The sequence below is a fragment of the Lipophrys pholis genome (genome assembly GCF_963383615.2).
Source record: "Lipophrys pholis genome assembly, chromosome: 3".
In the NCBI taxonomy this organism is placed as follows: Eukaryota; Metazoa; Chordata; class Actinopteri; order Blenniiformes; family Blenniidae; genus Lipophrys; species Lipophrys pholis.
Window position 1 is genome coordinate 10696090 of NC_137627.1, and position 128127 is coordinate 10824216.

At 41.7% G+C, this 128127-nt stretch overlaps 1 protein-coding gene across 1 annotated transcript; it reads left to right on the forward strand.

Annotated features, from left to right (window-relative positions):
- Positions 1-52715: 52715 nt before the first annotated feature.
- clmpb (CXADR like membrane protein b) lies at positions 52716-121672 on the forward strand. Its single transcript, XM_080460608.1, has 7 exons — positions 52716-52784; positions 105575-105726; positions 111102-111306; positions 113847-114032; positions 116771-116893; positions 117380-117521; positions 119671-121672. Exons 1-7 carry the CDS (start codon positions 52736-52738, stop codon positions 120005-120007), a joined length of 1194 nt encoding a protein of 397 aa, XP_080316734.1. The 5' UTR covers positions 52716-52735; the 3' UTR covers positions 120008-121672.
- The last annotated feature ends 6455 nt before the right edge of the window (positions 121673-128127 follow it).

The following is a 128127-nucleotide window of genomic DNA, read 5'->3' on the forward strand; positions in this document are numbered from 1 at the left end:
TTTTAATAATTTCCATCTGGCTAATGAGCGCCTATTTTCACTTTGCCCTGAGGCGCACTTGTTTGTATTGTTGTATTTCATCACTTGGTTAAATGTTAATTGAGTTTTTCATATCATTTGTGCTGAGTTAATGTCTCACGCAAAGGATTTCTCCTAAATTAGCTTTAAGGGTCTCTGCAGGTGTTGCGATTTCACTGGCAGTGCTGCGTTATGTGCGTAATTGTTTGTTGTTAAAGCATGTTTCTTCCCTTAATGAGCCGTCTGTTGTGTTTGGAACAGTCGAACGGGACTGACCTACTGGCTGTCATGGGAGTGCGGTGCGGTCGTTGATGTTGTCCAAGTAGATCATAATTCTCATCTCGCATGTAATTATTGCAATACAGAATCTCTGAAAGCATCTGTGATTTTTTTCAAACTGCATACCGATGTCTGCGTGCCTCCAAAATCCATTAGTTCTTTAGTGTATAATATAATCAATGAGCAACACTTTGAAAACCCTTCTGTCTCCTGGCACGGTAATTAGTCCAAAGTATTGACCGTATAGCAACATTAGCATATGCTAATCACAGGGGGATGAGTGAGATGCTTGCGCCGTGACGCTGAAGGAAGGAATGCATTTATCATTTGGCAGGCATCGGCAGTTGTTAAACACCAAGCACATGTTGTAGGAGAGCTGGCGCTTTAAAGAACAGCAGATTAAGACAAAGCGGCACTGGAGAAGTGTAAATGCGTTGTAAAATTTATGCGTGACCTTAAGGGAGTGGTATGCACAAATGTATTCCAAGATCCTGCTGTGGCATACAGATACAATTCTCATTTTATATTTAGATTTGCATGTATATAAATGGACAATGGCTATAGCCTGAAGACAAAAAAAGTGTCTCAGGTTAGACTGCTTGGCATTTTTATGGCAGCGGGATCCCAGGAAGGAACAATGTTTTATTATAATGAGGATCCCTCCTTTAGGGGCCTTATTCAGTGGGTCAGAAAGCTCGTGACAATTACGATCATAGCAAAAATGTGCATCAGCAAGATTTTATTCACATCCTGCACTTATGAATTTATGATGCTTTTGAAGACTTAGGTCACATTAAGAGTATCTACAGTGTGGTTTTATGCTTCTATTATGGAATGTTTGAATCTTTCATACTCAAAAAGTTCAACATAAAAATGATTAAACTAATTTGTATATATATATATATATATATATATATATATATATATATATATATATATATATATATATATATATATATATATATATATATATATATATATATATATATATATATATATATATTTATTTTTTTGTAATTTAGATCAAAGAAAGCACCGGGTCACCCAGAGTACTATCTAAACTATGCGTACAACTTACTGCAATGCCATTAGTGGGTTCAGTAACACACTTGTAACTGACCACTAGTAATAGATGAACAGTGAACTTGTTACTCTTGTCATGGATGAAAAAAGCTTTGTCTCTTCCTGCCCAGCTCCCTGAAGCACCTCTTAGTTTCGACATTGCCTGATGTTTGACTGAGTAGAAGCTGATGTGTTCACAACCTCAGAAAAAAACAACAACCTTATGCTCAGAGGAGTTTGCTGCTGTTTGCAATTTATTTCAGCTGTCTCGTTCCGGCTTCCTGTAATTCTCCTTCATTTATTAATCTGTCTCTTTCAAGAACAAGACTGGTGGGTTCTGTAAAACTAAAATTGTATCGTCCTTGAAAAGAGTACGTGCAGTTAAGAATACAGGACTTCAATGATGTCTTATCAAAATCTAACTTACCAAAACAAAACAAAACAACAACAACAAAAAAACCTTCTGTGCAATATCAATAGACCAGGGATGTCAAATTCATTTCAGTTCAGGGGCCACATACATCCCTATAGTTCATCTCGAGTGGGTCAGACTGCTAAAACAGTGCCATAATAACCTTTGAATTTAAACTTTAAAGTTTTTCTTTGTTGTGGAGCTGAGTGTGAGTTTGAAAAAGTCTCTGTCTTAGCAAAACCAAACATTAGTACTGAAAATTGCTACAATTTCACCATAAAGACCATATCTGGTGTAAAATACAATGAAATACAGCATCACTGACCTCAGCTTGAGTCTCTCATTGATGTGTTATGTTCACATCTCTGAAGAAAACTGTTAAAAGTCTTTGGAATTTGGTCATTTCCAGGGCTGGATCGGAGCCTCTCGTGGGCCTGTTTGGACCTCACGTTTAACTGATGTAACTTGAAGGGAACATTGGATCAGTTAATAGACTGACCCACACAGTACTGAGGGCAGCTGAGTTGTCACATCTTCCTCAATGTAAAATGACCAAGACCTACCGACTGTAAGTGGCAGAGACTATCAAAAGTATTTTCCAAGTAATTAGTTCTGTTTATTTTCACTAACTAAAGAAGTCCACTACTTTTTGAACATATTTTCTGTAACTTGTAATTGTGTAATTGGCTTTTTATTAGGTGACATTTATAGATCATTATGATCAACATTATAAAATTTAAATAATGAGATGATACTGTGGGTGTGAATTTCAACCAAACACCTGGCTTGTGAACGAGAGCCAATGCCATAAATGGATATTAAGAAGAGCAGTGACATGCTGGGAGAAGAATGGGAATAGAAGAGTTTCTCTGAGCTTTGCCTAAGTCCTGCTTGGGGCTGACAGTGTGAGGCTGAGGTAGAGTGGGTACTGCAGCAGCACCAGCAGTTGGTAATTACTACTGTATCAGCAACATGTCCTCTGTGTCGTCCATTTCATTAGCTTCGCATCCGATCCCAATATACGGCAAGGAAAGCAATATCACCATCTCCCCTCCCCTTTTCTTTTCCCTCATTATAGAGTTTCTGAGTTAATAAGCTGTGGATAAATAATATGGCAGATGAAGAGATGCTGAAAAACAGATGCTTCCATGTTCCGTGCTATGTGCATCAGACTGGAATAATGTATACTGTGTATATCTGTAACACGTATAAAAAGAAATTTCTCCTTAATAGGCTTTCTTAAAAGTCTTCAAATACTACATACACTAATGGGGCGGCCTCCACAGCCTTTACAGTCACAGATCATGGAAAATTTTCAACAAGAACTCCCCGCAGACCTTCCTCCGGGCTATAAGTGCACCAATCGGAAATTTGAGTAGGTCGAATATAGCCACAAGCACAATCCTACAGCAAGTAAGAACAGAGGAAAAAAGTACAAACACATGAAAAAAACATCATTGGAAATGCAAATGTTCATGTCGAGGCCCATGCTTACCTATGCACAGAAACAACAACATGAAAAAGTTATGGAAAATGCTGCTTTACTGATAAGGGTATTCATCTACCACACAGCTCGCTCGCTTGCCTGCAAGGAATACATATTTTATTGTGCATTTTAAATGATGGACATGTTGAGTTCTCGCATTTTGAAATTCTTACATTCCGCTAACTCACCGCTTTCAAATAGTAGCTCCAAATTTACAGTTTGTAATCTGTTCAGAGTACGGGGAAATGGCCTGTTGAGTTCCTTCCTACTGAAACTGCTCCACCATGTAAGATTTCATGCAGGGTGTTTGGAAAAGATGGCGGCAGCAAAGCAGAACCAGTTGATATGGAAGGAAATACTGCGTCAAAAAACACAGCATGCAACTCTTCCTGATCTGACTCTAAAAAAAAAGAGTATTTCTTTGGCGTTTCCAAAGAAACACAACAAGCTCAATTAGTCTAGTTGACAAATCAATACTGGCAGCCGGCACAGCAGGATATCTTTAAGGAAGGCGCCTCACATGATGGCGCTACTGATGTGCTGGAATTTATAGAATCAGTCACCGGCTACGGTGGAAAATCTACACGATTTATAGACGAGCCAAACTCATTGATGGCCACAACAATGAGAAACCCCGGATGTCTGGTGAACTGTGAGCGCTGGTGAGCAAGGAATGCTGTTTTCAGATCATGGGATAATGCAGCATTCAGAGTGGCCCGGACGAGCCTGTCAAGTGGCATCAAGTAGGCAGAGAGGCAGTATGGTCAGAGACTCCACAGCCACTTCGTTAAAAACAAAGGCTAACATTGACTGAGGCAAGGCTTCCACACTTTGACAGGCTTAACACCTTGGTCCCCTCAAGTGTGTCTAAAGGACCCCTCCCTGTGAGACAAATTTGACAACATATTTTGCATGGTTCAAGGACAGTAACTCTGCACAGTCAGATAAGGGCCCACCAGAACCCAACGGTCTGACCCTTCAGCTTTATACAGCTGGAGTGAAAAAAGGCCTTTCCCACCATCAACCCATGGAAAGACACATTCCCTGATGGGTCCTGCAGAACTGTGCAGGGCAACTAACAGGCGATGCAACTTGTCTCTGAGACAGGCCCATGTGCCTGCCTGAGAGCTTCAAAAGTCCCACCATAGTCACCAAAAAGTCCAACCCACCTTGAATTACTTCCGTCCTGTAACCTTCATCAAAGCCACACCAAGAAGGTACATTTGTGATGCTCTGAGAGGCTAATATTAGTCCGAAGAGAAAAAGAGGTTTTCAGATATTATAGCAAATTTACAAATAAAGCATTTTGTCAAGTTATCTGTTGCATTTTGGGGATTTACCACAATTTTAAAATAAACTAGTTGTAAATAGAGAACATGGTTTCTGAATATGTCACTGAATTCAAGTAGCATCGGATGCCATGATGTTATTTCAAGGCATGTTTAATTATATGGCACCTTTCAAACACAAGGCAATTCAAAATTCTTTGCAAGACACACAATAATGCCATACAAATATAAAGAGCTGAAATATAGAATAACAAACTGAAAAGAAATGGTTGAAAAAAGAATAATAAAGAAAATAAAAGCTTTATTAAAATAAAGATAATAAGATACGTGACATCTATTGGAAACTCTGAGCTAATTATTTTTTTTTTTTGACAATGTACAGCTATCTGTCCATTCCAAAACAGTAAATCGTTTTAGGAATAGATTGTCATTACTTTTAATTTAGTAAGCACTGATTCTATTGGCTTGTTCAACACAAAATCAAATTTGGTGACTGTAGTTTCTGAACTAAAATGAGTTGAGCCTGGGCCTACCTAAATAGATAAATGCACCAAACTTTCTTCATATTCCAAAGTTGCATACTCATCTTGAAATAAAATGTGTTTTCGGCACCTTAATCAAACTATAAAGCACTTGAGGGATAATTACGGACATTGCTTTGTTTCCAGCAACAGTTTTTTTTCCTATTTGTTGACATAGCAAAAGATTATCTGAGTTCACTTAAAATAAAACTATATACTGTATATACATAATCTATAATATACTGTATGTGCTGAACTAACATTACTCATTGTACCCAAGAAAGTCTGAATCCCCCCACAGGGACTAAACCAACCTAATGATTTCTTCATCTATTTTTCGGATGAAGGAAAACTTGTGTTTTAATGAGGGGGGGAAATGCTTCACATTTATCAAGGACAAGGTTGCGTTATCAGACCATCTGCTCAGCAACTTGTGCACGTGACATCACTACGTGCATCCGTTTTTGTTGGTGAGTGTGTGCATCCGTACGCAAGGTGGTATCTGGACCATGTAGATCTTGGACTCTATAAGTCGAAGGTCAATGACCATAGCCAAGTGGGCCATTGAGTATCAACTTGACAAATTAGGTGCAAATTAACCCCTCTGAAATTACTCAAACATGCTGAGGACAAATGTGGTGAGAGTCAATCAAGATAATTTCACATCTTCTTGGTGTTAACAGTGAGGACCTGCAAGTGCACGCAGACATATATGGAGAGCTTGTGTGTGTGTGTGTGTGTGTGTGTGTGTGTGTGTGTGTGTGTGTGTGTGTGTGTGTGTGTGTGTGTGTGTGTGTGTGTGTGTGTGTGTGTGTGTGTGTGTGTGTGTGATTGTGTGTGTGTATTAGGGGGGCTGTGGTGACGAAGTAGAGTATGCTCGCCCCTCGTCATTTCTCTCTACCTGGTATAAATCATCCTCACCCAATTATGAAAAGTCCGTAGCCTAGATTACGTGGTTTTACCATGGGGCAGGGAAAAAGATCCTTCTTTCACACATCTCCTACGGTGAGTAAGAGTGAGATTTCATTTGAGCTTCAACGGGGCATGTCCTTTTAATTAATGGGCTCGATCGGCTGAGTTGAGGATGGTGCCGCTATTTAAAATGCTAAATGGTTTTTCGGATTTTCTCTTCCGTGTGCAGGCGACACACACACACACACACACACACACACACACACACACACACACACACACACACACACACACACACACACACACACACACACACACACACACACACACACACACACACACACACACACACACACACACACACACACACATTATGGCTCTCAGTGCTGTCAGGCTCACTCTTGGTGGCATCTGTGATTAATTTTGCTGGTGCTGAGAGCAGGGCTTGGTGGAGTATTAAGCATATGTGTGTTGTGTTGGGAGGAGGTTCACAGCAGCAGTAGCAGGTTGATAGATTGATATCTCATGTCGTCTGCAATAGAGTCTGGATTCTTTATTTTTTTTATTGAGGAAAGCCAGAGCCTTTTCATTTTAATGTTTTACTGTGATTCGGGTCCAAAACATAACAATTATGAGCAGGCACACCTGTGTGGCATTTTATAGACATGCAACAGGTGAGCAAAGTTTGAATTTTACGAAATGTAAAAGGCCGTGTGGTTTATTTTTCATCAATCTACCTCATGTTGGAATATTTTGTTCAGGGATTAAACATTTGTTTCTCCATCAATAGTGACTAGTTGTCACAATTCCCTTAAACATATAAAGGGAAAAATGAAAAATATCATGAAAACACTTGTTTTAAACGGTTCTTCAATATTCATTTTGAATTCCTCAGTGTTTTGAGACAGTTTTTTTCTCTGTTTCACGTGCATCACTCCAGTCATTGTGTGCCTGACTCTGAGGACTTCCAAACTGCGTGTGACCTCCAGACAAAGCAGTCATTTAGCGCCTGTGGAAAAGACACATGGACGGAGAACCGGCTGCTGCTGCTGCTCTGCTAAATGTGCTCCCCACGTTGCAACATGACATCCAAAAACTGTGGAGACTCTCAGCAGAGTTTTTCTTTTTTTTCCCTGACGCTTTGACAAAAGACTTTCTGTGTAGTTTATGACCTCCAGTTTCATCAACAGAGGTTTTCCACCATGCGGGCTGTGCAAGTTGTGGATGGAACATACACCACTTTGTTAAAATCTACACTGTTTGGATTAAGTTAAAAAAAATAAAATAAAAAAATCATGATCACATGAGTGTCAAAGACTGTTACAGGTTCTCGGAACGGAATTGTCAAGATAACTGTCAGTGGGTTGAATATATCAGTCAGCATGTCAACATTTTGTTGTCAAAGTTGATAGTTGATAAGAAAACAATAAATCACTGTGTACAGAGACTCGAAATTCTGTCTCTGATTTTTAACTTTGGTGATGTTTTTTTGTTTTTTAAAGTTCATATGTTTGAAGCAGGAAAATGTGCAAGTGTAAGGATTTACGCAACTTTGGCAGCGGCCAAAGATGGCGAGATGATTGTGCGAGACAACGTCTCAAACTGTCACTCTTGTGAGATATGCAGTACAGTCAGTACCTGTCAAAGTGGTCCGGAAAATGCAAAATCAGCAGGGCTGATTCTGAGAGAGACAAACCCAGCCATAGAGTCACTCAAACCCAGCGGGTGGAAGGAGGCAGGTGGGCATTGGGCACACAACTCCTGCTGACGTTGTGTGTAGCGCTACAACTGCAGCTTCAGTATTGGGTCATCTTGTGTGATGATGACCCACGACGCCTGCTCCTGAAACATCAAGGGTACTATTGCACCGTCTTGAGGCATATTCAAAAGAATGGAAAATGGAAAAATTTGCCTTCTTGCCTCCAATTGATGAGCTGATAAGTACCACACAAAGATATACTAAGAAAATGAATAAATAAAACTGAACGTACAGATTAACCAAGTCCTACAACTCATGACTTTAGAGCATGTAGAGTTGTGAAGCTGGGAGGAGGGACATAGTGGATCATTGTTGTGTACAATTACAACGAAGACACCACAAACTTTGAATAAGAAATATTTTTGGTCCAGTACTTTACAGTGTTGAGAACAAAGTAACTTATTGCCCCAAATTCTTTAACCAGATACAAAAATACATTTTGTAAAACTAGCAATACAGTTAAAACAACTGAAGTGTTGATATTTACTTACTTTATAATTGCAGGAGAAACAGAAACTCCATTAGCAGCATGTTGATAGTTTCTGTTGGTTTTTGTTGCTTCTGCTTAGTTTTTTTATGCACAGTGTTGATATATCTTTTTTTTTTCCAAGAGCCAATAAGAACAAGATTATAAACTGTAACTGATCCAATTTTAACATAAATAGGGAATTGCTCATTCCAGACTGCAATAACAACCCATAAACAGAATCACAGCCTCACTATAATAATACAGGCAATTGTCTATATTTGGTAAAATATGATATTTTCCTTGTTTCTTCTCAGTGAACCATTATAGGTTAATGACAAGTTCAGAAAACAGGCAAGTGTTGATTGCTGGGAATCGGTAGGATTTGTCTTCTTGGAATTGTCACTTTATTTTGGGAAAGCAACTATTCGTTGGACATATTTAACTATTTAGAACATTTAAATAAAATGTTAAAAAAAATCATATGCACTCTGTATGTCTGCCAAAGACTTTGTGTACATTTTCAAACATGCACCCAAAGTGCTCAGAATGACTCATTTGTGTTTGTTTCAGTTTTTGTCAACATCGTGGTACTGGAAAGTTGTAACAAATAATAAAATAGTAATTTCTTTAGGCTATACCTTTTGAAAATATGTCTAATTTTGGTTAGTTTGACATTTATGATTCATATAGTGGTGTGTTGGTTTTGACTCCCAGGGAGATAATCATTGGTTTGAGTCCATTTCATTTTGTTTCTGTGGAGTTTGCATGTTCTGTTCGTGCATGCGTGCAGTCCTGAAGCATACATTTGAGGACATTGTGAACAGCCCATCACTGTGAATATGTGTTTGCGTGGTTGTCTGTCTCTGTGTTTGCCCTGTGGAGGATGAGCAACCTGTCTAGTCGGCTGAGATCGGCTGCCTCCTGAGGCTGGAGGTGGATAAACAGATCAATAAATAAAGTAAATATAGTAGTTGTTTTTTTTAGATTTTTCTTTTTTGAGGTAGGTTAAGTGTTGTGGAACAAACTGCAACAACATCCTAGAGTTAAAACTTAATTTCCAAGCATTTCCATAAGTGCTCTTTAAAGGGTTAAAATTCGGATGGTAATTGGAGAATACAAATAAGAGTGATATCTTCCCTCACAGCATGCTGATTTAAATGTTCAGAAATTACCAAAGCAACATTTAAAGAAGTAAATCTCAATTATTGCAAATTCGAGTAAAGTAAGCCACAAACAGAGCGGATTCTGTAAGACTGGACAGGACAAAAAAAATTCTGGGTAGCCCTGCACTCCCCTGGGGTCCCAGACCAGGTCCCCCATAAACAGAGGAGAGGACTGTTGTCGATTTAGTATTTTCCCACGTGATTTCTCCCTTGTCAGACTACAGCGGTCATGTGACTTTGATCGTTGCTCCTATTGGTCATTGTGCCATGAATTCGGTCCAGAGCAGTCCGGGTTCGCCGCAAACACACAGGATCAATACCCTTTAGTCTGGGACCACCTCGGACAAGTCCTAAAATAATGAAATGTTTTGACATGGCCAGGATCACTCCGGACCTGGTCCGGGACCAATATATCTTATCCACCATCATCACAAACAGAGGGGGTCGGGACAGATTTCTTGTCCGAGACAAAATATATGTCCCAAAACACTCTTTTGCGGATTACTTAACGTCTACAACACCAGTCATTTTGAATCATTTTAGGTTTTTGATTGATCGTATTAAAACCTCAACATTCAATATGTTGTTTACATTCAGGAGCAGGATAAAGTGTTGACAGGTCTTCACCTTTCTGTTGACCTTGAACAACTTAATGCTGTCAGAGCCTTACACATCTGCATTGTGCTTTTCTCAGCTGAGTCTCACTAAAAGATTTCCCAAGGAGTGATTTTTGAACGAGATTTGAACATAACAAAGACGAGAGGTCTCTTGGCCGCACTGCAGATAGTTTAGCCTCGCGAGCCCCTGATAACCTCCTAACCCCTCCTCCCTGTTTCTCTCTCGCTCTCTGTTTTTCCAGCATGCACTGTCACCCACTCACCCCTTCCCACCACCTTCCCCCATATCCCACTGGTCCCTAGGGCTACCATTTGTGAATTCATCTCTGCCCTCACAGCCCCGCTCAGCTGTCACATCGCATCTCGCACACACAGACAGTCAACGATAACAGTGTTAGAGCTTTTCATATTCCATACACCCAGCTTCCACCTCCGACTGCACCGACATGCAACGTTACCCAGGGTCCTTCTCCATCACAAAGTGGAAGTGCAAACTCCACAGGAGCTGTTGTTGGGTGGCGAGGATTCAGTGTTTCCCTGCGTTGGTTCTCTTTTGGTAATCCTTTGAAATACCTTTCTTTTTTTATCCTCGGCGTTCTGAGGAACGATGGCCTTAAAGGTATATTAACATCACAAGCTGCTCCCTCAAAGGAATCATTTCAAGGGATATTGAATGAATCGTCTTAAAATAGCAGATCGGGGAGGTTTCATTCAAACTAAAGACCGTATAAACACAGCCACAGCGCAAGAAAAATATATTGTAAAATGTGCACACACAAACATCTCAAGGCCAGAATTTCAATTGTACAGAACGTGTGAAAACATTATGACTGTTTTATGGCGGCTGACGCTTTATGTGGATGTTAGAGAACAAAATGACTGATATATAAATTATTACTAGCAATTAATACTACAATGATCATAATTCTCAGGGTGCAATGTGTATTTGTGTTTAGATGAGAAGGTTTGCTGAATATTTCAAGATAGTAAAAAAAAAAAAATAAAAAAATCATACAGGAAGTTCAGTGAAATAAAACATCCACCTTTTAAAAGATTTATATACAGCTGTAAAAAAAAAAGAAAGAAAAAAAAAAAGAGAGTTTTGAGTCAACTCCCACACCCCATCTCCTTGCTCAAACCAAAACAAAGATGGCAGCCATAAATAATAACTATGTATTCAGCTGCCACCTTTGTTCACGTTAAAGGATAAAAACAGCTTACAACTCCGACCCACTTTCAGGTGCGACGACTTCCCACTGAATGCCCAATGAGCTGCAGAAAAGTGGAGGAACACACACGCTGACGGGGGCCCATCACCACCCAGCTGAGAGAATCGGGCCCCACACTGAGCTCATCATTAGCACACACTGTTGATATTTTGCATTGCCTTGCTGATTGTGCCATTATGGCCAAGAGTGGTCAGCAGTGTCTGTCCATTGAAAACTTTCATCTCATTTCTTTAACACAGCAATATCGTGGAAAATAGTGGACAGAATGTGTCTACTTGTTTGGAAAGAAACACCAGTTAATGCAATCGTAAACTAGCTCACCATGAAGTTTTGTATACACACACACACACAGTATAGAAGATGGATGGATTGATAGATAACTGAGAATAAAAGGAACATTTCCCCTTCTATATACCCATCGGCTGGTCATTCATTAAACTTTTTTTACTTTGTGTGTTTTGGAAAATCTTCTTGATTTGTATCTCAGCTTGTCACTACAAGTTGATGGTGGGTTCCAGAGTCAGACCAGAAGAGAATCACTGGTCTAAACGCAGACCCCCAACCCTAACTTTCCTCCAGTTCTGATCTTAGCCATAAAATTGGCATTGCGACATGTAAAACCCATATGAGGACTAACATCATGTGTACTTTGCTCGCAGTTTCCAGAGAGAAACACAAGGCTCTGCACGCACGCACACATGCGTAGCACGCACGCACGCACTAATATATAGGCAAGAAAACTTCAAAAACATCTAATAATAAACCTTGGGGATCTGAGCTTTAATGGAAGCAGAATTAGAGCAGAATAGAGCAGAATGAGCTTAGCCGGGGGGAAAAGAACCTTCTTTTTTTTTTTTTTTTTGTCGTTGTTGTTATTGTTGAAAGCTGGTCAGAGGCGTTGTAGAGAGTGCAGTGTAGGGACAGCAGGCCTGGTGGGATCTACTAAAGCGGAAGGGGAGCGATAGTGATAGTTTGACAGAAAACAGACTGAAAGAAAGGGGAAGTTAGAGCATAATGAAAAAAAACAACTGAAAGATAAACTAACCACGGCCAGAGACAAAGAAAATGTATTGGAAAAAATATGTTTTTTAAAAGCTGGGCCTTAGCTCGTATTATCTCACACTTTGAGGTGACTTTTGAATGAAAAGATGGTTTAGTCAACACAATTATATTGCATATTCTAACATGTCAACAAACCACAAATGGAAATGGTGAATGGGCCAGACAGTTAAAATGGATAAAATAGTTAATAATGTTGAATAAAATAATAAAATGTCAGCAGGTATTAATTGTATTATTTGATCACTGCAACATAAACCAGAGTATTAGGAAGTATAGCAAAACCAAACCATAGATTAATGAGTTCCAGATACATTTATTTGGCCATTTTATTTAAACAGATCCTGGGTCATTAATGTTGCAAACCTGTAATCTAAGCTACTGTAACTATGGAATACATTGTTAACTCTCAATCAAGCTATTTTTTTCTGGATAAACCAACAAGTATAGGCCTAGCGATGATGATTTCTGACAAAACCACTCAGAAAATGAACAATGAAAGGCCAGCTGCAGACAGAATCCTCCTCTGCAAGGTTTGCCAACTAAATAGTTGAAACCGAGCTGTCAAGTTTCTAAACTTGACATGTTCACCTGCACAAACTAGTGCAGAATTCGCATCTGCAAAATTGTTGGAGCGGAGGCAATTGAAAGGCTGTAAGTCAGTGGTCCAAATCGACGACAATTAGCATTATTAGCATCAGGTCAGGATTGTTGGCTTTTCTATGTGAATGTACCTTGAAATGACTGTGTTGCATTTGGCACTATATAAATAAAGTTGAATTGAATTGATTTTTTTTTTCTTTAATCAAGGTAGAGTCTCTCATATGTAAAGATGTAAAGAGGTTCGAACTGCTGGATAGATAGAATACTACACAAAGCAAGTTTAGGGCAACTTCCCTCTTACTTAATGCAGTAATTAGTCTCCCCCCTCTCCAAGACATTTAAAGACTGTTGTTAAGTTCGTACCTAAGGAGGTGAACCACCCATTTATCTTCTTTATTGCTCCAGCTTAGGGTCACGGTTGGAGAGAGCGGTGCTGGAGTTGATCCCAGCTGACTAAGTGCAAAGGCATGGTCGACCCTGGACAGGCCACCACTGGACAAACCCAGAGACAAACAATCTCACACACTCACCGATTTAGATTTCAAGCTAAAATGAACCTGCAACCCATGATTTTTATAATTTGAGAGGACAGAAAGTTTTTTCAAATTTTTCAAAATTTGAGCAGAAATAATGCCAAAGACGGGAGTCAAACCAGTTATGTTAGAGTGAGGCAACAGTGCTAACCTGTCCACTGCTGGACAGCTCAATAAGAAGACAAAACACTATTATAGTAACCATGGATCTGTCCCAACATTTTCTGCCATCACACACTTTCACACACGTTGTTGGTTCCAATCTAGGCAAGACCATTCGGTGTGAAGTTTGGACATTTTAAGATTTAAATGTATATTACATTAAAGAAGGGCTACCTAACACCCTATGACTGAAACTGTGTTATCATAGAGGGGAAGGAAAAGCATAGTTTTCACAAGAAAACATTGTAAATTAACAAACATACAGAATTCAGTAAGTTAGAGTATTTGTGCCACGGGCTTTCTGACCTTAATATACTCTATGTCAACACAGACTTGAATTTACAAACTGAGACTTCCCATACTATTAATGACAACCAAATGTACATGACAACCAGAATAGCTCTTTTGACACAAGCCTGAAATACATTCGTCACATCCTAACTAGAGCGTGGTGGTTGAGACGAATGCCTTTTTTTTTTGAGAGATAAAGTCACGCAGAGCGGTGTTTGAAAAGTTGTCATTGTGAATAACTGCCAGAACGTGGTGAACCACTGAACCATTGCCAGCATTGTGTCCTCTGGTGCTGATATTCATTTTTGCTGACAGTCCCTTCCCAAAAACCCCTTTATCACCTATTCTCCGGGACATATTTTCGTAGCATGTCAAAGGAAGGTTCGCTCTTCCTAAGTCACGGGGATTCAACCTTCCAGAAGCAGATGCACAAGTTTTCAGATGTCACATGAGTGCGCTTCAGTCAGCTCCCTCATTCAGGGCGACGATAAGGAAAAAAGTTCAGCACGAGAGGAAGAGGGTAACAATACTGCAACGTCACTCGTCTTGAATGAGTGACTGACTCAACTTGTTATTGAACGGCGCCAAGCTGACAAATAAAAAAGGAGATGAAAACACAGTATGTCACTTCTTCAATTTCACGCAAGGCTGCCTTGCATCATTGCAGTGTATCCCTCTAATAAAGAGCCTTTGCGTTCTGAATAGTGATTACCGCTCCTCCTTCAATGTGCCACGCAGCCGCTCATCAAATCCCTCCAAGGAGTCTTTACGCAGAGCAGTGCTTCTCACCTGACCTCCATGCAGTTCAGTCATGTGAGGACACCTTGGTGTCAGTTGGCCTATGTGATTTCTGTAAATTAATTTGTGTTATGGGACATTTGTTAACTATTGCTTGCAGCTCTCACTAAAGACAAATTACTTTTTTTTGTTTTTTCACCTTCGTCTTTGTGCTTTCCATATCGAGTGGGACACCTGTCACATGAACAGCCCTCTGGGGTACTGCGCCCTGGGCAAGGGGAGGGGGGGAAGAGGACGAGAAACAAAGAGGTGAGAGAAGAATTAGTACGACAAGGACACCTGTCAAACTAGCAAGCAGGTTGCCCAACATGGTCTTGCAACTGTGGATGTGATCGATATTGGGCTGACGTTGTAGACAGAAAGACGCACTCGCGCAAACGCGCAAACGCACACCCGCATTCCCCGAGCCACAACCGTCTCTACTCCCTGATTACCCTAACTCACTTATTTACGTGTCCACTTATGCCAGCAAGAAAAATGTCTTGCATCAGCATTGTGCCGCTGGGCTGTGTTTGCCATTAAGCTTTTGATTGCATTATGGGACATAAGCATGATTGATGCAAGCGGGAAAACCGGTGATGCTGCACAGAGAGGACAGTGCACCTCCACAGATAAATCAATCTATTTGCAGACCGATCATTTCGATTAGTGAAGAAACGACTTGCTCAAGGAGGTTCTGCTGCTAATTGTCAAAAAGCAGGAGGAGAATCTGCACAACCCATCAATTTCAATTACTTTAAATTCATATACATACATGAATATGTATGACCTTTTTCTGAAGATTTATTCCCACAGTCATCTTTCACTTCAACGTGATTCATGTTTGATTTAGTTATCTGTTTCTTTGTTTTCTTTCCAGAAAACTGTACATTTTTGCACCTTGGATTAACGAAAGGTATAAAACATGACACTTAGATAAATGCGAAGGCAAAACTTGTAAAACTTTACTACAAGATGATTTCCATTTGTTCTATCAGAGTCAGATTATTCCAATACACTATTGATATGGTTTGCCCAAATATTATGCGCTATAAACCATGCAAAAAGGCGACAAGAACAAAATCCAGTGAAATAAATAAATAAAAAGCCAGAATGTTTCTTACTGGGCATCTTTGCAGTGGCATGAAATTATGAAGATGGATTTTAAACTTCTTTTACTTGTTTCTAGAGCACTGAATGTCCTGGCACCTTTCCTACTTGTCAGACTGCCTGATGAATATGAAAGGATCAATGAATCAATGCATGGATGGCTGGAAAAGGAGTGTTGTGTTATTTTCTGATTGGAAGTTGCCTTGAAGTCATTTTTCCACATTACTTGTGCTGTTACCTAAAACCCACAGGAGTCCAGCGCTTGTTATCTGCTTGACAGTGCAACTGAATAAATAGATCAACAAACTGATTTAAGTGTAAACAGCGGGCTTGTGTCACATTTACTGCACACGATTATTGAAATGTTCTACACAATTCCAGTGAAGATAACACATATTATGCCGGGCAGTGTTGAAGGTTTTTTAAGGTGAAATGAAAATGAATCTAATCAGAGCAGCAATGCCGGCTGGAAATCAAAGATGACAGTCTTCAGCTACAGATGATGCAAAGGAGCCCCGGGATAGCATTGCACTATAAAAGAAAATTATCCATCTTCTGATGACCCCCCTCATGAAATCATTAATTCATAGCCTAATCAACTGAGTAAGAAGCCATTTACTATTGTGATATGGCATTTGCCCTTTACATTAGTACTAAATCCTGAGTCAGAGCGTTATTCTTCGCTGTTCTTGCCTCAGCTTGTACCTTTGGGCAGGGTCTATCTACCGTGACACATGGCGTAGTTGTGGTGTTGTTTCCATCTACTTTTCGGTTTCTTGAACAACCTCGCATCGGGGTTCCTTCCATATCAGTTTTGATTAAATCAGATTTACGCCTGATCCTGCTTTGCTCCTTCTTTTTCATGATAATTCTGTCACTTCCATTCATCATTGCCATTTAACTCTCAACAGAGCCGTGGCCCGCTTGTGTAGATCGCGGTTGTGTTCTTACAGCTTCAGCTCAACATTAGGCGCATTAGTCACCGGGTTTAGAGGGATTTGGTCACATCTGCAGTCATGTTCACAGTAGCATAGTCTATTTTGCTTCCCTGCCACACGTTTACCCCTTCTCTCCCTCGCCCATCTCCTTTCCCTGTCTTTTTTTCTCTCATCCTCCAGTTGGAGAGAAATGACAAGCCGATGTTTTAGAGGCAGCCAGACACGCTCCACTGGACGAACTTCTTTGTAATGAGTGACAACTGCATGCTCGTCGGTCCCAGCAAATCAAGAGCGAAAACAGAGAGCTGATCCCTGGGCCTAATGGAAACCACTGGTCCTGTAAGTGCTCATCTAATGGGCCAAACACATAAACATGCACACACAGAGAGGTAGAGAGAGGACACAATGAGTCAAAGGGAATAAAACCCAATGATATTGTGATATGTCCGTTCTTGCATAACCGCTGTTGTAAAACTGTTACTGCTCGGCAACTCAGAAAAATAGACAGACCTTCAGAGAAGCAGAATAAGACCAGGCCAAGGCTCAAGGGACGAGCTGTGCTCATTAATAATTCATGTTAAGACAATCAGAGACAGACAGTTTGTCAGTTATCTATTCCCTCCACCCCCCCCCCCCCCCCCCGATAGTTTAAAAATTCTAGATTAGATATTGTTGTTGGTGGGGACGGCAATAGCATGTTTGCTTGTTTTTTCTGTGCAGCTTCTATTTCTACCTGATGGACCACATCAGCAGACCAATCTTTAGTTCCCTTGAGCAGAGCTGTGGCGGACAAGTGTCATTAGAAACTCTCCCCTGACAGCATCCAGTTTGGAAAAACTGCCCAAGAAGGGGCCACACACACCTATCATATTGTATTTCATGCAAGCCGATGACGGCTGGCACCTCAGTTGGCAGGTGTAGACTCTGTGTCTCCAAAGCGCCAGTCCTGACACGATCCTGAAGATCCTGGACATCTTGTCTCCAACAGGCGCTCAGTCACCTCTCAGGGATTTGCTGCAGGAAAGACGGAGAGAGGTGGGAGTCTAGTAAAAAGGACAAGCTGATAAGGTAAGGGCTCTCAGCAGATCCATTTTGGGGGGCACTTGGGACTGGCAAAAATTATTAACAAGGAGCTTCAAGAGAAGTAATCAGTTAGAAAAATATCAGTCAGGAAGGTCACAATACTGAGTTGAGTATACTTGTATACGCCTGTGGGTCATGTCCCTCCCAATCTTGTGCACAGTTGGTTTTTTTTCAGAACAGTGAAAACTGCACTTGTTGATTATAGAGCATTTCATTCGGAAAGGCAGTTTAATAAATTATGATGTATAATGGTGGCATTTCACAAGTCCATTGAACCTGTGAGTGGTGCTGTCATGTTCCCATTTTCCCAGGTGCTAAAAGGCAAGAGTACCACTTTTGACTTAAAATTCACAGTGGAAATGGGCAGTACAGCAGTTGGTTTGCATTGCCTGGCTGGCTTTACCCTGAGCTAAATTGAGACTGTAGGGGGAAACCGCTAATCTTCTGATCTTCTGCTTATCCCCACTGATGCCTCTCTCCAAATGTAAAGGGGCAGGAATCCTATCAGAGGGAAGAATGGAGCGTAACAGTGTGCGAACTGAGTGCCTGCCAGCCAAACATGAATGTCCACTCCAATTATGATGTTGGCTTGAACTTGCTGACTGGAGAGTGTTGCCCAGCTTAGGCTTGGGCTTGTTGGGTGCCATGAGGTAACTCGCTCAATTACAGTTCTCATTGAAAATGAAGTGTTTGGATGTAAACACAGTTGCTTAATAGAGGGAGCAATATAGAAGCGTAGGAACAAGTACGGAATCCGTAATTAGGGGGAAAAAATTATCATGCATCAGCATTTCCTTAAATATTAAAATAAATGGTTACATATTGATTTCCCTGTGCATAAATTTGAAAACTCTCTATGTACCTGGCCAGGTAGCAAAAAGCAGGCCTAGCTCTCCGGGCACTTAGCCAGCATTTACATTTATTTATGCTGGAGCTCGCTCACCCAACAGTGCCTGTGATACCCTGCCAGTATCAGCAATCTCATCGGCTGCCTCACAACGTCCGCTCTCACCTTAAGCCCCCTGAGTGAGCCACAAGTTGAATTATACATCATCAGTCTGCCTTTCCCACATACACACTCACATAGTACCTGTTACTTGTACGGCTATTCTGTTGTCACAAAAATGTCTAGTACGAGACTGAAAACAACTTTGTTCACTGGAAGTTTTCTCGTCATCCCCAGTATGCTAATGAACCGTTAGCAATGTGAGGTTAGTCTATTCTTTGAATATAGTTTGTGAAACGTCAACTACAAAACTACCTTATTGTTTTATCAAATCGACTCAGGATGTTCTTTTGTGTGTAAATATACGAAATGCGTAGCATGAGATGGATTTTTTTCTTCTTCTACTGATTCAAGATACAGGAATATAAAAACAGTCACTGGATGTACTCTGTACATCAGGGGTCGGCGATCCTGATCCTGGAAGGTCTTCAGCCTCTGTGGCTTGTTTGCTTGTTTGTTTGTGTGTTTACTTCCTGTTCCCAGTCGAATTCCCTCAATGCATTTTCATGAAGTTTCGCAGAAAGCCTGCAAGAAAGCCACTCATTATTAGAATCCAAATGTTGAAGTTAGAACATGTTAAAATAGTGGAGAACTTGACAGGAGTCAGAAGTGTCCCCCTCTGTTGTATATTTTACCCTTTTAATAGCTTGTGGGTCTGTAAGTGACCTTAACTCTACCCGGAGATATGTTTCAACTTCACTATCGTACTAGTGGTTGTGTGTATTCGATCAAATACAAAATGGAGTAAAGTGCAACCTAGGGGTGAGATTATGCCTGGAATGGCTTGACCTATTTTATTAAAAGGATCCAGTTTTTCACACAGAGTCAAGTAACATTTGGGGAGTGCTCGGAGATGAGGGAGAACCTACTCAGATTCACTTCTGCAAACTGAACTTAGAGTAATCCAGAAATATGTGTCAAAGTAAAAACATTAATGTTCAGTGACGTGATGCTAGATTAGCTCCTTAATATTTTATGTCAAAAGGTGTAATGTAACTGGTTATTATGCCAATATGTTATTTTGGGCCATTTATGCAATCCATAGTATATACAGAAGAACATCGTACAATGTGGTTGGGCTTTATGATAAATGCACAGTATAAGATAATGTTAATGGACTTAACAGAGGAATATAGATTGGTTTAATGTGGAGGTTATGAAGAGGAAAATAAATATGCATCAGATTACAGATTATGTAATGAAAATTTAATTAGGCTTCTGATGCCATTTAATGGTGTCCATCGGATAAAAATCAAGAAAGGGTGTTAATACTTTTGTTGCGCGAATGCCAAGCCCCAAGAAGATTATTTTCAGTCTGCAATGGAAATATGTAAATTGACACAGCATGATAATCTGAATTACTTTCATAAGCATATTGGAATAAGCGTGAAAGAAATATTAGCTACTTTCTTCTTCTTAGAGTTACTAAGGCTGACATTATATACTAGTATATGTATTATTCATACATTATATAATAAGGTTTGTATATTTACAAAATGATGAGATGAGATGAGATGAGATGATTACTAGTTCCTTTGTAATTATTTCATTCTGGTTTCCAGCTGCTGCATTTGTCCTGCAACCGAAAAAGTATAGAAACTCGTGCAACTCACACACTGTGAACGGTCCATGCAGTACAACGCAACGCGCAGTGAAATCTGAGCTCAGTGTTTAGACCGTGTAGAACCATCCCTCCAGTGTAAACACCAGATTTCCTGCCTGCAGGTCTGGAATCCCCAGTTTAGGTTCCTGTCACATCACCTGCCACGTAAACAGAGTACAGTGTCACCATTTGTGGAAAGACACTCGCGAAAAGCATAGATCTCTATCTCATTTTGTCAGCCTCTTCCCGGTATAACTTATGTGCATTTGCATGTGTGTGGGGGAGAAAAATGGTTTGAGGAAAAGACTAAAAGAGACATAGAGTCAAGCACTGTTTTTTTTTTTCTTATTTGCAATATCTAAAAGGATTGTAACTTCACGAAACAGTATCATGACAGTTTTCTAGCCTACAGGGTCTCCTTGTTCTCTGTAAGTGCTTTCATTGCCACTGGGCCAACCAGCTCCTGCTGTTCTGCACAGGACATTGCCCATCATCATCATGAGGAAGGCAGTGACCAAAATAAACAGCCAATGCTTTTTTCTCTGCAGGGCCACCTCTCAGGATGCCTGACCAGCAGATGTCCAGGGATTACCCCATGTTACTGGCTTTGGTTGTATTTGAGAGTTTGTCTTACTCAATGGAAAATATGAAATATTTTGAGACAGAACTCTGCTGAGTGAATCCCCATAACCACTAAGATAGTGCTATAATATGCCAATATTTTGAACGGAATAGCTCTATTTACTGCGAATAAGATGGCTCATACACATTGATTCTGTTCGACATTGCAAAGGCTATGTGGATTCATCCACCGATCCACCCCACCATCTCCTATACCCGTACCCTAGTACCTCACCCATACCGTCCATGCTCCAGTCCAGTTTTGATCTGATGACCCATGACTGGTTATATCCTTGAATTCATGCTGTCTGGCTTCATCAGGGCAGGTTGTTTTTCCAGGCTTCACCTGTTCATTTTGGAGAGTTTGTGCCCTCTCTACAATCAGTCCTTTCTTGGCAGACAGGAGGAGAACCTGACCTTTCTGTCAGCTCCAAACTCTTTCAGCTATTCAACTCTGTCTTCTCTCTTCAAGAACACCCTGCAAACCTCATGTAGGAGTTTTTTTTTTTTTTTCCACCATTCCTGAACTTCACAAACTGTTTCACAGACACTCAAACATTCACATCAAGCACTAACTTTCAGACCACAGTCAAATTCACCTGAGTGCACATTTTTACAAGCCCATGTTTGATGTGAACACTAATTGAAGCTCCTGACCTGCATCTGCATTTCCCCTGTACTGCACTGCTGCAACACTACTGACTGATTAGATAAGGGGAAGAATAAGCAGGTGTGCCTGGTGTTCCTAATAAAGTGCGTGGTAAGCATAGTAGCTGTTTTTTTTTTGTTTTTGTGCAGGTCATGGTGTTTTCAATTATTCATGTAGGAGAATTGCATTGTGTGTTGCCTCTGCTGCTGCTTCTCCCGCTCTGTCTGTCTTAAAAGCTCTTCTGCCTGTCAATTATCCTATTCCCACAATGACTCCTTGCCATCTGGCGTTCTGATGTATCGATATAGACGCGCATTAAGCCGTTAAGAGAAAATTTAGTTAACCCCTTCTCGCAGGAGAACCCATTCCCATCAACTTTCCTCTGCAAACTGTTTATGCTCCTGGCTGCCTACACATCTATTAACCTTTTGTTTCACTCAATTGAATTTGCATATGATTCTCCCGTGAAGACAAACTCAAGAGATAAATTCTCCACTTGAATCATCTATCGATGGAGATGTAGGAGTTTGAATTTAGGCTTTAAAAAAGATTGTATGAGTACACGCCATGATAAATGCTACACAAATATGTTTTCTCTCGCTCACCCTCACATAATCACTCATACTCGGAGGACTGCTGCTTCAGTAGAAAGAGAGAGACAAGCTGGTCAGCAGAGAGGTGACAGCATCCAAGACAAGGTGACCTTAAATCTACCAGCCGCTTGTAAGTGTGCACATGGCTGGGAAATACATTGGGCTCCAGGGACTCCAGCATGCCCAGGAAATGTGGTTTCATCCTGGCATGAAGGCATGTAAGCCCATAGCAGCATCCAACTGCATGAAACCGTGTGTGTAGAGATTAGTATGCCAAGGCCTACTGCAGTCACAATACGTAATACATACGACCATCTATCGTTTCCCATTAAAGGAATGCTTCTGACACCAATTCAAAAATGATACAGCAAGTGGACATCTGTTTTTATGATTAAACATTTAAGATAATAAATTGAAATATACATGGGATAACTTCAATGTTTGAAAAATTAAACGTATTCGCAATCCTTCAGGGAGGTTGTTGAGTACAACAGCTGGTCCATCCATTTAAATTCAATTCAATTTATATAGCATCGTGAGAGAAGGCACATCAAGTAGATAGAAACCAGCAAGTGATCAAGCCAAGGTGAGGGTAAAGTAGAAACCTCCAGCAGAACCAGATTCGAAGGTGGCAGTCACCTGCCTCAACCACTTGGGTTAGAATGAGGAAGATAGAAAACGATAGGAAATAGAAGCACAAGCAACAAAGGAAAAGTCTGCTGCACTCACAACTTCCAAGTTGCAATGTGCCTTTATTACTTGGTTTTATAGATTAAACTAATGGGTACTGTGTGCTGGTGAGGTGCTGATGCGCACAATGAGTCAAGACATGCCATTTTTAAAATGCATTGCACAATAAGGTAAAGTTGTGTGCTTACACTGCTAACAAAGCGCCACTGTGTTTGTGTTCAACAAGTCACATTAACCACATCTTTTAATGTGTCGCAGTCAGAAAGAAAATATTTTACACAAGGGCAAATTGTACATTTTTAAAGGTAAAAAAAAAATATATAATAATTTAATGATAGCCTTTGAATGAGTATAAGAGAATTCTGAGAGCTTAGTCGTTGCTGCGTTTACGTGTAAATGGCCCAAATGCAGAGAAATATCACAGTTTTTTCAAATGCCAGAGCTACGTGTAAACGTAGCCTCAAGCAGATCATAGGAACATAGACAAACCAACAACCACAACACACAGAGGATGCCCAATGTATACCAAAGCCATGAGCTGAAGACAATCACACACTCAGACTCAGGTGAAACACATCAGGGGAGGGAACAACAATTAGACAAGAGGAGGGGAAGTCAATGAGCCTGAAAGCAGACACAAAAGTCCTATTCGCACAGGATTAGTATTACTTAGGGACTAATGGTAATTTGTTATAATTCTCAGAGAATGTCTGTGATCTTAATCCCGTGCGAATGCGTCATGTTTATAATTTCTAAAGTAAAAATTCCACCGCAAATAAACTACAATATTTTATCCCGTGCGTTTAGTCCCATGCAAATCTGTATCTCAGTAATTTTGGGGTATTTTAATTCTTTTGTTCCTTTTATCACACAACCGAGGTGGCCGGCGGGTGCACCCCCTGCTCCATGGAGAGCACCGGACACCCGGCATCATGTTTACTCTTGCCATGATGACTATATATCATGTGACAACAGCAGATGTTGCGATGTGCACATACGTGACATCATACCCGGGCTGCAATGTCAGTAATTTTGAGTAAAATACAGAAGTTGCTTATATCGTGGGAATGCATTGCAAGAAAAACAGACGTGGGGAGGTAATTCACAATTTACCATTGGTCCCTAGGTAATATTAATCCCGTGTGAATAGGGCATAAGTCAGAATTTCAAAGTAAAACAACAAATGAAATGTATACCTTGCCAAATGTCTAGATTATGCTGGGAAGCAGTACCCATTGAGTTAACAATATTCATTGAGCTTCATGTTTGAGTAGGACGACCTCACCTCTCATGGACGTTGATTTTCCCACCTTCTGTTCTCAAGTAATGTTGTGACACCCCACTGAAATAAATCTAATACAAACAACAGGGCCAGCAAGGTATGTAAAAAGAAATCTGCCAGCTTTTTGGAAATACAACTAAAATGTAATGTTGTGTAAATTTGCTATAATTCCTGTGCCTCAGTCTTTTTAATTGAATGTTTGAACTAAAAGTATTCAATTGTTAATGTGAATGCATGGTTTCCCGGCTAAGCTCCTCTTGGCGCACTCATCCCTTTCTTAGCTTTCTTAGATGTGATTAAACTACTCACCCTCTGGGACCGTAAGACAAGCCTTCTCCCACTGATATGCAGCTAATTGAGACGGCCATGTTGTACTTTAAAGGTCACAGGGCCCCCCCCCCCCCCCCCCCCTCCCACTTGCTACTACAGTGCAGCCACAGCTACCAAGAATCATTCTTCAGGTATCAGAGTTACTGTGTTGACAGAAGGATGAGAATACTTTCAATGAACCATAACACCTTTGGGCCACTTTCACTGGCTTTGTCGTCCTTGGGATGTTGTTCAGGGAGGACTTCTATAAATGGTGGCACTTTTTCTTTGTCCGTACCTTTCGGTGTTTTTTTCCCCGACTCTCCGAGGCCAGCCCCGCTCTCATTTGCTCTCACTCACTTCTACCCCCCACTGGTAAGAGAGCTGGCTCTTTCCTTCAGTTGCTTTGAGCAAACTAATTACAATAACTACACCTGCGGGAACCATATTTTGGTTTGACACATTGGGTAATAGAGAGCAGCGATTAGCTGCTGTGATTCATCGTTCACTTCACTGCAGTCATGTGACAAGATGAGATGCTTGCTTCCCCTGCCAGTAGATGGATACCAAATCATAGGATTTTTTTTTATTTTTTATATAAGGTTGCTTTTTTTTTATTTAAAAAAAACCCCCAAAACTACTATACCATAACTAATTAGAACAGAGTATTATTTCTCATTCAATGCTCCATCATAGCCAGACAGGCAATTTATGAAGCTCAAAAGTTATATAACGTGTGTCCCTAATGACATTGGCCACTAGGCACACTAATGTGTTCAGTAATTGTATGCACCAAGTAAACAATACTCCAACTGAGAAATTAGCCAGAGGAGTGCTTGAACAAAATGTGTCCCCAAGCTTGTTAGCCCACCTCCCACGATCACAAACTAATTACAATAAAGTTTGACTTCTCAATAAACTGGTCGCAGCTTTTCTCCGGGAAACCCAAGCGCCATAAGTCCTTGTGAGTGATACTTGCCAGCAGAAAAGGAATCTCACTTCATTTCCATTCTAGCAGATTGTTCAGGGCAACAGGCTCCCTTTGCTTGTCCGTTAAAATCAAGGGGGTAAAAAGAAAAATCAATTCTGCTTTATTGTGGTTCTGCATTCACACATTGGTTGGCGAGTGTCTTGTAGGAGGGTAACATCACTGGGGAAGGCTGAAGGAAATCGATGAATAGTGAAGAATGACGCCAGTAACAATGTCACTAAATCTTAAAAATATATTTTTATTGCAATCACTTGTTGAAAATATGCCCTTTTGGTTTATTGATTCTTAAGGATAAAGTATGCATCTTTACATGTCAACTGCAGCTTTAGAAGAAAAATAAAATGTTGATCCACAAAAACAAGGCACTCGAAGCACTGTTATCCTTCTTCATGTTTCATTTTACTGCTCCAGTAATAGCAGGGGGATTTGATTTGGCTGCCCTGTAGTCGCTCAGAGGTCCCATTATATCTACCATGCCAGAAGTGGAAAAGCCTTTTCATATGAGGTGCAGAGAAAGGTTCCCTCTGTAGAAAATGGGGGTGATGAAGGTAAATGACCTCCTGAGTGAAGAAAGATAAGATGTGGAGAACTAAGGAGCTATGGTCTTATAGTTTAGCACACTTGACCTCATGGCCCTTTAAGATCTCGCTACCAAAGCTTATTATCAACCCTTTCGGGATCGAACCAGCCATGAAGACGGGCTCATTCAGTTCTGAGCACAAGTGTATAGAAACTAAACTGTATTAGTTTGTTTTTGCTTTTTAACAATATATCTAAAACGTAAAAAAATAAAGAGAAAAAATGTTGCTGCTGGTTTAGCATGGGAATTAATTAGTGATCCACATGCTGTCACTCCATGACTGACATTTATTCAGAAATGTCCATACAGCAAAACATTATCTACCACATATATATATAATAAAAAAAAAAGAAAAAAGAATGGCACTTTAACGCCAAATGTTTAATATGAAATATCAAATTGTGCAGCCTGTACCAACAACACCAAGAAAGTTCATATTGTGAGATGAATGTATGATAATTGTACAATCAATGATAAATTGAAATGCTTTGACGTCAAGAGAAAATGTATTTCCGATGCTCATACCACTCCATTACGATCCACCATACTGGCAAGGTGGGAAAGTGAGAGGATTTGTAGACTATGGACAGCTCCAAACAAACACCTTTCACCTGTTGTACTACTGCTAAAAACACGTCCAGTGCTTCTAATTCAAGTTCATTGACAAATAATTATGTTAAAATAACTTTTTAGGTTAATTGTCAAATCCCTCCAACCCCCACATAAGTCATTTTCTGCACCTGGATATATGGATACTGTAAATTCATGACGTAACAAAAACAAATAAATGCTAAACTGAGTTAAGGCAGTGTACGGGCCTGCATGGCAGTGTCAGCCAGCTGGCTTAATTTCGCTTGCAGTTTTTTGGCGAGATGTTATAACGACATGTGAAGCTGACCATCTGGCAATAGAAAACAGACACATGGTAAAGCAATAGCAATTTAGTCACTATTTACAATGACAATCATTAAATTAGCCATGTATTTTGGGGAATAAAATGTTGATGTCTGACTTTCCTAAAAAGAAAGTCTTGGAGCTTTTGTAAAGATAATGAGTCGCAATGCGACAGGAGCTGAAGCGTAAGACGGATTTGACATCAGTTTTTCGTTTTCTCTTCAATAAAGTGCATTGATGGGGCCAGTGTGTGTTTTGGTCATTGGATCTACAGTTAAGAAAAGGATATTATAAAACAAAAAATTCTATCTCTTTCCCACAGCACCGAAAAATGTTCATTTCCGGTCACATAATATGAAGAAAGGAGCAGTTTTGTGTTTGTGTTATCTAATGATTTTTTTGTTGTTGTTGATGTTTAGAGAAACAAACAATGAAAGTCAACCGGTTTTCAAAATTCAGTTCGTCCATTCTTGACCCTGATAAACAAAAATGCATTGAATTTCAATTTTCATTTTAAATTTGAAAATGAAAATGAAATAATATATCCTTTTCTTGTCTGTAAATCCAACGACCAGCATTACGCCATAACGGAGCTATATAAATCATCTATGTTAAAGATGTTGTAGTGATTTTAAGCGTTTATTTTCCATGAAACAGTCTTATATGAAAGCAAGCACAGCAGGACTTTCAGTCAGTATTTGCGAGCTGACACCAGTGGTGTCAGTTTAAAGTCAGTCACTCGCCTAGCGTTGGGCAGCTGCCGACTTTTCACCAAAAAGACTTGAATTTTCTCCAGCGCCTAAGGACACGAACTGCCCTGTTTAAAACCTCCACCTGGCCAGTCCCATCTGTGTAGAAACAAGGATTTGCTCTCTGCTGCCTCTCAGATATGCTTGTCCAGTGATCAAGGTGAGCACGTACAAGTAGCTTCTCCTGAACAAGGCGAATGTTATGGACATCCAAAAAAACGGACACAATGGAAATCACCATCATGAAACTACCGTTGCTTCATATGTTAATGCTTGGACTGATCGGTATGGAAAGTAGAGCAAACTTTTGCTTTATCCGTCAGCAACACTTGAAAATATAAACAGACTAAAGAGTGCAGTAAAAACAAAACACAATCAACAACCTCAACGGTTGTTACGGGTTACCATCAGGTCGTTGGTTCAGTTTACCATCGTGGAGATCCACCTGCCTTTTGGTCTGCTCGATAATTGTACATGCAGCACATGTGACAGTAGTTAGTATTGTACAAATTCCGTGTACAAATTGTGCCTCAGGAATAATAAAGCTTACCTTGACCTTTACCTTGAACTTTTTGAAATGTTTTCCTTAACAGTGCATATAAAGAATACAATTATTTTCAGTCGTATTCCTCCCGGATAAGATGTCAGAAGGACGCTGTGTGAGGGATTACTAATCTGTTCTAGGGATGCGCTGAAAAGACAAAGTGCTATTGGGCTTTTTTTCCCTCTAATGTCAGCAATGTGCCAGCGTAAGGACAGTTCATCAAATTTTCATCCTGAAGTCATAGTTCCACTGACTAAGCATTATGACCTTTGTTAGTTTTAGTTTTATTTAATTCGACTGACTAATTCAGCCACGCTACTGCATTCTTCAGCATTTCTTGAATTCAGTAGACACAACCGAAAGACAACAAGGACGTTCACAACGAAACCACCTCATCTACTGTTAAGCTCGTCGATACATTATGGAGGACATTTCAAATTGTCATCCCGCGCCAGCGTCTTATCTCCCATTTAACAATCTGTGCTGTTCCATTAAACAGTCAGATCAAGTCAAACTTGTCATTTTTGCTCATGTTCGATGGTGATAAGTAGAAAAAGGCTTCTGAATATAAATTGAAGAGGCCATGCATCGATGCCATTTTCTAATTAGCTAATGTGCTATGGGATCAGCAGACCCAAGAACGGGATGTATTTATGTCCACGCGAAATACTTTGTGACTTCTGAGCAGAAGTATCCCTATTTGCTCTCCACTCTGTTTTCAGCTTTTCAAGTGCGGAGACATCTCTGTGTCTTTGTACTCAGTTCCATTCCACTCAGCACACCCTGAGCTGTAATTGTGCCTGTTAGACAGAGAAAGTCTTAAGAAGTTCAACAAAGTTGCTGTCATAGTGTAAAAATGAGTGACTCATTTACAGTGCGTGCGCTGTGGATTAAAAGAGGAGAGTGAAACGTGGCCTGCAGAGTTTTAACTAGCAGCAACATTCTCAAGTATCTCATGGACTCCTTTCCACGAGAGCTAACAGAGACTGTCCCTGAGGGAGACCGACTTGAAACGTGGTATCCTAGATTTTCATATTGTTCTGAAGTATTGGTTTGATGCATGAATAAGTGACAGTAGCCAAGGTGGCCCGAATTATCTCTGGATCAAAAGCGTTGACTTTTTCCACACTTGGTTAGGAAATATCAGTAAATTAAACTTTAAGTCTCATGTGTTCCAGACTATAAAGTACCTGAGTGGAAGTTGCATCAGTCAAAAAAAAAAAAAAAATGCGTAAATAAAATAAAAAATAAAAAATACATATATAAGATGCATTTGTTTTTCATGCCCAGACGGAACCGCACCCATCGATCAGCCAGGAGCTGCTGTTCTGAAAATATATGTGAACTTGTTTCTCCGGCTCTGGCTGTCTGGCTTTTGGTCCAGGATAAGACTTCTTTGTTATTTTTCTTCATAGTAGAAGCAGTTGTCTCTGCTTTTCAGAAGTTTTTTTCAATCCTCTGAATTTTGTCTGCGATTCTGTTTTTACTTCCTGTTATATATTTTTTCTCTTTTTAGTTTAAATGCTGCTGTGCTTGCACATGTCACTTAAAGATGAAAGCAATGGAGGGTTTTTCTGTGGTCCCGGAGCAGCATTCTCTTATCAGTGGTCTAAAAAGGAAGTACGGGTATATTTAGATATTTTGAGTCGCTTATGGGTTTTTTTTTTAAAGGTGACTTATCGTTCAGAAAAATATGGTAATATTCAGTTATAGTGTCTGATAAGTACTAATTGGAAAGTGAGATAGTAATTCAGTTCTAAGTGTTGTGATGGAGCAAGTTTTTGCAACTCTATTAAAAATGAAAAACGAAGAAACTTATCGATGCTCTGTACAAGAGAGATAAATATCTCAGGAGTCCTCAAAAAAAAAGTTATGGGGAGCCAGCTGAGGAAATGCCTCTTGTCATAATAACAGCAGCATCTCTGCAACAACTTTTCAAACACATTAAAAACCGAAGCAATCGTGAAGAACGCAAACAGATTAGTAAGACATAGTAAATTACATTCTTGTACAATGCTGTCATTTTAGAATGCGCTAAGGGGACGGTGTTTGTTAAAAGGTTTGTGGATTTTTTTCATGCATTCATTAGATCTGGCCCCATTGATAAAGATCAAAGAAGAGTTTGATTTAAAATCCTCTCATTTGCATGTGAACAGTTAAATCGGTTTATGCCTATGAATCGCAACCACCATTAATGATAATAATAGCAGTAATTAAATATGACATTCAACCACCCAGCTCAATGATTACCATCACCAAAGAATGTTGTTCAACCTACAAGAACAACTTATTTAGTTCTCTGCTGCACCTCTCTTGTGCCACATTATTTAGCAGTCGAGCGACATTGTATACATTCAGATGGCCAGATTTCACTGTGACTCCTGAAAAGGGGAGTCAGTTTGTCAGGAAGAGAAGTTTTAAGCCCTGTGGAGGACCAGACTGGAGCCTCATGGCAGCTCCGCAAAAGGGAGCTTTATTTTTAGCACTCGAACAACAGGAAGAAGAAAAGGAGGCCAATTCTACCTGGCAAGATATGTAGGAATGATGACACCGGCTCAGTGGAGTGTAAACTGAACATGGAGAGGCGGGTGGAGTTTGATAGGCTGAACGCTGTTGGGGGAGAGAGACAAGGTGAAAAGTGGGGTGAAGAGAGACAAAAAACACAAAAAAAAGACGGTGAAACAGGGACAGAAATCCTTTGTTATTGGTCTCAGGTCAAAGATTTCCTGTGATGATCAGCCACTGGATTTACTCATAGGATTCCCCGAATCATTCAGCAGAAAGAGAGAGAAAAAGAAGTTTTCAGTAAGTGCATTTATGCATGGAGATTCTCCACACTGACTTGAAGCCAAAGTCACATTTCAGTGAAATGATATGTATTTCTGAAAATATCAAACATAACTCTTTCAGTAAACATTTGGTATTCATAACAAATATTTAAAACACGATTTAGTATCACAGAGGATGTGGACACGTTACAAGTTTCCTGGCATGCTTGAATTCTTGCTTCTGAAAGCACATAAATCCTTCCAGAGCAAAATGGCACCTGATGAAGACCATCTCAGGATTCTTTAACATAGCAACAATGAATAATTTAAGCACTACTATGTCAAAGTGGCATGTAGACGTGGAGCGGGAAATTCCTCATGAAAGCTGTCAAAATCCCCGGAACCTACTTCTTTTTTTTTTTTTTTACTGTCCCTTCCTCTCAAGGTGCAGGTTTTTTTTCTTTGGCAGAGCTTTTAGTCCGCTCTTGGACCGGGGTGCTTCCAGTGGCTGTTCCAATCATGCAGGATGTGGCGTCTCGGAGGATCTCGCAGCCAGTGCATGTCTAATGAATGTTCAAATACATGCTTCACCTGAGTAAACAGCTTCTGTCTGGACATATTTTAATCACTGACGGATCCTGAAATAAACCTAAGGTCTCCTATTGCACCGAGAATGGTGTTGTGTTTGTCTGTCCATTAATTGTATAATAAGTATTATTCATGTACTCGTCACTGCTCATGCTCAAGGTCATGTTTTCACACATATTGCGAAAAAAAACTAACGAGAATGAAGATCACTTGTTGAACTCAGATATTGTTTCGAAGCGATATGACACTAAAGTATCTTGGAGGCGAAAAAGGGGTCATGTTTTCTTGACTGTAATAAAAGCTTATATCCACATTGAGATACTTTGAAATGAAAATATTTTCCAAATTTGAACTGAATTTTTAAGACCTTGTAATTGAACAAACTAAAATCTGTTGTTGCTCCTTGTTGACAGTTGCTTACTGTAACCTTCTTGTCTTGAGCGTTGGTGTTAAAATAAACTAACTAGTCATATTTTATTAATCCCCTTGGGCAGATTACACATTTAGCAATCCTATTTCTAGGATACAGTTGGCGGCCACATTCCCCACATTAGGGCGCTCCAGGGAGCTGATGGGGGTCACGGGTCTTGATCAGGGAGCCACAATGGTGACCTGCTTGCTGTGGGATTTGCACTTGCAAACGTCTGATGCCAAGTGCTGCGAGTAAATATACAGGCTGCATTATTTAGTTATGTCTCCTTTTCTTTTTTCTTTTTTTTCCTTTTTTAATTGCACCAATCACCATCTAAGCAAATATTCCAGCTGAAACTGTAGCCCTGGTCCTTGTCTGCCCCAAACAAAGGCAGATAAGAAACAAATCAATTCCAAATTACATCTAAATAGTAAAAAAAAAAAATTCACAATATAACACTCATTTCTTTACCTTTGACCTCCTTTTCACATAAAAGCTTTGGACACATTCAAACAGACTGCGCTGACAGCTCCTGGGATCAGCACGTGACCTGTATACAGAAATCTCCTTCTTGGCTCCCTATGTGATTGGTGGTACTGCACATTGGAGATACTGCTCATCTCAGTCACTGCCGCTTTTCAGCGATTCGTTCAGGTACCAGAATCCAGTGAATTCATCGCTTGTCTCATGACAGGCTGCAGATACCGTGCCCGCTGGGTTTGGTGAGGCAGGTTTTTTTTGTAGTGTGGCTTTGTTGTGAGTTTTGTTGTTGTTGTTGTTGCAAGCGTCGGTGTATTAGCGTGTGAAAAGACCCAGAACTGCCAGCCACGATGTCAACCATCAACTGCATGCAAAATATAATGTATACTTACAGGATGGCTTTTCTATTTGTCATCTGAGATATTGTGACACTGCTTTTAACAGAGGGAATGAATTAGATTTGTGGTTTGGATTGTTTGAGGTTTGTCAGCGTGAGAATGGCAAATAAAAAATAAATAAATAAAAAATTCAGCTTGACATTTAGAAACTCACCAATGAGTAATTTAAAACACGCTGCACACTGTACGTGCTCCCAATTCAAAATGATCACAGGACTTGGGCATCATCTGGGCGTACATTTCAGCTCGCTGCTCTGCCTCTGCACCACCTGTATGCCGCACAACCACTGCCAGACCTACCTCAAACCCACAAGCTCCTAAGAAGTCTTGCCAACACTTTAAATGCAAATAACACATGGGGCCAAACTATACAGCAGCCGATTTAGGAGGGCCTTTTGTAAATAGAGATTAGTGAATAATTTAATGGCAAATCCAATCTGGAAGTCACAGAGGTGGCGTGCGTGTGTGTTAACTTGACTTCCAAGGCATTGCTGCAGGGAAAGGCCTGCTCTTCTCTTCTTTTCATTACAGAGGGCAGATTGGGAAATGGATCAGACTCTGCATTCATTAGTACGCACACAGAGGTCTGATTACTGCACATAGACTTCCAATGGCTCACCTGTCAGGATTTTCTCACGGGGGAAATTAATGTTCCTCCTCATAAACACCTTTGAATCAAGGCTTTCTCCAAGTATGACAACCATTAGCGGCTAAATAGAATTTAAGTGCAATTAAAACGAATGATGGGGAGGTTATCATTGGGTGCTCAGAGCTATTATTTCCACCGTTGTGTCTGAAATGTGCATGAGCATAGAAAAAATAGAATAAGATAAAATGCTGGACCGGGTTCAGGTTCTAATTATGAAGAAAATGTTCCCAGTAACTAAATATGTCACTATGTCACGGAAACAGCTTGTTGGTAAAATCCGGAGGGAGGAAAGGTTGAGCTCAAGAGCCAGCGAAGTGGCTTCTATATGTTTTACACGTGACTGCAAAAGTCTTCCAAGCAAACATTTCAGCCATCTCAATCATAATTGTAAAATTATCTTTGATGGTAGTTTATTAGAATTTGAACATGTCTGATCTCTTGTAAAGATCTATTCAATACAAGCCCTTTGACACGGCACCAAATGAGGTAATTAACGAACCTCTGATGGTTTCCAGATCTCCTCTACTAGTGTATTTGTCTTGTTTTCGAAATTTTATCAACCAATGAAGTCGGCAACATGTGAGAGTGTGACTGAAATGCAAATGAGATTTGAAGTCTGATTCCCATGTTCCGCTGTCGGTTTCTGGTCTTCCGGGGAGTTATTTTTGTGGCAAATTTGGGTCACGACTCACAAGGTGTTATTTTTAAACATCAGCCCCTTTAGCCAGTGTCTGAGCCACAATAAATTCAACAGAGCCTGATTTGCATTTTTAAAAGGACAGCTTGGAGAACGGAGGCAGTTTGTCTGCCCTATTCCTGTTGTTCGCCTTTGCTCCCTCCTCAGATGCCGGTTATTTCAAGAACATGGACGAGTTGTCTGGCTTGGGTGAGCTCCATTGTGATGTGGAATAAGACAGAGCTTGAAGACGCTCGACACTGTCACTCTCAGCATATTGGAGCGAACGTGGCTGACTGGGATGCTTGCTTAGCACTGTGCGTCACACGGATGGGCTTTAATTAGTTTCTAAGATCCGTCTTACAATCCTCAATTTCTATATTTGGGCTTACTTCTCATATTTGTTCCGGAGTTTAACTTCGCCATTAGTGTTTGGCTCTGGTGACTGACCACATTTTGGCATGGGGGGTAAATTACTTCAAGGCCGCAGTGGGCGTGGGTGCCGTTGATGGCTTTTCCACTTGACCCCTTTTCCATTACAGAATTTGACAGTGCTCGTATTTAATATTCTGCTACTATTCTGGGCCTTTCAAAAATCCAATTAGGCTCCCGAATTTAGTGGATTATGACGCGACCATTTGGGATTTAGGAAGCCTGTGTTCATGCTTTGTGGCGGAATTATCACAGCTATTTTAGGGCAAAAAACATTTTAATTGCTCATTTTGCGTGTGAAAACTTACGGATATATATCATCAGTTTGTCTCATGCTTTGATCACTGATCAGGCAGACGTTTTTTTCAACTTTTACATTGATGAATCAGCGATTGGAGACACCTCAGTTTGTGATGAGAACTGTTGGGGTTATGGATAGTAAAAAAAACAACAACTATAAGGTCATATTCTTAATAAAGAACTGATAAAAGTAGGAAAAACCAAAATGAGTCAAAATGGCAACATATTTTAGAAGAAGAAGTAGTAGAGTAACAGATTGGAGGGTAAGCAGGTTCAATGGAAGGAAACCAGACTAACTGATACAGATACTCGCTCAAGGTTAAAAGAAACTATGCATTTTAACCAGTCACACACCCAAAAATATTAATCATGACAATATATGTTTGCCATGCCTTAAAAAAAAAAAAGTGCTGTTACAGTGAAAACAGTTTAATTACGTGTCCGTGCGGAGTGGAGTTTGCATGTTCTGCATGTGTGGGAGTTTTCTCCACGTAGTCTGGTTTCCTTCAACAGGCTCATTAATTAACCTCTAATAATTGCACGGAGGTCTGTGTGTGTATAAGGTTGTCTGCCTCTGTGTTTAACCTGTGATGGACTAGAGACCCGTTCAGGGTGGGGATTGGATCCAGTGCTCCATGACCCTGAAATGGATAAAGCGGTAAAAAAAGAAGGACAGATGTCCTGCTGCACTGCACATTGTGACTGCTGCTATGTTGTATGGCTACTTGCGACCAATAGAAATGCAGCAGAAAATGACACAATGATCAATGTGGCACATAAACTACAACAAAGCACACATCTTCCATACTGCTTTATCCAGTTCAGGGTCACAGGGTGCTGGAGCCAATCATTGATAGTAAGGGTGGAAGCAGATTCCCAGTTCATCGCAGGACAAACACACAAACACATATTTACTCCTCAAAGCAAGACCATGCAAATTCCACACAGAAAAGCCCGAACCCCCTAGTTTGTAAATTCACATGTAGGTGAATTACTTTAGAATTCTCATATCTACACCTGTTTTTTTCTCTATACAAATGACGACTCAGTTCTTGGTTAGCTTTATTTATTTATCTCCTGACAGCACGAGTGGTGTATGTACATGATTTACAGCAACATTGTTATTTATGCATGTTTACGTGCACCATAGTGGTTGAAACCTGAGAGTCAGTGGAGCGTGATATTATACATTTGCACATGGTGAGATGCTTGTTAAACAGACGTTTGGTGGCCACGTTAGAGCCAATGCTGCTCGGACAGAGAGTCGCTTACAGGTCAGCCTCCTGGGGATTACCTATCACACAGCAAAGTTCTGTAGCTTTTAAAGCTCCAGTTCATTCAAAGACATACCTGAAAGAAACAATAGAAAGTAATTCAAAGTGCTTCACAAAGGTAAAAAAAAATACACATATTAACAAAATTAAACAGGGGTATAAATAGTTAGGAATATAAAATGAAGCAAATGAAAATGCATTTAACTTAGTGAAAAATTAGAATGATCACAAGGAGTAAAGTATCCAAACCATGAAAATGCTGCCGTGAACAATAATGTTTTCAGCCCTGGTTTAAATAAGCCGGCTGTTTGACCAGACCTCAAGTGGTTGGGAAGTTTGTTCCACAAGTGAGGAGCAGATACTATAAATGCTGCTTAACTTTGTTTGGTTCTGGTTCTGGAAACACACAGCAGACCTGTCCCAGATGACCTGAGGGGTTTGGATGCTTCATAGGGAGCTAATAAATCTTGCATATATTTTGGTCCAAGACCATTCAGGGTTTTGTAGACCGGCAGGAACATGTTCAAATCTATCCTCTTTGACTCACAGGAAGCAAATGGAGTGTTTTGAAGACCGGTATGATGTGGTCCAATATTATATTGTTTTTGCCAGGACTCTGGCAGCAGCATTCTGGATCAGCTGAGCTGCATGATTGATGTTTTTGTTAAGATCTGTTAAAAGACCATTGCAGTAGTTTAACTTAATGAAAATGAAATCATGAACAACTTTTTCTTCGTCTTGTTTAGACAGTAAACCTTTTGTTCTTATGGATTCTTATAGATATGTTTTGCTATGTAGGCTACTTGAAGAGAGAAAGAGAGCGGTTTGGCATTATTTTTGGCCACAGTTTATCAAAGGATTCCGAAAATGTTATATTACTGTCTTCATGACGACACATGTTATGAAGTATACTTAATTATGCAGTTTGATTTGCAGCAGCTCGTGGCAATACACACATAAATGTCATTCCGCTCCGTAAATGTACCATCTTGCCTCAAGGAAATGCCTCCAGATATTTTCATTGAGGCACTGTTCGGGTGAAGTGTGACCCATATGTTGTTAGTAACAGTGTCTCCTCCACACTCTGCATCCAATTTGCACCTTTAGATGTTTCATTTTCAAACAATATTGCTTTTATGTCGCCAAAGCAAACGGCAAATTAGGCATTGCATTGTGGAAGACGGGCTGTGTTTGTTTTCCATTGCAGTCTGAATTTCATCTGCTGCTGTAGTTGAATGATGCCCCCCTTCAAGTGGCGGAGGAGCCCGAGCTCCTCCATATTTTATGTGCGCAGGAGGTTTCATTGCTTTTTTTATTTTTTTTTCTGTCACTTTTTGAGTAATTTGTTTGCTGAATCACACAAAAGCCACTCTCAGTTCAACGAGCATCCCTCAGGTTCTGGCCAGGAAAAAAATAAATAAAAACGCTCCTTCAAGCACAACTCTCTTGTCCATGTACCGTTCTGATATTTTCCGTGGTTTTGGCGCACGCCAGGGGAAAACACACATTGTGTATTCACCAATCACAAACACTAAGTGACAGAAAATATTCCGCCACAGTGGCCAAATATGCAAAATCTCTGGGACTGAGTCTCAGCCTACACAGAGTGATCTGCAAGTAAATTGGTTCTAGCTTGCACGGGCTTATCAAAAGTAAGCCATGTATTTAATGAATTTAAATGACCTTTTTAGTGTTACCCTATTGTGGGGGGGGGGGGGGGGGCAATCAGTCGTCAAGTGAACTATTCCCTCACGGCCTTGTCTATTTGACCATGTCATTGCTGCTGCAGTGGTGCCTTTGAAAGAATGTAATTACAACCATTGTGTTGGATGTTCACACAATTAAATGACCTAAGAGTGTGATGCTTACCTCCTAATGGCTGCTGTGAAGCATGCTCACCAGCCTTGATATTCAATAAGGCTCAAGGTGAATTCTCACTGTCCCTGTGTTTTATGGCATGTCTGAAAATTACTCTTGTTTGCTATGGACAAGCAAGCAATCTATCACAGTGCCATCTTTGCCTTCTGATTCCTCTCCTGGTACTATATTTCTGTCTGTTTTTGAGCCCATTAAACAAGGCTAAGGGACTGGATGAAGTGAGCATTATGTCCCGAGGAGGAAGCTTGTCTTCCAAAAGCATTACCGTAACCTAGCGCATCTGTCCTCCGGGTTTGCTGGTCCGCCTCTCCCCACTCTGTTTGCAGTGGCCCTGAGCTATGTGTGAGTATTTGCTATTATTAGGACGAGAACTGCTGCAAGGTATAGAAAATGTCAGGGAGGGCAACTATTTATAACAGCCGCTGCTTGGCCTTGTTCTCTCTTTTCGCTTCCACTTCTTGTATTTCTTTCTTTCTTTCGTTATCTATTTCATCTGAGCATGCTGTGTGCTCCCTTGCACCCCTGTGATTTGTACCATGTGTTGGCCGGGCATCAGTGCATTGCCCCTTCTTTCAACTCAATGCTCTGTCCACTTCAGTACCACCAAGCTGCAAAATTACAAGGTGCCACGCTCCTTTTCCTCTTTTACCTCCCTCATGACAACAGATTAAGGGGAGAGGAAGCTGGGTACCACACAGAAAGAAATACAGCAGGAAGACCGTACAGTGAGGATATCATACTTTCCTGTAGGGGCTATTTTTAGAAAACTTATCTCACGTCTCCTGATTTGACTCAGCCAGCAGTAAATTAATAAACTGCATAGCCGGGTGCTTAAAAGGTTTCTTGCTGGAGTTCTGTAAAAAAAACAAAAAAGGAAAAAAAAAAGAATCAATTCATACAGTCAGTAATACACACGAGTCCTCGGTGACATTGCAGTGCTAATGCAGGGAGGAGAACTCCTCCTCTTCCTCTGTGCAAGCACCACAAGCTGAGAGCAGCAGCAGAGGCATTCTCTCTCTCTCTCTCTCTCTCTCTCTCTCTCTCTCTCCCCCCCCCCCCCCCCCCCCCCGACAAACATTTGTCTTCTCACTTTTGTTTGACTATCGTTTCTTCTCTTCCCTAGAACCCCCCCCAACCTCTAACTATACAGTTCGATTCTGCCAAAAGACAAGAAACAGAGTTGATGTAGGGACAGAAAAAATAAATAAATAAATAAAAACGATCCCCTTTGTTTCTTGTTTCAGCTGCTTGCCTCAGCACGGTGTTATCAACCACTTTAAAAATCATCAGAGGAGATAATCTCTTGATTGCCTTGATCATATTGTTTCCAGGGCACTTTTGAACAAAGACAAAGACATGAGAGTGATATGACTCTCTGATTATATCAGCCTCTAAAAATATCCATTTTGCGAGCTGTCATTTTAGAGCAAGAGAGGAGTGTCGTAACGATTCATCTGTGGATAAAAAAAAAAGCATAATTCAACTGTTGTGCATCCAGAGAGCTATTTCTGGTGCTGAATGTGACAGGTGTAATTACATCAGCCATATGGTGTTTTCTTATCTGTGTTTCGATGCCATTGCAGAGGTCATTCCACCAGCATATTCAGTACCGAAGTTAACAGTGTTGTCAAGGCTACGGCATGCAGAATGTGAGCCCACAGCACAACACATAGTTTCCTCTATCAGCTTTTAAATCCGGGATCACAACCAGGCAACACGCATGCCCCACTGTATTTTTATATCAACTTGTCTCATTATGAACCTTAAAACAAGCTCAAAAGCAGCTGTAAAAGTTTCGTAGCATCCAGGTAAAAGTAGCCGAAATATCACAGCCTGTTGTGGTTATGGATCTAAGGCCTGTACAGTCGAGTTCACCTATACGGGAAATCCGTGATTGTCCTTACCGACTGAGACAGAGCAGAGGACAGGAGAGTGAAGGGTATGAAAGACTGTAGATGGAAAATGTGAGGGGAAGTGACAGACTGAGAAAACAGAGAGGCTGCACAGCTGGCATCGACCCAACAAATTCATTTTGTGGGGCCACAAATCCGTCAGTGTGATGTGAGTCAGAATCCTGAACCAGTGTTTGCAATGAAACGGCAGCGAGCGCTCACAGTGCTGGAGCGCGATCAAAGTGGATTGTGGCGTGAGTGAACACCCCCACTGAAGCGGGCCTGGAAAGCATTTTGCTTTGAATTTACTTAAGTTCCTTGTTTAGCGTATCTAATGAACACTTGTGTTAGAAGCATTAAATGCAGCCCTGTTATCCACCTACAGTGCAGCAGCTGACCCTGCGTGGTGCAGACCAGTTCACGCGCATAAATGGCAACGATCCCCACAGGGCATGTCGTGGACAAATAATACCTAGTTTAACCTTATCTTGGGAGTTTATATCAGTCAAACAGACTTTCACTGTTTTTTAAATCAATATTAGCATTAAACTGGACACCTTGTCCAAATGATTTGTGAATATTATGCTGCGGTTAAAAACCCACTCCCAGGGTAATGCTGGGTGAAAATACCAGTATATTTCATTTGTGCCTCGGTGTGTTCTTATTCGAAATACCTCTGGCATGGATTTTTATTCTTCCACGTTCAGCAGCCATGATGCTCAGTGCGGTAATGAGCAAGGTGATATTTAGTGGGTGGCCCTCCTGACTAAAGCAAAGTGACAGCTGCATGCTAGGTTGTAATTTGTTTCTTATAAAACCCCAGTTTGGTGTCCAAGCTCATTACATGTGCGAATGTGTCACAAGCTGTTTTTTCACTGGTAAATAAACAGCAGTCTCAAGGCAAAGACAACTTCAAAGCTCAAGAACTGATGCAAGAGATCCTTGTCGGATCTCATCTAGACTGTAATGTTGGCTGACTTGAGTTTATTTCTATGCACCTCATTCAGGACAAAAGCTTTTTTCAGTCGCTGCATTGACACCATTTAAATCCCTGCTCCACCAGACCGGTCCACAGGCGCTTAAGCTATATGAAAGTCAACACCTCTCAAGGTGCTCCTTTCATGAGATGTATGATCTGCAACTCGGTGAGAAAACAAAACTAGAAAAAAACTGTAATTGTTCACGTCATTCAGTGAGTGAGACTGTGGCTGAGTTTTCCTTTTTGTTGTTGTTTTGTTTTATATTTACTCTGCTGATCATATACCACTCATATGCCACACTCTTCACCATTAATGAAAGTCTAAATAAAGCTATCCAAATGTGTTTAGTTAGTTGTTTTTTGTTGTATTCAATTTCTTTTTGTACTGATTTTGCAAACCCAATTAAGATCAATATGCCTACGGAAGTTGGATGCTTTCAGTCGCTGGTCAAACTGTAGCCACTGTTAATCTGAGTCAAGATATCCATTGATCTTCTATGCCACTTTATCCTGTGCAGGGTTTAGTGGGTCGCTGTGGGTTGCTGGTGCCAATCCCAGCTATAACTATGAGTCACCAGTCCATCACAGGACAAACACAGTGAAACAACCACACACATTCACAGTCACACCTAGGGGCAATTTAGGGTCACCAAATAACCTCACATGCATGTTTTTAACTCTCTTAACTTAATAGAGTCATCAAGCCATTAAGCATTCATAAACGCAAAACTTCTTTTCAATGTTAATTCGACAGGTCTTCAAGCTAAATAGTTTGCCATGGTAGCAACAGTGTTTCCAAGTTACACTATATTGTGTATGCATTTATTTGTTTATGCATGAGTGTATGCGCATATTAATCAGTAGTGTGTATATGTTAAAAAAAAAAAAGAGAGCGAGAAAAGAAAAATTAAAAACAAGCATGTGGTTCAGGACAATTGCCATAAGCTCGGAAATTCCTCATACCAGCTCTAATGTTCCATTTGATATTTGTGTTTATATTTGTTTGTCAGCTTTTAACATTTCATGTTTTCTAAACTATATCTTATAGTCTTCCGTGAGCAGCTCTGAAAAACTCATCTGGAATAATACATTAACCTGAAACCCAAGAAGTTCTGCTCTAAGCATATTTATTACCCTCTGCATTTGGATTAATGGAAAAAGCACACTGTCAGACTATTTTTGTAGCAAGAGGTTGAAGCAATCTCTTTCTGGAGTTAGCTGCAAGGCATCCCAGAGGGCCCCTCGGACTCGAACCTGCATTTGATTATGTTTCTTCTGTCCATGTCTCTGAAGCGTTTGCATCAACTCAAGCGTGGTAGTTTCCACAGTACGTGCCACTTTACCTGATTCAAGCATGATTGACATACGAGCCTGCTTGAGGCTCAATTATCATATTCATTACCTGAGTTATTGGAAAACACACATGCGCTGCTGAACTTTGCACCTCGTATGCACGCCGGCCTTCCCAGGAGGTAAATGGTTACTCTTGCCTATTTTCTCCAGCTAATGTTAGTCGTGCATGGGACTACTCTCATCATGACTTGTCCTATCCACGCGTTGACAGAATGTGCATGTGGGGAACCTCCATCAGGACCAATTAGGAAAACCATGAATAAACTTGTCAGCAAGGAAAAAGGTAGAGAATCAAGATGGATGCCCCGGTTGCTCCTCCGAGGCCTTAAATTGAAGCTTTTAGATTTCACTCCTGGTTTTAAGCAATTGCTGAAAGTAACAACTGTGGTTTCATTAGAGATAAGACATTATCTATCTCCATATTTCTCCTCTTATCTCAACATTTACTTCTCTCTATCTCTGAATGTGTGTTTCCTTATCTCTATCTCAATATGTAAGTGTGTCTTGTCTTGATCGATCTATACCTATCTCTATGTACTTCTATAGATTATTTCTTTATCTACATATACCACTCTTCATCCACCTCTACATTTATCCACCTTTGAAAATGTAGCCATCTTTATTGATCTCTGCTTTTAATTCTATCCGTGGTACCTCTATCTAGACCCACCTCTATCAGTCTAGATCTATAGCTTTCTGTGTATCCTATATGTCTGTCTATGGCTCTGTATACCTCTGTCAAAATATTTATTTTTCTATTTCTATCTGTACAATGATCTACACCAATCTTTATCCATCTCTACAACCATGTCTATCTACTGCATCTCTATCCGTAGCTTTATCTCTTCCTCTCCATCTACCTCTTTCTCCATTCTTCTCTCATTTTATCTACGTGTCAATCCAGTGTCATCGAATTCTTTCTATCTATCGATCTATCTATCGATCTATCTATCGATCTATCTATCGATCTATCTATCGATCTATCGATCGATCGATCGATCTATCTATCACTAATTTTAAAGGCATCATGAGAAGAAGGATGAGCCTTTCTTTCTCTCTGCAGTGTTGTTAACTGTGTAGGTGATAGCTAAAAGTCAGGAAACTGGATGGAACCGAACACAAGCTTAGACAGCTAATGAATTGACGGATCAATTGATTGGTTGATGTGTAAATCCTAACCTGCAGATGGTCCTCGACCCTCACCCCCACCCGCACCCCATGTGATTGGCAGCTTCATACTATGAATGTCAAGTGAGCACTGCCACACTCATATTTACATCAGTCAATGCAAGTATCGCTGGCATGTGCTGAACTTTTCATTTCTTATATTTCTTTTTTGGTAGTGCTTGTCAAAAGAAATGATCTTGCTTCACTGGTCACTGCATCAGTCACGCCTCAGCCCATACTTGCTGTGGAAAATTGCCTGGGCTTCAGAATTGTCCTCAGCTCGGGGCACAGAATAGTCTGTGACCAATACCTTTTTTTTTCCACTTTAAGAAAATGATTTGTGCTTTTTTCCCCCAACAATTCTGGGGTTATTCCTGCAGCCCCCAAAGCACCAAAACATAATCTTACATTATTCTTTAGCTCTTGTTCAAGGAAAGAAAAATCACCCAGCTCATGGTATCCTTCAGCTGTGTCGTGTGTTCCTATTTTATCTATCTATCTATCTATCTATCTATCTATCTATCTATCTATCTATCTATCTATCTATCTATCTATCTATCTATCTATCTATCTATCTATCTATCTATCTATCTTTCACCAATTATTAGCTACTGCAAAAAACTCAATTAGAAAAAGGAATTTTAGAATTAGATACAATAAAATGGTACCATACATTCACATGCATATTTAATTAATATAAAAATTGAAAATCAAGTTTTTGTCAGACATATCTAAACCTGCGAGTCGAGTTTGAGCCATTAGATGTCTGTTTTGCCATTTGGATTGTGTCTAATGTTTGTATTTCAAACCTATTGTCGTGATTAATTAAAAATGCTTAGTTGTATTCTGTATTTGTTTGAATGTTAATTTGGAGAAATATAAGAGTGGATCTCAACATTTATTTGTCACAAAAATACCTGAGCCATTATTACCATGCATCTTTTGCCCATTAGATCCAGAAAAACTTACTGAAATGTACATTTTTGTATTGATCCATTTATCTAGATCAGATATTGGCTTATTCAGTTCATGCTCTGGAGGACTGTTGATCACAGCTTTTGATTGGTGAAGGCATGGCACATGCCAGTCCATCACGGGGAGAGACAGACAGTCACACAAATTCACAATTATATTTAAAGGCAATTTAGAGTCACCAATTAACCTCAAACCTGTATTTTTTCTGTGTGTCTGGAAAATGCCCACACACCAGAAAAACATGCAAACTTCACACATGAATGCCCCCAACTGGCCTCAAACTAAGGATATTCATGATGTGAGGCAAGGAAACTAACATCTACACCAGCTAATGTATTGAAATAGTGAAAAAAGTTGATTAAACGGTGACATAATTAATTATATGAGTTGTGTATATGTATGGGTGATTAATGTGTTGTTGCTATATTTACTATATTGTCATGTCTTTATGCCATCTTGGTGGCCACCAGCTCAGACTTTCTCCAATGATGTCTCAGAATATATTGTTTTTATTTGTTTTATTTTCTTCTTATACTCATATGTCTGTAACTCAAATGAGACACTGACTGCAATGTGTAGTTGTGATGTCGGTTACACCAGGTGGATGTTTGTTTGCAGGGCCTGTCACTCCTACTCTCGACCTGCCACGCACCTCTGCCTCATTGCCTTGGTAAACTGTGTTGTTCTTTTTATTAGTAAAGCATTGGTGGGCTGCCGATTTTGTGCTTTCCTATTTCTCTTGAGGTTTGGTAAAGTTAAGAGTTGGTATTCAATAGATTGGGAGAGTATTTATGTTCCTAGATTGGGGTTATGGCACGACAAAATTCCATTGTTATCATATGTAATATATGTAGATTGCATGTCCCTGCTGAAGATGCATATCTTTCAATATCCAAACTCTCCTAAAGTTTTGCACGTATAAAAACAAGAACAAACATGATACTTCAAAAGAAGAAGAATGGATCTGTGAACAGGATGCACTGACAGCTGAGTCCGACAGATGTGCAGAATAACAAAGAGTATTCAATGTTTGTTCAAACTACTGCAATGAATTTATGGTAATAGATTAATACACAATATGTGATTTACGAAATCTGAAAACGTGTGTGTTGTTCGTCACTGTGTGTGTTAACACGTCTGCAAAAGAGTTGCTGAGCTGCCCAGTCTTCAGTAGATATGATGCTGTTATCGTGGAGAGAAGCTTTTCCTCAGCAGCATAAAAAAAACCCTTTTCCGAATCCTCCTGTTTACGCGTGATGCTGCTCATGATATTATTGTTGATTGATCACCCACAAAACACATGCAAATTGAACGCACAATATATTTGTTTGAACATGCAATTTAGCACGCTTCACACGAGACCATAGTAAATCAGACCCTTCATGGCTCTCAGGTCAAATTAAGTCCCTTTGATAATTGAGAACCTTTGGCATAAATAATTTGTTCAAAGATCTAATCTCAATCGTGACCTTGCAGGTTTTGCTAGCTACGAAAACACAAGGGGGATGAAGAAATGTCTTTCTGTCACCGAACAGACAAATGGAGTAGATTTGTTGGAAAGGCTTTGACATCACAGTCTTCACCTTTCATCACAAATGGAAGTGTCACTTTGCCGGAACGCCCTTCAACATTGGGAAAAAGATACAGTGGTGTCTTTTTGTGCTTCGGTTTCGATCAAGGAAATTTGAAAATGCTTGTGGCTTTAGTCAAAAAGGTGTTTATCAACCAAGTGGTCATTTCCTCAAGTGATGAATGGAGGCATGTTGAAGATGGATGATCCCCAACTACACCCACACCTGACATACAGTTTGATGCAAAGCGTCCGTTTATTTACGCCGACTCTTCACTACCATATGGCTGCCATCACTCACGCCCCAATGACCAAGGCAGAGACCGCTCCATCAGCAAGAGGGCAGCAGTAGTAATGGCTGTAGTGTGGGACTGAGCAAGACCAGGAAGAGCCACAGGAACTTCTAAATCAGGTAATTCAAACAAACAGCACTTCACCTTCTCCCCTCCCCACTTCGCTTAATCCTCAATCAAGCCTTGGTTTGTTTAGTTGCTAAATGAAGATGGGCCTGTGAGTTCTCGGCCCAGTGTCAATAAACCTGCAAAGGCAAGGTAATCAATGACAAAGAAGGGATTCAATTTACGAGTAAATCTGAGGGTAATCAGCTAATTTGCTTGGTTGAATGTGGCATTGAGCAGGCTCCCAGGAAAGTCTTAGAAATGAGATGAACAGTGTCTTCTCATTTTATATACATCAATAAATGTTAAATTATGTTCAACATCATTCCTTCAGTTTCATGTTTATGATTAACAAGGGTTCTAGCTCTTCAGTTATTGATGAGAGAAAACAACACAGAAGCTGGTCAGAGTTCATTGGGAAGTATTTGCACTGATCTCCTGGGATCACCCCAAAAACAACAGGATTAAATACAACTCAAATAATCTTCTTTTTCCACCCAAGGAAGAGTCTCAGATCTACACTGTTTAAGTGAAACCTATTTAATCACTAACTAGTTAAGTAGAAACTCTCATGTGATAACTTCTGACCATCCATTTCCTCTCACTACCCCCCCCTTTGATATAAGTCGTTGCGTTGTGTGTTCTGAAACACCTTGACGGGTTGTAGTGAGTTTTGCCTTCAGGTTCAAATAGCTCATGCCACCTTGCTAATTAAATATTGAGTAATTTCCTGTTTAACGGGAGTTTGTTTCTTAGGACTAACAGGGTATCAGCAGTTTCCTGTATTTGCTGGGGTGGAAAATGCCAGTGTTGAGGGAAGCAAATTCTAATTCAGCATGCAATGTTGTGGAAATTATATTCAGACATGATTGATCTGTTTATGCTGGACTGGAGTGAGCAACAATTTCCTATACCTCTCCCAAAGTCAGACTCATGCGATTTGAAATAAACAACCATCAGTCTTATGTCACTCTTCCAAATGACACCATCATGTGTGTTGAGTTTCGTCAGCCACTCGCGCGAGCTTTGGCTGATGAATTCATTCATCCGCTCATTCATTCAATCATTCCCATTCCGCTCGTTCATTTACTTCTCAAACAGATGTGTGTGTGTGTGTGTGTGTGTGTGTGTGGGGGGGGTGGGGTGGGGGGTGGGGGGGGGGGGGTGTGCAGGATATTTTTGATGCAATTGTGTTGCCTGCCTCGCCTTTAATTAGAGCAGGATAACGTGTTTTTTAAACGCCATCCTTCACTGCTTCATGTTCCCTGTGAAAAGCTCATAAATAAATTGAGGCAGAACATCCACTTTTGAACTCAGCGGGATTTACAGTACAAGGAGACAAGCGATGCGCTCGCAAGAATGTGGAGCAGGAAATGATTGCAAGCGGTCTGAAATCAGACTGAGCTGCTTCTCCTTCATTACGGATGTGTGTTAATGACGGATGCAGAATGTGATGGATTTCATTTAGATATACTCACATAAACGTTACGCAATCACGGGTCATCGAATGCATAATAATATACAGCCGCGCGGTTGCGGGTCTCAGAGCCTAATTCATCCTATAGATCAATACACTTCCTTCGCAGTCATGTGACGTATTGGGCATACGCCCGAACTCGTGCAGTATTCTCAGTAAAGTTCAACATATCTCTGACTGCATGTCAGAGATATGCTGGGTGTTTATAGACAAAACTATAACAATTGACAGAAGGTATATTTATATTAATTGGCTTTCGAAGAAGCTGACAATGTGTTCCAGTGGCAAAGCTGCATGGTACAGGAGGGAAAGCGCTTTACTGACCCATAAACAAACATCCAATTTGGATCAATAAGCCGAGTGGCCAATGCTGCCTTGAGATGTTCGCCATAAATCTCAGAGGGCCGCCCTCTCGCTCATTAAATTATAAAGGATCTGTGAGCCGTGAAACACTAGCAGCAAAGCATCACATTGGTCGCTAAAAATAGGGAGCCCTAAACAAAAGACTTTTTTTTCCCCACCCCTCCTGCTCCATATTGTTACTCAAGAATCCTTTTAACTCTCCACTTCTTTCATTCTCTGAAGTCAGCAGAGAAATGTGGCCAAAGCCTGACATCCCGGCGCGCTGGCGTGTGTTTTGCAGGGTGTCGTTTCTGCGTCAACAAAACACTAACACGTCTCTGTGATGTCACGATGAGGGAGATACAGCTGTTCTGGTGGACGGGAACACTCTCAGGGAAGCGCTCCATCTTGGCCAGGAGGTCCGGGGCGCATCGTGTTGCTCCGAATTGCAAATTCACTTAAAGTACATAAGTCAGGAGTGCTCCCAGCTAAAATGCAAGCCGTGTTGGGTCTGGAAGATTTTTAAAAAATCATGGACCTTGCACTTAAGGGGATTACATTTTCATGCGCTAAAAAGGAAAAGGAGGCGGGAGAGTCCCAATGCATAATCATCATCACCACCACCTCAAGCAGGGCAATTCCTCACACCAGGCGATACTCATCCCTAAAACAATTTCATATTTTCTGCTAATGTCTCATAATGAATTTCACAAGCGCTTGTATGTTTTGGGCGCAGTGAGACATGAGTGTGAGGAGATTGTTGCGCTCTTGGTGATGTGAAACTAATCAGGGAGAAAGAGCAGTTTCCACACTGGTGACTTTTCAAGGCCCTGTGGTATAAATATCAACCATCTGTGAGGCCATCTGCATTGGGGTGCTACATCATGCACCAAGGCCAAGCCACCAAACGCAGACAGGTTGCCTGTCATGGTACTCGCTGCACCGCGCGCAGGACAAGCAGTCTGTCCTACAATCACTGCTATCGACAATGGATCTGCCCTCATACCTCAGGTAGTGCCGCTTATACATAAGTGAGGTCGTTTTTTTTAAAGGATGAACCATAATATATTCAACATATTGTATAAAGCGTTTTCTACTTTGTAGATTTCCTTGGATCCAGATCTAACCTTTCTTCAGCAAAATCTTCCTTAAAGATCCATAAAGTTGAGCAATTCAGCACAAGGTTCACATCGGATACAGATACAGCTTTGAGTCTTCTTTTCTTTGTTGTCGACTCCACTGCCTTGTCGCTCACTTCTGAGAACGCGGACTTCTGCAGATAGGAGCTGCAATGGGACTGTGACCTTTCGTATTCCACAGAAAACACAAACGAAGACACATGAAACCCAAACAAATACGGAAGGATCGAGTGTTGCCATAAACAAAAAATCAGCCACGCAAGACTGAACAAGACCGAAGACATCACCTAAACATGTCTCGTCTGTCTCTCACATCCTGGGGAATTATGTGATTTGTTGCTTCCTCCAAATCTTATCTGCCATTTTCTGTGTACATGTGTTTCTTCGTGCCAATGTTGCAAAATAGAGGAGGAACGTGTGTGTGTGTGTGCGTGTGTGCGCGTGTGCGTGTGTGTGTGCGCGTGTGCGCTAGTGCAAGACATTGTTTCAAGCTATCTAGTTATTGGAACGGAAAGGAATGGAGGGAGGCTGGTGCTGAAGAGCAGACTTCTTGAGGGGGAAAGAGACAGAGAGAGAGAGCACAGAGGCCACAGGCGAGTGAAAATCCTTTTGTTATTTCTGCTCATTTTTAAGAAGCAGAAAAGGCGGATTAATTTGTCTCAAGGTCTGAGAGCAGCCAACAGCAGACCGACTCCTCATTTTTCGTGTTTTTTTTTTTTTTTTGGGGGGTAGCTGTTTGTTTACTCAACTTAGTCCACTGCTGATCTTGTAAAACATCTTACCCAAAGCCAGTAAAGTGAATAATGTGGCATGACAGTTTTAAAATGATTGTGAGAGTAATCATAAGATTGAGATGCTGTTGGACCAAAAATAAAAAGGTGAGGAACTGAAAATACGCCTCCTGGTTCAAAGCAGAAGTTTCAAACCACCTTTGATCATAAACATGTATCGTCACAGCCTGCAAAAATAATACCCCCCCAAAGAACAATGTTTTTAATTAAAAACATATTGTTGTGTGTGTTTTTTCTCAAATTCACATTCTGTAAGATGAACAAACCAATTGTAACACTTTGATAAACTTCCAATTATAGCCATGGTAATACTGAAAAGCCATACGGTATAACAAAGATACTAATACCAGTTTCCTATTGATTCCATTGAGCTGAAGCAAACGAAGGTGTGAATCATGGCCCATGGACTATTATGACATTTTAAAAACGAGCTACATCATGCAATGGAGTCCTCTCGTGTGATAATCTGGGTTTCAAAATGTATTGATGATCTCTGGATGATTGGCAGCATTTTATTGTTTTAATCTTATTTTGTTGTTGTCGTTGTATTTTTCCTTGAAGTAGCTGCTGTCCCAGAATTGCCTTTGGGAATATAGTATATAGTATCATTGTTGAATCTTGAAGTTGAAGAAAACTTCACTGTGGTGAAGAAGGATTTTTTTTTTTTAAATGAAAACCATACCGGAGTGGAAAACAACTTTATGATGTTTAGACCATTTTCCAGTAATATAACACAATGAAGTCTTTACACAGTTTAATAAAACTGATTCAATATTTAATGTCTGTTGAGGAAACTGATAATTATTACGTTCATTACACATAGGAAAGAGATGTGTGGGTTGCAAGATGAAGTTCGTGGTCTCGCTCTTTCATTATGTTTTAATTATATACTATCAAATAGTTGCAGACCCCTATTTATCCACTTTGTTTAACAGTCATGTTCCCTGTTAGCATAATGCATTATTTATGCTCAGAGGTGGAAGTAATAGATTACAAATACTCACAATACAGTAATGCAGTCGTTTTTTTTCTTTCTTTTTTACACATACTCGTCTTTTTATTAGGAGAGTATTTCCTTCGAGCCTTCAATTTTACTCATACCAGAGTAAAATATAAACCAGGGATGTCAATCATAAGACCCATGGGCCAAAACCGGCCAACGAAATCCTACAATCCGGCCCACGAACCCACCAAGCAAATAGCAAAAATTGCAAAGAAAGCATTGGATTTTTAACGCAGCTTTCTTAAGAGTAGCGGATAGAACACAAACATAGACTTTTCCAGAATGTATAGTATGTGCCACAACAAAGAAACATTTTACAGTGTAAATTTAAAGGTTATATTACAAGTATTTCACCAGTAAGGCCCCTTCAAGATGACATCGGGCTGTTTGTGGCCCCTGAGCTAAAATGAACTTAAGTTTTAAAATCATCAGTTACCACAAAATGTACCAACCATACAACAACAAGTTTGTTCTTTAGGAGTCAAGTTAAGTGCCATTTTAGGCTATTTAATTATCTGTCAGGAAAAAAAATTATATACTATTAATGAATAATCAATTAACTTACATTTTAAAGAAATGTCTGCTATTGACTCTTGATATTTCTTTTTAAGAGTACTTTGTATTTTAACTTTATTACTTTTAACTGTTTAGCAGTTTGTCTTTACTGGACCTTACAGTGAAGCACCACAGTACATATATAGTATATAGTCACATTACAATGGCATAAGAGGAAGAAGAAAAGGAGGATATTTTACATGAGGTTACAATACTGAATGAATCCTGATTGTTACTATAAAATCTGAAATAGCCAATAGTATCTTCAACACAATAAAGCCTGTGTAAAGCATTCAGCCTATGCTGACATCTTCTAATTAAATATCTCTTATTTGTTCATTTTACTTTCAGTGCATTCATATCAACGTTCTCATCTGCGTGCATCGTGCAAACCTTATAGCTCTTTACTGTGCGTTGCAGGATGCTCAGGCTGTGTAAGAGAACTTCAGACTCTAGAGGTCTCCATCCTTCAGCATCCCCTCATCATCCACCTATGCGCCCTCCTCCTCCTCCTCCTCCTCCTCCTCCAACCCCTTCCTCCTCCTCCTCCTCCTCCTCCTCCTCCTCTCTGGTATTTTGTGCAGCGGAGTAGGAAAGGAGGAGAGACTGCTGAGGAGGAGACAGAGGGGACTCTGAGACAACACGTCCCACGCCAGAGCCAGACAGCCAGGGAACTTTGATTTGACGCCAAGTAGCCTGCGATGACAATGACGGCGGAGAGAGACGGCCACGTTTCTTACGTTTCCTCTCCTCCTCGCGCTCCTTCGGAGGCTTAGATATGTCGGGCGTGCGCAACATATGATGTCCTTTTGACTCACATGCTCAATGAAGATTTATTTGTTTCCGATCTGCCTCCTCGATCCGCTGACGGTGCCGCGTCGCCGTGCGTCCTGCGCTTAGGTCAGCCGAATGAATCCGAAGGCAGTGTGAGCGCATTGTTTCCAGCTCCGTTGCATATGGGATTTCCAGCCGTGATGTCTGCAATATTTCGCTCTTTGTTTCTGGGTAAGTCACTTTGCATTTCTTTAGAAGCCAGAGATTTAATTTGAGAAGAACACGAGCCCGTTCGCAGAGGATGAGGACACTGGGGCTGGTTATTGTGTGGACAGCTCGCTTTAACGTTCTTTTTTTTTTTTCTTTTTTTTTTTTTTCTTCCCCCTATTGTTTTAAGACGTCCTTAACAACACATTCAGGCAGCCTCCACTCAAAATGATGTCAGACTATATTTGATTTCCTTTTCTCCTTATTGCCAATTTATGAAGCGCAAGCATGAGGGAATTGACGTTTATATTCACATTAAAGAAGAAGACGGACCTGTATTGCTTGCCACACATGCTGTTTTATTTTGGAGGTGTCAAAAAAAAAAGGGTTAATTAAAGGAGATAAAAGTTCACTTGGCCCCTCCCTTTAACAAATGTGCTGTCGAAATGTATTGATCCTGCACACAGATGTTCTTCAAAAGCAGGCCCACTGCAGGGGAACTGTTATTCTTTCATTGTTTTTTTAATTGTATTTTCTACCATTTGTGATAAAGGGAAAATAATTGGAAATTCAAATCTGGAAACCACTGAAACTCCCACTGGGTGTGACATTTTTTTTTTTTTTTTTTTTGCTATTTCTAGCCCACTTTTATCTGTCTGGCTCATCATTATGTGAGTTTTTGTTGGAAGGCATTGTGTTGGTAGGAATGAACCTTGAAAAGCCTAATTGAAAAGGTTTGTTCTGAGTGATCATTAATCACAGATGTCCCATGAGCACATATTTTGTCTAATTACTATTATGAGCAGTAATACTGCTCTTATTCGTATTTTTTTCAAGTCACAACAGGAATGTACTGAAGTGGGCCTGGAGCCGAGCGTTCAGCTCCAGAGCTAATTTGGGAATGTTTAATTCCACGGTGACTCCACTGACTGGAAGTTACCGTAGCACTGTGAGGAAAAAAGACTTCCAGTAACAAAAGGTTGTATCCTTCCCTCTGCTGTCTCTTCACCTGCAGGGAAATTTAAGGGGTAACATTGGACAAAAACTGTAGTTTGAAGTCTGCCGTGTCTTTTTATAAAGGATCTGGCGAGGAAAACATTTGGAATCCCCTGTATTGTAATGAGAGAGGCCGTATGAAGAAGAAAACACACAGAACCTGGCAGCTCCTGCACTCTGGTCCGTGTCCAGAAATCGTGCTCCAGTCTTTGTGATGCACGCTGTTCATGGTGTTGCAGTCTGGAGTGGAATCAAAAAAGAGCTCAGAATTCGACTTCAACTTTTTATTCCATTAGTTTTGGAAATACAAACGATGCTTGTTTGCCGACACAAGAGCTGGCTCTAATGCATGCAAACAAATTCCTAAATCGAGCTTATCTTCTGCTCCTGTTCTTCAGCTGTTTGATCCGTGTGTGAACGACTGTGCCCTTTGCCCATTGCATTCTGGGAAAAAGCGGTTGTTGTGCTTTGTGAGTCTTATTAAGATAGAGAGATAGAAAAAAAAAAAAAAACAGCAGGATGGCGATGTCATGTGGGCCCGTGTACATGCTGACCTGTCAGGGTTTACATGGCCAGGCCACTGTGTCCACAGTATGCGCTCAGTGATAGCAGTCATTGATCCTCAGTTTATCTGAAGGAGCTGAGTCGGCAGTTTGCATTGCATAGCTGCACATTTCTCAGTTTAGTTCATCATCCCTGCAACGATGGAGACGAGGATGTGTTTGAAGCACAACACATAGATCAGCCTTTTTCATTACGAGTATGATGTCGCTGAAACGGCAACCAGTTCTGAAAATGCAAAATTAAGGCATCCCACATTTAGCAAAGAAAAAACACAGTCCATTTTTTCTTTAAATAGCCACACGCCTGCATCTAGAGTCCTAATTGACTCGTTGTTGCCATGGTGAGACATTTTCCCCTTTTGCTGTCACGTTTTTGACAGGAAAAGGGAACTATAAAACAATTCATGCAGCTGAAAATGATATCTTTGGACTGCATGTCCAATATGGTTGCAACCTGGGTCAGATGTCTCTCATGCCCGAACAAAATATCTGCCAGTCAGCCAATAGAGCCTTTCCCCCGCTGCCTGACCAAGGAGATTTGTGGAGCTTTTTTTTTAGCTAGCTTTGCTCTGCTGGGCCAGACTGAAGGACCCCCCCCCCCCCCCCCATCTCCTTCCCAAAGTTACAGCCAATTTAAGATCTGTGAGTTCACCTAAAACGAAGAAGGGGCTGTTTTATTATAAAAGAATCAATAGTCATTATTAGAGGCTCGTTTTCCCTTTATTTGGCTTTGCCCTCACAGGTTCACAGACGTCCTTAAATTAATATCTGTTGGAAATGTAATATCCACTGTTCACATTACAGATAAGTAGCACAATTAATTGCCACAGAGAATTACATTGCTCCCTTCGGTAACTCTGCCGATATAAAGTGGGAAACAGGAACAAGGTCAAATAAAGTAACTCAGTATCGGCAGGGTGCAGTTGCAGATTCAGCCAGGTAAAGGAGACCAGTGATTGATTGCCCGTCTGTCCCCGTGCCAGGATTAAATGATTCTGAATGAAGGAATTTGAAAGAGACTGTCCAAGAAGTAATAACACACTGTAAGTCACTTGACAGAAATGTAATTGGAAAGTATGAGCCGCTTTTATATGAGATCCACACCTCCGCACCCTCACTCGGTGGTGTCTGGTGTTCGTTTGAGCGTTAATCGAAAACAAAAGTACAATGAGAGTGATCATGGCTGCTGCACAGTGGTGCTCTGGCACAAGCGAGCCCACCACTGTGTACATACGTGTCTGCATGCATACATGTGTGTAACAGTGACAAGATGGTGATGCTTAAACATACTTGTTAGTGTTAGATGTAGATAAAGAGAGCAGTGGCTCCAAACGGAAATTCTGTCCCCATTCTATATTTAGCATGTCTGCCGGGGTAGGCAGAGGATCTCTGAAATGTGAAGATGACAGGAGCCTCCTGAGCCAGAGGTTATGAAGTGACATCTTGATGTGTTTGTGCCTGAATCACACTCCCACACACACCCAGCCGAAGACTTGTGACATTCCTACAAAGCCAGAGACATTTTGGCATTTGAAGTCTAGTTACCATACATTAAGCCTCGGTTTTGATCTTACTTTCGCTCATATTATTCTCTTGTGCTACCGTTTGGCATTACATATGTATTTTCCCCGGCTCAGAAAATATTTGTATTTGGAGAGGATGTGGGAAATTTGGCGTCTCCTCTGCATGTAACATGAACACGCACGCTATTCAAGGCATTTGTCAGTTAGGTATGAGCCTTGCGCAGTGAGTTAACCCACAATTCATCCTGTAAAAGCTTTAACCTGTAAATTACTTTCACTCTGGCAGCCCCATTTAGTTCTATTAATTATGTTTACGTTATGAATACGCAGACATATCAGGATGCCTAGCACGCTTCCACTCAGCAAAGAGACAGCACAAACACCACGATACACCCAAGTATCTAAGAATATAAACCCGGTGCTTATATACTTCAAACTGGAGGATGTACAATACAGTTCAACTGCAGTGATTGCAGGGAAAAATGACTTCCAGTAAATCATTCTTCATCGTTAAAGGACTTCCCCTCCACCTCCGGTGTCCGTTAGTCCACATGCAGAACAAAATGTAAACAGACTTCCACCGAGAAGGGATTGTATTACTCAAATCAAAAGTGGCCGATCTAAATGGCTCAGCAAGGACAGAGCCCTCAGGAATACAAAACCTCTGCCAGGGGTGAGTGAAGAGGCCTGGAGATGAGTACAGAGGTCCAGCCGTCCTCAAAACAATTGACCCATATCATTAACAAACGATGATTTGCCTCCCAAGCACTTTCCCCCTGATGTGTACGGCCTTTGAATGACAGTGTGCTTCCGTGAATAACAAGCCAACCTTTTTTTTTTTTTTGTACCTGAGGGATTCTTCATGTTTCATTGATTGTGGTGCTTTTAGCCAGAAAGTCTTTCCATTCTGTCGCAGCCAGCTGAATGCCGGGCTTTGAAAGAAAGTGTTTGTATGTGAAAGTGTACCTGCTTTGTACAGCAAGTGCTTTTATTCCTACAAGTGGAGGAGAGAGAGGCAGGTTCTAGTCTTGTTGCAGTGTACAACATTAACAGAGTCTTAGCAGAATCTTTTGGGCTGCTGCCACAGTGACTCTTTGTGTGACAGTTTCTTCACCGTTCTCCCGTCGTGATTCTACGCCACCCGTGATTTTTCGAGAGATCCACGCGTTTATTCTGTATGGGCCTTTTGTCACTGGCATCTTGTAAAATACAAGACACACGCCGAGACAGAGCCGGGTTTGTGTAGCGATTCTGACCTATAAACCCTCCCCCTTTCATCCTCTGCTGGGGAAATCACTGCCAGATTATTTTGGAACGTATGAACAGGAACTGCCTATTTCACTTTACTGCTAATCTTTGACAGATGTTCTGGAGAGGCTCACATTCACATTAACTGGAGCCACCTGCGCACTGTACACATGGCATACATTGCACCATTATGCCATACAGCAATGTAAACAAACATTGAAAAACAGAGAGACTTTGAGCAGGCTTAAACAACTGATCTCACACATTTAGAGAATCAGAGAACTGACAGTCATAGTCAGGAACGTTACCTCTAAAAAATCTATCAGTTTCTAACTATATATGGAGCTGAGCCTGTAAAGGAAAACAGCTCAAATATGCTTACATTAAATGTAAGTGCTGTAATAGGACATTTCTTTACATTGACAGTTTGAGACGATGGATATGTCACTACATGCCATTTATTCAGTTGAATCTGGTGCAAAACTGACCAAAATCACACCTATTTTCCCAATTGGATATTTACAAAAAAGTAAAGTAAATAGGACTGTACGGTATACAAGACACAGCTCTGGATTAGTTTTTGTTTGTCTTTTTTGGGGGGGTTTTGGTACCTGCAGATCCATTTTAGAAGCACTGTGTTGCTTCATGCATCGAGCATGGATAATTGATTTCAGTCAATACTTTGAGATAGGCATAATTTGAATGCAAATATTACAACATTGGTACATTTTCAAGACATCATGCAGCCCTACTTCCTAGACGTATTATGTGTATGTTCTAAATGTATGCTGTCACCTTGCAATAGTTTTCTATGGACAGTGCACATATTTTGCATCAATCGGATGCTGTTAGTTAGAGATGCCTTGCTCAAGCAAGAAATTCCATATCATATCATATCTGAATCTTCGAGACCTCCATTTTTTTTTTTTTTTGCTATATTTTAGTATTTCCTTTAATTTGCCATTATATTAGAACAAAAGGGATTCATAATTGATCAAATGGTACTTGTTACTTCCCTTATAAAGGTATAATGATTTGTAACAATGGATTGTATATGTTTTTTTTTTATTCAACCACATTTTTCTATTCTGCTACAATATTCAGTCAAAATAACTAAAGCGTGTAGAAGCTCTTTGGTGGTTATATGTTGAAGCAGCTCCTCGCCCTGGGTTAGTAGTTTCAACCAAAACCTCAGAATTGAACCCTTCCTCTCTGATGTAAAAGTCTTGTATGCCCCAACAACCACTGTGAGGGTCATGAGGTGAATAAATGTATTTCCTTTTCTCCCAAACGGTTGGCTTTTGTGGTGCGCAAAGCAAGTCTTCATTACATACACAATATCGGTTGGACATTGTTGAAAAAGGTTGTAAAAGGACATTTCTATTCTGTCCATTGTTTGGACAAAACAGGCAGGAGAAGCTTTGACCTTGTGCTTTGGAAAAAAAAAATGTGGATTGATTAAACTAAAACGGAATCAATAGATCTCTCAAGAAGGAAAATAATTAGTTGTGGTAGACCTTTTACATCCATTCTGATCATTTCACTTCACAGCAGGCTAATTCTGATGGAGTGTCTTATTAGTAGGCCACGAGACGGCGGTGATAGTTGCACCAATCACCTTATCCTTCACCTCATCACTTGACCCCATCGCCTCAAGAATTCTCACCAGCTGACTTCAGCAGATGCATTAATCCTATCATTATTATGAGTATTTTTTATTTTTTTTTTTGCAAGAATTGCAAATCTACATAGTAAATGCTGACTTTAGGCTACAAAAATGGATACAAGTATAGTTTGCTGTCATTCCCTCCCATTATTACGACTTGTATTGCAACCCTCAAGTGGATACTCTCAATTATATCATAAACCGATGTGCTCTGTTCCATCAGCCACTGCTTATATAATGTGTTTCCGTCATGTTACATTGCATGGAGCAAAAATTGTAATTTGGAACGTCTGTGGTTCAAGCAAGTCAGAAGACTTATCATATTAGGATCAGCTACATAGGCAGCCCTTTAAAATATTAGTGCGTTGAAATATTGACACTGACACGCTGTGTAGCCCTCCAGCTCTCTGCAATCTATTCAGCCGAGGCCATTTTCTCCAAACGGCGGATTCCTGCCATATTCACAGTCGTGAGCGACTGTGAAACTCAATGAAGCAAGTGTAATTACAGCTTTCTGTTTTCTTGGAAAATGTGCAGTGATTTGTCTGTTTGTGAATATAAATATTTTAATCAAGGTCTGTGATTGTTTCTAACGGGGAAGCGTGTAGTTCAAAGCGCGAACAAAACTGAGATAAAGGCTGATGCCGTGGTCGAGGTGGAGTAAGGAATTGTCTCCCATCGATACACCTCACTGAGGATCTGCCTTGATATTCACTCTTTACAGCTATTAACGTTCTTCAAAATAAGATTCAGTCCATATGCGACGGGGCGCTCTTCAGCTGCGAGCGCAAAAGGTGATCGAAATTCATGCATCCTGCAAAAAGCGCCATTTAAAATGATTTGTTTATCAGGGATGGGGAGGGGTAGTGATGCGATCATCACTGAGCTTGCAGCCTTGTTGTGCTTTCAAGTGCTTTCTGCCTTAGTGAGAACTGGCAGTGCGGAATAACTCTGGCATGCTTGTCTTCTCTAAGCAGAACATGCTTTTGATCTTTGTTCTCTGTCTGTGAAACCGCGTATAGCTCTTGTTTTCTGTGCGGCTGCGCCATCCAACTGTGCAGAAAAATAAACAATTACAAAAGAAGAACCATACCGCTGAAGTGTCCCCTATATGCGTCATGGTAAAGAATGCAAAAAGAAACTGTGGCTCAAACAATTACAGCCAATCAGCCTCCAAGTGACGTTCAGTGTTTTACAGTAGATGCTGGTCTTCATTACATTTACCTTGACAAAGATCTTGATCAGAAGTTGTTTTCATCGCTGGACCAATCTTTTGTTCGCCTCACTCATTTTTGTTTTGAGTGACAGTGTGTCAAAACCCCTGTAAACCATCTGCCAATAATTGAGCACTTCTTACTAGTCGCTTAGCACTTTCAATGGTTGTTGGATGCACCTGTCAGACCACAGCCAGTGCAGTGCCTCATCTCACACTGTGATTATTGATTATCGTGTCCAGATCTCAACATGGACATTCACATGGCGTCACGGTGCTGAGATGAGACCCGGTGAAAGAATACGGCTCACAGCCGGACTGCACCCGCAGGGGGTCCTCTCCATTAATCTACATAAAACAAAGAATTTTTCATGCAGACAGACAAACATTATCAAATGCACATTTATTTATTCCTGTGCTGCAACGGTGCACAAAACATTGACTTTTTTCCTTCCCGTGTAAATGGGATTCTGCTGAAATTCAATCCCGGGAATTGACTACATATGAATGAAAGCAACTTGCAGTGCACCAAACAATGGCAGCCCGGGAAGGTTTTTTTTTCTTTCTTTCTTTTTTTCTTTTCCTCCTCTGCCGTGTTTCCAATTGGAGGCTGACTGAATGAACAGGAGGAAATGTTCCACGTCGCTCTATTTAGACGCCTGCTGTTCCTTTCAATTTGAAGCAGTCTATTAGCCCGGCAAGCAGGACACTCCATTAGGTGTTTTGAACCCGCACACTACATTGTCTCACTCCATTTCCTCTTTTGCTTGCCAGTCTTCCCTAAAGCGTTAGTGGCTTTAATCAGTCGAGGCCGTCCTGCCCTTCACACATTTATCTCCAGCTGAGTTTGGTCGACGCGGAGCGACCAGGAAAGACCGAAAGATGGATGGTGTTTGGAAGCAAAGGGAATTCGGTGGCCATTGATTAGAGAGGTGGAAGACAAAGCGGGTTACCTGAGCAAGACCCGGACACCATCTGGAGGCGTCCTTCCACTTTCAGGGCTTGAAAGTTGAAGTCAGGACTCCGAGCCACCTGTCCGGTTAGATCTGTGCGGAGTTTTATATGGGTCGGAATTGAAGAAAGTTGGCAGTGCAGTAAGTTTGAAATGGGGTCTGAACATATTTATGGACTGTAACAAAACTTCAGAAATGACCTTTAAAGCTCTGTGAGATACGCAATTCTGATGATTAATTCTATATAGGGAAAAAGTCCTTTGTCATCAGAACCTTACCTTGTGTAATTGCCATTCAGTGGGAACTGTAAAATGCAATAAGTTAGGTCCAGTCTTGGGTTTCCCGTCCTGTTCCGTTGCAGTAAATGTTGTGTGATGGATGGTTTAATTATCCAGCCTCAATGCCTGTCGTTTTGTCTCTGATAGCACCACGAACACATGGTAAACTAAATATTGCTGATCAATTGCTCGCTCGTCCACAAATTAAGCACGCACTGTCCCTGATTGCACTACAGCACTGCCTTCAGTACTTCACATTAAAGAGGGTTTGCATCTTTTATCAGGCCAAAAGGTCAAGAATTGTTTTTCCACCGGAGATAAAGTCGCTTATTCAGGAGCTCAGGCTGTGGTCAGAGTACAGGAATATTGTCAGTGCTGAAAAAGCTTTTTCTCCTCTTCTCCTCCCACTTCTTTTCCCTTTTCCCAGCAATTTAGCTCAGAACAGATGGCACCACCACCTTTTTTTTTTCCGACTCGTTAGATTTGACTTGTTGATGAAATGAAGCCTTCATACTATGCTGCCCATGCAGATGTCTACTGTACATTGTTTCATGTATCATCTGTCCTATATGGCCCTGAGGTAGTGGGATTACAATCCATTGTCTGATGCGTCTATGATAGAAACCCAGACACGGGATGTAAAAACATATTGATATCTGATTCCTCTAATTTACTTTTCAGATGATATAGTATATAACTGCTATAATTCTTCCCTCTTAAACCCTCCGCATGCATTCTCTATACAAATATATCAGCTGTTATAACATTAGAGACTTATAACAACCTAGATAAATGGGACAATAGCACATTTACTTCAATTTTCATTAGTTTAATCCATGCAGACACAAAAAGCTTGAATGATGTCATCGACTTAAGTAGATATAGCACGAAAAGAAAGGAGAATTTGCTCACAGAGCAAAGGCTTCTGTTAAATGTGATATCTCTGACGGGGAGAATTGGTAGCAACATGGCTGAGGAACGAGCACGATTACACTGACAATGGAGCTGATTTGAAACAGCAATGTTTTTGCCTGGTCTGATTTAAGGAAATATTTGAAGTGTTTCGTTCTATGAACAAAACGCATTTTCAAAAATGGTCTGAGGACTGTTTTCTTTGTAGAGGAATTTGACAAGTTAAATCAGTTCTTTTGTCTGTTCTGGGATTCTTCACACAAGTTACAACACCTCTGCCCTGCTCACGTATCCATCTTTAAGCTTCAGCTTTATCCAACACCTTTATAAGGTACTATTTCTCTAAACTCCTGTTGACTGGAGTAGAAACTGATCTACTCCACCTTCGAGCAACATGAACAATACAAAATGTGTATGTAACATATACTGTACCAAATAATATGATGTAGCTCTGAATAAATGTTGGTAATTAATCTCAGTTAATTTTTTTCATTAATTCAAACTGATAATATCTGGCGTAAATGCATTTGAACTCAAAACAGCAGACGGCTCAGCTAATGTGTCAGTAACACCATAATACTACTAAGTATACACATTGGTTTCACTGAGAGAGACAAAAGTAGCAACATAATGTGTTTTTTCAAGAAATCTAGTAAACTTATTTTCAGTCATTGGTCACGTCACTACGTTATTGTACTGGTAAGACAGTACTTGCTTTGTATATACAGGAAGTGAAGGCAGAATGTGTTCACGGTGGTTACTGCTGAACAAACACCGATTACGCCTCCAGGCTCTGTAGGCTGGTGTCTAGTGGAGCTCGTGTGGCTGTGCATTTACTACAGAACTGGAGTGGAGCTCAGAAACATTCAAACTATTGCCAACAACCTTCCACTCATAACTCGCAGATCCTTCAACTGAGATGGCGTTGTGTTTCTGCCATTTGTTTAAGTCCACCTCTACAATTGTTTCCCATATCTTCCTTTTTTAGGAATTGGACACATCATGCAGTCTGTCAGACACAACTTGATAAAAGAAACAGGCTTAGGACTACTTTTAAGATGCCCGTCATGGCTTGGCATTATCGTCCAAACTGTCACATTTTAAATACAATTGTCTTATTGTGGTTTTTGGATGAAGGTGAGGATGTTCTTCAGAGCACGAAAGGCACAGTGACAAAAGAAAGATGAATGTTTCCAATTTGACATCTCTCAAAATTATTAACACAGAGCTTGCTTCTTTCTTTTTTTTTAGACATTGCATTTTCTCGCAGCGGCAGACATAATTTTTATTTTGTGTGTCTTTCTTCAAGAGGGAAATCAAGAGTGTTAGCTTTTGGCTTGATTTGCTGTCTGGGATCCAAAGACGCTGTGGAGGAGGAAATAGCACAGTTTGCAAATTCAAGCTCTTAAAATAATTAAAGTTGGCATGATGACTTTGCTTTCTAGCTGGGTCCAAGCTTAAAGGAAAAAAAAAAGGCGCCTTTGAGAGTTACCACACAGCAACAGCCAGTTGTCTTGTACTCTGGTATTGGGAATAATGAAGGGTAGAAAATGCAACACTGAGATAAGATGAAATCAAATGCATCATTCTGTCAGGGTGGAGTGAAATGATGCTTTGGGCTGCTGACCCATCATAGTAGAAGACAAACATTTTTCCATTTAGGAGAGGGAGATGCTGTTTACTCTATTAACCTTTCCTCTCGGTTGCACTCTTGACATTGAACAATGTGGAAGAGGCCGACTCCTCGCTGGCCCTTTTGCTAATGAGGCAATTAAGTCTATCCTGCCTTGGTTGAGCAAGGGGCCGAGAGAGCAAGGCAAGTCATCTGCTGTCTCAGCAAACACCAAGCATCTTAGCTGTGCTGCAGTCAGAATACATAACAAGCTCTCCTTTGTTGTCGTGGTCTCCCAGTCGTTCTGGTCCTGCCTTGTCGGTGTGACCTGTGGCACAGCTGGAGATCACAGCCAGCATCAGGCCACGTTCATTCCAGTGCACAGAAGAATCACAGCAAATGAAAGCAAAAGAAAAATACTCAAATAGAATTATGTTTACGCTCTGCTCTCAAGCTGTTGAGAAGCCACAGTGAGCATGCAACTGTGTTGCACAGCCACAGCTATTTGTAATCTATTTCAGGATAACACAAACACATGTCGTTAAGGAATCGAGTAAAGGATTATTTCTGTGATTTTCCCCCCATACAAAGTCCATTAAAGAATGACTGCCTGTTATTGATTTGTAATGCTTTGTAATAGACGGAACACTATTTACTTGGTTCACAAAAAAGCAAAGAAACAACGATCTTGTATTCAGAGTCATATGTGCCTCAGTGCTTATTTTTCCAGCACAGTATGATACCTGTTTCATCTCTGAGCCCCTCTGTGCCCTGTTGACTTGAGTATTAGCCGTGTTTCTTTTATACTATGAGTTATTCATGCAGCTAAAAGAGCTCTTGCTGTTCGACAGACCGAACACTGGTGTCAGGAGTGGTCCGCACTGTAGCTGCAGGTTTACTGTGGAGTACCGAGGAGATCGGATGCAGTGCTGATCCATGTCCCAGAAGACCTATTATAAGCAAAAAAAGCTTATTTTTGCGCTCTCTCTCTCTCTCTCTCTCTCTCTCTCTCTCTCTCTCTCTCTCTCTCTCTCTCTCTCTCTCTCTCTCTCTCTCTCTCTCTCTCTCTCTCTCTCTCTCTCTCTCTCTCTCTCTCTCTCTCTCTCTCTCTCTCTCTCTCTCTCTCTCTCTCTCTCTCTCTCTCTCTCGCGCGCTCTCGCTCTCTCGCTCTCTCTCTCCTATTTTTTTTTGTACTTATGTCTCGATAAAAAGTCGAGTTCTTATGTTTGTTTGGCATAAAGAAATATTATCCAGCATTGGGAATGCATACATGATTGAGAGCCTGTCAATGTAGGTACTCATGCTTGATTTTATCATCACTTTTCCTCTCTGGCACATTTGATGAATGGTGTAGAATTGTCTGAAGTGATTCCTGGGCAGAACTTTGATAATCTGCATTTGTTTGGACTCTTCCTCTTGTTTCTTATTTTGACAGGTCTGACAGAAATTAGCATATATTTTCCCTCTTAGCCCAGTGACTGCTATGAGCAGCTGCTGTGTCGTACAAAAAGGACCAGCATGAGGGTCGAAGTTAATGTGTTTAAGGGATGCACAATTCTAACGAGCGATAACCACAGGCTTATGGCTGCTCAGAAGGGATTAGGACACGTAGTTGTCTGTCTTAAAGCTCAGGCTTAACCATCATACTCGTTTTTTTCCCCACTTTTTCTTCCATTGCTCCTCGCTGGTAATGAATCACCAATGTTTGCTGACACAAGGCATGAAAAAGAACATCTCACTCGGTGGGGAACAAAGATGGCTGCTCATTAGCTGCGGAAAGGTGTACCGAACCAGAAAGAGGAGATGTCTGGGCAGATTTGTTTGAAATCAATGCTTGTCTTCAGAAGCCCCCTCTACAGTATGTGGCTGCCACAACTTATCAGACAAGATTCAGAAGAACCTACAAAGGCAAGCAAAAGTATGCTTAAGGCACACAGATATGTGCAGCGTGTGCGGTGTTGAAGAAGAAGAAACGATGTGAGCATGATGGCTCCTCTCAGGATCGTATTTCAGCCTCCTTGTGCAGGTTTCACTGTCCACTTTAACATATGTGCCTTTGCTGTGAGCGATCGATACGGTGTGATTATCCTGCCTCGTGAGTCAAAGACAGCTCTGAGGTAGCAGGACCGGAGGACGATAGAGTTGACGGTTTTCAGTTACAGGACACAGGACAAGATGCACAGTGGCAAGGGCGCCAGGGAAAGTGCAAAGTTAGCAATGGTCTGAAGTGGCAACTGACCACATGTGTTTGCTGCTGGCTAAAATTACTGACACTGGACTCGACAGGTTACGTGCCTTTTCTGCAAAATATTTGAAACGACACAGGAAGCACCATCCCCGCTGCACATGCGGCTCCCTTTTTCTACACTCTTACTTCATCCTTCTCGTCACATATTCTTGTTTTTATGATGGCTTTCTACTTATCCCATATTCAACTCACGCAAGGCAGCAGCACATGCTCTTGTATTCTGCATGTGAAGCAATCTGTTGAGAGTCAATACAGTCTGTTGCTACAAGATTGGGACAGATGATATGACTAACCTTTGGCTTTATGTATATATCTATGCTGTCCTTTATCTGACGCTAACAAAACTCTTTTGGAGGTAGATTGAGCTAGGGGCAGCGGTTTCTGAAGTGATGTCAACAGTTTTGCCACTGAGAGGTAAATCAGGAGATCATGTCATTGACATGCAAGTGGATGCAAATCCATAGCTCATCCTCTGGCAAGTCAGGGCTGTTGGGGGAATTACAATGGAATAGCATATATATATGTATATATTTCTTTTTTTTTGATGGATTATTAGTTATTGCATGGAAGCATCGTTGAGCTCTTCTTACAATCCATTTGGGGAACCGCCCACTCTGCCATATCCCTCATTTCCTCCTTTCACTCCTTAACCAGACCCATGTGGTGAGGCATTTTGATGCATGACTGTACACATAATCTGATTGCATTGGTATGGCCCATTGAACAGGTTTATGAAAGGTTTAATTTCTTTACATATTGATTTTCGTTTAACGTCACCTGTAACTGAGCTCAAGTTATTTTCTTTATTGACCACATCTGTCATGTGTAGTGCTGGATTTCTCTGGAGGGCAAAGGAACAAATACATTGAATTGTTTGAGGACTCTCTGCATTGTCTCTGTTTGCCTACATGGCGCTTGAACACAGTAGAGGTATGAGTAATGTTTCACTAGACTGACCCACATGGTCATTAATCCTAATATTTAGGCTGTATTCGCAATCCACTGCCAGCCGCATCTTGACTACAAGTAATCATAGCCGCACACCTCTGAGCATTGGGCTGCAGGAAAAACACTACAAGCAGAAAAGCTGAGTCCATCAATCTAAGTGGTGAGGCATTTTTTTTCCTCACACTCCACATTGGTTGAAATTTACATCGGAACCCTTCCCCACCCAGAGGGAATATGTTTATGAACCCTTTTTGTTTCTGTCCTGTCCCCTCCCAATGCATATTCTCTCTTATGAGACGAGGGGTCAGACCAGAGGGAGACTGTACAGCTCGGAGCCGCAGAGTCGTGATGGATGGCCTCTCAGCTATGCGCGCTTTGCTCACCGGAGAGGCCAGCCATATTTTTCCTCTGCTCCCCGTGTAGACCTGCATCTGCATGAAGATCGTCAGGGATGCTTTCTTTCCGTAAGCTCAGCAGGGCTGAGAAGGAGTATTTGATTAGATGTAATGGAATTACAGTAATCTGATTCCAAAAGATCACATCTGTAATCTGTTGCAGTTACTGTAAATATGCAGTAATCAGATCACAGATGCTTCGGAGTTATTGTATTGCTCTCGATGACGGTGGCATCTAAATTGTGGAATTTCTTCATGCATTGCAGAAATGAAAATGAGCCTTGTTTAACTAAACGCTTTGATGAGCGAGTGACATAAATTAACTATTCTTGCAGCTTTAGTGCGTTCAATTTTCTGCAGGTAATCAGCACTTTAAGTAATTGCCTTCAAACATAATCCTCCAGCCCCTTATAACAGGGGTTGCAGTGATATGTGAGCTGGTTGGGGTGTTGGGATAAGTGGGGAGGGGTGCTATGGATGGTGACGTGGAATATTAGCAAGAAGATCCCCCACCGGCCTTATATGAGGCTGCCGCTTGGTCATAGAAGGAATAACTGCTGCAGGGCACGCTGCATGGCAGTTCACTGCTGTGTTTGGGTCAGAGATATGTGGGGAGAGAGAGAGAGAGAGAGAGAGAAGAGAGGGAGGGAGAGGATCCGTCATTGATCCTGTGGCATTAGCCTGGGATGCAGTCATAATGAAGCCAGTGCTGGTGTGTGCTCTAGGTGTGAGTGTGTCTATGTTTGTGTAACTGATAACTCCTGTAAATATCTGCATCTGGAGTGGTTTTATCCCTGTAATTAATTCCAACTCATGTGGACACAAATAAATCACTCAAAGCATGTGTTGTTGCATGTGCGTATCCCCAGATGGCCTTATGTGAGCATATTTGTAGTGGCTGTGTGTATTTTGTTTGTGCAGGTGTCTGTGTGAAAGCGTATGTGTGTGTATCCCCTGATGCCTCCATGTGAACATATTGCATGGTATACGTTGTCATCGTTAGAGTATCAAATATCTGCGTGTTTTCCTGACTTTGGGTGCTGTTTGTGTTTGTGTGTGTGTGTGTGTATACAAAGTGATGTAGCAAGAGAGCCTGCCTGGCGACTCATCCATCATTTTCCCTCCTGGCCCGCGGTGCCCTCAGAGGACCGCTGCGCTGTCACGGTGACATTGGGCTCATTTTGGAATAGAAAAATGGTGCATCCGCCTCCAGCAGTGCCGCCGCACGTCGCCACCCTCCCTCCAGCCAACCAGCCAGCTTAGATGGCGCAGTAACGATCCCTCTAACAGCCTCACACTCACTCCCTCGCCCGCCGTCGAGTTTTCATGCCGTATCCACGGGGACAGTTTACTAATCAGACCAAGATGGTTGTCGTGGAGTCCACTGAAGGACCCTCGTAGGGTTGGTGAACTTGCTCCAGGTAGGTCGAGACGTTCCGTGGTTTCCCCTCCCACCTTCCCCAGCACAGCCCCTGCTTCCACTCTCACCTCCAGCTGGATAACCTTGAAAAGGCTGGTGGAGGGTTAGCAAACAGCTGAATGATAGGTGGGAAAGATGAGACCACGTTACGAGTCCCCACATTCTCTCTCTCTCTTTGGTAATGTACAGGGTGAATCAGCAGGGGTGACTGCAGCATAGTGGCCGGATCAATCTGTTTGCGCACTCCTCTGAGGAGCGAACGCTGCCGCCACACTACCAATCCACAGCTGCCCCGACCATGAGCCCTCTCTTGATTGGTTTCCCCATGCAGGGTGGAATGAGAACACATGCTGAACAAACTTTCCTTCACTGCTGAGAGCGATAGGTGTCATGACCAAGGTGACACCACCAGGTAGTGACTGTGCAATCAAGCAAAGATGACATAATAAAAAAGAAGGCAAAGAAAAGTGCGTGGCAGTTAATAGGAGAACTGAATGGTGGTGAGATTTCTGCATTTCCAATTAGTAAAAGTGTGTCTTGCAGCAGTACAGTCGAGCGCGGAGAACGCGGCACACAGCTCTATCTCATAAAATAGTTGAGAAGGAGTCCAAGGGTAGGCTACATTAAAATAACTTGTGAACATAAAGAGATGAAATTCACACTCATAGTTAAGTACATAAACTTAACATTGACAGTGATACACACATAAATCCATGCAGATGTGTCCCAACAACCACCATCTACTATCTAACTTCGCTCACCACATTGTAATGCCAGTCCTCCAAACAGCACCTTGTTGTTGGAAGAGGGGGATGTGAGAGGGATACAGAGAGATAAAAGTGACAAAGACCAGAAACTGGACCAGAGGTGAAGAATAAGAATAAAACAGGAGTGAACTTGTTTACATTCCTGCCATTCCTCTGTGTCCTGCATCCTTTCACTGTCGACGGACCTATATGATGTGTCAGACCAAGAGACACATTGAAACTCACACGCAGATTTCCCTCAATAAGCCTCCTTTCATAGATAACCCCTCTCCAGCTGACAATAGCAACAGAGGCATAAATCCTGATCCCCACAACAACAACAGCAGTGGACAGTCTCGTCCTTCACTGAAGTCACGTCAGCACATTTCATTCCTCCCCGTCTGAGCCCGAAACTCGTGTGTTTTTTTTATTTTAAAAAGGATCAGTTTTCAGAACTGCTAGCATCCTGGTAGGACATGCTGGGGCAAAGGGGTGATTGATCACCCCTTCCTGTCACTGGAGATCAATTGCCATCCGTCCTCTTCTATTGAAGATCTTGTTTCCTGCATTTGCCTCTCGTGGCGTGCCTGGCGACTTTGAATTCCCGCCTGACCCCACCTTTCCCATAAGTCAAGCCAAAGGTCAAAGCGTGTTATTAATTTGCGTGACCTTGTTGACTGTAATGTCCTATTGAGGCTCTCCGCAGTGCCATGCCTGTATTGTCTTTCATACCGGCCCAAGAATAACTTCCTTCCTGTGCAGGGATCAATGATATAGCATAGTCTGTAGGAAATATTATGCCATTTCGCTCACAATAATGACAGGAATCCTGGACAATTTATGTTGCCCGCCAAGAAATCAATGTCCTTAATGTCAATGTAAACCTTTCTCCTCCTACTTCAATGTCTGTATGTACACTTCCGTACATTAGAATTGAGGAGGTTACAGTAAAGACATTTTGTGTGGATGCTTACGAATATCACTCAGTTTTTGTTTGAATATCACAGCTCAGCTTTGTGGTGCAATACTCCACGAGTTCTTATCACAGCCTCTCACCATGAAGGAATAGCACATTTCAATCATTCTGTCATGGGAGAACTATAATCTTTTTCTTCTGCATGGCATATGTCCTTCCACTTCTAACTAATCCTTATTATGCCTCAGAAGCGAAGGTCATTGTCAAAGCCGAGGGGTGATTAAGTTAATCCACTTGTTTTCTGAATCCGATTTACCTCATTTTCCAAACTAGGGAACAATGTTCCGGCACAAAGACATCAAGATGATAGTGTGGCACGCATTAAGGAGGAGGGCCCCTACACTGGAGAGGCTTCTATTATCTGTCTACATCATCTGCATCCCATTCTGCTTCCCGGTTCTATCAGAGGATTTCTAATGACTGCATTCAAAGCTATCTCTGCCATGTGGAGAGCCGGAGTGAAAGTGAGAGGACGGGATGCAGGTTTAAAGCGCCACAATCGGTCTTATTTTTGGATCAATCCATGTCACTGCAGCATAAGCCACTACCCGAGCGAGGCACATTACCCCGGTGAGCAGGAGACCCGCGCTGCGGCCGGCGAGCCACAGTGAGTTACGCAGTGCAGTGGCATACAGTTGACTTCATTAGCAGGTCCCTCCCTTCAAGGGGATGGGTTATTTACTACTGCACCGTGCAGGGACAGATGGATATTAGACTATAGAGATTTGTGCAGGTAGAAAGGGGAGTGAGTGAGTGAGTGAGTGAGTGAGTGAGTGAGTGAGTGAGTGAGTGAGTGAGTGAGTGAGTGAGTGTGTGTGTGTGTGTGTGTGTGTGTGTGTGTGTGTGTGTGTGTGTGTGAGAGGAAAAGCTCTTTGTTTCCCTTATAGTCAGCAGATCTGGCTGTAACAATAATAAATCCTGAGCTAAGTATATTTAAATTCAAGGGATGCAAATAAAATGATTATAATGCATCCTTGTGTTGGAGAACAGACTTTGTGCGTGCGTGCGTGCGTGCGTGCGTGCGTGCGTGCGTGCGTGCGTGCGTGCGTGCGTGCGTGCGTGCGTGCGTGCGTGCGTGCGTGCGTGTGTGCGTGCGTTTGTTGTTTACCCTGCCAATAATCAGAGCCAGCTGGCCCATCAGGCAACATAGGCAAATGCGAACAGTGCTGCGGCCTCCAGGGGGCGCCACAAAATTGGGAGTGTCACCTTAAATGTAACTATATTAAAACTAATTATTACTATTATCTCTTAAAATGGAAAAGCTCACATTGTTTCAAATGTAAAGCGATGCCCAATTAATATTATTATAAATGACAATGCCAAATAAGTCATTTTGTATAGTTTTTATTTTGTTTTTGTATATAGTTATTTCATAGTGTAAATAGAGCTTACAAATAGAGACATTGTGCACAAACTGTGTTGTTTGAATTGTTCGATGTTGATTGTTGGTATTTATATTGTATTTCAGTTTTTTGAATTTATTTGTAATTTTCTAAGCATGTAAATTGGGTGACATGGTATCTTATGAATTAAATGCTCAAAACAATGCTATTGCTATTTGTTTTGTAAAAATATAAAATCTCTTCTGTGGCACCAGATTGGGTAGGGCCAGCTCTGCTTATAAGCTCACATGCTACGTGATGTCATCCAGTCACATCCGTATCTCATGCAAGTCGACAGTTATGAATTTTTGTATATAGATGTATTAGTGTGCGTGCTTTTCCGTACATTAGCGTGGCCATTAGCTTGTCCCTGTCTGTTTTGATCACTCTTTATTGCCTTATCGTCTCTTGGCCTGAGAGTGAGATTTTTCCGGGGGGGAAAATAGTGTTTTTAAACATGCTCATGATTACACTCATTCAGACTGAATTTGGCACTCAGACATTTTGAATGATCTCTTGCATATTTTATACAACAGTTTATACGGATCCATGTGTGGCGTATCTGTAAAGGTTGATAGTCACAAATTCATGTATCATTCTGCAGTGTGATTATGAACTACAGCCAATTTTACTGGTCTCTCAGAAATTATAAATGCAAAGGAGTTTCCAGAGTATCTCAAAATATTGGCAAGGCGATGCAGTTTCATTGCTGGCATCGCAGGGCCTGGCAAACATGTTTCTCTAATTTTGAACAAGTTAAAAAAAAAAATGTGTAAGATTTAGTTTTGCGGAATCATTTTCCAATTGTTGTGGATATCTCAGATCATTTCTAATTCAGTTTATACAAACTAGAAAATACAGGAAACTTCAGCATGTCAGCCTGGTCTTCATCCGACAGGTTCAACGTCATTGATGAGCTCCACAAGATGCTTGGATTGGGAACAGACCCCATTTTAAAATGAACAGAAATTCACATCGTGCTGTCGCCAGCACCAAAAATACGTCGTCCGACACGTTTGCCAACCGGAGGCAAATTTTGACCTAATTTGTGTATTTAGTTTGTTTGATAAATGCGAAGCATCAGTTCAGTGTGATTGCAAGTGAAAGTTGTCGGTCGACATTGTTGAGCTTTCAATAGTCATGAGTTACTGCAGCCCAGGGAGATTAAGTTCTGGGGTCAAGTAGGGGAAAGGAAGTTAGGTGTAGACATGGGTGCAAAGAAAAGCGATCTTTAATAAAGATGAAAATCCAAATAGAATACGTTAAACAAAACCACGGTAAAAACTAATATAACAAATCAACCAAAGACCATTAATAAACAGGGAGAGACACACAGACAAACCGACCACTGCAAGGACAAGCTTGTTCACACACAGAAGGAGCAAAGAAATGAGACACAGCTGGCCCAATCAGGGGCGGAGCTAATCAACGTGTGGGAGGAGCAAATGACCACACAAAGGGTGGACAACGAGAGACAGGTGTGATGAACAGAGGAGCATGAAACATGACACGAACTGGAAGCATAATGAAAGGCTGGAACAAGTTTTGTAAAAACCCGGGTACGTGTAAATGTGGCCTTAAACAACAAAACATGAACTATAGAGGAAAACCAATGAAAAATAAATCATTAAAAAAAACAGTACAAGCAAAAAGACCAAGGTGATGTAACAGTTAGGCTTTAAGTCTAAATGCATCAAGAAGCAAAAATGAAAAAAAAACAAGAGTTACTAAATCATCTCCAAAAGTGTTGCATTATGCAATACAAGATTACAAGAAATCATTACGCCATGAGGATATATGAGATGCTTGACCCAAACAAACTGATTATAAATCCATTCCTCTCCTGATATATTTTTATTGCCTTACTTCACTCAAAACTGTGTGAAACGCACAACACTATTGTTAGTCATATTTCAAATGATCCAGAATTCACTCGATTAGTTCACACGTGAAACTAGTGATACCATAATCCTACTTTAAAAAAAAGAATGATTCTTAAGGAAAAAAATTTTTTAAAAGATATATAATTTACACATTTGAAAAAGGTCAAATGAGAACCTGGTGCTTTTTTTTTCTGTGTAATTCATATGCAAAATAACAACCAATGCATGGGAGAGATTTATCTGCTGGATTAATAAAAATCCTGATCAGTGAAATTAATGAAAATATGCATTTTTTTTGACAGCGACTTTCGGTGTTGATATCCAACTTGAACTGCAGTGAGCCGACATAATTGTGTCGCTTGGATCCCTGTCTGGTGAGGGCTGAAGCTGGGTTGCAGATTCCTATTCCGCACCATATCGCAAGCATGAGGCATGAGACGCATGAAACACACAAAGACTGAGGAGACAGGGAGGGAGAGACAAGGAGAGGGGGAGGAGGAAAAAGAGAGAGAGAGAGAGAGAGAGAGAGAGAGAGAGAGAGAGAGAGAGAGAGAGAGAGAGAAACAGGATGAAAAGAAGAGAGAGACTGAATGTGGGGCAGACAAATAAACAGAGTGAGTTAAAAGAAAAAAAAAGAAAGGCACAAGTGGGAGAAAATGCAGATGTTTTGGGGTGTTTAACAGATCCTGTTGTGAAGTTCTCTAGTCAGTCATAATAAACAGGCCTAATGCACAATTAAAAACACCTGGAGCCCCTCCATCACTTATTAAGCGAAGCTTACGATCTGTACTATCGTCGTGCGCACATGCGCGCGCGTGTGTTTGTGTGTGTGTGTGTGTGTGTGTGTGTGTGTGTGTGTGTGTGTGTGTGTGTGTGTGTGTGTGTGTGTGTGTGTGTGTTTTGCTTTCAGTCTATCACCCCCACAGCTTTGCAAATGAAGGTGTGATGCAGCCAGAATGAGATCTCTCCACAGCCAGAGCAAACACCATAACAAGCATTTTTCAAACACAGACCTTATTTTTTTTTTTTTTGGGTGACGGGCGTGCTTGCATTTTAAATCACACTGCTCTGACTCCCTTCAGAAGCGCCCACGTTCACTCCTTCTAAAATGATTTGAATCATAACATCCTTGTCCCTTTACATGAATGTCTCACTCCGAACAACTTTGGTTATGTAAGAGGAGAAAAAAAAAAAAAAAGCACTTGCTTGCTCCGAGGTGAAGAAATGAACAAGTGACATATTTGCTTGAAGAGAATTCGAAACACATAAGGGTCACCTGGGAAGACTTGTTTTAGCAGCTTTTGAGCCTTTAACTTGAGGAAAGTGTTAAGACGCAGCACTGGCGTAGAGTAGGATTGGTGTGCACTGTCAATATTGATAGTCTCCTTCAAAACCAGAAAACAATAAAAAATTTATCTCGTCTGTGAAGAAATGAAAGTTTAAATATTATGCCCGAGTTACTTTGTGGGCTCTGGCTGCCAGACTTTAATATACTGACTCGGGTAAAACAACTAAGCAGAAAGTATATATTGTTTCTGTCCCCATTTATTTAAATGTGTGTCTTTTGGCTTTGGACCGTGAATATTATGCAGCAGGTTGCACGGAGTGTGTTTTTCTTGGACCTTGCGGGGAAAGGTGGAAGCTTAGCGTGAAAGCTGCAAAAGCTTTTATCTTCTCTGTTGTTCTCCAGCTCCTATCCAGGACCATGTTTTTGTTCTTTGCCGTACGGTCTCTGCTCGTTAATGTACTGTAGCTGGCCTCTGGAGGTACAGCAGGCTGAAAACCCACAAAAATTCTCAAGTATTCCACTTTTCTTTGTAGCTCTTTTCCTTTTTTTTTTTTTTTCCTGCTCTTTGCCACCCAGGGTTTTCTGTGTCTGCTTCATTTGGCAAAGAAAGCCTTTTAAACAAACCTTTTGAACTCGGGCTGACTTAGGTTCATTTGGACAAAAAGCAGAAGGAATAATCAATCCTGGGAGTCTCACCAATCTAAATATTTTAGCACCTCTGATGCTGGAAGAGGGCTGAGTGCCGGGCAGGAAAGAGGGAACTTTCACCGACCAGTCCCCCCCCCCCCCCCCCCCCCCCCAAAAAAAAATCCCAGCTCTGCATCCACCATGATTAAGACCTAAATTAATTATTAGAGAGCATTTTATTAGAGAGAAAAAAAAAAAAAAGTGCAAGGGGAAGCTTATTCTCAGCCCCATTTCCGCGCTTTATTGTTTTCCGCGTGACTGTTTGTGATGATGAAGCAATGTTGGTAGTGGCCAGTGTGGGAGCTGATCCCTATCACTCCGGTTCTCATCGCTCTTTCCAGATGGAGCTCCTGGTGGCAATTTCCAAGCCACAGCACAGTGAAGTAGGAAACACAGCACACTAATGACAGAGGGCCTTAATGGTTTAAAACGTTAAACCTTGTCTCCCCACACATCCTTATGGGCTATTAGAGTTTATGTTAATGAGCTTGTTTAACAGCCCGGCTGACCTCTCTTGGTCTGTCTAATATGTGCCTCTTTCTCTCCAAATGATCACAGGTGCTTTCATCGGGGGTGACGAGGAGCTTGGCTTTCTAGAGAGCGCCATTAGCGGATATGTCAAATTTCTATCCATTTGCCGGGGTCACGGCATATTTTATTAACCCTTTCCCTCGAAAAGAAGTTAAAGTGCATCTGCCCAAGACCGTGACTATTCAGCTAAATCATTGCCTACTTTGAGACTTTAGCTGGCCCAACAAATTATCTCTCGCCTCACCCAGGGAACTAGAGAGCAATGATCCATTCCAGTAAGAGAGACACCTCCCCCATTACTCTCAAACTGAGCTTGGCACCCATCACCCTGCCGTGCTGGTCACAGATGGACTGGACTGGGACCCGTATGCTTGGACAAAAAGATGTTTATGTGCTTTAATCGACCCGAAACGGATGAATGTGGTGAATTTGAGCGGCTGCACCTGGGTGCCGAGCGCTCCAGACACCATTTACCCAAAAAAAAAAAGAAAAAAGAAAAAAGCCCGATTTACAACAGACATTGCATCACCAGCACGTCTTGGAAAATTAGCATGGCTTAGAAGCAGACAATGACAGTAAAGCTGAATAGTCAGACACGACCGATTATAAGATGATTTATTGAATGAGAAGCGGTTTTGATTCACAGTGAGCCACTGACGACTAGCCTCAGAGGGTAGCAGAGTGGTTTATGCTGTTCATTGCCTGTCTTTGAGGGAAATAAAGAGACAAAGACGCCTGTAAGGCTGAAGCTTGCCTCCTGTTATAGGGGCAACAACACTCCGAGCACTTTCCTTTTGTCTTCTTTCCTCTGTCGATTAATCTTTCCCCCCATGCCACAAATAATCAGTTTGCAAAATAGAATTTTTTTTGAAACATTTACAGCAGCTGCAATCAAACAATTATGAAAGTAGTGTTGCTGGGAGATATGCCGCAGCACAGACAGCCACACGAGGCCCTGGAGGTACACCACATTAAGCTTTGCATAATTGACACAGCTAGTTTCCATTTACTTCTCTGAGAGCTACCTATTTTGACATCTCATCACCACTTCATCTACATAGCTGCTAATTTGCTAATCACAATAAAGCTGCTAACAATCCGAGAGGAAATGAGAATCTCTTGATGAAAGCAAGCTTAAATACTCTGGCACGCAATCAACATGTTCCTCTTTGTTGTGTCCCCCCCCCCCCACCCCCTTTTTTTCTTCCACATCAGTGTCAAACTACTGAGTTATACTCTTTGCATCTATGGAGTTGGGGTACGTCACTCAGTCGGTATGTTCACATGGAGACCTGAGGAAAAAGTGAGGCCTCATGGATCAACTGAGTTTTTGGCTTCTCTGTCACTAATGGGCCGGGATGTATTGGACCGGTTGGGTGCCAGATGTTTGTGGGCACGCAAAGAAATATGGCGCAGCTGGTCCGTGCAGCACACTGCAAAATGGGAAAAGGCCTGGCGCGGGCGAAGAAGCCTTCTTCTCGGCACAGTATGTTTATCTGCAACCTAACCTTAGTCCCCGGCCACTTTCCTCCCATGCTTCATAAAGAGTCTCAAACCAAAAATCATCAAACATTCCAATGACCTTATTATACAACTATATCCATTTCACTCTTTCCAGTTCTTGCGACTTTCAGCTAAATTGACCTATTTCAGAGCAAATTTCTTTCTCTGAAAATGGCAAGCAACACACAATCTGTTGTATGTTGGACATGCATGTGGAAGAATGGCTCCATTATTATCACATTGTTGTTGTTGCTGTTGTTTTTTTTCATTGTTTACATTTGGACAGCATACTAGAATAGTACTTTACTGACAGTTGTTCGATCTTTGGAAAAACTGAGATTATCAGACAAATTAAACAAATTTCACATTAAAACGAAATTCTTTAGGATTTAGAGCTCGTATTTTCCCAGTCTACTAAGTTACACCTGAGTCACATATTTAGCACTGGTAGATAAGAATTACATTTTTTGATGTCCAGACAAATGACACCATCAATAACCCTCGGCTTTAATATGTTCGTAATTGAGATTATTTGGAGATACTGTAGTCGCACACTATTGCAATACATTGCCACCTAGTGGTTCCTGATGGTATTGTTTTTTTGGTTTTTTAAATATATATACAGTAAGTCGCTTATGAATTAAATTTACTTGTAGTCCATAAAATATAAAGAGGCTATATCTCAAACAATATTAAAAAAATACACGGCTTATCCAGGACTGACTACACTTGCAAACTGAAGATTAAAGCAGATAGTTACATGCAAAAAAAGTCTTATAACAGGGGTTGTCTTCAAGTTGAGCGTGTAACTTTTGGCTTATATTAAAGTGTATGCCATTTGCAAGTCTTTTTCTACACATTCTTTTATTTTATTTTATGTCAAATCATGTCTTTGTGGTAATGAAACCCTTTCCAGGCTTGACGGTGCCCACAACCTTTTTTTTCTGAATAACATATGCTCTTCATATGATGACAGCACACAAAGAGTTAAGGCTAAATGTCAGTGACATAAATGTTCCACCTCTCCTTCTTGCACAAGGTTTCCATTCAATCATGATGGATCTTAAAGTGTAAAAACTGTAAAGGTTTAAAGGTTTAAAAATAAATTCTAATAATAATTGTATTTGTTATTTGTCAGACGATTTCTACTTCATTAATCAGCAGATTGTTGGTTAATATTTCATTGTCCGCATGTATAATATCAATTAGTTTTGTACACAACTGTAGATCTTTTTTTTCTACATGTGTTTAACATGCTCGCATTGAATTGAAAAACATTTGAATTCAGGGAGCGTGAAGAGGGAAGCTAATCAAGGCAATTAGCAGTCACTATCTTGACTGCAGCGCCACTTACTTCTTGTTAAAGTGGCATCCGGTAAACTTTTGCAATCATCTGAGCTGAATTTCCTCCATAATCCTAATTGTTTCTTCCGCCTTGGTGTGTAAAATCACCTATATCACAGGTAGTGTGAGCTATAACCAGTAGCAATTGTGCAGTGGTGGCGATCGATTAAAGCCCGGGCCCACTGCACAGTCTCATCCTGCAAACACGTCTGGCCTGGAGGTAGTCTGTCTTCTTGGCCTGTGGTTATTCCGCTCTGGGTTGATGGTGAAGCATCATGCTAACTTGTCACATCACGCCCGAGGGGTCAACCACAGGGCTTGATCGCTGACCTTCCAGGTCTGGTCTTCCGTATTCCGACCATTCCGCCGCCCCCCCGCATTGATGAAGGATTGCCTCTTAGCGTCACAGGGAGCACCCATGCGTCCCTGAGGCTGATTAAAACACAGGTTGATGGGTGTTATTTACAGCGCCGCCACCTTTCTGGCGGGATTGTGTGTGCGCACGCACGTGTGTATTATGTTTACGTGTGCGTGCGTCTCAAGGACTCTGGTCCCAGCAGGCTCCTGGTCCCATAACCTCCTCCCATCCCCCAGCGAGGCGATGGATTACGTGAGGGAATGAGAAAGGGTGGAGTGCAGTTGGCTGTCATTTCTTTCTGCTGGATGTGTCACCTCTTTAGCCTTGGTGAATAGCGAGTTGAAGGTTGAAGCCTGCTGACATACACCGAGACCATGATATGCCAGAATGTGCTGTGTTGGTGTGTGTGTCTGGGGCCTATTAGAAACCACTGTATGTGTTTGTATGTGTGTGTGTGTGTGTGCGACGCAGCACCTTTGAAGACATTGCAGCTGATGGCTTGTCACTGATAGTGGCCCCAACGTGAAACGAAGGTCACCGTACTCTCTGGGTTTCATCTGGCCCTCTCACAGGAGTACCGCTGTAGCTGTCAGCTAATGAGACAGTGAAAGGGAGCGAGGGAAACAGAGGGGAGATAAAAGAGCTGAGAGAGAGAGCAAAAGAGAGAGTGAGATGGTGTGTTAATAAGAGAGTGGAGGAGGTGAAAAGCAGGTAAAGGAGAGGAAAGAGAAAGATAATAACTGGAGAGACAGAAATATGGAGTCAGGAGTTGGTCAGGACAGAATCTGTGAGACATTTGAACGAGTGCAGAAGGGAGAGAAAAACGAGAAAAACTCCAGAACAGCCGAAAAGGAGTGTCAGAGTGAGTTGGGAGATGAGCTCATAGAAAAGCAGCAAACTATAGGGACAGGGAGGGGCAAAAGCAATGAAAACCTTTACTTCCATTTTCAAGGAAACTGTAAAATGGAGTTTCAGAAAACAGTATGGGAGTGGCCTACTGCAGCCTGCCACATTCTGTACTCCACCCTCACTACGACAAGCACCAAGCCCTCACTCATTTACATGCTCTCTGTCCTCCCGTCTCAAGCTCACTGTCCTGCTTCCTTTTTGACATCTTTGGTTCTTGTTTTTTTTTTTTTTTTCCACCCCGTCATTCCTTTAGAGAACACTCCTAGACAGTGTCTTGAGGCCACCATACTCAAGAATGATGGATTGGGTCGGGGGTGCAGGGAAGTGAAGGGGGGGGGGGGGGGGGGGGGGGGTCGCGGTGCACTGCAGTGTAGCATGACTGATGGCAACATGCATTATTTTCCTGGCGGGCTCGGCCAGTGTGGGGCACGATGTAGCATAGCGGCGAGGCCTGCAGAAAAGAGAAGGAGACTCTCTTTTACTGGTGTTTCTGTTTCTCTGAATCATGATCCTCAGCGGCTATCAGCGTGTTTCTGCAAACAGCAGCAAACGGAGGAAGATATTGGCGGATGTTCAGGTTGAATTACGTTTGCGCTTGATGGCTTGCAAAGCAACTCCTGTTCTCCTCCACAGACTTCAGAGCAGTTAACTTCTCCGTAAAAGGCTGTTTGGCTGAGACGTCGGCCACTGACTCACCAACAGCGCCATGGGAAGCCATCCCACAGCCACTTGCCTGACAGTCATACATCTTACATATGCATAACTTTGGCCAGCGCCTACCCACGATTCTGCCTGTTTTGTTTTTCCTTCTGAGCACATGAGGAGGAATCATTTGCAAAATAGACATTAAACATCCACCCAGCTGTTCCTGCAGGGCTTTTGCATTTCCATCATTGTGTTTTTATGGTAAAATCAATATTCCGGACCGTGAATTTCCTGTGACTTGGTAAAAATGAGGGGGGGGAGGGGGGGGATAACTCTGTAAATGTCGCTTCCATTACACTGCACCTGTCATGCTGTGCATATGTACTGTGGCCTGGGCCCCGCTCATTCATTTATAATAAGTCGGTTATGACTCCCCTGAGTCATTCTGGAGACTTGTGTCTTATTGTTCAGTCAACCAGAACCTCCTGTTGGAGCAGGAAGGCAGTGATGTGCCACCATACAGTGTTTGAAACGCGAGCAGAAGCGCTGCTGTGATATCAGCATCCAGTGCGTAAGTGGGATAAAAAATAGAGTTCTATTTAGCACACAGCAGTTGGTTATAACTGTGAATGTTTCATCACAGAGCAGACAAGCATAAAAGGCAAAATTCCAGCTGTTTGTTTTTTTTATCCATGGGCGTTTTTTTAAATGAACACTATGACAAACCATCAGATTGCTGTCATGAAGCTGTGCAAAGTTGTCGCTCGGTGATTCCAAACTCGGGGCACCAGAAATCCCACGGGGGATTTTATGGCTGTACAAGTTCTGTGGTTGTTCAAACTAAGGTTGAAAACCTTAAATAAAACCATAATGACACACTTTTAATGATCTATGAATGATGTAAAGTTCAATTTCCTTTCACCAAAAACCCATACGCCCCACTTACTTACTTACTTACTATACATGAAACAATTTATTTGACTCACTTGCCCACAAACTGACAAATTGATTTATAATTAAAAGCTTTTAACCTCATTTTAATGCAGACTGTTCCATTGCTTTATGCAATTCACGTCATTCTGTTATGAATTTATGATGAACGTTAGGAATAACGGAGATCACAACCATGGCTTCCACAGCCAATGAACAGCGTTTCTCTACAGTCACTGTTATTATTGTCTGTCTTAATCTAACTGAATGGTCACCAATGAAAATCTTTTTTTTTACAAATTATAACTGCTGTCTGAATATCACCAAACAGCAAACAAAATAATGTAAATAAGAAATCAGACGGAAAGATTCCTCAGTGGTAGAATTTTGCAAGTAGGAGAAGTATTGAATATCTATCTTCAGATAAGCAACTGGAGAAAATTACTTCTTCACCAGGGTAGTTCAGCTTGCAAGTCAAAAGATACTGAGCCCACCTTTAAAGCGCAGGTAAACTAAATTATTGGAGCCACTCCCGTCAAAATATGCTGTTGGATCTTCTGCGTGCAACCAAAACAACTCACACCCACTGAGGCATGAACTTCACAAGGCCTCTGAAGCCTTCAGCGTCTAGCCAATCCTTTAAGTGATGTGTTGGAGTTGTCACGGATCCAAATGGCCTCAAAGTATTCCGAGAGCATGGTCTGTCACATCTGAGATAACTGCATGTAAATGTAATACTGCACAAGTCTTACTAGTTGAAGGATCTTCACTGGCTGTTGCTGTGGCACTTTAGCTGAGCAGTGGGGACATTTCTGGGACAGTGATTCATTTAATTACTTTAGGTGAAATTACACCAGTTAGTCGAAGCTCAGTTTGTGGTTCTAACACACAATTTTGGTTTATTTTAGCCATTTTTCTCAATCATTATGGAAGTCTAGTCATTTTTAACTTCATGTGATCAACTATAATTTCCAAGAACGTCATGCAAGAAATAAAACACTAAAATGAAACAAATTACATGAAAAAGCAGCAGGAAAACAGCTTGAGAGACAGCAGCACTGAACCACAACAAGTAATGTGCATAAAAAATGTGTTATTACAGTAATATGTTCTCATCTCTGCTTAAAGCTGCATCCAAGACCCTGATATGTGCTGTTCACAATATTAACACTTAAGTAGTGTAGTGCGAGTAGTGATAAGGTTTTGGCTCAAGATATGAAAAAAAAAAAAAAAGAAGCATTTTAGTAGATGAACCAGGCCAAGTGGTGTTTCCATTGTTTAAACAGTCATCATAATATCAGCAGCAGTCACAGTGGCAAAGCCCACGTCCACTCTGTTAAATACTCAGTCCTCTGCAGGGCCCACACATTAAAAATGTCAGCAGTCCTGAACCAGCAGTATCAGGCTCAACCGCACTTGAACCCAATCCCTACAAAAAAAAAAAAAAAAGTCAATGCTTCAGTTTTACAGTTCAACAGATTTATTACATCTGCATTGGCCTCTGTGTTTGCAGCCCAAGTCGCTGTGCAGGATGCAGGATTTCAGTGTCTGGTGAGCTGTTTGAACATGCAGGGCTGTTGGTACTGTGTTATAGCTTCACCTACTTTTCTTGGAGAGTGATACTTCAGCACAAGAGGTCATCTGATTCACTTTTTCCATGGGCAAGAAGGTAGACTGACTCATCTCATCCATTCAATCTACCTTTTCCTTCTGTTTTTCTTGCTTTTTTTTCCCAGTTCCAAAATAATGTTGTTATTGCAACATGTTTTGACTCCCCCTTTACTCCTTTACCAGCCAACAGCAGCGGATTAATTATATTTCGAAATGATTCATCGTTTCGGTTCAGATTGAGCCAGCGTTTTGCACATGCAGCCGATGTGACACGCTATTTTGCGCTACTGCATTGTTTAAGTTCTGTATATTCTTCCCCTATATTTTCCTTTTTTTTCTTCTTGATCCCTCCATTTCACAACTATTGATTCTTGATTCTGTAACTAGTGATCATCATGTATATAGTCCTTTCTTTCAATAATGCAAACATGACCCATGGCAGCAATTTGTGCAAGAGGAAACAAACAATAACATAAAGGGAATGTTGACAGAACAAAAGTGACCAACATCCAGTGAATTGTATTACGTTGATGAGATTGATACAGCATTGTTGCGCCAGTGTGTCCAGTGTCCAAATGTGTGGAGTGTATTGAGAGCTGCTGTGTGTTAACTACGGTACTATTGGCGAGAGGGGCTTAACTCAAAACAAGTGGTTCAGAAGACAGAGGACCTGAAAAAGGCCAAACATCAGAAATGTGCAGAATGAGAGGAATGACAGTTAGTTTCATGAATACACTGGTACTTTCCATGTTTGAGAGAGAAAGGGTTCATTACCAAAAAAATGCAAGAAAGAATCACCAAGAGTAAGAGCTGAGTGGGCATCCATCCAGGTTTACATCCACTTTCACATGATCCATCCAGCTTCTGTACTGCTTCATCCAACATACTTCTTTTGACTCCTGGGTACAACCTGGACAGATCGCCTGTCCATCACAGGGTAAACACAGACTACACACACTCCCAATCACAGCTATGAGCAATTTAGAGGCACCAGATAACCTAAAATACTACCCCTCAATTGTAATATTGTTTGATCTTTTTCATATTTAGATTGTTTTGAAATAGACAGCATTTCCTTGTCCAGGAAAACAAGTTTCCTTGCTGTGCATATGACAGTTAACACACTTTGAATTTGTATGAACCTTCACCTTTTTCCTTTGGCAGTTTGTGGCATTTTTCTTTAGCTTGAAGGGATTTTATTAATTCTATTATGTCTTTCAACTGTACATCCTTGTGCCATAGCCAACATGTGTAAGATTTAGTTTTACGACACTGTATCATACTGTGTCTTGTTCAATTAGCTGTACATGCAAAACAATTGCCTATTTTTATGACAGCGAACAGTACTTTTCTGGACACGGATGGCTTGAGATTTATAATGAAGACAGGGCTTAGTGCGAATTAAGTTTAGCTGTTGAGAACCTGACGGCACATACTATTTTACACGCCGCGCTGGCAGTTCCACTACTTCACCTCAACTCGGATCTAGCAAGGATATCTCAGGTGTTTATTTATTTATTGAGTGTGGGAACAAAGACCTTGTGAGTCAAATAGGCTGTCGCCAAATGACTCAAACCTAAACACTGAGAGAGCACACTTCCTCCCGTCTGTCGGCTGCCATGTGTTCCTCTATTCCCTCATCTCTCGAAGCCTCCGTCTCAGCTCTTTTTCTGTCACATGTCGAGTCGCACTTGTGTCGTTGTATCGCTCCTCCATGATTTCCCCTTGCTGTTCTCCTCCATCCGAGTTGGTTTCAGTCTACTCTGCAGTCTTTATCTGCATTTATCTGCATTTTTCCTCCATTTTTCTCTCATCTCCCTCCTCCCTCCTCTTCTCCTGCTGTGAACTAGTTGGGCTGCAAAGAACACAGAGCCTGAGGACAGGATGTCAGGAAGTCAGCTCCCATGAAAGGCAATGGGTCGCCACCATGCCTGTATAAGGCCAGATGACTGCCCAGTGTGTGTGTGTGTGTGTGTGTGTGTGTGTGTGTGTGTGTGTGTGTGTGTGTGTGTGTGTGTGTGTGTGTGTGTGTGTGTGTGTGTGTGTGTGTGTGTGTGTGTGTGTGTGTGTTTGTCCATTTGAGTAAATTTACTTACCACTGTGTGGTCTCCTGCACCACACGTGCACATGTTTTTATATTTTTCATTTTCTTATTTTATTCTACCATAGCATGAGTGGCTGTGTATGTAGTCACTTGAATACGTGTGTGTGTGTGTGTGTGTGTGTGTGTGTGTGTGTGTGTGTGTGTGTGTGTGTGTGTGTGTGTGTGTGTGTGTGTGTGTGTGTGTGTGTGTGTGTGTGTGTGTGTGTGTGTGTGTGTGTGTGTGTGTGTGTGTGTGTGTGTGTCCACAGCCCAGCAGCAGGCTGACATGTGCCGTGCAGCCACAGGGACCGGAGGGTTCTGCTCCCTCTCAGCTAAACCAAACAAAGCTCAGGCTGAGCCAGAATGAGGAATGTCTGCACTGTTGGTCATAGACGCAAAGGGTCAACCAGGATGAGTGTGTGTTTGTGTACACGACACAGACAGAGAGGGAGCAAGGGAGAATGAGATAGAGACCTGCCTTGTGTTTTTTTGTCCTTCCATTTTTGTGTGGGTGTGTGTGTGTGTACAGGTCAGTTCACTCACGGTGTACTGTGGTAACTTGCAGGAGCCTCTCGGTGTGCTGGCTATTCTTATCCCCAGACTTACCTGATTGCCTTGTATAGTCAAAGAGAGATGATGAATTGACCCTCGCTTGCACTGCAATCGCACGTAGACAGAAGCAAAGCAGAGTGGAACAGAAACAGCCCTGCAGTGACTTTATTCCTCTGGTTTTTTGTTTATCCATCTTTTTCACATATTTATCTGATATTAAGTGCTTCCTCTGAGAGACTTGGACCGCTCTTTTAGTTTCCTGAGTTTTTGTTTGACTTTTTTCCTCTCGTTTTTTTTTTTTTTTTTCCATTGCACAAACATTTGCACAACACATTTCCATTTGGCTCTTTTTTGAGATTCCTGTTGCATTTCAAAACTGTAACCACCAACATTTGAAATGCATTCTTCGGAGAGTGACCGGTGAAATACAGACAAGGTTCGGAAACTTGACCGGCTGCCCGAGCCGGAGAGCTCATCAGAGGCTTGTCAGTGACAAGACCACAGCATGTCATGAGTTTTTCAGTCCTCTCATTGGCACCATTAGGCCGTCTTCCATTGAAAAAACAACGTATGCCTTTTGTTTGGAACTTAAACTCACTAGGAAAACAAGGGCTTTGAAGTACAAATATCCCTGTGAAAATTGGCATCTTGGTTGAAGAAGTCGGGCATTTTTCTACAAAACACCTCTCTCTGAAGGGAAATCTACTATGGTGGTATACTGAGTGTGAATCATGATGTGTGAACATCCTAGGAACTTGTTTTGCTGTGAGGTGCCTGGAGCACTATTGTGGTCAAGAGGATAAGACACGTGGATCCAGTCATTACACTCACAAACTTACACATTAGTGTCACTTTGGTCAAATAGGAGAGAAGAATTAACAAAGAGCAGCCGGAAGATCCTGAGCCATTATGTGATACTGGGCACTCTCTGTCTTATCAAATGATTCTGTCATGTATCGTCGTGTTGTCACTAGTGTGTGTGTGTCTAAGAGAGAGACAGCTACAAAGAGTGTGTATCTGATTAGTCTCCATGTGCCTCAGGAGCCCGTTGGCCACGGACTTTAGAGCAGCTGTGACTGGTTTGACCTCTAACCTCTGCATATTTTACTCCGGGGATAAATCCGAGCGTACTGCATGCGCTTCCCCGGACTTGATATTCATTTTCTTGACCGTATTACCAGTGAAGTCTGTAATACACTGTATGAGCTATGTCAGTCTTTATGTAGGTAGTTGTGCTGTGAGACCAGTGCTGTAAGGCCTTTGTAAAGCTGTTATAAAACTTTGCAGTGCAACAGTGGCCCTGCAAAATGTTTTTATGTGTCGTGGTAATAATGGAAAATGAAAAAAACCAAAAGCATCATTTGGCACTGAAAACCAAACTTTTACCTCCTGTGCACATTCTTTTATACTCCTCATATAGAACACTTGGCAGTGGGGAAACAATGCAGCAGAGGCACAGCCCATTTACAATAAGGATCAGCCCATTTGCAGTGGCACATGTTCAGACTCTTTAAATATTTGGAACAGACTCTGCTGCGCTATACCAAAGCTTTGTCCCAAAATGGGAATTAGTAAAAGCAACAGAGGAAACCATAGATACATTATGTCCGAGCACGGCTCTCAGACACACATAACTGTGCCATTTCACAAGCAGGCCAATTAAAAGCCGGTGACATTCAGGTGTGGGACACAAAGTGACATTAAAGCTAATTCCTGCTAAAACCCAGTGACATTACAGCAGGAACAGTCAGACAACTGGAGCAGGCATTCAGTTTTCATCTTTAATCTGCAGTGTTCTTCAATGAAGAATGGGAGGGGAAAATCGCCAGTGGCCACTCTCTATCAATGAGCAGCCTTTCAAATGTCATTAGGCTTTTTTCTCTGTGCTTCAGCAGCTGAGATGGCCTATGTACAGTATACTGTAAAGGCGAGCTTGGGGGATTGAAGAGGAGGCACACATCCTCCTCTTGCTGGCCGTGATCAGAATCTAAATCACCTTTATTACTGAGGACATTAACATGTTGGATGCATTTGTGATGCATGTGTTTAACACTTTGTGCATGCAGAATACAGACCCGCACAGGGGTATGTTACTGGGAGATATGTTTGATGGCTATGAGTAACGAGAAATGCACATTGTTAAATTAGTTATTCTTAATTGATCGACTAAGCAAGAAGGGAAGATCCCCCCAATAAGCTTTTTTTTTTTTTTAAACACCCATTTTCCTATTATAGTCTCACTCTCATGCTCATGCAGATGTTATTCCCACCCTCCTCCTGTGCATCAGTGAGCAAGGCTGCAAGGAAAGGACAGCTCAGAGAGAAAGGACATTGGGGCTTGAAGGTCGAACCGTGGAATCGGCAGCACATTGCTTAGGGCAGCATTACTCTCTCACTCAAGTGTGTACATGTGTTTTTATGAACTGGCAGGTAGGCACAGTCCAAGAGGCAGGTGTGCGTGTATGTGTGTGTGTGTGTGTGTGTGTGTGTGTGTGTGTGTGTGTGTGTGTGTGTGTGTGTGTGTGTGTGTGTGTGTGTGTGTGTGTGTGTGTGTGTGTGTGTGTGTGTGTGTGTGTGTGTGTGTGTACACATTTGTGTATGCACAGTCTTAAATGTGTAATTAGGTATGCAGTCTCCGTCTGCAGTATATAGGAAGAGAATCGGACATGTGTGTTTGCTCCTAAAGACCTCGCCCCAGGCTACAACTCTTCTGCTCATTAAACCTTACAGGAGCAGTCTTCTTTCCCATCACTTGTGCACAGTGAGCCTTAATCAGTATACAGTGCAGCACCGTGCTTGCACCAAATGAACATCTGCATTAACAAATTCAGCAAATCTCACTCAAATGTGCTTATGTGCACATACCATATGCTGATACAGTGGGCGCGCTGCAGTTGCATGTGCACACAGGCACAGACAGTCTAGTGGTAGTGACAGATCTCAGGTGGAACAAATTCCTCGGTCTCGTAGACTGACCTCCTCCTCTATCCCCCTATTAGCCTGGCCTCTCATGCAGAGCCACAAGTGTCACATCACATCATTGCGAGGCACTACTAATAGAAATATTAATATGGGAAAGATGAGAGAGAAAAGCCTTTTTCACTCCCTCTATTTCTTTTTCCCCTCAGCAAACAGATTAGTGCCTAATCCGCCGGGATAAGGGGAGATAAAATGTTCCTGATTGGCTACATTGGGATAAATAAACACATGTCTGCAGCAAATGGATCCACATTGCAGAAGGCAATTTCTATCAAGTCATTTTGTCTCATGTTTAGTCCTAAAAATGTACTTACTTCTTGATAATTGAATTCAGAGCTGGTTTCTGGGGTTTCTTCGATGCATTCAAAGATTAAAATCCTAATCAGACAGATCAATCTTGAAGCTTGAAGAGAACTTGTTTCATCAAAAATGAATGTATTAGATTGGTGTGCAAATTAAATTTGTCCATCCTGTGGAACAATAAAATACCAACTGGTGTCTGTCAGGAGCTTCAAGACAGTCTTAAAAACCACTCTAGTGCTTCTTTTCATTATGATTTTCTTTTCCTTCTTGGAGTAAGACATTATTTTGCCTGCACCAATTTGGACCTGACACACAATTTGCATGCATTGCTTTATGATTGTTTGCCAGAAGGAGATAGATTCATGTGTCTGGTCAAGGATGTAATGTGCTGAACAAGGCTGTATTAATCTTTGGCACACAGATTCTTAGATCTCTTTTGAAAGAATTAGTAGTTAGAGATGAACCGTCCCAGCGTGAGGCACGTAGGAGTAAAGCTGAGATGTCTGAACGGTTTCATCTTGTGGACTCGGGGGAGAAGGTTGTCATCGTCCTGGCACCGGTCCAGCCATGCATGGCACGGGCATTATGTACTCTCGACTGAGCAAGCGCCAATGCAGGGGCAAAAAAGTGTGCGTTCGCAGCAATAACAGTTTGTGTGCACACATTCTTCATGGGTCTGATGTACAGCCGGGCTGAGCAATAAGGGAGAAGTAAGATAGATGGAAACAGGGGATGGGGCAGTGGAGTCAGTAACAGTGGTAACCTCTCTCCCTTTAGGGTGCCCGGTTCCTCCAGCTCCCATGTGAGAGCAGGTACACAGGGATGGTGAATGGGTTTAGGGACGCCTGTGCAGTCGCATCACAGGAGAGGGTGGGCTATGTGGCTGGTGGCACATTTCCTCTTGAGCATGAAGTCCCATACAGTGGGACAGTGTCTCGTTTTTTTAACACTCTGCCTTAAACACTGCCAGGCTCGCCGCTGGGATTTGCTCTTTTCATCGTCATTTAATCGAGCATGAAGTCTCTACACTAATCTTGAACATTGTCAAATGAGATTTGATGTCCACACCTGCTGCACAATGTCCAAATTTATCTCAGGTACATTCCGCTTTAACAATCGAACAGTTCCACCTAAAAAGATAAGTTTTAGTGTGTGCTTGAAGATTCGCTGAGGAGGATTTTAAGAACTTAACCATCCGGATTATTTTCGCCCGGCAAATGTTAAAATCTGTGGATCCAATCCTTTCTAACACAAACATCAGTGACTTGGCAGAAATGGAAATGCTTATAAGTCTCCTGATGCAGACCAGACACATAGACCAGACCTTGAATTATGACCTGGCTCTGTAAAGCACACCTTCACATAAAAATACACTTCAGAAAATTGTGTGTTAGAGAGGCTAAAATATGAGGTGTAATTTATTCATTTATTGTTTTAGTAATTTGGTCAGTTGCCTTGTAGGTTAAATGGTTTTCATTAATATTATACAGTATGCAATATTATTTATATTTCCTAAGGCACACTTGTGATATGATCATTTGTGTTTTACAGTTTTATATTGTTGCAGTGTGCTATTGGAACTATAAATCATAAAGTATTCACATTGTTCATAAGGTGGAGACAGCCAGCATTCTGCTGTAGAGACCTTCTGACACAGATTCACTGCAAGTGAAAATGTTTGTATGCTGGAGACTGCAACATGTGGACTGAAAACAATAGATTTTGCAGACTAACACAGAAGTATGAGAAGGGAAAAATACAAAAGCAGTCTGAGAGCATTGCCGAAGTACAGCTGAGCTCCACTTTTTGTATTTAATTGTTGTGTTGGTGAGAGCGGAGGACAAAGTGTGGGATGAATGAATTACTTCCCTGAGTGAGGAGGAATAGTTTCAGCGGCACGCCACATAAAGCTTTCGCTGGTCAGAGGCTCGTTTTAAACCTGTGTGTGGGATTCAAAATGCCAAAAAGCCAAACGTCTTTCATTACTCTCAAGCCAAAAGCCCCTTGCGTCAGCACAACCTGCGAAGTGCCGGCAAAGTGAGGATCATAACCCAAACTTTTACAAGAACTAAACAAGAAAACACACAGCACCAGGCTGGGCTGCTCCCACCTCTGTTTTAGCTTGATGCCTACATGGTTTTCCTCCCGCACCTTGTTCTTTTTTTAATTAGGGAGGAAATACTGCCCGAGGGCTGATGCATAAGGGACAAAGCACTTAGCATGTCTGGCCCTAACTAAGATTCTACGTTCAGGTTCCTAAAATAAATCCATTTATTGCCCCCTCCTGGGGATGCTTTCTCATGCCTAAAAGGAGCATGATGTTGATTATAGCTTTAGCTGCCACACTCTGTAGACTACCCAAGCTTAAGCTGCGTGGCCAAATTTAAATGAAAGGACTGAGGGACATGAATTTGCATAATACACACGGAGGAGAAGAGGCGGGGAGGTGGAAGGTAGAGCCTGAGATGAAGCAACTGCAACTTCCACAAAGCAAAAAAAATGATGTAGTCCCCCCCCCAAAAAATATCCCCCGACACATCCAGATTCTATCATCTGTTAAATTACCCACCTCAACTCAGTGACGTATCCTCAGATACACCTCATACACATTCATTCCTAATGTTTAATTCACTTGAATGCTGAGCACAGGGCATGTTTTCCTTTCTCCCCGCTTCCTCTTTCCCCATCTCCCTGTGGCGATGTCACAGGGGATTAAGTCACAGAGGCCAAGGGACTTGTTTATGATTCATCTGGAGGGAGGCTGGAACCGGTAGTGGTGCCCACAGGGCAGTGCAGCTCGCAGGCTATTTCCCCATCTCCCTCAATTCCCTGTAGGCTCGAAGGACACCGAACACTGAAAGTGTCTGCTGAGCCTCATAGAAGTGAGGCTGAAAGAGAATTCCTGCACATTTGGAAAGCACATGTCTGGATGACGTAAATTATGATGAGAATCCTTCGTCATGGTTGGCTGTGGCATTGTAGGGTAACCCCCAACAAACAGTTTTTCCTTACATAAGTAAGAGATGACGCTGTGGTATTCAGGATGATATAAAATAAATATATTACGATATAAAAATCTTTTATCGTCTTATTTTTGTGTTTTCCCACTTCATTTGTTCTGCATCTCGGCAAACAATTTAATTTTAGACGTTTGCTTTTAGCTTTTTCAGCATTTTCAACATCAGATTTTCTGTTTGCAATTATCAAAAACACAGATACATATTTTGGAGTGAACACATTTTTTTCCCTTTATTTAGATTCATCCGTGGCTTGCTGAGAAAGGTGTGGTACCACTTGCAGTGAAAGGCGATGAGTAGGTCAGGCATATTTTAGTTGACAAACTGAGTGTCACATTTGTCAAATCAAACTGCAAGATAAAACGCCCTTTGAGACGCACAAAGAAATTAAAAAGTTTGTCAAATACATACAATGCTCACTTTCCTTATATGTCCCTTTTTTGGTTTGTTTGTTTGTTTTGTTTGTTGACAGACAGATTTGAATGACGGACACGCGTTAACCATACTGACGGCCGCCATTCAAATCTCCTCCAATTCAGTATCAGCTAATTGCATGCCAGGTCTTTAACAACCTGTTGGAGTTGATTAAGATTTTTAATAGTGTGTCTTTCGCTGTGGTGAGGCTTGCTTTTATTAAGCCGACTCGCAGCGGGCAAACCACAACCGGCGCTGAAGGTTAGTTTGAAGCACATGTTCGACCACAACACGGGCGCTTCTCGAGCTTAGTTTTTTTCTATTGTTCTGCTATTACCATCGTCCTTTGTCGGTAATGAAAAGTGGTTTGTTGTTAGTGACAGACTCCAGTCGGAAGGTGTTATTCAACGTCAATGCATTGGCGTCAAGGGAACTAACACTGTTCAGTGGGACTTACTGTCTTCTTTTAATTGCTCTTTTAATTAACTTGCCAAGCCTTGGTCTTGTCTGAGGATGCCCGAGCATGCCATTTAGCACGAGGTAATGAGATTAACCTCTCGTTGACCAAGCAAATGTAGATTAAACATTATGACCAAATGAAACGAGCTGGACTTTATTTACTCGCGTATACGAGCAGGCGGCAGGCAGGCGAGCCACAGCTCTCTCAGCGGTAACATAGCTAAAATGTCTGGGGGATAGAGGGGAGTGTGTTTGGCATTGAGTCGTGAGTGTGGCCTGACCAGCTGCATGGGAAACGGAGAGAACGCAGGCCAGCGCTGGAAAAAAGTACGAAACTCTCTCCCTCTCCGCCTCGCCATCTCGGGAGGGCCCCGCTGCAGACGCTCGATGAAAACAGGCCACTAATCAGTCAGTCGCACTCGCGCATGTGTCTCATCCCCCACACGAAAATAAAAACACGCGCACACACCTACTGTGTCCACATTCCCTCTTTTGTCTTGCTCTCCATCCATTAACACACATACAGAGAATAACATGAATAACATGACCCCCATGAGCTTGAAGGCACACTCAGTGGCCGAGCAAACTCAACTGGAAACGGCAAGAAGACACAACGTGCGCCATGTTTGGCTGCTTTTTTTCTTCTTCTCCTCCTTTTTTTTTTTTTTGCTTCTTTCCAAGTGATTTCTTTTCCAAAGATTGCAACATTGCTCAACACTGACTGTAATGTCTGTGGACAACAACATGAACATAGTGCCTCGGAGATCTTGAAAAGGCTGTCACATCTTGTAAGTATTCAGGACTTATTGTTAACATGCATTGTTCCTCCAAGGATGTGCATGTGCCGAATCATATTTTATAGCATCCACTTACAGAATCACAGCACGTTTAAGGCTTCCTGGCACCAAAATGCTTCTTGTTATTGTGCAAATCTAAAGATGACATATTACTCGATTGTATGTTTTTGGAATCATCTCAGCAAAACGCATTGTGTCCCTGTTTGTTGTCTTTTGAGTCACATCACAATAACGTCTGTACAATGCTTATAGTCCTCATTCCACAATTCTTGCAGTTTGTCCTCATTTCTTTTGGCACATGAGTTTAACACACGCCTATGACCTACTTTAAAGACCCTCAGCCACTGAATCCTTCAAAAAAAAAAACACACACACACACAATTCCTCAATATTTTATAGAAGAACCAAATTCAGTCAAATCTTTAAGTGAAGACTGTGATTTTATTTGTGAAAATTTAGAAACTGGCTTGGCGCTCTGAAGAAAGCCTCTGCGGGGATAATTCGAGCCAATTTCAGAGACTTTAGTTGTGACCTTCGCCCCGTTTCCGAGCTCCGGGTCTCACTGCAAGCAAATGTCCTTCTCCGAGCCAGAATAAGCTGCCTTGGCCCAGCTAGTGCTGCACCTCGTTTTAATCAGGCTTTGGGGAGTGAAATATGGCCGTGGTGAGCAGGCTGTACCCAAGCTTCATTCATCTGGTTTCAATCTTCTCTCCGCCCTCGGATGTGGCCGCGTGGGCATTCCTTTTCTAGACATAGGGGGTGGGAAGAAGTGTTGCTGAGCAGCACAAAGGGCAGGCTTTTCTGTTTGGAGAAGTGTGCCTGTGTGTGTGTGTGTGTGTGTGTGTGTGTGTGTGTGTGTGTGTGTGTGTGTGTGTGTGTGTGTGTGTGTGTGTGTGTGTGTGTGTGTGTGTGTGTGTGTGTGTGTGTGTGTGTGTGTGTGTGTGTGTGTGTGTGTGTGTGTGTGTGTGTGCAGGCTTTTTTGTGACTATGAACAGCCTGCAGTGTCCTGAGAATTTAACAAAGTTTGAGTACTTCAAAGACTGTTGCTTTTGTGTAGTTATGTACAATTTTAACAAGAGTCTTACGTTGTGTCAAAATATAAACACATTTTATTCAGTGAATATTTGCTGTATGTGTTTGTGCCACTGCATGTAGAAATACTGAATATCATATGCATATGTATTTGTCCACCCGTTTTTGTCCCTGTGTGTGTGTGTGTGTGTGTGTGTGTGTGTGTGTGTGTGTGTGTGTGTGTGTGTGTGTGTGTGTGTGTGTGTGTGTGTGTGTGTGTGTGTGTGTGTGTGTGTGTGTGTGTGTGTGTGTGTGTGTGTTGCAGGTGAATAAGGTTAGTCTCTTGCATCAATGGGTTTAGCTAATCATCAGGACAGATGGTAGGTTGGTCCATTAGCTCTCCTAAATGAGCCTAAGTGAGGCCTTTCCTGGAAGCCTTGCATCCCCCGCTGACCTCCCTGGCCATCACACAGTCACCACTCTGGCCCTGTCAGCTACCTCACCAGTCAACACCTCTCAGCATACAGCTGCCAAAACAGACGTGGCATCTGCTCACCTCTGGGGAAATGGCCGTCATCGACGTGTCCTTCGCAGTCAAGGGCTAGGATGGATGGGCTACCTGATTGTCCTTTGCAGCATTCGCGGCTGCAACAATACCATCCTGTCGTTTGCATTGGAGGCGTCATTCACTTCATTTCCCACATAGCCTATCGAGTGAAATGAAGTGTCAGATGCATACCATAGGAGGGGCGACACAACTAATAAGTCTGTGACGCAGCGCACGGGCGCCGCGCGGATGGTAGAGCAAGTCAACGTCCCGTCTGTTTTCAATTAGCCGGTGAAATGTACAACATGGGAGCAGCTCTGCTCCACTCAGCTGCTATCCTCTTGTGGATCCAGCGACGGACATGAGGGTCTTTGCTGAGGAAAGGCTTCGGCATCGAACCCCCGGTGAACTCAGACTTTATACAGTGACTAATAATCTCGGCGACATTAATAATAAAAAAGATTTCCTACAAACAAATTTTTTCCTTTGTGTGCACAGAGAAGAAGAATAAGGGAAGTGCTTTAATCCCCACACACTCCAGAATATGAAGGCATAAAAAGTGGAGCTTACATGTCCACAGTGGAACTATCTTGCATTGCTTGTGATGCTAAACTTTAGCGCTGCTCCAAATATAGCACTAGCTCTGGGCTTGTTTTCTTCCACTTCTCCGTGTTCGTCACGTGCCAGCAAACTTAACCATATAGCCCGCTGTGGCTTTTATTGTCTTCCCACAAGATGTTAAATGCGTCTTTGAAACACCACTGGGGTATTGAGCTGCATTTAATAAAAGCCAGGGGTGTAGTACTTTATGGTGCACGAGGCAGATAGTACTTGAAGTTTTCATCGGTCTCACGCTACTGTGAAGCATCCATCATCGAGGTGACCACGATGCAGTCCACTTCCTGTGGCTATACACCTAGTCAGCTCTATTTTCAACCTAATGGACATAAAAAATTGCAGATTGCAGCAAAATGGACTTGGCAGCACAAAAGCTTATTAAGTATTGATCCACTGAGGTCAGTGCCCATGTCCAGCCACTCCAACAATGTGAGAGGAGTTCATTGACATGCTTGCCAGCCACAAATTGAGATTAGAGTACATAAATAACTTGGGAAATTGAAGCACATTTCTCGAACAGAGGACCATGCCCAGGCTTACCTGATGTGCTAGCAAAAGCTGTGTGAGGAAAGTGTTGTTCATGTGTGCGCTGAGGGCTGTATGGTGTTTGTATCATAGCTGGCCCATCTGTCCAAACTCCAGCAGAGCTTAGTTGATATTATAGCATACCGAGGCTCAACAGGAAATGATTTAACTTGATCAGCAGCAGGCGAACCTGTCTTCTACAGTGGTTTAATGAATACAGCTCATCTTGTTTCTCACCGCACCATCTGTCAGGCATGCAGGGTCAGAAAGAGCTTGAACGCAGCAAAAAACACAACCACTGATTTGTGTGTGCTGTGCCGATCATATTGATACTGGAAATCTCTGTGATTTTTTTTCCCCCTCAAGCATTTTCAGTCGCTTTTTCAATGCAATAGCAAATGTGTCACTCGGATCACGCAAGTTCGGCTTGGACTTGGCTCACAGAAAAACTGGGAAATAATGAAATGTTCCGTGCAGGAATCGAGAGAAAGTTTTGTTTGTGAGGAGAAACCAAATCTGATTCCTGTCAAAGCAAATATAATTTCTCTAACTGGATTTGGAACTGTTTTCTTTTGATATCTCAAAGTGCTGACTTGCTGCTTTGAAACCAAGCAATTGTTTTTGCTCCCATCTCAGACACAAGCCAGTGAAAATCAGTTTCAGCAAAAAGTCCTTGGTCGCTGAAAAATAAAAGCTTCATTACAGAAAGACGTTTTTTTTTGGTTTATTTTTAAAAAACCTTTTCATATGTAAAAGGACTCTCTCTGTCCTCCATTAAAATGTGTTTCCTCAGTGGGGGACCTCAGGTTTATTCAGGGCTACGTGCATGTGCTGCAGGGAGGATGTGCCTTTTACTTCTCTGCACGTACTCGCACACAGCTTCAGTCACCTTGGTGATAAGTTTCTGTAAGACGTTTGCTCCTTCTCTTCTTTGCGTAGTATAGTCTTGGATGTGGAGGCGCTGGTGCAGAACAAAGTGAATATCAACACACGCCGGTGTGTTTAGTCTTTGCCAGATGTTGGGAGGATCCGTGGCTGCGTCGAGAGGTCACTGTCTAAGGCCCATTTAACTGAAGCGTGTTATCTGCTGCAAAACAGACCATTTGACATTTGGACCTTGTTCAGTCAGAACACATTAAAGGCAGCAAAAGTATCTTGAATGGTTGTTTTTTAGTTTGTTTTTTTCAGCTGACTGCAACTCCTTCAGTGGTTTAACACCATGCAACAGTATGAATATCATTCTTTAGGTCAGGTCTAAAGTCTGTAAGATGCAAAGAAATAATTAAGATTTTAGGAGGGGACCAGTCTTTCTATGATATTGATGATATTTTTCTATCCAGAAAAAATATTGGTCAATCTTTCCACTTGTTCACATGTTAAAACATTGTGTTCTATTTATTTAGTTGTTTTATTAATTTATTGCTTGTATGGTGTTGAGGGGATTTCCCAAATGTGCCATATTTTGTATAACTGTGTGTATAAACTCAAATCTTGTGAGCTGAATTTAAATGTGCATGTGAAATTAAAACAGATAAAAAGGATTTGTCTCACAACCACAACAGGTAAGACAGTGGCAGGGTTATAGATACCTATATTCCACTCAATTGAGCATGTCACTTTGATTATATGACATTGTTAATAACCATTAATAACTCTAATAAATAAATTTCACCAGTGCTTCATACCCGGCTCATCCACTGTGAACGCACAGAGTCGGTGTGTGGTGTTCTTGTAGAGCCTAACCCAAAAGCATTGAAAGCAACCAGACAAAGTCCTGCAAGGTAGAATAAATGTTGCACCGGGGACTTCAAACTACAGACCAGAGTGTATCGCTTGTGGAGAATCTTGTGCTTTTTAAACAGTTTGGGGCTATAACTAAAAGATTTATGGAGCAGCCATAGCATCTCGGACAGCTACACCCATGAGTGTGGGTGACGCCACTAGATGCAGCTCTGATAAGATGTGTATAGCACTGTAAGCAGGTTTCACTGACTCTCTTGGTCCCTTCGGGAATCGCGTAATTAGCTTTTTTTTTTTTTTTTTTTTTTCCCCCCATTTCCTCTCTACTTTCTTATTTTGCTGAGGGAAAATGCAGAATACTTCAGGGGAATTAGAAGTGCTTGTCGCAAAACTCATTTCGGATCTATTTTGAGGGTTCGTCAGCGGGATGGCGTTGCCATCGCTTGAAATGACAGCGATGACAAGGCCATGAAACGGGATGCTAATGAACGCAATAAGAGCAGCACAAGGTGAGCGTTTACCAAAGGGCCTTACATTATTCAGACCTCAGTGGCATTTCATCTCCTTTTTCTTTTCTCATTTGCCTCCCCCCTCCAGGTTCAAGGGATTATTGTTGGAATGATTCGATTCCCTGGGCTTTAAACCCACTTTTGCTGCTCCAGTCAGCTTTCTTAGAGACCTCTCATCACAGATGGGAATGATCAGTATGACCCTGACTCTTTGAAGTTATACTTCATGCCTCAGCTGGATCATTGATCCAGAGGCTGTTATACTGCACAGTGCTACAAATAGTGGCAATAGGAATGGAGGACATCCTGATGCTTATGAGTACATTACCAAGTAGTATGTATATATATATATATCTCAGCCAGTAGAATAGAAATAACTACTGGCTTGTTGTGGGTTTTTTTTGTTTGCTTCACACTTTAAATGCAATTATTTCTACATTGCTCTCGCAATTCATTGCTGTGTGTATATATGCTCTCATCTTTACAACAAGCTTCTCGCTTCCTGTGGTGAAAAGTAGCATGACGTCTCACAGACGTACATGCCAAAACTCATGCAGTTAAAGCAGATGCACCCTGAATAAAAGCTTCACATGCAGACATGCTGCAATAAAAACACTTGAGATCCAGACTAATAGGAGGAACCAAATAACCCACACAGAAAATAGTATTTTCTTAGTTAAAGCACAACATCAAACCCTAATAAACAAAACAGGGAAACTCGTAAATTCAGTCACAGTGATTTTGTCAAGTGTGTGTACTTTTTGTCTGCCAGAGGAGCAATGCATATGATACAAGAAATAAATTCTTTGCTGGACTCTGACGTCCAAATTAAAGTAGCTCATTAAGTCTCAAGTAGTTTTCTGGCTTGCATGTGGTCCTCCTACATCTTCTGTAGCTGTTTGTTCGCCAGACAGACAGACAAAAAAATAATGATAGATAGCATGACCTGGTTCACCCATACAGTAATAACAGTTTTCATTTTATGATCAAGCAGTACTTTTACTGAAGGGATTGTCTATTACAAATAAACCCTTGTTAACAAGGACATGTGCTAACTAAAACTGTTATTTCCTTGAACTTTTTTGCCTTTCCAAAAATATATAGTTATTTTGATCTTGGTGTTGTGTGACAAATCCCTGTAATGCCTGGATGAATGTGACCAGGGTTTAATCACTTCACAAAGCAAATCAATTGAGGGACTGAGAGAACAGTGAGACCAACTTAACAGCTGATTTATATCAAACTCTGGATGTGAAACAACACATTCCTGCTTGTCAACCCAATAGAATATGCCTAATAATAGTTATCTTTCCAATCACAGCAAGTCAGCGATTTTATAGCTATTATCACTAGCAGAGGAAATCTACAGGTTTTAAACAACAGTGAAACAAAATAATACCTATTATTTAAGCAATGATCAACAAGAAAAGAGTTATTCCAAGGCCGCTTGTTATAGCTGTTGCTAATTAGCACTTAGGTCTTATTTGTTCATTTTCCACATTTCCACTTAATGACTCTATGTTTATAAACTGTTAGTGACAAAAGCTCCATGTCAGCGGAAGGTGGAAGCCAGTGGCAGAGTGTGAGGCAAAAAGGATTATGGGATTTCATCCCTTCAAAGAACCAGCCTCCAGTCGGGGGAAAAAACAACCCCTTTGATTTCCACAGGAGCAATATATTCATGAGTTGGACCTTGAAACTACAAGGAGACTAGTGTAGTGTGCCATATGCAAAACATGTGTTTTAATGGGGCATGATAACTTGGTACATTTAAAGAGCCTTGGCCCTTAAGAAGCTCTAATTAAAAAAGGAGCTGTGACTGTGCGAATAAGGGACTCTTTCTCACAGAGCATGGTGGTTGTTTACACAGGCGCTTAGTTTGCTCAAAAAAAGTTGAGGCGCCTTTTAGTCTCATGAGAAGATCTACTGAAGTTCCTCAATCCACAGAGATATCAAGACAAAAGGGCAAGAAATGACCTACATGTCAATCTGTGTCAAATTGGTGGTATCCATAGGGTATATGTTTGGTCTTTGGAGAATCATGTGGATGGTAAAAGACACAACCTTCAAAAAAAAAAAAAAAAAAATGCTGACCTGTGAATTTTTTGCTGTTGTCTCATGCCCCATGCTCCTCTCAGCATGTCCCCAAGTCAGCTAAAAAACAGTTCTATGTCAGCAGTGGGAATAGATGGATTGTAGGGTGACCTGATAGCCAGGAGGTGAGACTGCAAATTACATGCAAAAGCTGTCAACAGTGAGTGCACACTTCAATTCTGGACAGGCTTTGAAAAGCAACATTGGGTTGTTTTTGCCGTATGAAAGCTTGCTTTGATAAATGCTTTGAATCCTACCAGCGATTTTAGCCAAAATTGTCTTCTCACTGCAGCTTTTTTCTGTACTTCTTTCCTTGGTAAAACCTGTAATTGACAGAAGACAAACAGTTTTGGCACACACTGGCAGAGCTGGGAGATTAAAGTTACTTTTCCCCGCTGCTGTGAAGCTGTAAACGTCACTCAAATGTGACTCGAGTCTGCATGTCTCACACAGCTGCATTTTAAATCATAGGTTTGTGTGGTGAGGCACAGTATTACTGTCAGCAGGAGATAGTCCCTCAACCCTGTCTCTTGTAGATAGGCAGCAGTGGATGTGCCTTTGTAACCGAGCATGTGTTCTCATAAAGCATACATCAAGCACACCAGCGCTCATGCGTCTACATAAAAAGTAGTTGCGTGCGCATGTGTTCTATAGTGGAGAAGCAGCATGAATGCGCACAGCGGGGAATTGTCAGAAGGCATAATACAGGCGGTACCGCAGATCTTGTTTTTCTTTTTTTTTTGTGCATCTGCTAACCTGTGTCTAAAGCCACTTCTGCGCTGGTGTAATCTTCCCTCCACACCAGTGACTTACCATAGGAGCTCAAAATAAGGCACTGCACCTCTCCGCCACTCCCCCCTAAACCCATTTTTCTCTGTCCTTTCACTCCATTTTTTTCCCGTTCTGATCTGCGGTGTTTGAGTACCAGAGGTCATAAGCTTTGGACATGGCAAAGGCCCCAGCTAGCCTGATGTGCTGACTGAGAGGATATGGGGCTTGACTTTGGGCAGCGCAAAAGAACCAGGCCTGTCTTGTTTGTCTGTCTGTCCGTCTCACTGGCTACACTATAATGAGATTGCAGGGCTCTGTAAGGCGGATTTACTGGAGCACAACTCCCCCTAGGGCCTTTTCATAGAAATTGGTTCCTCCATATTTCACCCGAGCCTCTCACTCTCTCTCTCTCTCTCTCTCTCTTTGTCAAACGTGTCTATAGCTCACTCTCTTGCTAAACCTCTGCTGTTAGTACCCAGTTTCTTTAGTTGATTATGAAGTGTTTCTTTGCAGCCCCATCTGTATGTTGAAGTTTGAACCGACTCATGAAAGCAGGAAACGGAGCCAGATGGAGCTCAGAAAAAGAGACACAATAGAGGAAGAAGAGGGATGGAGGATCTGGCCTGGAATTTTGCACCAGATACTAAATCGCCAGTCCGCTTTACATTTATCTCTACTGTGATATGTTTCCGCGATTTTTTTTTTAATTTTCATGGCCTCACCCATGTCATATTAAATCTTTTGAAGGTATGAGAATGCATAAACATCTCTGTGACAAAAGAACGTTATCAAGGCAGAAGCTTATACAGTCCACCGTGTTTGTTTTTAGGTCACCTTACTGCAAACTGAAAGACAAGGTCATGAGCCCACGCTAAACCCAAACAGAGCTCTCGTGGTGTGTGTGCAAAGCTGCCACATTGATGAGTCCTGTTGTGTCTCCATAGCCGATGTTGACACAAATGATGGGGTCTTGTAGTCAAACCACCCCAGCTGTGCACACGGTGAATGAGGCCAATCCAAATGCAAGCTCAAAACTCACATCAAGGCAAGCTTATTTTGGGAGCACCGTGTCATCCATTCCACAGCACAAAAGCCCCTCTGCAAGACCATAAATAAGTAGGAACATGGTGAGCAGTGGCTGTATACCAACCAAAAAAAGCCTGACTTGTCTGCGACTTTCTGTTGAAAAAAACCTCAATATTCTTTTTCATGAAAACATATTGCGGGTTTTCTCTGTGAAATACATGGATTTTATGGTCTTACAAAGCTTCATTAATTGGGGGGAAAAAAAGATGTATATTTGTGTCATGAAAAATGCAGAGTTGGGGGGGTGACCCCACTCCTTCTCTGAAGGTGAGTTTGAAGTTGACGACTGAAGCGTCTGATATTTTGTCAGGAAAAAGATTGCAGTTCTCAGGTCACCCTGATACTATCAGGTAAACTCTGCCATTCAGCAAGCCCACGGTTAAAGCAGTTAAAGATGAGGTGGGAGGTGAAAGAGGGAGCAGCCAGCTCTTATCAGGCCGACTACACAGTGCCGGGTTCAGCCCCGGGCTGCCGATGAGTGCAGTAGAAATGATTATAGAGGTTAGCCTGAAGAGCTGAGGGGAGACAATCCCCCACCCCACCCCACCATCACACCCCCAATACTCCCATCAAGCAGAACTAGCACCATTAGGTTCAACCAGCTGTATGTGATGTGAACACATGGTCTGAAATTTCTTTACGCTGCAAAGCTCCCTATTGTCTGACATCCACAGCGATATCGGCAGGAAGCCGACAAGATAAATGACCCTGCAATTGCTGCATTAAAAAGTCATAAACGGGGATACCTTTAGGGTACAGTGGCCCCAATGTGTGGAGGAGTGGCCCTTATTTTTCTGCTGACTCGTGATTTGAACGGAGCAGGTGGGCCAACAGATCAGACACACCTCAGTAATTTGTCCTGTCAGTTTTTGGCTACCAATGGGAAACAGAACCACTCAGCCAAGAGCGAATTCCTCTCACTTGCACTCATTCAAAGTCGCGGATGCCAATTGGAAGCTTTATATTTGATTGACAGTGAGTGGCCCAAAGTCTGACTCATAAAATAGAGACAGAGCTTAAACAAAAGTTGAAGAAGTGCTGAAATCCGCTGGATGATGTCATTTGTATGACTGAGGCTCCTTCAGGGAAAAGTGTTTTTTTGTCAGGCTGCGCTTCGCCTCTGCATCCAGCATCAGCACTGACTCATTGGTTTCACAGCACAGAGCTGACATTTTCATTGGCCCAAAGATCACTTACGGGACAGGGTGTTGGCTTCTATGAGGGTGCACCAGTGAACAAGTGGACAGGCTCCCAGCGAGCGCTCATGCATCCACATGGCCTCCTGTGGAACATTTGACAGACAGTGATTACGTCAGTGGAACAAAAAGACCCTCTTACTGACGGTATCACTGGGCTGAGTCAGTCCACCGCAGACATACCACCTGTCAATATGCATAGTTTTCCTCCAGACGTGTACCCCACACTATGGTGTTTATTTATCCTGCACAAACTGGGGGGCATATTGAGTTTCTGAGCACCTATTAAGTAGCATGATAATGAAACGGAGCAACAATATTTGTACAGCCTGCACATTTCATTTCAAATGAGCATCTGCCAGGCTGGCTAACTTTTATTTTAGGCACTCAGGCTCCCCTGAAGGGATTAGCTCATGCAACAATTAAATTAAAAGCAGGTAGTTAGGTTAAATGTTGTAGAGCCAAAAATATAATTCAACTTTGCTCAGTAGAGTCCTACAGCACTGTACAGTCTCTCAAGCCGGAGGAGGGAGGCAAATATCTCACTGGTGCGCCACTCCCTCGCCCCACACCCACACATCCACACCGTTCATAGTTTCAGCTTTCAGCAAGCCCCTGTGACGCCTGTGGTTAATTCCACACAAACCCACCGGGCTGTCCAGCATCCTCCAATAAATTAGCCTCGCTGCTCCCCCCGCTGAGACGCAGGCCCTGACAGTCTGGCTAGTGCCCAAAGTCACTCGCTTTTGCACACACTCATAATTATTGCTGCTTCTTACTGCAACCAAAGCACCAAACTGACTGCCTTGTGGGAATATATAGCATGCACGTTATTCTGCGTGCATATTCCTTTGTTATAGTTAAGGATGTTGCAAAAACGATATGTGGTTTAATGTAGGAACTCTTTTTTTTTATCACTAATAAGGACAGCAGGACTAATTTTTAAACTTTAAGTCCCGCAAGCTTTGACAGAAATGTTTATGTGCCAGTACTAGAACTCCTCAAAACTGCTGAACTGAATAACAGTAGATTTGCAAACGATCATCATAATGCTTTGACTTCCAATGCCAAACTTTATTCTGTGTAAACAGAATCCCCATTCTGTCTCTCTTCAGTAAGCTGGTGTGACATATCTCAGGATCTGTCAGATAGTGATTGGGATTCTGGGTCATATCATTCTGTGAGTCTTCCGTCTCAATTTCCTCTATCGCCACGGTTTTCCTTCCTATCCGCAGCATCTGTCTCTTGTCTCAAGCTTGAATCGAGCTAGTCTAGCCGTGTGACATGTCTCTGCCTCTCTGCTCACCGTTTCTTTTTTCTTTTTCTTTTCTTCTCTCTCTTATAGTTCTGCTCAGCCTGCTGTCAGTCCGGGCGCAGACGGAGATGAAGAAGGTTGTTGGGGACAATGCCACCTTGCCATGCCACCACCAGTTCCAGTCGTCTGGCTCTCTTGACATCGAGTGGCTACTGCACAAACCTCACTCCAAACAGAAAGTGGTGAGACGAGAGTGCTTTTTGTTGCTGCTTTCTGGTTGTCTTCCTGTTGTACTACACATCATCAACATACAGAATGAGAAGTTTCTTTCACTCTTTCACCATCATAAGCTCTACGGGAGACACTCGTTATTTCTCTATCTACTTCACACATACCTTTTCCTCCTCTTTCTTTGCCTCTGTTTGTCACTTCTCATCTGTCCTTAGCTTTCCCCCCATTTCAGCTTCATTGATTGGTTTCCAACTGGCGTCATAATAGTTGCCCATTAACTCAATGGCCAAAAGATACTGTGGCACTTCAAATTTTAGTGCCGTCCACAAAGGAACAATCCAGCAGCAGAATGTTCCTAAGCTCATTTTATATTTGTAAATTTGGACCCTTTTCCTTGGTTTTTCAAAACACACACACACACACACACACACCCACACACACACACACACACACACACACACACACACACAAAGAACATGAATACTGGAACTCCTGCAAATTGACATGAAAAACAACCCTAATTATGTTTTTATCACTTATAAACTCTGGCGTTGCTGTTAGCTTGGTAGCTAAAGTATTATGCGGCCTAATAAAGTACGATTGCTCATTCAAGTTAAAGACATCTAAAGTGTTACCACAGTTTCTCCCTTTAGAACAGCCTCAACAGGGAGTCCAGTTTCTTTACTACCACAAAAAAAAAGTAATGAGACTCACACAGTGTCTACACAGGAGGTGCTCGGGGAGCAGTATGCTAGCAGAAGCAGTACTAAGCTTGAGAGACTTCAGAGCCCAATACACAGTGACTACATACAGACCTGAAAAGCATTCATGTAAACTGGAGGAGCGAGAGCTGAGTTTTACGGGCATGCGTGGCGATACATGACCATACCGAGAAATATTTCTGCTGCTCGGTATGTCAGTGTAACATATTGAAAAATATTGCCCATTCACTGTATACACAGCTTGACCGCAGACTTCCTGAAGATTCAGAGTTTTCAGATCAATAGCTGTTTTATTGAAGCTTGTTGCTAATTTGGTGGGTTTTATTAGATTACGTTCAAGACTTCATAAACTATGCACAGAAAGTAAGGACTTTGTATGTCTCTGTTGGAACAGTGCTTTTTGGAAAGCCTGATTATTTCCCTTTGAAATAGTGCAACATTTTGTAAAGCATTTGCGGGACGAGTATTTGGGTTGCACCGAGTCATTTTTTGTGAAATTGCCACTGCTAAACAACATGTCTTACTTTTTTGTTGAGAGCGTCAGCTTCTGTGGAATGTGTGCACCTAAATCAACTGCTCAATAAGCCGCATTAACTGTTTTTCTTTTATTTGGTTCAATAAAAGTGTTATTTCCTAGTTGTTGATTTGGGAAACATCTTTGGCTTTATTAGCACACATGAAATCAGGAGATGGCAGCAATTGTTAGTGTCACTCGTAATCGCATCTTCCACAACTCTGTCCTACAGTCTTTAAATGGCTTAACTTGGCTTTATGTCTCAGCTTTCAGTATTATTTCACTGATTTTTGAATCGCTGTTTTTCTCCACCAAGAATTGAGCGTAGTATCTGATAGCGGACCGTGTATAAAGTCTCACCAGCGTTTCCTTTGTGAAGAGATTTCTGTACTCTCTGGAAGCCGTTTGTCTGTGTGCCGTTGTGCCGGTTGGCAAAGGGAAGCGAAGCACTGTAAGAAAGGAAAGAATAGTAGAGTGCAGAGGGGGAAAAGAGGGGATAGGAATGAAAGAATGGGGAAAACAAGTATCTTGTGCTTTGATGATTCAGAGGGGGGCTGCCACATTGCGATGAATATTTAACGGGAAGATAACATTGAAGGCACCATTAATTAAAATCAAACGTCTGAAAATTTGATTAGGAAAGAGACTGTGCCTGTAGCTGAATGAATAAATCATTCTTTTGTTCTGCTGGAAGGCCGTGTTAAGAAGGAAAGAGCATCTTGTCAACATTTAGCCTCTGTTAGCAAATGTACAGGATACATGTGTTAAGGACACAGAGGGGCTCCAAACAGGGCACATAAAAAAAGACCTCACGTTCCTTTATAGAGTTGATCGTTCAACCAGTTATAGTTATTAAAATAAAATGTTGCCATAGCGACAGCCACAAACCTGAAGCCCCCTCGAAGCTAAAATTATTAAACAGATTATCATCCTTTTCTTGAAAGATTACACCAGCAGTGGTGCCACATTATTTGGATCCCACCCTGTGCTATTTCAGAGCATGACTTCAGCCATTCCAGCACACAAATTTGACCACAAATGCCATGCACTGATCTGTTAAATAATTCATAAATGGTCCAGTGAAATGACACTGCCTGTGCTCTGTATTTCTGCCATCGCCGTTTTTACTTCCCCAAACATGAGATTATATTTATGCAACTGTGAAAACAAGACCTATGTGTCTTAAATTATTTGATACAAAATAATGATGTAATCTGGTCACAGTAAACCTCAGCCATACCACGCAGACAAACAAACAATCACACATACACAGATTCACACGTACAATTTAGAGGCACGTCAAATATATGTTTTTGAGCTGTGGGAGATCACATAATTATTCAGAGAAAAGACATAGAACATGCAAACTCGACACAGAAATACTCCTGATAGGACTCAAGCACCCGAGATAACCGGTATATACCATCTAGCCTGCATTTATAATCATTTGTTTTGATCAAATCTGCAATCTGATTAAAAAAAAAACTACCTGCATGAATAAAAAACTAATAAGATTCCCATCAGTATACACTGCACTCAGATTTCAGATTCTGTCTTGTTTATAGTTATTCGAAAAGCCAGTGAAGGCAGACCTGCTAAATGTCTCCGTATAGTGTTTTCAATTTTCACTGAATAAACAAACCGCCTCATTTAAATTGCAAAATATGTTAACAGCCTTTGGTCGTTTTACTAAATTCTCTATAAATTCCTCTCACTTACCGACGCTTTGGCTATCTATCAGCCTCATAAGCACGTTCCCAGAATGCACTCAGACATAACCAGGAGCCTAAACACACATACACATGTGGTGTTGTCTCCCCTCACATATCTCCGAGTAATAAATGTCCAAAGTTTGTGAAAGCGGTAGATGCTTGCCCACAGGCAGATGTTTTAAAATATGCCCTACTTTGTGTAGGTGCCAGAATTGTGTCATGTTTAGCCTGTAGCCTTGGCCCAGCAATGTATGTCTGTTTGCATTCGTAATGCGTTACGTGTTTGCTTGGAAGGTGGGCTGTGTGTGGAGGTCCGGTTATATGTGTGCGTGTGTGTAAATGGCCAGTCGTCACCTGTGATCACAGCAGGTGCCCCTGTTTCTTAGGCACTGATGCACTGTGGCACCAGCATTTAGCAGTCCCCATCTGCAGGCTCTCACTTGCCCTGAGTAATAGGCCACTGTGACAGCTGGGTTTGTTTGTGTGTGTGTGTGTGTTTGTGTGTGCATGTGGATGCAGAGAGAGACAGAGAGAGAGAGAGAGATACAAACACAATACATAAATAAGCAAATACAAATAGGCAGAGAGGAGAAAATGAGAGCTTTTCTTGTCCAGGTAAACCGATACCACATTCCAAATGAACTAATATTTCCTTTGAAGGCCCAGTCTTTGCAAACATCAGTGACTTCCTAAAAAAAAAAAAAAAAAAAAAAAAAAACGAGAGAGATACAAATAAAAATAACAGCAAAACTGTGATTTGCACATCATTTTCTGATTCTACTTCTGCTGATGACATGCTTTATTTGATCATTGTTTCATGTGCTACTTAATTTATTTGTTTTTTGATAGTCAGATACTGTCAACACAGCAATAACAATACAGTGTATGAGAAAAAACATTCATAAAGATACACTATAGAATTATGAAATGCTGTGTGAAATCCATCCATCCATTCAAATACATGCATACATGCATACATACATGCATACATACATACACTGAAAGACATATACAGACAGAAAAACATACAAAAACTATGTCTACATACAATACAAGCATGCACATACCCAATTTTCAGACTCTCCATCATTCAGCCCTCTAAACCTTGGAGAAATAGAAGTTTCTTTATCTGTCGCAGGTACACAGTGTGGGACAAAGGGACATTTCTTTTTCTATGCTTCTTACCCATTTAAAAGGAGCACTGGGTAACCATTGTGTGCATTCACGAGGCATTTGGGTTTCTGGAGGCCTTTCTTAAGGGTCCCCGATGGTTTTATTTATTTTTATTTTATTCTATAGTACTGTATTACCATCTGATTACAGTGGGAACAAGTGGTCATCCATAAATTATCCGTTAGAGAAAATGTTGTCATGTTCAGCGTCTGAATATGCTGACACATTCAAGTTGAGTTTTTTTGTCAAACATGCAATGCTATATAAGTTATCATCCAACACAAGTAAGAATGGGTCTCTACTGAATTGTATTATTTTTTTATAGTTAAAGAAGTCCCACACTGACAAATAGAATAACGTGTGCCTTTTTTTTTAACATGCCCTCCTTAATAACAAAATGTAAAAAAATACTTTGCTGCTCCATGTACACTCTTCAAGGTGAAGTACTTTGTGTTCATTACCCCGTAATGTTGTATTTATCACGACAGTACTACTCTTACTGTTTCAAGGGAGGCATTAGTTGTGAAGCCTGTTATTTTGTTGGTGTTTTACTTTAATCTTTTATCTCGGCTCTAAAATAAGTTTTTATTTATATCATTTTGGTCATTCTGACAGCTCTGCTTGTGGAAGGACCATACAGAGATAGCAGTGCGCACAGATGATGAGCTAAATGAACTCTGGCAGGATACAGGCATTCTCGCAAATGCATTCATTTGTACAATAATATTTCCCAAGTGTTAATTAAAAAGTGATTGCTAACAACGTTACCCATGTGTGCCGGTATTCTTGCTCGAGACTGTGCATCCGCGCCGGGACCTTGCGGGTATGTCTTATCTAACCATTACAGTTATGTCATTTTAAATGTTAATGGCAGTCGCACAGACACATACATCAAGGGGATTACTGTTGTGATGTAGTTGGTAAGTTAACAAAATGTGCTAACAAGTCATATGAAAATAATACTCGGCAGTTTGGATACATTTATCAGATGAATGACATTTGAAAGTTTGATGATTAAACCCTCCACGCAGTGGTATAGTGGTTAGCACTCTCATGTCACATCAGGAAATCCCCAGTTTGAGTCCAGTTGAGGCCTTTTTTGTGTGGCGTTTACACACTGTCCCTGTGAATGCATGGATTGTCTTTTAATTACTCCTGTTTCCTCCCACTGCACCAAAACGTGTGTTTGAGTCTCAAAGGTGAATCTCGGTTGTCCAGCGTGCATGCTAAACCTGACCTGTGATCACTTTCTTTCCCTCATGTAGATTATCACCTTTTTCGGGGGCCAGGTGTACACCAATGAGGCGGCAGGAAGCGATGCCAGCCGTCTGTCCTTTGCAGGGGAGTACCTGAGTGGAGACGCCTCCCTGCTGATCAGTGACCTGCTGCCGACCGACTCAGGGGAGTACTCCTGTAAAGTCAAGACTGGGGGAAAGTACCACTGGAGCCAGGTCAATCTCATTGTGCTGGGTAAGCACAGTCAGGGTCTAGACGCGCACAGGTGCACCCATTATCAAGTTATACGAAACCCATTTGTACAGAGCAAAAAAAAAAAAAACATACACACACACACAGACTCTCTCACAGACACATGTAGACCTAATCACGAGATCATTAGCCGGGCACATTTCCTCCGTCATGCTTACTGGGCCAATGATTCAATTTGATTCAGACAGTGTGATTTGATTGTACTTGTACTGTTTGGGTTTCGTTTGGATTGGTTACCTGATGAGGTGAGACCAGAAACATGAAACTGGTTTTGGAGTAACGCAGCACTGATTTATCAGTTATGGACCAAGTCACAGGGACACATATCAAGTCAAATACATTTGATTTTTTCAGTCTTATAGGCGAGCAATGTGAAAACAGAAGACAGGCCCTTTTTATTTTTATTTGCTGTATTCTGGGTAATCAAATTGAGTAGTTAAGAATGATATTGAAAGTGTCAGCTGCCATCAGGCTGACAGATAAGCTACTTAGAAATATTCCAGTCAGACTTTGATCCTGCAACTGCAGTAAATCCAGTTTTGGCCGGAACAAAGACTTTGTACATTTTATTCCCATCCTGTTAATTTTCTTTTGTATGGTTCCCCCTCATTTACCCAATATGGAGTTGGTTATAAATGGCTCAGTTTTACAACTAGCTTAGTGGCAATACACGTCTCTGCCCGCATATCACAAATAGCCAAACAACTCTGAGGAACGGGCAGCTAAAGGAGAGCGGCTATCCCACAAAAGGCGGCTACAAAGTCCAGCGGGAGGAGCGAGAACATTCTCAATGTCAGAAAAGCGGGCGATTTATTAAAACATCATGGGAGATTAGTTCAACCCGCGGTTATTGGTTTTCTAATGGAACAGTCTGTTAATCCTCTCGCACTCACTCTACCCTCTCTTCCATAAAGACATTTCAGTGAGTTAGTGCCTCGATTTTTACAAATTGCCCTCAGCTTTGTGGTGACACTTTCGATTTTGAGAGAGACGAACATTTGCATTTTTCTCTCCCTCCCCACGCTAAGATAATAGCTTGGCAGCAGAGCTGGTAGCTGGCTTGGCATGAAACACCACGTGAGTGTATGTATTTATGTGTGTATGCGCCAAAGTTGATGTGTGCCTCCCGCTCGTTCATCTCCGCTGGCCTTGTTGGGAAGTTTGAGGATTTGCATGTGCATATTTTCCCGTGCGTCTTGTGTGGATGCATACGAACGGATGCAGGTGTGTTTGTGGCTCTGCTGAGGTTTTTCCAACTGCTCCTGCTGCAGTTCGGCCTAACTGACCCTGACAGAGGCGAGAGATGCACAGCCGAGGCACCGGTGCTTACCGATCAGCCCCTCTCATTAAATTCCTTACGGAGTGTGTGAGCAGAATACATTGTGGGAAGAAGGCAAACAAAGGAGGAAATGCACATCTCGCTTTATGTACTGCCCACTAACTCACTGCACCTTCAGAGTTGTTGGTTCTGAGACTTTGCTGATGAGCAGCGAATAAACTAATACACGTAAGTCAACATTGCTCGTGCGCCAGTGTGACAAAAATAAAAAAAATTAGACGTTTAAATTTAGCTCACCACTGATCTAAAAATAAGTCACGTGGGAGGAAGGGAAGGAGTGTGCCATTTTCCTGCTTTGGTGGTGCAGCAGTGCCTTTCAGCGTGTTTCCAGATAAAGTAGTTGTGGAGGCTCAGCAGGTTTCAGCTCCACAGCAACGCTGCCTCCAGCTACAGGACCATGAGCTAAACCTTTTGACCTGTGAAGTACATATCACCATGAGCGTTCACACCCGTTTTTGGGTCATATTGATCCAATGGTATTCTTTTTTTTTGTTGTTCTCTTTTTGGGTCATCAGCTCCTGAGAAATAACTGTGATAGCAAACCTGAATAACTGTAGCATGGATCTGATATACGGAAAAGGAATGCAAATAAAGTTTAGAATTTACATTCGGTGTTACACCTTCGTGCAACTTTACAACCCTTAGATGTTATTATTACTATCTTCCCTTTCATATCTGCTTTTTGTTTTATGCAGTGTGTTTTACTGTGAGATGATATACAAGAGTGCTGGACTGTTTCACTGGGCTCCACTTCTATTTAAGCAGAAATTCCGTCATAAACTATAACAGATAATCATGGACTTTTACACAGTAATGTTACCACCGGGCTGTTCATTGAAATGAATGAAGCATTGATTTTATGAAGAGTGGGAGTGTTTGTTTGCACTTTAAACTTATTTTATGTGTAATAACTGTTAAAATGAGGAGATTATGCTCGAAATTCTCATGATCCATATGGAGTACAGTCTCATCCCCGCAGGTTTCTCTTTTATTGTAAGTGAAAACAGCCACAACAAACACATAAATTATTTGGTTGTTGTATATACATATTGTTACGTCTGCCATTATACTCTAAATCTTCAACATTTCTTGCAAAACTAAGTGATGTGGATTGTCATGATCAAGAGCAAGTTTTTCTGTGTGTTGAGTTTAACCGTTTCTGATCCCCCTCGTGTTCCCACAGTCAAGCCCTCCAAGCCGAGGTGCTGGATGGACGGCAAACTCCTGAAGGGCGGCAAGCTCCAGAAGGGCAGCGATGTCAAGCTCAGCTGTAAATCCAGCGACGGCTCAGACCCCATTAGCTACAAGTGGGAGCGAGTGCTGGACAAAGGCAAGAGTCTGGGCAAGCTGCCAAACCTGGCACTGATAGGTAAGAAAAATAATTGGCACTGCACCGACATGCTGATTCACCATTCGAGGCCCTCTGCAGAGAAATGCTATGAAGATTCATTTTCCTATTAGTGTTTTTTTTTCTTTTTTTTTTTTTATGGGCCGCATTTATCTATTGAAGCATTTTGCTGAGCACGCCGCCTTTCCTTCACCTCCTCCCTTCTCTACATTTGTACATCTGCAAACACCTAAATCTGCCAAATACGGTGCTGCTAGCCTCGTACTATTTTGCAAGAGTAATTAATGGCTTCAACTTTTTTTCTTTTTTTTTTTGCTTAAAGGCACATAGATAGACATAGTTTTGTCCAGTGATTCTGCTTGCTCCTCTATTGTCTTCAGCTCTACTGTCTACACCTCTCTTTCAAATTTGTGTAAAAGCTCAAGGGCCACATAATGAAAGCTATAGGGCTTTTTGGAGAAATCAGCTGCAGCACAGCCTTGTGATTTACAAACATATGAATCAAGGCTCATGCTAAGATCTGGTGTCTTGGTCGTTAGAAAACAAGCCTGGCTCAAGTAAATAGTACCTACATGCAATCTAGTTGCTACCGGTGTTTCTTGGATTGTGTGTAAAGTGGGAAGGAAAATCAAATGTAATACACAGAGCTGGATTGGCAGCTCTGAGTATATTCCCTACCCAAAAAAACATTGGCTCTGTAGTCGCCCTCAGGCACACTTCACTCAAATGTTGTGGATTCCAGTGTTCCTCTTGGATCATAACCAGCGATAGCTGCCTGTAAATATATCAGAGATGGTTTATAACTGAAAAGCTAATGGTAGGGCAATTCTCCCCGGTGTGTATTTTCTCAACCAACAAACACCCTCAGGGTGCCAACCTCTCTGTCTCAGCTTTCCCTTCAGTCTTCAACTGGCATCCACGGTGGCACGTGTCCAGACAAAAACCCTCAAATTAATGGCATCCACCAAACAACACCTGTTTGGTCTAATTAGTTTTCATTGGACAATAATACGTGGCGTCAGCAGCCATTATTTATGGGCCTGGTGAAAGGTAATATCACATGGTTGTCATTGGTTGGGATGACTAAATATCCCGTGGGGCCGTTGGGCTCCATCGCTCTGTCAGACACGCTCCTGCTACTCTCTTCAAGTGCTCCTGAGTGTGAACGGGCGCCGCTCTAAGATAAACACCCCATCAATGTCCCTCTCTTGCTCTTTTCATTTCCCTCACTTTTTCTGTCACAGTATATGTTTCAGATATTTCTCATGTCCTGCTGATGTAATGGACTTTTAGGACTTGTCGGGACGCATAAGCAACATACCTTGAAGAGAAGAGACAGACTCAGAATCAGTCATCCAAAGGTTACAGTCGAGAAAGTACATAGTCATAAAATACAATGGCTTTATGCGTACAGTGTTGTCATGCACATATTAACATTTATTGGTGTGTTTTCTGTAAAACAACGAACAAACAATACACACGTACAGTTTAGATCAAGCCTCTTGTGCATTGTGTGTGAGTCTCATTCATTTGACTAAACTAATTTACTGAGATTCTGCATGAAGCATGACAAATTGAAGAATACAACAACAAAACAAAAAAAAACAGGTGGTTTTCTAAGAATTACACCATCAGAAACCAACGGGAGTATTCAAATGGGTTGGCGTGCATTAGACTGTTTACGCATGAACAATCTACTGAAAACTGTATTGCTCTCATGTTCATTTGTTTGCATTCACAATGGAGTCATTGAATGGAGCACTGAGACTACACCAGCATGAAAATGGGAGTTGGGCCTGTTGGTGGATGAGCCTCATAAATATATCAGAGCATTACAACTAATAAATGTGAATTTTACACACAAAAAAAGGCAACATATGCAATATGAGAATGAGAGCTGATTGGACACAATGTCAAAGTTTGGGGTACTCACCAGAGAATATCTTAGGATAAACTCTGCAAACGAATGGCGTGGCGAGCTTGTCGAAGAAATGCCTCTCATCACAATACCAGCAGCATATCTGCTGAAGGGGGAGTCATTGATCGATTAGCACGAACCTCAACCAGTGTTTTGCTATATTTCATATTCATGAAGGCAATCTTGCTTAATAGAAGGCAGTATGGTGTAGTATAGCATAGTTTAATATCGTCTTGTTTTGTGTCAGGGCTCCTCTGTGCGTTTTGTTAGTAGATCAGCTTTCACACCTTTGCACTAGTTTTTATATGGCGCAAATATTTAGAAGATCAAGCCACAATCTCCTTCTTTTCATGTAAAACTTTAGATCAAATTTGCATTCTTATCACAGTTTTACAGCATGGTCTAATTTATAGCTTTTATTTTGTCCTTGTTGTCCTATTATATTCATTTCACTAACGACATTCAGTTCAACTGTGCGATTCTTCTCATAGATTACAGCAAAGAATTCATGCTGGGAAATATTAATTTGTTTCTTCAATCAATTTCACTTTTCTTGTAATGATGCTCAATCCCTTCTAAAGGGTAATCACACAGCCTTTAAATGAAAATGTCCTCACCAGCAAAAACTTTTTTCTCTTGATAAACCAGCATCCCTCAAACACAGAGAGTTGACCGTGACCTGGTCTGGTTCGTAATAAAAATGTATACTGTGTGTATGTGTGGGTACATGAAGTGCAAAGATAGCTTATATACTCACTGGCTTTGCTGGAAACAAGTAGGCAGAACAGTTTGTTTATCTTTCGTAACGACACTGTTTCTTTTCCGTTTTTGCAACCTTCAGATCTCAAGAACCCAGAGATTGTGACGCTGAGGAATTTCACTATGGACAGCACAGGTGTCTACAGGTGCACAGCGAGCAATGACGTGGGGGAGGAAAATTGCACCATTGAGGTCACGATGCAGCGTGAGTTTTGGGGAGGCGAGGGCAAGTCGACCTCACAGCATTCACCTCGCACCGAACTTGCCACATTGATTGATGGTTATTGTTTCAAACTGCAGCTGGAAACACATTTATTCCCCTCTCCAGCTCTCCGTCCACCTTCCTTCACTCTCCTCATTCTCCCCCAGTGCTCCAGCCTCAGACTGCACTGAACCCAAACTGGTGGCTGCTGCTCCAGCAGTCATGTTTCACTGTCACACTAACACATTTCCTGAGAGGCCCTGGACCATTAAGGTCATGTGTAAAGAAAGTGACACGTGGAGCAGCTCAGCAGAAATGTTTTCTTACGTTGTATTTTTGTACTGTGGCAAAAAAAAAAAGAAAAAAAAAGTAGGAGTGTTTCTTCTTTAAATGTCAATCTAATACAAGTATTGGCAAATTCAAGAGCAAATATTATGAGATTTTCCATGACTCATTCCGTCTCCATTCTTCCACCTTTCTCTTTTACAGATGTGAGGGATGTAGGGAAGATAGCAGGAGCAGTGGTGGGAATATCCCTCGGTGTCATCATCGTCATATTAATCATCTGGCTTGTCTTCCGGAAGAAAGAGAAGAAGAAGTATGAAGAGGAGGAGACTCCAAATGAGATCAGGTTTATTCATCAGCTTCTATTCTATTCTTTTATTTTCAATGAAAAACATGTGGATGCCTGAAAGTGATTGTCAGGATTTTGCATGACTTTTGGGAATCCACGCATCTCTGTTAACTTATCTCAGACGGTCTTGTTAGGTAAGCTGCAGTTTATATTTCAAGATGAACTCAAAACACTCGAAACCTAGTTGTGAGCACTTAGTTTCTAAGCTTTGATTGCTGTGTTTCGAGTGCTGTCGTATATTACCCTGAACCTTGGTACTGTTGCAGAAACCACCTGACTGTCTATGTACGTTCCACCTCGTGTTTTAGCCTGCTGGTAATTCTGTGTCATTAAAAGTTTTCTTTGATCACACTTGAAGCCAGCAAAAGAAATAGTTGATGAGAAAGAAAATCATCAATGAACATAAATAGAAAAGTAACATATACAGCATATACACAAAATAGCGTGCCTGCGTCAGTCACTGGAATCAGATCAGACATTAAGGAATATGATGCAAAACCAATATGTGATAGACGGATTAAACCTAGTGTAAATGTCTATACGTTTATAATTGTATTGTTAATTAAAGTAAGTAATTTTGTTTACAGCTTAACTTAAAATCCTCGAAATATGGGTCAAATGTTGAATTATACTCGTGAGTGAAATGGAGCTGTGTCCAAAGTATTTTGATCCATTAGTATTTTCTGTTCTCACACGGTCTTAGTTTGATAGATTGATTTCAGTTTTGTCTTATTCCACTGACCGCTCCCTCCCCTCAGAGACTTTTACGCAAACCAACTACGAAAACAAGGCCAGCTGTTTTTGAAACATCTTAAAAACCTAAAGACCTGTTCATCCACAAGCAGCCAAACACCACACACCCGCTACACAACACCGGAGGTGCTATAGACTCTCCATTCTCAAATTCTGTCTTATGCTGTTTATTCATTTCTTATATATTCATTTATCTTATCGCTCCTCACAGCAGCAATGAATTTACTCTATTTCATTCCGTTTCAAAGCAAGTACAAACGCTCACAGACACCACAATAGTCTCTTTATCACTGATGCGCTCTGAGTTTACCTGTGGCCATATTTCCACAATGTGTCTCTGAAAATAAAAATGGCTACAAGGTCAAGTGTTCATCGATTAAGTTTTGTGTTTTCACACTGTCCTCACTATTTCAGTGTGTATGTGTGTGGCGGCGACAGAGCTGAGAGGTACTTTTTTATTCCTCACTGTAAAGCTTACATGCTTTGGACCCTGCAGACAGCTAATGACACTTGTAAAAATAACAGCTCTGTTTATCCTTTCGGTGGTGCAGGTGCATATTTACTAGAGTAACAATGAATAATGCAATGTGACTGAGGGACGAATTGAAGTAAATAATGTAGGTGCGATGAAGTGTTTTCAGTTTTCACGCGGTGTTAAGAGTCTCAGCCTTCCCACTAATGTGCTCTAATCAGACCACTAGCTGGTGACGCACAACTCCCGAGGACAGGTTCAGAGCCAACCGCCGCCCTTTAAAACTTTTATTCTTTTCTTGCAAGAGCTATGCAATCATGTGTGGTGAGCCTGCAAACATAGCATGTAGCCAGAAGTGCACAAATGAGAGGTTTCTCTTTCTGATCCACTTTAATTCAAACAGCAATCCAGGTCATGATAAGAGTGCAAACAATCTCAGTTTTGATGAATAATGCTGTACTTGTTTTAAGATACTTTTTGCCAATGTGGTTTATAGTCCTTCAACCCCCCCCCCCCACACCGGAATTTGTATATCGTAGTTGAAACAGTAAAGACATGGAAATACAAAGGAAAGCTTTTTTGTGTCTTTTTTTGAAGCAAAAACATATTTCTTCTTCCACAATTGTGTCTGGGGAGCAAGTGATTTCATCAGATTTTATTATTCCATGCAAATGTGTTTTCATAAAACTCAGGGGCTAGGAGGGTTTCTCATGAATTACATGAGTCCCCCCCCCCCCCCCAACCAATACTTGTCCCATGTGTCTAAGATCCAAGAATAGTGCGAGGGGATGAGGCATGCTGTTCAGCAGTACATTGTGCCTGTGTGTGTGCGTGCGACTTTCTATTTTTAGAGTAGCAGTTAATGTAAAATAAATGGACTTTTTTCATCTTCGTTTGTTGTGTGTTTCTTCCTGACTGCAGGGAGGATGCTGAGGCTCCAAAAGCAAAGCTGGTGAAGCCAAACTCCCTCTCGTCATCCCGCTCTGGCAGCTCACGCTCTGGTGCCTCCTCCACCCAGTCCATGGTGCACAACAGCGCCCAGCGTGGTCACCGCCCCCGCCCACCGGCCGTAGCAGCCCTCAAGGAGAATGGACAACCTCCAGGCTTCCCCCAGTCCCCTCCAGCCTACACTACAGTGGTGCCTCCCAAAACCCCCGAGCTTCCTGTCACTCCCAAATTCAACTCCAGGAACATGTCTGGGCCCACACCCCCGACCCTCATGGTCCCCGCCCAGACCAAGGCCTTTCAGACTGTGTAGGACTGACAGCCACGCGCTTCCTGCAGCCATGATAACACTCCCGTCCCGTCCCTGCCCAAACCCTCTTAGCCCACCTCCCTCTCCCAAAGACTAAGACTCTTCTATAAACAAAGAAATGCAACTAGTAAAAAGGATGTAATTAAAAGAATCAATATTATAAATCCAAAAGTACTTTTAATGAATGCATACTTAAAAAGGGAAAATAAGACATGCTTGCCCCCTACTGAATTACACGAAACAACAAAAAGAAAAGAATAAGCAGAGACCCAAGATGCAACACTGTTTTGTGTCTCGTGGCTAAAGGCAGAACTTTTTTTCTGAGCTCTTCCTTGTTCTACCTTTGGAAGAAACAGAGAAGCACCATGTGCAGTACAGTGGAATGAAGAAGCCCCGCCCGCTCCCCGTAGTAGAGCTTTTATTTATTTATCAAATCGAAGGATTGGCATGCAGTACAGTAAAGGAGTGAGTGAAGGAAAACAGTAAAGGCCAGAATGAATCTCCACTCTGACCCAGGCAGGTACCATTGGAGTCACACTGCTATATGAAACCAGCAGGATGGAAAAGAAGGAGGAAGAAATTACGAGATTATATGACAGCAATTGATTAGTATTTTTTTTTTTTTCCTCATTTCTCTCTGTCCTGGAGGACTGGGCCATGGGAGTGATTTTGGGATCTGTGTCTCTCTGCACCTCCGTCTCGCTGCTTCCAGCACCTGCTCTAAAACCACAACTCTCCTCCTCCTCCCTTTCTCGCCTCCTGTGGGCCAGGCAGACTGTGTCCATCCATGTGGACAGACACAGCGTGCGGTGTGTGCATCATCTGCCTCAGTGCTCTCGGTCTTTCCTGCTCTCACAAGGAACCCACAAGAAACTGCGGCGGCCCTGAGACTGACTCAGCCGGCTCGCAAACAGCTCATCTGCTTCACCAATCAGCAGGGGACACTTCAGGTACACGGATGTAGCATTGACGGCCAAGTTAAATCAATGGAGCTGCTACCTTCCTCCGCATCCTGTCTACATCTCTGGACGTCTTTTTCTGGTACTGAATATCCTCCCTGAATAATTAAATCGTATTTATTAGGCCTATAGTTATACATTAAATATAGGGGATAAGCATCTATTAGACCAGCTAGACATGTTTTTCTTTTGTTTCCGTTGTACTTTCCAAACAGGTTGTAAAGAGTGACAGACAGCCATGTGTCCATTCATCCATTTTAAGAAGTGCCACCAATCCAAGGGATGGGTTATTATTATTATAATTATTATCATTATTATTGCTTTTTTTTTTTTTTCTTTCTGTTTACCTTCTACAATTCTGAACTGAAACCAAAATCTGTCACCATGAATGTGTGATGTACAACGATGATGGATCCCATTACTTTCTGACTCCTCTAAGGTACTGAATCAATACTTAAGCTAAGGCACAAAGAATTGACGCTCAATTTCTACAACTACTGTATGTCTGAATGAGGGGAGTGCGGAGTATGTTTCCAGAGAGTTCAGTTGTATAGGGCATGTATGGTATCATCATCAATATTCTCCTTGGATTCACAACAATGGGGTGGCACTCGATTGCGGTCTCACTGAAGGGTTATTGGTCGAGCTCTGTTTCCCTTTTTTGTCGTATCCTCAGACGGACCCGGCGCAGTTTGATTGAAAGTAGCTGAAAAAAAAAAAAAAAAAAAAAAAAAGGGGGCAAGTAGCCTATCTAGTGTGCCTTTGCAATCCCTTCCCCCTTTGATGGTTTCTTTCTTTGTCCTTATCTTCAGCGCACCAGTGGTTAAGTCTCTGTTCACACCCAGCTCTGAGGGTCAATAGCAGCAAATACTGAGAGGTACAACTTCACAAACTTGCCCTCGTAATACAAGACGCAGCCTCGTGAGCACCGAGCAGAGTGAATTATCGGCGGTGAGGAAGCAATCCCGTGCCACAGGACAATGTACTGTACATTCTGTATTCAGTCTTGTTTTATATTGTACATACAGATAGATATACGCACATGATGTCATTCAGTTTAATAAAAGAGGGTGTGAAGGGAGATTTCCTCCTTGCAAACATTCAGTTGAGAAGGCCTGTAAGTAAGTGAAACCATGTGTTTTTCCGCACACGTGCTGTATTCCAAAGTGCATGAATACCTTTTGGAGGAAGAAAGACAAAGAATATGATGGTAAGAATTGGCCACATTTCCATAAGATGGGTGGATTTCTTTGTCCGACTTTTCCCCAAGCACCACCATTTCTTCTCATGATTGAATTTTTAATCAGTGCCAAAGTGTCCAGAAAACTCAATGCCCCTCAGGCTCAGCTCGAGCGCAACATATATAAGAATCTAATGCTGTTGTTTAATGACTGTTGTTAATCTCGCAGCTCATAATGAAAATTGCTCCTCTCTGTGGGCCAGTGAGCAGACTTCAGTGTTATTTTACTTATTAATAGTTATTTTTGTGCTCAAGTCAAATCTTTCAAACAAGATGAAGCAAATTAATAACAAATGCTTTGCAAACCAGCATCTGTCTGAAAAGCACATGGGGTTTGTTTTCAGACATAAGACTTCACACAGGACTTAAGTGTAAAGGAAATTTAGAGGGGGGAAAAAAGCCTTTTATATTCCACGAGAGACCGCAGTTCATATTTGACCAGGGAAACTACTGTGCGTGTGTGTGTGTGTGTGTGTGTGTGCGTGCGTGTGTGTATGTGTGGGTGTGTGCATGTAAATTCAGTATAAGCCCTCGGGCCACACCCACACATTCTCATGTTAGCCATTCACTGAATGAGAAGGATCCAGTCAGGCAAAGTAACCTCTATCCAAATTGATATGACTGCAGACTGGCAGTGGGGTTTTTTTTAGCTTTCACTGGCTTGTATGCCGATTGAACCCGGTTTCACAGGCACCAGTCATGTTTTTGCTTGTGGGGGTGGCATCTTGAGACAAAGCCTGTCCATAATTCATATGTATCATCAGCTCTGGAGGCCACTTGTATGCTCCCTCCCTTCTCTTGCTGTCTCGTACCAGAGAATGCACTTGGCCCTGAGTGTACTGATGTCCTCTCAAGGCACACACACACACACACACACACACACACACACACACACACACACACACACACACACACACACACACACACACACACACACACACACACACACACAGGTAAAAGTTGTATATACATGCACATTAACGTGAACAAACCACTTCAGGGTGCTGGTTTGTGTTTCATGTACATTCACAGTTGCATATGTCCTCATGAACACACACACACACACACACACACACACACACACACACACACACACACACACACACACACACACACACACACACACACAGTTTGCACAAGCAAAAGTCCAAACAGCATCCTTGTTATTTCTGATTTTTCAGAATTTGATAGATCGAATGTCTAGAGATATTACGACTGACTGATGGAACTGATGGATACTAAATGCACCACAGAAGGGGACACTCCACACTGCATTACCCAAGACACACGCGCCCGCACGCACACACGTGTGCACGCACGCACACACACAGAGATTTTCAAAACCAGTTACTGTAACAGCACTCCTGCATGCAGGCACACACGCTCAGAAAAGACAGACACTGCTATGCATCTCAACAACCTGGATAGCACATGCCTACAGACTTTTCCATGGGAATCTGGAGAGTAATACTGGGAATCAGGGGAGGTATAACAGGATTGATACTGAGCCAGGGCTGTAGGCTCCTGCCATTGAAATTCCCACCACCACAGATGAAAGTAGCAGTGGAGGTGGAGGAAGGTATGCAAGTCTTCCAGCTGTTAAATTCCCCAAAGCTTTTTTGATTTGCTTTCCTGCATCTGCAACTCTCAGGTGGCAGATCCCCCAGTTTATGAGCCCTCGCGTTGCATCTCTCCTCTCAAGTGTGCAGCTTTGTGGCCCGTCAAACTTGTGCTCTTTCCAACAAATTAATTTTAAGGTGCTTTTGTCAGTTCGGTAGAGTGCAGGGGGAAAGTCTTTACGCACCTCAGACTGTCAGCAGCACATCTAATACCATCCTTTAAAACAGAGTCCATCAGCTCTATATATTGTCTTATTATCAACACTCAATGGTGCAGTAAAATCATTAATGGTTATCCTTCGTTCTACAATAGGAGTAGAAATCTCATGTAGCCACAATGTTTTATGTTCTATTAAGCAGTTTTATTTCTGATTAAAGCTGTTGAGCAGGGCAAAGTGATGCTCAGACTTTATGGTTAGGCCTTCTATGTCCGTATAAGGGAATGTGATGTATTATTACTATTAAGAGCAAAGATGAACGGGGCAAAATTGGAGCTTGAGACGGAATCTCAGATAGAGGGAAGGAAAGCAAAGGTCCCTGCATGTGATAGGAGATTGAGCAGATGAACGGGAATGCTTTGCTTTGATGTAACATAACTGTAATCGGCTAAAGATTTAAAAAACAAAAACGTAAAAACACCAAAAAAATGTGAGAAAATTTTAAAACTGTAAATATATCTACAGGAAAAAAAAATTCTGAAGCTTTATTTTTGGCATTTTATTTTGACGTTTTCATCTATGTACTTTGCACTTTTTTGTGTGCTATACTCATCACTGGCCTGTGTGGGATCTGTGTGGTTGGCTGTTTCTCTTGACTGCATTATTTGGATGTCAGGGGGAGACACGCTCAGCACGGCGTTACTAAAGGGAAATGTAAGACACTTTAGTTTTCTTTTCTCTCATCTGTTTTTCTGACGTGGCTTCTCTTTGGTTTTGTAAAACAGTATCAACTCTTTCTTTATTTTTGATTTGTTTGATGAAAACAATCCATGTAAATATCACAAGTAAAAAAATGTATATTTTTACGACCTCTGAGTTATTACTTTCATTTGCAAATAAAATATTCAATGACAACTTAATTCATGTCGTGTCATCTTAAGTGAAAGGAGACCGTCTTGGCATGTCAAGTGTGAATGCCGTTTCATGTTTCTCACTCAGCAGGCTCTACTGGGCTGATCTTGAGTGATGAAGTCACTGCACGAACGCTAAAGATTACCATCTGTCTGTCTCTCTTTTCTGCAAGATAATGTACATACGTATTGAACTAATAGTTATTCCACACGAGCTTCTTGGTTTTTAAAAGCTTCCAAGTGCATTGCATTCATGACCTACTTGTCAAAATAACCAAGATGGGGAACAGCGAGCCAACATGAAGCTTATCGCTGCATTAGCGACTGTTCGAAGTCCAACACATATGAAAGACATTGTCTAACATACATTACTCCGTCCATGTGTTCATCTTTTTAAGCATTTCATCAACATGGTATTGCAGTGGCATGAGAGCGAAGAAGCCCCCTCCCCGAATATCCAACATTGATCTTCCAACTTCTTCTGGCTACTCCCAGGCCAACCTGGATTTATCATCTCACCAGTGTGGCCTGGGGCAGCCCTGGAGCTTTGGCCACATTCACCATCCCCGATACATCTCTAATTAGAAGCAACCAGATCAAATGTCTGATTGAACTCAACTAGCTTTTCGCAAGTGTTACGACCCGGCTCTGCTAGGAGAAGGATGTAGGTGTAGGAAATAACAAGCACCCGGTGAATTTGGGTGAAGTGAGGGGTTTATTAGTAGCTCTAAGGTTTACAATAATCAAGCAGAGAACCAAGAAACAATAACAATACAACCAAGGATACAACAAAAGGGGGGGGGGCAAACAGGTAATGTGCAATACTAACTGTACAGTGATTGATTTAATATAACATTAAGGCAGCTTCTCCTCTAGAAGGCTGTTAACTAAAGGTTCAAACAACACAAACGGGCTACACACAAGTGACAAAATGGAAACAAATAAAAACACCTACTTAATGCAAAGCAAAACAGCTGGTACCTTCACCAAACTGCTGGACGATCTGTCCTGTTGACCAAAGTTAAACTAAGAGGCAAACATTCAAAGATTGGAGTGGAGCCAAGTTCAAAAGATCTCACACACACACGAGTCCACACACACACGAGTCCAAACACACACTAAGGTTCTCTGGGCAGACTGGGCAGACTGAGCAGACAGCTCCTGCATCAGCCACTGAGGTGTCTGTTGGAGCTGTTTAAATGCCCTCAGCTGGTGGGCGGAGCTGAGCCAATCAGCAGTCATCCTCCAATCCAAGTGCTCCACACCAGGACAGGAGGAGGAGGAAGTCTGTGAGGGTACCTCCTGTCAAACACACACACACATACACACGGAGGCGAAGGCACGGCACATACAGCCTGTGGGCAGTAACACAAGTCACTTTGAGCGTCTCCAAAGTAGCCAAACTTCTCACTCTGTCTTGTCACTAATAGCGGAATCAACCATCCTGCGAAGAAATCTCATTTAGCCTGTTTGTGTTTGTGATTATATTCAATCTGTCATTATTCAAAGTTCAGAGTCGGTGAAGGGAGGGATGCTGCACTGTTCAGATTTCTCCACAGATGATGCAATTGTAGCAGGTTTCACCAGATTTTGCAACAGCATTCATTGTCATTGATAGTGCATTCATTGTCACAGTGACTAACTACAACAGCAACTGTTCAGTGAAATCGGTGTGGTATTTCGAGCAGGTGTCACAGATCTGAAGGGTTTTTTGTATGCTTTGCAAAATGTGCAGCAGAGATCTGTGCTCCTTACTTTCTAACTTAGTCTGAGTAATATTTTCAGTATCTGCACCTGGAGGACGACTTGTACTGCAACGAATTAGATCAAGAATGCTATGTTCTGTTCACTAATACATCTGGCCCTTTATTTAATAGCAAACTTGGATTTCATACCGCGGCACTGTTGTTCTCACTTGACCAATCATGGCCAGACCTTCTCATTAGTTGAGCAAAAGACAGACAGCTCCTTTGTAGCTCTGTTTCCTTGAGAACTGTACGTCTCAGTCTCTCGATGTGAGGCTCAAGCCCCTGTCAACAAGGTCAGAGCTATCTATTGACCTGTCATTCAACTTATTGAGTGACATTCACCCCTTTCCCTTTGAGGAGTTCTGTGTATGTAGGCAATCTATTGAACTGCAAAGATGAGGCATCTGTATCAACCCTGGTTAAAGAGTGACATTATCTCTGTTTCAAGGATAGACACAAAAGCTCTGACATGACCCCCTCCTCAAAGTGGGAATAACACCCTCTGTAAAGACACACGGGCAAGCCATGGGGGATAATACAATTACCAGCGTGTTCTCTGACATTCTCTTCGTTGAGTTGGCTGAAGACCGCTTGCTAAATTTACATCTTTTCAAAACACAGTTTCCATAATAAGCAGGATCACATTTTCAAGGCCAGATCACATTTCTCCACCCCCTGTTCCATGCCTGTGCGCCCATTGTTCCACATGATTAGCCATGTGTGATGACACTGTCATAAACCCATCTCTCTGGCATGCCCACCCACACACCGCATGCACTCACACAGACACACACTCCCAAGCACAAGCCCTCGTCGTTCACTTACCAATGTACGCGTTTGTCCTTTTGACGCTATTTGGTTAAACATCTGGAACATTGATCTCTTGTGACAGTCTTTCGAAAAGTTGCTCACCAATACATGTGCACCTCCATTATATTCAGTCAAGCAATGCAAGGTTCATCATGGGGGAACGTTGATGGAATGAAGGTAAGGAAGTCTCTCCAATCTGAAGCGGCCACATTCACTTATGTACAAGATTTTAGGTATATCCTCAGGTGACTAAATTTAAGGTAAAGAGAAGGGAGGAAAAGGGACGTCTTTGCATGTTCAAACCTTCATAATGTAGATGGAAAAGAAAACATTAACTCTGCATAATACTAAAGTTGAAAAACAATGGCCGAATTCAATTAAGAAGAGTGAAAGTGTGGCATCAGCAAACATTATTCCCAATAAGGAACTGCTTATGTAAACACACACGGACTGGATGGACGGATGGATGGAGCATTGGTTGAGCGAAGTAATTCCAAGTAGCACAGGCACTCACAGCCTAATTAGCTTAAGCAGAAAAGTGACAAAATGTGTCGCCATACAGATAAGGAATCTTCTGGCTCTGAGAAGGCTTTGTTGCTTCATTATACCCAATTCATCATTCGCTCTTGCTCTCCCTCTGTAATCTGCAAAGTAAATAATAGTAGATTGCCACACACA

Bases quoted from the DNA above. Each gene is read 5' to 3' on its own strand.
- clmpb (XM_080460608.1), top strand. From the start codon at position 52,736: ATGGGATTTCCAGCCGTGATGTCTGCAATATTTCGCTCTTTGTTTCTG. The intron at 114,033-116,770 runs GTAAGAAAAATA...TGCAACCTTCAG, and splicing joins GCCAAACCTGGCACTGATAG to ATCTCAAGAACCCAGAGATT. The intron at 116,894-117,379 runs GTGAGTTTTGGG...TCTCTTTTACAG, and splicing joins CATTGAGGTCACGATGCAGC to ATGTGAGGGATGTAGGGAAG.